Raw genomic sequence first — 144179 nt, 5'->3', positions numbered from 1 at the left:
AGATTAATACGGGTCGATAACCATTTTCACTTCAAAAAGCTATGTTTGATCTAACAATATGGTTTAAAAATCCTAAACACTTAAGAAAACAACATTAGAAAAATTTACAGTCTGCTCGATTCTGTGGCTCGCTGCTGCTACACGCTCCCCCCCCCTTGTGCCATCGCTGCCCCTCACCCCCCCTCTCTCTCTCGCCCTCGCACTGCCCCCAGCCCCCCCCACGCTGCTCCCCCTCGCCCTCGCGCTGCCTCCCCCTGCCCCCTCTCGCGTTCGCGTTGTTTTCCTCACCCAGCCCAGCCCGCCACCACTGCCCCCTGCTGCTCGCCACCCTCACCCCTAGCTGCCCCCCCGCCCCCCCCCCCGCAGCCTTTGTACCCTCGCTCGCCTCTTTATCCTTCCCTCCATCCCCCCCCCCCTGTTTCCTCATTGTCCCCGAAGGTTTTCTGCACCTGGCTCTGCAACATTTTTTCTTCGGACAAGTGTTCGGCGTATTCGGTTGCAGTTTTTCTTCACCGTCTGCTTCTTCGACTCAGCAGTAGACACAGATGGAGGCTCCAGCTCCGCCACAGAGGGACTCGCCTAAAGCCCCCTCGCCCGACCCCGCTGAGCCCACCATTCGACTTGCTCTTTCGCCGACAGAGCAAGCGAGCCTTGCCGCAGAGGTAGAGCGCTTGCAGGCGACTTCTGTCATCTGCAAGGTTCTCGGCACCCGTCCTAGCAGAGGAGAGCTGCGAGACCTTCTCCAAGCCCGCCTTCTCGCAGAGGTGGGCAAGATTTTGGATGTCTACATCCTCGGACAGGGGTACTACCAGATCGAGTTCGAGACTTCCGAGATGGCCTCCAAGGTCATAGCTATGAGTCCACTGGCCATCCGAGCATCACGCACCCACTTTCGACAGTGGCGACATGGTTTCGACCCGACTTCGGATGTGCTAGTAGAGGAGGCAGACATCCCCATCTCAGTCTGCTTTCCAGGTTTACGGAGGGAGTACCTTCCACTTCTCTCCAGGATTGGCTCCGCCATCAGGACTATCCTGGAGACACCTCATACGACAGCTTCAGTAGTTGCCAAGGCGGCTGGCATCCCTTCAGTTCGAGTTTTGGTCAGAGACACCCACACGCTCCCGAAGGTCATCCTTCTGCCTCGGGTGAGTGGGGGTTGGTTTAGACAGAGTGTGGAGTACTCAGGTCTCCCGAACCAATGCTTCATTTGCAGACAGATGGGCCACCTAGTGAAGGCCTGTCCATGGAGGAGGCCTCGACCTGCACCTCAGCCTCAGCCCCAGCCTGCCAAGGCTGGGCTGCAGCCACAGCCAGCGGCACAGCGCAGAGATTCTGAGCCACCCTCCGAGCCTGGGGCTCCAGCAGAGGAGGGGTGGCAGCAGGCATGTGGCCGTTGACACCAGGGGCCACAGCGATAGCTTGGCACTCAGAGTGGCCCTCAGGTGCCTACTCAGCAGCAGTGGGTTCCCACGGGGAACCGCTTTGGTCCTCTTGAGCAAGAGGAGCCCCCTACGCCAGCCTCCACTTCCGCTTCACCCTCGCCAGCCACCCCACCTCCAGATTTCCCCTCTTCCTCCTCATCCCCTCCCCCGTCCTCTGCTCCCGCCCACTCCCCACCTCGCCCCCCTGTCTCTGTCGCCCCACCCCTCTTCTCTTCTCCTCCGCCCCCCCCTGCTCCTTCTCCCCCTCCTCCTGCTTCAGTACCACCGTCGACTCAGGAGACTGGTCCCTCGCCGGCGACTAGGAGATCTCTTGGCAGCGCCTTTGCCACGAGTTGCCTAGCAAGAGAGGGTCAGCCATTCTTGTGGCCCCCTTTGCAGATTCAGACATCTTCCCTTGCAGCTATCCCTCGTGGTCTGACGAGCATTGACCTCCCACGCCGCTGGGATTTCTTCGATTACGGATTCACTCGCTTTCTCGACGATTCCGTAGCAGACCACGAGGCAGCCTGCTTCAGGGTCCACGCTCTGTTCCTCGCCGCTAGGGGGACGGAGGCCTTGGACTCAGCAGTTGGTTTCTCCTTTCCCCTCTATGGTAGGACCGAGACAGAGTGGTACCTCGACTCAGTGGTGGGATGGTTGCATACACAGGTTCTCGAGTTCTCTCACCACATGGGAGAACTTGGAGTTACAGATTTGCTGCAGACTTTGTGGCCACTGGCCAAGTTTGCGGTGACACCCCCAGACTCAACAGGATGTAGGCACATTGTGGTGTACTTTTTTGCTGATACACAGTGTTTGCCTTGGTATGTATACATTCATGAGGACTCCTGTTCAGAGGAGGTTGCTTTACGCACGGCTCGCTCTGCTTGGGCTTGGGCCAAGCACTCACTACAGGCTCGCCTATCTAGAGGATGCTCAGATGCGGATTACTCCCCATCCAAGCCTGCCTCGAAGATAGCCCGTCTTGCTTCTGCGGCAACATCTGTTCTCTCTCGCTCCCCATGAGGATCGTCTCGTGGAACGTGCAGGGATTAGGTGGGCCCCAGTTTCAGCGACAGCGGGGCCGATTGCGTCAGGAGCTTCAGCGTTGCCTTGTGGGAGGAGAGATTGATCTCCTTATGCTTCAGGAGCACCATTTGTCTGAGAGCCGCATTCGGCGATGTGGTCAGATTTTGCGTGGACGTTATGATACCTTTTGGTCAGCTGCTTTTGGAACTGGAGGCATCCAGGGTGGGGTATGTATGACTATTGCGGACTCATTGCAGCAGGCCATTGTGGGCAGAGGGATTATTGTGCCAGGCAGGGCTCAGTGGATTACTTTGCAGGTTCAGGGTGGCCTTGTGGGCTTCCTGAACATCTATGCGCCCAATGTGGCGAGTGCTCGTGCAGAGTTTTGGTCACAGATTGTTGAGTCTTTGCCACAGGTTGACCATTGGTGTGTAGGAGGGGACTTCAACATGTTGGAGGACCCTTCTGACACGATCGGAGGCAGCCATGCTACTGTGCATGGAGTCGAGTTAGCAGCTTGGGAGAGGTTGTGTATGACTCTGAGGGTCTCGGATACATGGCAACATTCTGGCTTTGTGAGGCCTCCAGAGAGTCTTGCCTTCTCTAGATCGGACCGCAGACTGGGAGGAGTGAATCTATCGCGGATAGATGGCTTCTACACTAGTGACCACTTCAGTGACTCTGGGGGATCAGTGGGCATCCTGGCAGGGACATCCTTCTCGGACCATGCACCAGTGATCCTCACAGTGGCAGATAGGCAGAGGAGTGGGAGCACGATGCTTCTCATCCCAGAGCGGGTCTTGTTGGACTCAGCACTCAGAGAGAGGGTAGAGGCTCTTTGGACAGAGGGCATGGACAGCCAGGCTCTACCTGCAGACAGAGTGGCCTTAGGCCTAGCTCAACTTAGCCACTTCTTTCTCCAGGAGTCTCTGGCTCGACGGGCTGCAGCGAGAGAGGAGGAGCAGCGTCTCAGACGAGGCATTGCTTCACTACAGAGGATGCAGGAGCAGCATCCAGATAGTCCCTGGTTGGAGGAGCAGTTACAACAGGCTCGACAGGAGCTTGCTTGCACAGAGGAGAGGCGCCATGAGTTTGCCTTTCACCGACAGGCATCTCAGTGGACTCAAGTGGGTGACAGAGTGACAGGTGCCTTTTTTGAGGCAGTGGGACCTCGACACTCGCATGCCAAGGTCAATCAGCTGAGGAGACCCGATGGGTCAGTTGTTTGTGAGCGTGAGGATATGCGTGCAGTTGCTACTGACTTTTACCGTGAGCTACTGTCGGTTGAGCCCTAGTCAGAGAGACAGGATGCATGCAGGGAGCAGGTTTGGGCGCAGATGCCTTGTCTTGTGACTGAGGAGATGTGCCAGAGGCTAGAGATACCTCTTCAGCTTGAGGAGCTGCACACGGCTCTTAGGGCCCTCCCGCGTGGTAGCTGTCCAGGTGAGGATGGGCTAACTCCCAGCTTTTTCTTGGAGTACTGGGACCTGCTTGGCCCAGATCTGTGTAGTGCCTTTCAGTACATTCTACACACAGGAGTGATGCCGGATAGCATGAGTGAGGGCCTGATTTACCTCATCCCGAAGGAGGGTGGCTCCTTGGATGAGATTCGACAGTGGCACCCCATCACCATCCTCAACTCAGCCTACAAAATTCTTGCCAAGGCTCTAAGTTTGAGGATTCAGGTACTTTAGCCTTATACATGGGACTCAGACAGGTTTTGTCAAGGAACGCAGTATCCTTGAAAACATCTTCACTTTCTGGGAGGCTTCTGCCCTGACACGTCTCCATGGGGAGGACATTGTGATTCTTCTTCTCGATTTTGAGAAGACATACGACAGAGTTGACTGGGACTTTCTAAAGGGCACGCTTTGCAGGATGGGCTTCTCAGATGCTTGGATTAGAGGGGTGTCAGGTTTGTACAGACAGGCTCACAGTCAGGTGCTTTTGGCAGGAGGTAGAGGTGAGCGCTTCATGCTCACACGATCGGTCAGACAGGGTTGTCCTCTTGCCCCCTTTCTCTTTCTGTTCTATGCGAAGGCGATGAGCAGATTTTTGGTGTCACAGCAGGTTGGTTTGAGGGGCTTAGCACTCCCTATACGAGGAGATGAGCCTCTGGACGTTGAGTTTGCCGAGGACTCAGCCTTGTACTTAGAGGGCCAGGAGGCCAATTTACACAGAAGTGGGCAGGCTTTGGAGACCTTTTGCTGTGCATCGGGCACACTGATCAACTGGAGAAAGACAGTGGCTTTCTCGGTTGGCAATGCTCCTTGGATGCCAGGAGAGGGTTTCAGGTGGATTCCTCCAATGACTGCAGTTCGGTACTTCGGTTGTCAGGTTGGTTTGGATTTGTCCCCCGAGCAGCAAACTGATCCTCTTCTCCTATCCATCAGGAGAAAGCTGTTACATTGGAGCTCAGCACGACTTTCGCTGGCTGGTAGAGTAGTAGTTGCCAACCAAGTGTTGTTGGCGACTATGTGGTACATCACTTCTTACTGGATATTCTCGAGTTCTTGTATCAGCCAGGTAGAGAGGCTGATCAGGAACTTCCTTTGGTCAGGTCGCGACACTCAGATTTCCCGAGCCAAGGTGGCTTGGTCGGTCATCACACTTCCTTGTTCTCAGGGAGGGCTTGGGATCATTGATCCAGCACAGCAGAGCAGAGCTCTTTTTGGGAAGTTCGTCGTCAGAGGAATTCTTCCAAGCGAGGAGCCCTGGAAGGAGTTCTTGCTACAGAGGCTTTGTGCCAGGGTGCCTCAGTCAGGAGGCCCTTGGCAACCTTCGACCATATGGATCTTTACAGAGTTGCGCCGAGTTGGTTTGAGCAGGAGACTGGAGGACCGATTCGCTGTGAGTTTGCTTCGTTCTTGGGAGCTCTAACGGCGTGGCCTAGAGCAGAGATAGCTGACGTGCACGAAGGAGCGCCTACGGCAGCCCCTCTTCTGGAACCCCATGGTTAGCACTCAGAGAGGCCACTTGGTTGGGAGTAGGCCTCATGTTTCTTGGGGTCCCATGGCAGCAGTTCCAGCGCGCTCTCTAGGTGACTGGCTAGAGTTCACAGGTTTGTCAGAGGAGGTGCAGGCTATCCAGCGTCAGGGCATGAGAGGGGTTCAGAGCATGTGTCAGGACATCTCAGAGTTAGTTCCAGCTGAGTGGCTCACGCCTCTCGAGCCAGTAGCACCCCGGTGGATGGGAGCCTTCACACGTCTAGAGGTTCTCATTTCAGTCAGGGCTTGCTCAGAGACTGTCCCAGCCCTGTTCTTCGAGCCTCAGGGTGGGGGACGATTACAGTGAGTTGCAGTAGAGGCCCCGCAGGTAGCAGAGTGCTTTTTCCAGAGGATTCGAGTTGTGGGCATCTGTGGGAGGACTTGCGTCATAGACCCTGACCCAGCAGCTCTTGAGATAGGACACTGGAGGCTATGGGCTTGGGAGTGCTGTCCATTGGCACGAGTACAGTGGGATCCTGGTGAGTGGCTATGGAGGGACCCCGTCTCTTCTGCAGACCGCCCAGGAGTCCCTTTCTTTCAGTACTCTGTTCGGCTTGGACGTCATATACTTGCAACACAGAGAGAGGCCGCCCCACTGCAGCACGTCATTGGCAGGAGGAGGGCCTCACAGTCGAGTTCTTGGCAGCTTTTTGGCAGAGGCTGTGGGACTCCAGACAGCCGAGGCGCGTCACTTTGTTCCAGTGGTTGGTTGCACACAGAGCCACAGCAGTAGGGAGCTGGTGTGTGCATAGTGGTCTCTCGGCCGCATGTACAGCCTGTGACTAGTTGGTGGAGAGTCAGCGTCACTGTCTTTGGGAATGTCCCTCGGCCCAGCAGGTGTGGCTACGAGTTCTTCAGCTGATGCCTGCCCTCTCCATGGCTCGACAGTACACTTGGGGGGCAGTGGCTTGGTCCACCCTCACGGGCCCGGCACTTCAGATTGAGCTATCTTCCACCAGCAGGATGATAGTGATACAGGGGGGGCGACCTACACTCCAACCTGCTACAGATCTTACTCCACAAGAGTGGTGCAGTGAGAGAGAGGAGTGTTGGGAGCTGATCAGCAGCCTAGCTCTCTGGTTCATCTGGCGGGCCCGCTGTTTCCGCATCTTTGAGGCTCGCCCTGTGCCACCAGCAGAGACTGTTCGTGACTTTTGGCTAGAGCTGATCCATACTCTCAAAGGACAGCTTGAGGGACTACAGGGCAGCTCCGACTGCATGCGGGAGTGCCATGAGGCTTTCCTTCGACTCTAGCGCCCTGGGCCTTTCTACACCATGGTCCAGGGGGTGCTCAGATGGCACTACTGTCCACCTGTGTGGCTCTTCCCTCCTCCCATCTCTTGATTTAGCCCCATTGTATATATGTTGTCTTTTCATTGGGAGAGTCTCCCCACCATGCTTGTTGTAGCCCTCTCCTGCAGAGGTGGATGTAGCCCTATGGGCATTTTTCATTAACTAATAGAAGGATCTTTTTCTCGGGAAAAAAAAAAAGAAAACAACATTAGATTAGACAATACGAGTTAAAAACCCTAAACACTTGTAAAAATTATGTTAGACCATAAGACACATTTTGCACGTCAATGTTTCAAAAAACAAGGTTATAATACAAGACATGTGTGTTGGAATTAGGGTTGCAAAACAACACACACAGCTTGGATAAGACAAAGGAAGCTCAAGGTACACAAGAAAGAGTGTAGTACATGGTGTGAAATGGAACCCTGGGAGTGACGCGATGAACAAGAGCTGGCACATAGAGAATAGGGAGGGGCCATGCCATGTGAAGACATGATCAATCCACAAAGGGAAGTAAGCCCAAATATTTGCAAAAAGCTTTGAACTTCTCATGAGACAATGCCTTTGTAAAAAGGTTTGCAAGGTTGTCCTGTGTTGTCACATAAGCCAAGATGATCTCTCCTGCTAAGAGCCTCTCCCTGATATAGTGGTAATGCATCTCAATGTGCTTTGTGCGAGCATGAAAAACTGGGTTCCTTGCAACTACCAATGTGCCCTGACTGTCATTGTAGATAGTGTTGGCAGTATCCTTTCAAACACCCAGATCAGCCATAAGACGTCTGAGCCATACACACTCAATCATAGCTGCGAAGACTACCTTGTACTTAGCCTCAAAACTAGAAGTGGCCATAGTAGGTTGCTTCTTACTCAACCATAATATGCATGAACTGCCAAGCATGAAACAAAAACCACTTGTGGACACTTGTGTGTCAAAATAACCAGCCCAATCTGAGCCCAAAAAAGCATGCGAATCTAGTGGCGATGATCCCCCCTTGGGATAAAACAAGCCAAGATGTAAAGTTCCACTCAAGTAGCTAAAATTCCTCTTGACAACCTGCCAATGCCTAGACCTTGGGAGATGCATTAATCTGATGAACTCTGAGACTGCAAACTGAATATTTTACCTTGTGTTGCATACATAACTAAGGCATCCAACTTGGTAAATAGTGACATCGGCAGGATTATCAGCATCATAAAAACTCAATTTCAAACATGTTTCCATGGGAGTGGAAATAGGTTTGCAATCCTCAAGTCCAAACTTACATAGCAATGTCTCTATTTAACTTGTGTGACACAAGGCAATACTGCCATCACAATGTTTAAAGTTGTATACCCAAGTAATGATGCAACAACCCCAAATCTTTCATCTTGAAGGTAGCATTCAAATCAGCCTAAAATTCAGCAATATGTCTCTCATTTGGTCCAGTGATCAATAGATCATCCACATAGAGAACAACAATGAGAAGTACATCACCCTTACGCTTTACATACAATGTGCTTTGTGTTTGACTGTTACAAAAGCCTCGTTTGACCAAATGAGTGTCAACCTTCTCATACCAAGCACGAGGAGATTGCTTCAACCTATACAAACATTTGCACACTTTATCTTCCTGCCCTTTAATGACAAAACCGCGAGGCTCCGTTACATAAACTTCCTCAAATATGTCACCATTCAAGTAAGCAATAACAATGTCTAACTGATGTACATCCCAACCAAAATGAGGTGCCAATAAACATAGAAAATGCACAGTAGTCATACGACAAGTGGGAGCAAAAGTCTCTTCATAATCTATGCCTTTTTGTTGTGCATAACCCTTTGCAACAAGTTGAGCCTTATAGTGATCAATCTCACCATTTGGCTTGCGTTTCAACTTGTAAACCCAATTTGTACCAATGGCCTTTTTACCAAGAGGCAAAGCACATAAAGTCCATGTGTCATTTTATAGAAGTGCATCATATACTGATTGCATGGCAGCCATCCAATTTTTTGAATTTTTTGCTTCATCATAAGATAGAGGTTCCTCAACATCACATAAGTTAGACACAACCAAAGCATAACAATTTGATGCATAAGAAGCATGGCAAGAACGTGAACGAGTACGACTAGACAAAGGTGCATCCAATTTACTGGCACACAAAGTATGCACCATCCATTTTGGCATACCTCTAGCTTGCTCATTCTTAGCCCTCTCCTCATCAAGTACATCATGAACATCTGCATCAGTAATTGGCTGATATGTAACATTTTCAAAAAACCCCATAGGCTATACATTTGCCTCATTGGAATTTACGTTCGAAATTCCACCACTCAAAAGAGGCAAAAAAGTGTCACAAATGTCCTATGAGCTTACATTAGTGTCTTTAGTAGATGACAATAAGGTCTGAATAGAATCTTCCACAAACACAACATCCTGTGAGACCAAGATACGCTTTGTTTACGGGTGATATAGCATGTAACCTTTGCTTTTAGTACTATAATCCACAAAAATACATTTGACAACCTTATCATCCAATTTTCTAGTGTTGCGTTTGTGGCACCAAAGCATATGCCAAATAGACAAAAACACGCATGTGATCAATAGAAGGCTTTCTATCATGCCCACTTCATATGGAGCCATAGACTGCACGGCTTTTGTAGGACACATGTTAAGTACATAAGTGACACACATGATGGCCTCAAGCCAAAATGAATGCAGCAAAGCTTGACTTTTGACCGTACATCGTGCCATTCCGTAAGTGACCTGATTTTCCTCTCAGCAACACAATTTCGGTGAGGTGTATACGGCAGTGTACATTGCTATTCTACCCCACAACTAGCCAGAAATGCATTAAATTCATGAGACATGCACTCCCCCCTCGATCAGAATAGAGGGTTCCCATACTACATTTTGAGACATTTTCAGCCATATCCAAAAAATGTTTGAAGCACATAAATTCTTTGGACTTTGCTTTAAGCGGATATACCCATGTATGCCTGGAGTAATCATCAATGAAAGTCACGAAGTAAAGGTAATTAGCCTCTTTCTTGTTAGCCTCTTTTGTCTTCAATTTTGGACACTACTTGATCAAGTGATCATTAGTTGTTCAATAATGGCAACACATTTTCTTTTTGCCCTTTTCACTAGAATTCCCACACAAATTCTACCAGCTGAGGCATTAGGAGCAAGTGATTTACCACTCGCAAAAGAACCATGAGAAGTGGCTACATTGCTATTACCACCTTTTCTTCGAGAAACAATAAAGGCATGTTCAACACTATCTAGTCCTTTTTTTTTTGGAAATTGACTCTTGCAATAGCAATGTGCATAATGCATCAAACTTGACAACTATAGGATTTCCTTGGGTCATAAGTCTCTAAGTACTAGCAAAAGTTTGGTAAGAATCTAGCAAAGCATCAAGAATAGTCTCCACAAGGGAACTGTCAGAAATGACGTTGCCTACAGAAATAATTTGTTGATTGCTATCCTTGACACCATCAAGGAAAGTGTTCACTCATCTTCCTCATGCATAATCTTCGACTCCTGCTCTTTACGCAGTAATGCAATTTTAGCCTCATTACGGCTTGCATAAAGACCGGCCAAAATATCCCAAGCCTAATTTGCAAATTTTGCTGAACGAATATGAGGAGTGATAGTGCGCTTCGCAGAAAACACAATCAAAGCATGAGGTTGTGCATCTTTTACATCCCAAGGAGCTTGCACAGTCGTAGGCAAAACAGCTTTGGTAGCAACAATCCTACCACCAAAATGTGCAACATGCTCAACATCGCCTACATCCTCAAGATCAAGATGTACGTACATCAGTGCCATGCACAATATTCTAAAGGCCCTTTGACACAAGGACATGTTGCTTCACATAAGCCCACATAGGGTAATTGTCCCCATCCAATCTATCTTCAACATCAAACATCTTGAATACATCTGTGTTGTTGTCAGCCACCATGGCAAATGTCGAACCTGATGTGCAAACTGCCCAAAAAGAGGAGAAACAAAGCGAGAACAAGACATGCTATATAGCACAAACCGTAGAAGACTGTAAGGGACCTGTTATGCAAAAAATGGCACAAACAAATATATTGCACAAAATGACAAAATTACATATGCAACACTGCTTGTAGTGGAAACGGAGGCCGAAATGAGCTATCCCAAAGTATTTGTCGACCTATTGAAGCTCATTAAAGATCAGAGAAACCGAAGAAATTGAGAAGGCATGTGTTGGAGCTGCTGGAAACTAAGCCCGAGAGAACACAACCTGCTCTGATACGAATTGTTGGAATTAGGGTTGCAAAAAAACACACACAGCTTCTAGATACAGGAAGCTCAAGGTACACAAAAGAGAGTGTATTACATGGTGTGCAATGGAAGATGAGATAGCCCTAGAGTGATTGGCGTATATACAATGCCCGGGGAAAAAGACCTCCTAGTGAGGGAAAAAATGCCCCGGCGATCCTAAGTGTGTTCACACACATCACTACCACATGTATACGGTAACAATGTGCATTGTATTTTCACTTATGAGATGGAGAAAACAACTAAATTGATATTTTGAATCCTTAACCAAATTAGTATTATGAAGTAGAAAATTTATAAAAATTTGGTGCAGTTTTAACAAAGAATTCATAAATTTAATATAACTTCTCACATCCAAAAAAGATTTCGCATCGATATCGAGACAACACTTGAGATTTGTAATGTATCTATTGCCAACATCAATCAACAAAGTAATTTTCAAGGTTTTGAACTCACAAACATCTCATAATTTTAGCTCATTTAAAAATCTTTATAGCTAGTGTGTAAGTTCTAGGAAAAAAAACATTGCGATGAAATTTAACCAAAAGTGTGTATATAAATTTTCTAGTTGTGTCCATATAAGCTATTCGTAAACAAATAGGTAAACACTAGAGTATGAATTTTAGTGAAACATCAACTATTGTTTCGTGAAGGTGCCATTCATTGGGGTGGTCACTATTGAGGTTGTACAAAAGTGATATGTACTTATAATTTTTATGAGTACTTTGAATAATATTTTATAAGTTGGCAAAGCATTTCTTGATAAATTTATCATATTTCATGTATCATTTTAATAAAGCAAATTGATTGATAAAGAATTCAATAGATAGTTGTTACATTATTAAAATTTTCTTTTGAATTTATTTTTATAAAATGGCTATGATTAGATATGACATATTTTGACAAGAACACTCAAGAATAACAATTACAGACATTACAAAAATCTGTGTATGAAATATTCTTCACAACTGCGTTAACGACCAAGTATTTTGTATACTTAATACTTAAACATACAGTTTATACACATGCACATACAGATTATATGGCGTTCATAAAGTCGGGTTAACGACTTGACCACCACATTTATGCAAAAAAAATGCCCCTCATAAAAAGCCACACTCAATAGCCGCGTCACTGACCAAGTGACGCTTGAATCTAACGAGTAATAATAGTTTGCATATGAACATCATATGGCTGCGTTATTGATTGAGTCCCATTTGTGTCTTTTGCAAGGGGAAGGGAAGTTGACTCACCATAGAGGAGAGTAATGCAGTGTGCTAGTCTCTACCTAACCATGCTATCTTATACCTCCCCCTAGTGTACACAACTATCCGACCGTCGTGCCGGTGGCATTGCTTCCATGTCCTTACATTACCCCCCCCTTGGAGAATCGTTTTTGTCCTCGAAAACAAACGTAGGAAAATGTTTCTTAAGTGCGGAAACATTCTCCCATGTAGAACCTTCTTCAGGTGTATCTAGCCATTTTACCAACACCTGTCGTCTGACATGATCTCTGGTACGAAGCTCATGAGAATCCAAAATCTTTTCGGGTTCATGAGGGATGCTTGGTGGTTCTATAATGTCAACTAACACACCTATGTCAATGACATTATCATTCTATCCTAGTTGTTTTTGTAAACAGCTAACATGAAAAATAGGATGAACTCGTGAGTGTTCGGGAAGAGCTAACTTATATGCCACTTGACTTATACTTTTGAGAACGATAAATAATCCACAATATCATGGTGAAAGTTTAGAAACTTTTTTCATCTTCATACTTTCTGAATGATGTGGAACTTTGAGGAAAACCTTGTCTCCTTTTTGGAAAGTAGCAAGATGGCGATGCTCATCTTCTTAGAGGATGTGCTCGTGAGGATGAGTATTTGTACATACTGCAAGAAGCACACATGGACATAGCCAGAGGACATTTTTCAAGAGAGCTAACTCTAAGAAGGCGTTGCAATCAACCTATTGGTGGTCCACCTTATTCAAGGATGCATCACTTTTTGCAAAGGGATGCGATGAATCCCAACATTACAAGACCACACAACGAAAGGATCCTATGCCCTTACACTCTATTAAAGTGACCCAACCATTAGACTTTGTAGGCCCAATTATTTTGGCAACTTGTAACACACAATCCCAATATATTATTGTTGCAACTGACTATGTGACAAAGTGGGCAGAAGCTAAGGCGACACGCAAGGCTAATGTAATGTCAACCACTAAGTTTCTCTTTGAGAACATTATTACACGATTTGGTTGTCTCTTTGAAATTGTGAGTGATAATGGCACTCAATTCATAAATAAAGTGATAAAGGAACTCACAACAAACTTCACAATATCCCACCATAAGTCGACACCTTATTATCCACAAGCAAATGGCCAAGCTGAGAGTACTAACAAGACTTTAATTTCTATCTTGACCAAGACGATAGAGGCTCATCGCACAAATTGGGATTTGAAGCTAACATCAGCTCTATGGGCTTATCATACTGCGTACAAAGTGGCTATTAATTGTACACCATTCAAGATGGTATATGGCCAAGAAGTAGTTATGCACTGGGAATTTGTCATTCCTAGTCTTCCAGTAGCTTCACATGAAGGTTGGGATGGTAAACCTTTAGTTGAGCGTTTATATATCCTTAAGTGATTAGATGAAGAGAGGCAATTGGCTGTGCAAAATGCACTTGTGGACAAGCATAGGCGAAAGAAATGGTTTGATCGTCATTGAAAGAACAAGAATAACAAGGTTGGGGATAAAGTTCTTATGTATGGAGTGTGTAACGAGAAGAAAAAGCTGAAAATATGTTGAAAAAGGAGTATGCGAATCACCCCACAAGGTACCATTTGTGGAAACCATTGGATTCCTCAATGGAATAAATTTAAAAGATACTATGATCCTTTAGGCCAAGAGGGGCTACGTGCCATTCATAAAAGAAAGGCAGCCAAGACACAAGCAAAATTGAAAAAGATACAAGCTCAAGCTGAGGCTCAAGAGCGACAACAACGTATTAGGCACCAACAATGAGAGGCCAAACTTGGAGTTACACATGCATTTCAAGTTGAATTAGAGAACGATTTGGAAGATTCTCATCCACCTCTATGATGCCCCATTGAGTTAAATAGCACCTATGGGAAAGTGCTATATAACGCTTTAGTGGATACATGAGCTAAACATAATTTATTATCCTATGGAGTGTGGTGTCAGTTAGGAAAGCCGTCTTTATCCAAGAGTACCATCCAAATCAAGGGTATTAACGAAAAGAAAACTACTTTCTTTGGAATCTTGCACTCCTATTACTTATGACAGTGGGACGGTGACCCAAAGCTTTTTGGTTATGCTTGTTGGTACTATGGAGTGTAGCATAAACCTCGGGTGCACGTGGATGTATGCAACTAAATTTAATATTGATTAGGACCCATTGGGACGTTTCCTTTACCTGTAGCACAAACCTCAAGAACTTCAACTCCTCTATCCTAAAATAGAGAATGTGGTCCCCAGGAAGCAACATGTTTTGACAAAGGAAACGTACCACAATGGGTTCCTAAAGCTTCCTTAATGACCACTAATTTTGATCTTCAATGAGGTTCAAACAGAAGCCTCGCAAAAAAAAAAAATCACTCACCCCAAGAAATGCAAGAATATGTTGCGATGGATTCCTATTGGAAGCCCAAGGCCACTATGATGGAAACTGTTGAGAGCCGGTTATGGTGGGTGATGGCATGGGCAGGCCATGGCGAGCTGCAGGTCCAAAAACGAGAGAGAGAAATGAAATGTTATATCAACGTCTTCAAAAGGCCAAAATGACATATGAGACCAAAAGGTTACAATTGGTGAATCTGATACCATGTCTGAGTACGGAAATTACAAAGTTACAAAGAACTAACACTAACACTAAAACACTAAGGATAAAGGAAATAGGAGGGGGGGGGGGGGGGGGGGGGGGGGGGGGGGGGGGGGGTTTAGATGAAATCTCTCATCGGTCGTTGACGGATCTCATCGACCTCCTCCATAGTCAGTACTCTGGTTGGGCGTCTTGCATGTCGAGCTAGAGTGATCTGTATCTTCTGTTACATCCTTCTTCGGTAGTAGGAGACCCCCCGAGGTCGTGGGCCTCTAGATTTGCCAAGCTCAGTGGCTCGATCAAGCAGCGTACCTCTAGTATGAGTAGGCTCTGAGATCTATTGTAATGACTGCTCCGTTGGCTATCCTCTGGATGGTGTAAAGAAATCTGTGATTCGTCTCTGAGACTGTCTTTCCCCTAATGTCCTCAACAAGCTCTCCCTAAGTCTGCAGAGCTCTAGCACGAGCAATATGAGACATCTCTGATCCTTGTATCTCATGACTCTAGAAAAAGGTCCAAAACATTCTCTAAACAGGAAGTGGAAGTAGCCGCGTATCTCATAATATGTCGAGCAGTGACATGTGTAGTGCAGCTCCGTCTCCAGCTCTAAGTTACATAGGTGACATATCCTGGCCCCTGATGGAACCCCTCGAAATCGGTCACTCTCGATCTATAGCTGATGTAAGGATGTGCGTATCTGTCCAATAGCGCATCTTATCCCATGAGATAAGTGTGTATCCATGTATGCAGGCCTAGTCACAAAGTCGTCCTCCGTGAGTTGCAGAATATGCTCTCTGTAGAAGGCCATCTTCATGCCCAACTCTTGTGTCGGCTGTATCCATGCGCTCCTGGTATCTAACTGAATTAGATCCTGCATATGAGTCTAGTGATCTCTGTCCGTGTGAGAGACAAGGAAGCTGCATCCAGGGAGTATTGAAGTGGAGGTAATCTATCCATGTTAAGACCATGCGACTGAAACCATGCTGCCATCTGTCCATACCAACATGCTGTGTCACCTTGTAGAGCTAGTTGTTGAGATGACTCCAGGGCAAGTCGAGTGTATCTATCCCTGTGGAGATCCCATAGACCGTTTGTAAAGGATACTGATCTAGTCAATGCCTCAACCACAAGGGGGGGCGGCTAGCTCAACTTGGATAATCTCAAGTGGTATTGAGGCCTTAGCCCGAATCATTCGAGCTATCATAGAGACCAGAGGCCTCTCCATACATCTCCATCCATCTGTGTTGCCAGATCTCCCATGATGGTCTACTGAGGGTCCCCATACCTGAACTCCATAGAGCATAGTTGGAGTCACTAGAGTGTTAAAAAGCCAGAGTTTTGTTCGTTGTTCCTGAAACAGAACCTGTGAACACATCCTCTCCAATCCTCCCAAAGCTACATATGCTCTCGTCAGTCACTGAAGACTACCCCAAGACAAGTATATGCATCTGTGTACTCCACAGTCTCCTGGCCATACGTAAATGTGGGTGCTGACCTCCTGACCCACTATGGTGTGGTGTTGAACAACATAACCTTGGTTTTCCCCATATTGACAGACAATCCATTGTCACAAGAAAATGTATGCAGAGGTGCAATCGCAGAATGTCCTCAAAGAGGGAGAGCTTCAATCCTCTATCATTGAATAGCTTAACACAATTAAGGAACAAGTACGGGCCATCAAAGAAGGCGGGGAGCAACAAAAGAATGTCCTCGAAGAGGGAGAGCTTCAATCCTCTATCATTGAAGAGCTTAACACGATTAAGGAACAAGTACGGGCCATCAAAGAAGGCTGGGAGCAACAAAAAAAAAAGAAATGACGATCTTGGGGGTAGATGTCATCACAAAGACCCAACAAAAAGCAGAAAAGGCCGAAAAATGGATCGAGATTCTCAAGAAAGGAAATGGCAAGGAAAACACCAACCATCATCAACTTGACACTAGAAGAGGAGCAAAGGAATGTGTGTGGGCCTTACAGTAAGGATATGTGGCCTGAGAGACCAAGATAGTGTGGATAAAGAGGTAAAAGAACTCATGACTCTGGTGGGGGTCAACGAGCAGACGCATATGAGGGCTTGGAGAGTGGGCACTAAGAAAAGTGGGAGCAATGGAGAAACCTCTAAGGAAAGGGCATTCTCCGATTCCCCTCCATGGAAGCGAAGAAGCACTTCTTGAAGAAGAGACCGACTCTAAAGAAGATTGGCATCTTTCTTGGAGATGACCTCACCCTCTCGCAGATTGCTCATATGCAAGAAGTAATGCCAGAAATTAGAGCAGCAAGGGAAAAGGGGAAGATTGTGTTTTATAGGGATGGAAAGGTGGTGATAATGGAGTGACGCCCCGCATGACGGTGCGAGACCTATGGGACCACACTAAAGATGGAAACCTAGATTGTAATGGGTCACTCCGTCTTGATGTAGGGGTCTTTGAGGATAGCTTCACAGGGAGAGACACCATTTTCTACTCTGAGACGCATCAAGCACCTGGGCAATCCAGGCCACAGGTGAGCGGATATAGATGGGAGATAGCGGGCAGACAGGAGACTAGATCGGAGCATCGAGGACGGGGCTCAGGGGGAGTGGCAGTTCTATTCAAGGAGGAGTTGCAACCACTGATATATATAGCACACAAGGATGAATAGGCTAGGTACATGTGGGTGAGGCTCAGGGCAAAGACGGGCAGATACCTCTACATTGCTATTTGTTACTTTCCTCCTTGTACGTCAGTATATGCATCACCTAAAGGACAATCCCCCTTTGCTATTTTGGATAATGACATATGGAAGTTTTCTGAGGATGGTGACATTACCATACTAGGGGATTTCAATGCTAGGACTGCCCACCACTAGACAATATTTAATGATACTTCCAAAGAGATGCTTAGGAAGTTGGACGTCATAGAGAAGGGTCTATCCAGACTATCACAAGATGGGGAATACACGGAACATGGCAGATACTTGATAGATATGGGAACCGCACATAGATTGGACATTGTAAATGGCCTACAAAGATTTTCAACAGCTGGAGGTTTTACTTGCTTTCCACACCAACATGGTGCCATCACGGTGGATTATGTTATGGCCCAGCCAAGTCTCACTCCATTCTTTTAGGATTTCATGGTGGGTACTAGGCCAGTTGGAGTAGTAGTTGATCATGCTATCTTGTCTTTCACCCTGACCTTTCAGTTCATCACAACTCCATTAGGACAGGTCCCCACACACACTCGGTATATCTTCATGAGGGAGACGGATTCTGTGTATATAGATGAGATATATAGGCAGCTATGCAGCTAGGAGCTAGGATGGCCACTAGATGAACTCACTCAGATACTCATAGAGACGCTCCATGATGCAGTATCAGAGGCATACATTCACAGCCAGCCCACGCGGAGATGATCTGAGAGCATGCCCCAGAACAGTTGGTATGATGAGGAGTGTAGAGAGACGAGGATCATATTATAGACGGAAGTGCTCATGGGTATTAACACACATAGACAGTCACGGATTATCTTTCGCCGCCTAGTGCGACAAAAGAAAAGGGCATATCTATCTCAGCTAGAGCGGGATCTGTATCAGTTATTTATAAGTCGGGACTCAGAGCATTCACCACCACCAGCGGTCACCTCCACTGAGACATGGGGGGAATATGCCACATCTCTCTACACAGCATCAAGGCAACCACCTCTGCCGGACCCACTAGAGACATGGCCGGATACATGTTCTTTCTTTACTGCCGAGAGGGTAAGGAAAGCCATTGACAACATGAAGACAAGGAGAGCACATGATCATGATGGTTTGGTAGCAAAGCACTTCATCCATACCAGAGATATGCTTGCAGAGCTCCTGACTATGATCTTTAATCGAGCCATGTATGAAGGCTTTTCGGAGACTTGGAGTATGTCTACGATTGTGCCTATTTTCAAATCAGGAGATCCCATGATTCCCGCGAATTATCATACCATCATGGTTGGTCACACATTAGCTAGATTGTATGCATCCATTCTTGAGCAGGAGCTGAGTAGATGGGCAAAGCGAGAGGGCATAAGAGCACCAGGGCAAGTAGGTTTCAGGAGAGGTTTCTCCACTCTTGAACAGATTCTGACACTCAGAGCTATTATTGAGAAGGGTAGACATTATGGCAAGAGGATCTATTGTAGCTTTGTGGATTTCCGCATAGCTTTTGACACAGTGCTGAGAGCCACACTTATACGCAGACTACAGGACATGGGTGTGCCTACAGAGTTGATATGGGGTATTCTGGCTCTATAGAGGACAATGATGGGGCGGGTACGGACCACTAAGGGAATGTCTGACATGGTCCACGAGAGAGAGAGAGAGAGAGAGAGAGAGAGAGAGAGAGAGAGAGAGAGAGAGAGAGAGAGAGAGAGAGTTTGTTAAAAAAACTTACAATATATAGCAAAACTTGCCATGCAAACTAAAAAAGGAGCTCGAGTCCATCTGCATGCTATAGACAATGTTCCCACGGGCTTGGAAACCCAACAATCCTCCCCTCAAGCCCGAACTGGACAGACCACTCTCATGATACCTCAAGTTTTTGGTATACTCAGCAACCGTGAGTTTTAGGTTCTCTCACAACCAAGGATTTCTGGTGTATCCAAAACTTGGTGCTATGATAGTAAAACCCCCCCTTGAACAGATTAGGTGTAGATCAAAAAATTAGCTACTAATAAATGGAGTTTTTGGTTCACTTCCAAACCTTGGGTTTACCCAGTATCCTCATGAGAAGTAGAACAAAATAGGACTTGAACCAAAAACTGATAATTTGAGAGGTCTTACCACTCATGTGTGGCAGTGTCTATAGCCCATACAATTTATTTTGACTAAAAAACATGAAAGGAGTAGAACTAAAAAGCTTCATTGTCAACAGAATATATTGGAGATTTGGTGTCTCCCTCAATCATATGAATTTGGTTTTTACCCTTTTGAAAGCATCTATTTGAAGGATGATTTGTTTTACCACAGTGAACACAAGGATTCTTCTTGAAATAGTCTTTTGTCTGATGATTAATGCGCCCACAAATGGCACAAGATTTGGTACCAATGGATGGTCGAGATGAAGTTGAGGTAGAAGCACAATTAGCGACTGCATAGGCACTGGAAGAATAAGAAGAACTGATGGGGGATACTGCATTGGAGACTGCATATGTAATAGGAATAATATGAGAATTGGGACTGGGTACCCTTCGTTCTTCTTCTTGCAATAAATTGATAATACCATCCAAGGAGGGCAACGGATCTTTCTCCTTTAAAACAGTAACAATCTGATGGAAATTATCAGGTAAACTTTTTAACAAAACGACTATGGGATCTTCTTCTGGTATTGGGGCTTTGACATAAAACAAGTTGAGTTTTAATACCCTTCAACTCGTTAACTAAAGATGTAATATTTTCATCAGCACACATAGCAAGAGAGTACAACTCCATCTTTAGACTCATCATTAAATACTTAGCTTTAACACCAAAAACCTTCTCTAGTTGTATCCAGGCAGTGTTGGCAGATTGCATGTCATCCAGATAATGAATAAAACCATCTTCGAGAGATGTCAGAATAATACCGAATGCTTGTTCGTCCTTGCATTGTTGCTCAAAAGATAACGCTCTGGTAATTGCAACGGATGTGCCTGCTTAGTCGGTGGCTGATAGCGGCTTGACGATGCTCCATAAGTTCTTGCGCATCAGATATCCCTTCATTTTGATTTGCCAGGTGTGGAAGTTGGATCTGTTGAATTTATCCACCTTTGATGCCATGTTCGATATGCCAAATGATAGCTTGGTCGTATTTGCTATGCTTGCAAAGGCAAGTAATGACCGTCGACCTTGGTTAATAGAATTTTGAATTGCTTTTTAACACATCAATGGATCCGTAGCATAAAATAACCAAACCTTCAACACCACTTTGAAGAGTCGGAAGCAATTGAATTTCATTTAATAGCCCATTTGTAGTAGCTTAAGCTTGAAAATAAGCCTCCAAAATCACTTGCTAATCTACTATGAGCACCGAGAATCGAGCACGAAGAGTGTGAATAGGCACTTGATTAAAGACAAAAGGGGTGGACACTTGAAATTAAGTGTGAAACTAACCAAAAAGATGGCAAGTTTTGTAGCAGAGCACCGTCAATGGCGAGATTTGCTTGCAGCGGGCTGTAGAGGCCAAATTGGCAAGGCTTACAGGGTCGAGACGTTGTCAGCATGCCAGAGCGACCACTTTGAGGTAGGCTTTGCTCGTTTTGATGCAGGTCGACAATCGACTCCTCTATTGTGCAAGGGGATGCTCCCATGACGCTTATCGAGCACAAGCCTCGAGGCTCTGATACCAGTGTTGAGAGCCGGTTATGGTGGGTGATGGCGTGGGTAGGCCATGGCGAGCTGCAGGTGCAGAAACGAGAGAGAGAGAGAGAGAGAGAGAGAGAGAGAGAGAGAGAGAGAGAGAGAGAGAGAGAGAGAGAGAGAGAGTCGATACTCAGCAAGAGGAGAAATAGGCTATTGTTGATTGTATTCCTTTTTTAAAAAAAAACTTACAATATATAGGAAAACTTGCCATGCAAACTAAAAAAGGAGCTCGAGTTCATATGCATGCTCTAGGCGGTGTTCCCACGGGCTTGGAAACCCAACAGAAACGATCAAATATAGGTACCTAAATGTACCTTGTGTTCTCCCATGTCACCTACTAAAGATCCATGTAGGCCAAATCCTATAACTCCAAAACAATTTGAAGACCATGGAAAGGGAAAGATCACAGAATGCTAGACACCCGTTCCAGTACCAAAGAAAGAACGATTTGTTCCACCTAGCTCAGGAACATGGAAGTCAAATAAAGCTTCCAGCTCTTCATGTAGTTTATCTACGGAAATACAAGCTTCGACAAAACCTCCACCTACCATTGTACAAATCCACACAAACAAAAAAGACTCTATACCTCGAATTATGAGTTCATCACTTGAAGCAACTTCTCAAGTAAGATCATGGGAGAGTACATTACCACCCTTACAGCTTGATGAATAACCTAAGGTGGAAAAATCCCATTTGTCAAAATCTTTGCCCATAATTACAACTTGGAATAGTTTGTTTCAAAAGGTGACGACAACTTTCCAAAAGGTATGATCTACCCAAGGAAGGAGGGAGTACTTACTAACAATCATTATTCGATTGCTTCCCTCTTAACCTTCCTCCCATACCCCTTAACTTCCAAACCTTAGGGAATGTATATATATATAGTCCTATACTAAAGCAAACAAAATTCAAAAAAACAAAAAAGAGGATGAAAACAGTAATTGATCAAGAGCAACTAGCAACAAGAGTGCACGCTATCGAACCCAACACATAGTCCAAATGCGCCATGTCACATCAAGCAGAACAAGAAACAAGCCTCATGTTTTAGAGACCTAACCAAATCTATTTGTGCTCTCAAAGATGGCTAGTTCACCAAAGGCATGCAATTTTATTTTTTATGAAAGGTACCCTTTTTATTTTTCTGAAGTGTTTCATATATGCTACCCTGTACTTTCTTGTGAATGGGATTTGGTAGAGAGACTTGCGTGTGAATTGTTTTTTGAGGAGTTAGAATGGATAATACGTCTATGGACTAATAGTGATCGATACCCACCAGTAACAAATGTTTCTCCAGTGGCACATGCCTATTCTTTTGCACAAGATGACTATCCATGCATAGCGAGATTCTTGATTAACATATGTGCACACAAAGATGATGAAGAATCTGAGGAAGACTATGGCCTCACTGACAATGATTTTGTTTATCTAGAAGATGAGGATAGATTCCTAGCATTAGGGATGCCATCCGATCTATATAATATCCTCTTCTCTTGATTCCATAAGTGATAACAGATAGGTCGATTACGGGTCTAGATTTTGTTTCAGCTTGTTTTCCAGGAGTTTTGGTCTTTTCACACTGACATGCGTCCTAGAGGTATATTGCCTTGTTGCTTGATATTGTTGTGTAGGACTTATATGGATCTCCATATAAGTGGCTTGATATTTTTGTGTAGGACTTATATGGATCTCCATCCACATGGCTGAGGACATCTGCTTTGACAAAATGAGTAACTCCATACCTCCAGGTGTACTTCTTTCCATGATTCATGCCGATGGATATTTATAATTGCTGATTGAGGTTTTCCATGGTTTGATTAAGTGCATTTAGTTATGTTTTGTTATCTACCATTATAGCTACATAAATTTGTCTTTGCTTAGGTTAATGAACTAAAGTTTAGTCTTATGGATGAGGTTAGGAGGCCGTGACTTTAGGTTATCTCATTTACTTGACCACTAGTCCTAGTTGGTAAAATTATCTCGGTGTTTGAGACCTTAGGAGTGTTTTAGGCATAGAGAATCTTGCTCACTTCAACAACGAAAGACGTTAATGAGAATACAAATGACATGGAAGAAAAAAGAAAAAGTACCACAAAGGTAAAATCTTAAGTTGGAAGAGAAATCCCGGCTTGATTTGGTCCCTCACTCACATGTATTGTCTATGGTACTAGAGCCCTTGAGGTTCCTAGTGTGGGCGCTTCTCTTTGAAAAGCAAAAAGCCCCGTACATAATACAAAATAAGCACACATAGCAAATTAATTTTGAATAAAAAAGAAGAAAAAAGACATGAAAAGGACTTCCATTAAGCTTAAAGTGAAAAATTCAAGCTCTTGTTTGGAGTTAATGTAAGAGTTAGTTGGCTAATCAAAGCTGAAAGACTCAATTGGGGAATCTTGCATTTAGATAATCTTCCTAACTTCTCTACTACTAGAGTAGTTGTTTTAACCTTAGCCATACCTACCTAATTGATAGATTTATCCATAAGCCCAAAACTCTTGATTGATAAATTTTATCAAAATGCAGTTTATTCGTCCTTAATGGCAGTGTAGCATTTCATAATTCTTTGCAATTACTCATGTCCTCATTCCCTCATGCTTTGTTTCCATATAGTTCCACTTGTATACTCTCACTGTAAATTTGTTGTGTAGACAATCTATCCCAAATGCTCTACCACCTCGAAGAATGAGCTTCACCTCACTAGCTTCCGAGGATGGAATCTACATCAGGAAGGGGGCTTGTTAACCCATGATGCCGCCATTATTCTTTTGTGCATATGTTTAGTCATGGGCCGGACTTGTCAATCCAAGAGGTTTATAGTAAAAGGTTGGTGATTGTCGACGAAAGACGCACCAAACCCATTTAGCAATGATTGACAAAATATGGGTGCTCGTATGTGAAAAGGATGGCAAGCCCTAGATACGGTTTTAAACTAGGGTTTTCAAGGGATTCTGAACGCACAAACTTTACTCTGGCTTCACCGAGAGAAAGAGAGAGAGAGAGAGAGAGAGAGAGAGAGAGCACGACGACACGGAGAAGAACGTCTGTGACGTGGAAGCTTCTTCTTCTCTGTGCCCACACGGAGTCCCTCGGCAGCGGCACTATAGAAGGTGAATGACACACCGTTGTGTGGACGTAGAGCTTGTTTGCATATGTTAGGTTGTGTGCTTGTAGCCCTTCAACTCACACACAACAAATAGCAAGTCCCTAGAAGTAAACAGCCGTAGACTCCGAGTTTCCACCATTACAAGGTAGCGATGATTAATAGGCATAACACCAATGTGTGGGACACTCAAGTAAAAGATGTACTGCTAGATATTCAAGGGTATCACACGTCCTCGAATATTCAAGTCATGAACATGTATCAGGTAGATGTGGTCCTTAGTCAGGGTGGTTATATAGTTTAGGATCTTCATTGAAACATAGCTATATAGTTTGGTGTTCGAATCCAATGGTGTGCACATGTTGTTGTTGGGAGAGAAGGATGTTCCTTCCTTGCCATACAGATGAAGCTTTTTTCTCAAGATGAAATAGAAGAACTCTTTTTGTGTTAACGTGTCATTTGACAATTACTCAAAGCTGCATGCTTCTCTCTCTTCTCTACTTCTCTCTCTCTCTCTCTCTCTCTCTCTCTCTCTCTAGAACAAGAATATGTTGCTAAGAAGTTTAAAGATTTATTAATGGTATACAAAGATGTATTCCCAGATCATTTGCCAACTTAGTTCCCACTGACACGTGTTGTGCAACATGGCATAGACATGGTTGTAGGTATAGTAAGCCCGTATGTAAACCACCCTACAGAATGAGTCATTCTGAGACTGCTTATGCAAAAAGTCAACTTGTTGACTATCTCAGTAGAGGATTTATACAACCCAGTTCTTCAACATGGGCCTATCCTATCTTGTTGGTGAAGAAAAAAGATGGTAGTTTGCAGATGTGCATAGATTATCGTGGACTGAATGCGGTTACTATTGAGAACAAGTATCCATTGATGAGTTATTTGATAAGCTCACCCATGCTCGTATCTTTAAGAAGATAGACTTGCGGTCAAGATATCATCAACTACATATTAGACTCCTTGATATCCCAAAAAATGCATTCTCAACAAGGTTTGGACACTATGAGTTTTCGTTATGCCCTTTGGGTTGACCATTGTCCCTGCAACTTTCATGACGCTTATGGATAGTGCCTTGAAACCATATATTGGTCAAGTTTGTTATCATTTTTCTCGATGATATTCTAGTGTATAGTGCCTCTGAGAAAGATCACTTACAACATCTAAATCAGATGTTTGAATTGTTATGGGGAAATAAGTTATATGCCAAAGAATCAAACTTTGATTTTATCAAGGAGGAAATTCACTACTTAGGGCATGCTATTTCAATTGGCATGCTACATATGGATAAATTCAAAGTGGATGCCATTAAAAGGTAGCCTTCTCCCCAAAATCTAAAAGAGTTACAAATTTTCTTGAGATTTGTAGGCTTCTATCGAAGGTTTGTTAAAAACTATGCTCATATTTTTGTTTTGATGACGGACCAACTGAAAGCAAAGGGAAAACCTTTTCAGTGGGGAGAAGCTCAATAGAAAAGTTTTTGTACTCTCAAGGACTCATTAGCTACAAGTCCTATTTTAGATATTGTGCATCCTTTGAAACTATTATATTAGAAACGAATGCTAATAGTTAGGCTATTGGTGTAGTCCTTCTATAGGAGGGAAGGCCAATTGCACTTGAAAGCAAGAAGCTTGATTTTGCACAACATAATTATTCTCCTTACAAAAAAGAACTCTATGCAATAGTGTTTGCTTTGAAAATGTGAATATGGAGCTCAGTTTGAGACTGTATTTGACCGTGAAAGTATAAAATGGTTTGCACATCAAACAAATTTGAAGGGTCGAAAGACCAGGTGGACTGAGATTCTTCAAGAGTATGATGCAAAGCTCCAATATCGTAAAGGATGATACAATGTGGCAGCTAATGCTCTTAGTCATATGTCGAAGATCAATTCTCTTCTTTTCACTAAGCTTCAAAATTGAGTTTCTCAAATCTCTCAAGGGAAAATATGAGCATGACGATGCATATGCCAAAGTGTGGCGCCATGTGAACATGAGGGATCCTTCTCACTCAAATGATGGTAGAGTGTCTTTAACCTCCACACCCAGTTCTCCTCTTTTGAGTAATGAGCTGAAGAGATGGAAGAAATTTTCCATAGATGATGGGTACCTATTTCCTTCACAAGGGGAGAGTTTGTGTACCGACGGACGCGAACATTCGGTGCCAAACTCTTTATAAATGTCATGACAGTCCTAGTGTAGGGCACCCAACATAAAGAAAACTTATGCACTTGTACATCGACAGTTTTACTGGCTAGCTTTACACAACTATGTTCAAGATTATGTCTTGCATTGCCAAAAGTGTCAAGTAATTAAAGTGGAGCATCTGAAAGCAGGATGTCTCTTGCATCCATTGGAGTTTTCTAATAGTAAACTGAAAGTATCTCTATGAATTTCATTGTGGTTTTACCAACCACTATACGAGGTCATGATTTGGTATGGGTTGTCATAGATGAGCTGAATGAATTTTGCAAGCTTATTCCAACAAAATTCACAATTTAAACCCTAGATTTATCCAACTTATTTTTTTACAATCTATACAGGTTGTATGGGTTGCCAAGTAATAATGTGAGTGATGTGATCCAAGTAGAACAACCATTTTTGGAGGTTTGTGTTGAAATGATTGGGTACACAACTGGACATCAGTATTGAAAATCATCCTAAATGGAAGATCAAACTGAATGTGTTAACCAAGTGCCAGAGGATATGCTACAAGCATACATTAGCAAAAAACAATCAGACTGGGAAGATCATATCCCTATTATCGAGTTTGCTTACAATAGTGCTAAGCATGTGACAACGGTTTTAGTCCTTTCATGCTTATGTATGGCTTTCAACCTAGGTTACTAGTTATGGTGGGGTTGGCGACTAAGAAGCTTCAATAGGTCAAATATTTTCTCCCAGACCACATGGAAATGTTGAGACTGGCTCATCAAAGTATCCGGCAAGCACAGGATCATTATAAAAAGTATGCTGATGAGAAACACTGGAAAGTTACCTTCATGGAAGGGGATCAGGTATTTTTGCGCGTGCCAGATCTTTCAAAAAGTCTGAAGACTAGGTCAACACCTAAATTATCTTCAAGATATTGTGGTCCTTTTAAGATACACAAGTGAGTTGGTGATATGGACTTTTGTATTGCCTACAAACTTTCATTACCTGTGCACTCTCGTATTCATCTGGTGTTTCATGTAAGTCGTTTACGTAAATGCTTACACAAGGATGACAATATTATTCACCAACATATTTTGGTTAATTTCATCGAACCTCTATAGCCGCATGAACCTGAGTGTATTCTCGATATCATGATCTACGCATGCATCATCATGCCCGTCAACAAGCATTAGTCAAGGAGAAAGACAGACATGAAGAAGGTGCCACTTGGGAAAACATTAGTGTTCTTAAGAAGATATTTCCCACTTTTGTTTTTGAGCTTCTCCAAGGGGGGAGTAATGTCAGGCCAAGGGCCAGATGCCAGAGGCCAGTCTCAATGGCTCAAGGGTGGCTATATAAATGCAGTGGATGGGTGCAGAGTAGAGGTTTAAACTCCTTCAGGTCTCAAAATTTATGGCTCATTCAATACATTATGGACATTTTAGTAGTGAACAACTTTTATGGGCAATAGTCATTTTATGTCCAAGCGGACAATTGTAATCATTATTGAGCATTTTATTGATAATTATAAACAAATATGTGCAAAAAGAATATGCTCACTTTGCATGGAGAGAGATTATACCTAGTGCTCCATGTTGATTCTCTCTCTCTCTCTCTCTCTCCCCCCCCCCCCCCCCCCCCCCCCCCCCCCCCCCCCCCAACACACACACACACACACACACACACACACATTACACGATACCTAAGAACCTGGTTAATATGCTGGTAACTTGCTACTCATGCAGAAATCGGTTGGACATACACTATCAGGCAAAGGAAGCAGTGGAGGAACAATGTGAATGCCCCGGAGAGTCTTCGGAGAACATCTTATGCCATACTTGTAGAAATTGTTCTTCATATAGTTGTATTCAAATATTGTTTGTAATGGAACATTCTATTTGGTGCCAAGGAATAAAAGGACTCGATGTCTTCGCACGTGAATTGGGCCTAATGGGTTCATGGCACAACACAATTTTAAAAGAATCTCACATGCTAAGAATTATGTAAAAGGTATTACTGCTAAACATAGTCTCTGAGCCGAGGCATGAGCATGGCTGTCTTGAAAGCACCGAATTCGGGTAGAGCTACTGAGGGGCATATAAACGCAGCGCGAACCATAGCAGGCACCTCATCTGCACCATTGCCTAATCGAGCACACACACCAAGCCTGCACCATCGCCCATCGAGCACACACACCACACCTGCACCATCACCCTTTGCACATACGCAGACATCAGCGCCCAAAAGCTGGTCCGAACATAAGGGAGTGGAGGAGACTCCGCGCATTGACATTTCCTGCAGAGGCATCTCCTAATGCTGAGGGAGGCAATGACGAGTTCACAGGTAGATCTCCACCTTGATCTATTGAGCTTAACACACCATACTTAACATATGGTGCACTGTCTTAATGCGCAAAGCTGAGGTATTAAACTCAGGGTTAATAAGGATGAATTTATATGAATAAATTCTACATAAAGGTAGCATATTTAAACATCTGGCTCATGCTGACCTGCATAACATCAAAGAGAGCGTGCACTAATCCGCATGGAAAAAAGGCATAAAACGGTTTTCAAAGCATACAACAATGTACTAACCCTTACTCGAGAATTCTGTTCTTTAAAAGCGTAAACTGTACTGATCTTTTCTGGTGCATGAGCGTAAACTGTACCGATCTTTAAAAGCGGAAACTGTACTGATCTTTACTCTGTATATCATTTGCAATATAGCTTTCGTACTAGGCATGAGCTGATGTAGTACTGGATTATTGAATATATTCAAGCAAGATGAACTGCTTAATTGGGAAATAGGGAAACTAAGACTTTGGGAACCTGTAACAGGAGCATTGAAGAGATAATGCATGCGTGATAACTTACATAATGTCTGGGTACTAAGAACGCTTTTTCAGTTTTTTCAGTTTTTTCAGTCTTTTAAAAATAAACACCCACTTAGTCACACAGATGCATATAGATGAATGTTGTCTGGTAGTTGATAACACTCAGTTGTGCGAACCTGAGCATATGAATGTGTACATGATGTAGTTTTGGAAGAGAATTAATATGGAAGTGGTCGCTTGTCGAGAACAAATGGCATAATAACTGTGGTTTTTTTTGAGAGATTGCTGAATCACATGTATGGCTGGACTTAAAGAATCCTTTCATGAATTTACTCTCTGATCCGGAAACATATCGTAGTGAATGAGCAAGCTGGCTTTGCTGGTCTGAGCAAAAATATAGGAGTAACTTGGTGGTTACATAACTCAATCTGAATAAGGAAATGCTTTTTGTGATTGAAACTGGATTATGCTTAACCAATCATTTGCAGGTATTGATAAAGGTAGTTTTTTTTGAAAGACATGCATATTAAGGTGTTTTTGGAAGGCAACTGGTTGCTTGTCAAGATAAGTAACGGGTGCTATTTGAGAGCAGGTTTGAATCACATACAGGAAGATAATTGGAATGTTTGAAACCTTGATACGGTTATGGTTTTTTTTTTGAAAATTGTTTAGAAAAACAAACAGAACTCTGGCAATTTTTTTTTTTTAAAACAATGATTGCCAACGCTCATGAAATGATTGCTTGTCTGATATAGGAACCAAACAAAGTAAGGCTGATTGCACGAATTAGGGTGAATAGTAACCCAGAGAACATGAAGGCAATTAATAAAAAGCTACAAATGGCAAGATTGGAGCTTAAATTACCTACAGTAGAACCCTATAGGACTAGGGAATACTTACCTAGGAAAGCAAAAGAGGTTTTTGAACTGACCAATGTAAAAAATCAAAATTCAAGATAATAGTAGGAGGTTATTCTAGGGGTGTGACAGCAATAACAAGTGGCAGAGGTCACTTGGTACCTGTCTGCAAAGTCTGTGAACTACAATATTGTGGTGTAAACTCGATGTGAACCCGAGGTAAACTTGATGTGAACTAAGATCGCGAAACGCCAGATCTACGCAATATGATGCTACCATTCTACATGCTTATCAAAACGCGTATAACAGCGTAGTGGTAATGCATTGGTCTTGGGACGGGGAGGTTGTGAGGTTGAATCCTACCCAATTTATTTTTTCCTCTCAATGAATCGACGGCCCAGGATCAGCAATGATCTGGGACCGTAGATCCCCTCTAAAAATTGAGGGTGTCGAATAGAGACGTCCCCCCCCCCCCCCCGGACCCTGACGAAATAGAAACTTTCCACCAAATTTTTGGCTTTCTAAAAGAAACCCTTAGTGTTGTGTTGGGTTAGGGAGACTTTCATAGTTTTCAGTGCATGATGGAAACTTACCTTTCATTTCACAGCCTGACATGTCTTTACTTTTCTTGGATTCTATTGTTTTAGAATGCTAAAGTGAAGCTTCACCTTGCATACTTTTACACACACACACTCACAAGTTTTTTTTGCATTCTATTGTTTTAGAATGCTAAAGTGAAGCTTCACCTTGCATAATTCACATGGCTTTACATTTCTTGCATTTTATTGCTTGATTCCAATCAGTGTTAATGTTCGAGAAAGTCTCTTTTATTAAGCGGCTGCTGATCAAGTTTTCTCCTCACAAAGAAGAAAATCGGAAATACTAGCAGAAATTTTGAGATTTACAAAATTTTTGGACGACTTTCTCACCTATCTCATCGGTTTTTCTTCCATTTACCATGGGTTACAACTAGCTAGTCTCGATTTTCAATCAGCTCAAGACTTAGTTGAGGCAATCCTTTCCCAAACACTGATACCTGTTTAATTCAACCTAACAATTTTATCACTTTCTTATTGTTCTCCTACTCCTCTACTCGCTCTACTTTTATTTTATTCATTGCTTCTTGAGATGCTCTCCGAAATTCCTTCTCTCTCCTCTCAAGTGAATGATTCACTACCCTCACAAAAGGGGAATGCGGATTCGAACCCCCACCTAACCAAGATTAACCTTCCAGATGCTCCCGTAACCACTTTAGCGAGCAAGTAAACTTTCTCTTTAGGGCCAATCATATCTTTAGAAAAATACAACTTTGCTTTCGTATCTGCCCGTCGCCCCTGCTTGCTGCGTCGTCGGACACACGCCATACGCCTCTCTCTCTCTCTCTCTCCGCCTCCGTGCGCTCTGTCGCCCAACACCCACCTTACACTCCCCCCTCTCTCTCTCCTCCGCTACGCCAGTCTCGCTATTCTGCACATCTGCCAAGATTCGCCTCGTACTTTTTTTTTCACAAATCGTTGCACCTACTGTTTTTGAAAGCCGTCGCGACCCTTTTACTTGTTGATTTACGAATTGACGTGGGTCGGCAAAAACTTCTTTTGTATAGGCAGTCGCTACTTGGCACACTGTGCGCGTGTAAATACAATTCTCCTCTTCTTCTCTTCTCTGTGCTGCGCTCGTAATGGGTTCACTAGGAGGCTTAGCTGCCGATGCGCCGCCCATACTGTACGTCAATGGCAAGCGCCGCATCTTGCCTCTTGACATCGCCCATCAAACTCTTCTGGAGTACCTGAGGGGTAAATTTTGAAATACCTCGCAATTTTCAAAGCTTGCTGAGTAGCTCGGGTTATTCCTTCACGCCTTGAAGCATGGAACACGCTAATGTTGTGCACTTAAATGCTTCTATATTCAGGTTTGGGACTGACTGGAACAAAGCTAGGATGCGGTGAGGGTGGTTGCGGGGCCTGCACAGTCATGATCTCTCACTTTGATCCTCACCAGAAGAGTTTAATGTAAGTACACTTGTTTAGAATAAAACAGTTTATTAAATAACTATGTGTGTGCATGCGTGCATGCACACACACACACACACACACACATATATACACACATATATACATACATACATGTATGTGTGTGTGTATATATATATGCATATATATAGATATAGAAAGATTGTTGCCTTTGTCCCATGGCTCTCTTTCTATAAGGAAGGGGTGGCGGAGTGGTTTAAAGCGTAGCACTGGAAATGCTATGTAGACTCTTGTTTACCGAGGGTTCGAATCCCTCTCCTTCCTTGCCATGAATATCAAGAACATTCGGAAACAATACTAACAAGTACCGGCGACCCGCAGTGGAATTGGAATCCATCCCCTCCCGATCTATCACTGAATCCATCGAGTCTTTTTTCCTTGGATGTATCGAGTCTATCTCTACCGGTTGGGGATGGAATTGCATGTGTTTATGTCGAGTAAAGATACGTGAATGGAGAACAAAGAAAATGGGGAGGCTTAATGAAATCCCCATCCCCGTGATAGGCGTTCAGTAGGTCCAATTTTTACAACATCGCTTTCTATTAGTTGCTATCAAATCAAAGCGGTTGTTTTTTGCCCTTTATTAAACTAGTAGCACAGGGAACATTTTTGGGGTTGGGCTTTTATCAATTTAACCCCCCCATGATTTTGTTACCTTGATCTAAGTCATAAGAGGAATGACAAACATACCTTGCCTCCAGGAAAGGAATTACTTCCACCAAGGAAGGATCATTAACTTCCATTAAAGCTGCTTACACACCTACGGATGATCTGACTAACCCAGACTCCGCTACGACGTTTGCACATTTAGATGCTACAACTGCGCTTTCCAGAGGCTTAGCAGCAAAAGGTATCTATTCGGTCATCAATCTGTTAGATTCAACCTCAACTGTATTGTAGCCTTGAATTATAAGTAAGAAGCATTATAATATAAGAGGGCATAATAGGTTAAGCAGACTTTGCAACGTTACACTTCGAGATATCATGGCTATTCTCGAACAGGACGAGTTATCAAAAAATGACGGTTTAACAGTAGCTAGAGCTGCCATTTTTGGTTCTGGAGAGAGGAGGCTTATTTGGTACTAGACTATCTGCTTTCAATAACTCAATACCCAGCTCTTGCAACGCGGTACGAATTAACCAGGCGAACCGGCCGAAAGTCGATGAAACAATTTAAAAAGCACCAAATTTGGCTGGCGGATGCCTTAGCACTAACCCAAAGAACAGAGTACTGCAGGGGAGTATCATTTCGCTCCCTCTATGTAATATCTACCCCCATAAGCTAGACATGTTCATTGATTAGATAATATAGCACTATCAAGGCCTGTAGGCTTCAAAAAAGGAGTAGGGCATATCTCTGTTTTAAGGCCAATTAGCCTATTATGAAACTTTTGGCCTTGCTTCGCTTCTCTTTTAGTAATTTTGTGCTGTAACCATTGTGGTTTGGTTGTGTTGCTGCTAACGCGTCAAAGATCCCTTATTCTAGAGATGACGGGATTAGGCCTATTAGGTCCAAAGTTGAATGCCACTAGTGGTGCTGATGGAATAAACTTACTATTTAAGAAAAACAATATCAGCGTGAATTTTTATGCCCATATCAGCATCTTCCGTAGAGTCACATGCCTTCAAGATGCGTGCACATGTGATTGCATCAGGAGAGAGGCCCTCGCTTTGCATCCGTTGGAAATAGCCTAGAGATTTTTGGTCCTGCTCTTGTTGTGCATATCCCGAATCAATGCACTCCAAGAGACGACGTGAAGATATTGGATAGCCAGCTAAGAAATGACAAAAATGCATTGCCTTTCTACTGGCGTGCATGTATCACGCTCTTTCATTATCTTGGCTCTTATTTCACTATTATACTCTCAAGGTATACATTTGTAGCCATGTGGGGTGCAACAGTCTCTTTTGTAGAGCCTTCATAAACTAGAATCCAATGCAAGCATGTCTTCTCAGCTCACATGACAAGGTAAAGCTTGTTAATCCAAAATTAAGTTTAACATGAAAATAAGTACTTACTGCCTTACCTCATTGTTGAGATGCATCAAAAGCTGACATGAAAAGTCCTTGAATGGGCTCATTGCATTTTGGGCATGTAATGCTATTTATGGTACGATGTCGGACCAAGCACTTGAAGTAGTAATCGAAGTGTAGGCAAGGAATGACCAGAACATCCCGAGGCTTTCCATTGTAAGCAAAGCAAAACTTCTGCCTCTTCTTTTCAAGCTTTTGCCTCTCCTATTGATGTTGCCTCTCCACTACTCGTCATGCAATCGAATCTTTCTCCTCCCTCCCTTTGTCACAAACGGGAGCAGGAGCGCACACGAATAATCAACAAGCTGAAAATAAATAAAATTTTGACTAAAAGAGTTGAGGGAGAAGATTGACACACTATTTGGGACCAGAAGATGGGTTGGTCCCCCCCTTAAAGAGAATCTTTATTATGGAGACTCTTTTTTACAAGCACAAGAACCGGAGTGACCCCTCCGTTCTATATCTTCCGACTTGAAGGTCATTTTTTCCCCTCGCGGGAATTCCTGAGAGACAAGCTCTCAATTCGGTTCCTAGAGCGAAAAAGCTCTACAGACTGTTCCCGATTCCGTCCCCGGAATTCTTTGAGCATAGACCGAGGCCTTATTGAGTACCTGCAAAAGCACAAACACGAAACAACAATTCATATGGCGAATGCACAATTGATACTTGTTGCTCCGAGTATGCGAATGCGAACTCCTATGTACTGGCTTCGCTCGTTCGCTTGCAGATTCTCCGCCGGGTAGAGTCTTGCTACTAGCGTTGGTACATCTCTGCAATTGAGAGAGAGCGGGTTGCTTTTATAGGCTCTCGCACCCGGTAGGAATAGGGCAGCCAGGTAGCGCAAGTGATAGGAGAGGCCTTGCGGCTGAATTTGGCCAACGGAACGGGGGGCGGGGGGGGAGAGAGAGAGAGAGAGAGAGAGAGAGAGAGAGAGAGAGAGAGAGATTGATTATATTTCAGCCTGGCAGCCAGCGCTGGGTTTTTGTTAAACCTTGCTTTTTATTTTAAGTGGGCGGCCGGTCACTTTTATTAAAAAAATGTGAACCTCGACAAAACTCCATAAAACGTAGTGAGCTGAAAATTGATGCTATGCAATCACATTCCAGGCATCTTGGGATGCAGTTCTCAGCCACAGATGCAATGCAAACACAGATTCCTCGCGGGAAAACATCTGCTCTTCCCAAAAAATGCTTGAAAATATTCCTCTTTTCAAAAAAAGCTTCTTAAAACCCATCTTTATTCTTGTGCTTGCGTCTCTATGCGTATTCCTTTTTCCAATTCGGGTTTCTTGCCAGACCAATGGAATATTCCCTTTTCGATGCTCTCATTTTTCATCACGTGACGCATCAGGACTATCCGTTTCTTGGTCTCTCCTACCGAACCAACGGTACAACCTCTTTGCGATGCTTGATGTCACCCATCATATGACACATTAGAGTTGTCCGTTCCTGATGGCTTTTAATAATTCCCGTATATCTACACTTCCTAACCTTACGGTTGAAGTGCACACATTTAAACATTCTAATTTCAATATAAAGAATTTACTCGGAAAAATAAGAAAATAATTCATTTAGCAACATCTCTCTGGCTTCTAAATGATTGTCCTCAAGTGTAGTGCTTGTACATATCCTTTCAGAATCTACGGATAAGATGCTAATTCTTGCTTGGTCATCCACTGAGCGTCCAAGGTAGAATAATTCTTAAACTTTACCGAATACTTTCGTTAATCTTTCTGGACTTGAGTGGCTGCTCCCGATGATGAATGTTCTGCTCCGATTGGAGTATTTCTTCCGTTTCCTCAACCTTAGGAGGTTCCTCGGCAATAGGTTGTCTTGGAGGCGGTCCCACATATGGCCGGAGTAAACTAACATGGAAAGCATTGTGTATCTTTCAATTAGAGGGTAAGTCTAATCGGAACGTCACATCGTTCACTTGGCTTTCCCTTCATGAGTCGCTTGTTTCTTTAGTCTTGCCTTCTCAAACTTAAGCAAGATTAATTGACCGGCTGTTAAGTCCAGATTCCTTCTGTGCTTGTCCGTAGCTTTCTTATGTTTTTCCTGAGAGCGTAAGATTGCTCTCTTAACTTACTTGTAGACCGTGTCCAAATCTTAGACAAACTCATCTGTTGCAAAAATCTTACCTTAGTGACAAGGATCGGTGGAAGCAAAGGCTTACCATAAAGAATTCCAAAAGGTGCTTTCCCCGTAGACGAATGTACGGTATTGTTATATGCGTACTCGACAAGGGGCAAATACTTCTCCGAGTCGGATCGTCTTTCTGACACATAAGATTTCAGCATATCCAACATTGTGGAATTAGCGATCTCACTCTGCCCATCCGTTTTAGGATGATATGCAAAAGAAAAATTCAACTTTGTGCCAAGATTATCAAACAAGGCACGCCAAAAGTTTCTTGTCATGCGAGGATCTCGATCACTCACAATAGACTTGGGCATCCCATGATGCTTAAATATCTATGCTAGAAGAATCCTAGCCATATGATCCGCTTTGATTGTTTTCTTGACTGGAATAAGGTGAGCTTGTTTGCTAAATCTATCCACAATGGTCCAGATCGTATCATTTCCAGTATGATTCTTTGGGAGGTCCATAATAAAATCCATGGCAATACTCTCCCAGGGTTGATCAAGCACTGGCAAAGGTTGGAGTAACGCAGGCGTCTTATGTTGATCGTACTTTACCTTTCGGCAAACCAAGCATTTCCTGACATATTGATCAATGTCTGCTTTAAGGCTTGGCCAAAAGAAATACCTTTCCAATGCTTAAGTCGTAGGGAGAATTCTACGATGACCCGCATAAGGCGAAGCATTTGCTTCTTACATGATTTTCTTCCTCAATGGTGCTGCCACACAAATTGCTTGGTGGTGGTAGAGGTAACCATCCCGAATGGAATAGGGATATTCATTCTCTCCGTTTTGTAACTTCCTCCACATGGAGGAGAAGTCGGGGTCGTTCGGATACAAACCTGGAAGTGATTTTAGTTCTTGATCATACACAGAAGTAACTGCATCAACCCTAGGCTGTCTAGACAATGCGTCCGTAGCCACATTCTTACTCCCAGCCGTATGAACATGGACAAAAAGTTAGCCCATCTCGTCTGCTTCTCAGATAATTTCCGTTGCGTAAGGAAATATCACAAACTCTGATGATCGGTTTGATCACAAAATCCGCTCCTAGAAGATATGCTTCTAGGTAGACAAGGCGTGAATCATAGCCATAAGTTCCTTCTTGTAGATCGAGGTATGCAATTCTGCATCCTTAAGCCGTCTACTTTCATAAGCCAGTGCGTGGGCTTCTTGGTTAAGCGCTGCACCGATGCAATCACGTGAAGCATCGCAGTGAACCTAGAATGGTTTCCTTAAGTCTGACACTATCAAAATAGGTCCATGGTTTAATAGATACTTTAGCCTATCAAAGGCACCTTGTTGTCTTGATCCCCATTTGAAAGGGATCTTCTTTGTTAGGTCATGGAGTGGTCTTGCTACTTGAGCAAAGCCTGCGATAAACCTCCGATAATAGGAACACAATCCCAAAAAGCTACGTACATCAATATTGTAGTGGGAGTTGGCCAATCCTATACAACCGGGATCTTTGCGGGATCCATACTCGCTTTGTTGTGTTAGACTATATGGCCGAGATAGTGTATCTCAGTGAGAAAGATGTCATGCGGACATGGCAACTGCTAACCTTAGTTGTTGGTTTCTTTTCGATGATTTTTTAATTTAATTTTTTGGACCCTCTTTTTGAAGTTGCAAATGGCCGGACATTGTATGGCCAGTGTGAAACGGCCAACGGCCAAGACTTTCACCCGTAGATAGGAAGGCCTTGTCGCCACGAGTTGGTCGGGCTGAGTGGCTATTTTCGGACTCAGCTCTAGTCTTTAACAAAGCGGCCCAGTAAGGCTCAAAAATAGGCGTCCTGCACACAAACGCATAAGAACTACTAAAACACATCTCACAAACGCAAGTTAGCCAATTTAGAAAATTTTTTCCCTTTTTTTTTGTAAGTCCACAATTCTCGGCTATTTTCGACTAGCTGTAGCTTCCAAATGGTTCAGAATTTGCCTGGGGCCGTCTCAAATGAATTCGTCCGTCTTGTCGCACTCTTCGATAGTCGTGTGATGCGAAAAATCAATATCCTGCTCAGTTTGGCCGAAAATTTCCCTGCAAGTTGACAATTTCTTTAAAAACAACGTAAAACAGTATTTTCTCACTTTTTCCTTAATTCGGAAATTCGTACAATCGGCCACGTTAGCAAGCAATGCAAAACTCGGAATTCTGTTTTTCTCTGCCACGTCATCAACTGGTTACGCTGCCTTTTGTGTGTGAGGGTTCAACTTTATTTTAATGCCTCTGTCACTTGGGCCCCATTGGACGGGGTCCCATATTTCATAAATCTAATCAACCCAAATGATTTTCTCATATTCAACTGATCATTTAATGTGGGAGAATAGACGGGAACAAGGGTTAGAATATAGACATGTGCTTACTGTCACAAGGCGGGCACCACGTGCCAATAGAAAAGAACAGACTGAACAACTTTAACCACTTCAAATAACAATTGAACTGAAATGGAGAGAGAGACGACACGCGACACGGAGTGGCGGAATTCCACCCCAGAGAGTATTGGTCCCAAACCTTGGCGCCCCTTTCGGTATTTCTTTATATTGCATCAACACAGTACAAGCCGGTACTCCATACTCTGCACCTTCGTACTGAAGCATGCCAGAGAATGAGCCCTAGCCTCATATTTAAAGGCCCTTGGCCTGAAAAGCAGTTTTAGTAAAAAGCCTTTAAAACTCAAAAGCTTCTGGTCCAAAAAGTAGTTTACATGAAAAACTTTCAAACTCAAAAGCTTATGGTCCAAAAAGCAATGCCAAAAGCTGCCAGCGTAATTTACGGAAATCCGTACAGCGTGCCACGTCATCATGTCAGTGCAATTTTCGGAATTTGTCTGCTGCCTTAGGGTTAGGGTTAGGGTTTCTGGCAGAAATTAGGGTTTGCAGGTTTTAGGGTTAGGGTTTTCAGAATTAGGGTTTGCAGCAATTAGGGTTTCTGGTGGAAATTAGGGTTTGCAGGTTTTAGGGTTAGGGTTTCAGCAATTAGGGTTTCTGGCAGAAATTAGGGTTAGGGTTTTTCTGCACTCGGGCAACCACGTCATCACTCTGTGACACTTCCTCTGTTGCTTGTTCTTCTTAGGGTTTAGGCCCCTCGGCCGGTAGCTCCGTTCTTTAGTAGGTCGACACGTCAGCAATTTGTCACACTTACGGGTCTATCTCAAGACGGGGCCAATGGTAAAGGGGTCCGAATGAGAGATGATCTGTCAAAGAGCAAGGCTAGCCAATGGAGCTTAAATCCTATAGGGTTAGCTTCATCAAAGACCTCCAAAGGTTAGTTAAAAGTCCTTTGACCTTAGGTAAGCTAGGGTCGAGCTTGATGTGGGAACCTTGCCCAAGCTTGAGGTGCTTGTCGTGCTTGATGACTAAGGTGCTTGAGGTGCTTGTTGACTAAGGTGCTTGAGGTGCTTGCCCACTAGGGAGCTTGAAGTGCTTGTCAGAACACTACCCAAGCTTGAGGTGCTTTGTCGTGCTTGCTGACTATGTGTTCCAAAAGTCAACATACTCCGTACTCATGAGGGGCGATGAGAGAAAAAAACACACACACACACACACACACACACACACAAGGTAAGCCCAAGCCTCAAGAGGCAGCAAGGACACATATCAAGCCCCTACCCATGTTGCCCTCATGGTGTGCCTAAAGCCTATTGGTTGGCCTCCCAAGGGGTCCAATGATAAATTAGTTAATTTAATTTATTGTTTTTGCATTTATCAAGTTCTCTCTCTCAAAGGGGACAGGGGGACACTTGTCCCAAAGCTACCCTTGTTGCTTGATGTCTCTTGCATGTGATTGGCTAGGCTTGGAGGGGTCCAATGAGCTTTAAGCATGAGACAAGGGGGGGTCGGCCAAAGAAAGAAGGGGGGTTGCTTGGGGGGTATACTCTCCCACACACATTCGCGCACTCATTGTGTGAAGTGCAAAGTGCAAGAGCTCCATCTCCTTGTAGAGAAGCTGAGAGCCTACACCAACACTCTTGGCTATGGAATGCAAATCTAATCAAGAGCCATGCTTCATGGCTTAAGCTTGCCATCTTCTCCATCTTCATTACGATGCTATTATGTATGCTAGCAAGAAGAGTGATGATAAATGGGGAACTATTTCTTTCTCCTATGAATGTTTCTTCTTCCTCTTTCCTATCCTCATTCCCCACTAGCTCTCTCCACCTTCGAAGGTGTTTGAGGCCTTGGCATAGTTAATGCTTTTTGCAAAGTTTATGTTATGCTCGTGATGCAGGAAGCTTTCCATCTTCATTGCATCGCCTATGTCACAAGGAACACAAAGATTGTATTGTACCAAGTCTCTCTTGATGGAAGAATCTATAATACAAATGCCTATTGGAGGGGGGACTGGCTCCACATAAATCCGGTCCTCAACTCTCTTGCAAAAGTATTGTTCATGCCAAGTTAACCAAGTACTATGATTATGTTTCTACCGTCAATTAAGTTCACCCTCTATGCTTTCAAAGTAGTTTCACAAAAATGTTCTCTCTAATTCTCTTAATTCCTCTATTCTCAAAGTTCATAGGTCATTTCCATTACATTGCTATCAGAGCATTTGGTTTCTCTTTTCTTGCTTAAGAAGAGAGGTCCTTAAGTAGCCTATTAATGGTTGATTTTGTTAGTTATATTAGGATAAGTGGAATTGGGACCTATTATCTATTATTGGAATCTATGTGGGATATGGTGCACACCTCGGGAGCTTTGGTTTTAATAATGGGGTCTTTTTAGACTTGCCTACAACTTTACCATTATTGAGTCATAAGAAGTCCGAAAGGAGCTATCCCTCGGCAATTCTGCAATATTAGACCCACTCCACTACTCTCTATAATTAAACAATTCGAGCCGTGGGTGTAGATACTTAAGTGCTGATTTTCAAAGGCTAAGAGAAGTAGCAAATAAGGTTTTGAATTGCCAAAGAATACACTAAGTAAACACACAAATTCTGTTAACATGGCCGACAATAAGCAAGAAAGTAGAATGAACATTGATAACTTTGATTTTGCACATGAAGGTGCTAATGATGTGTCATGTGCACATCTAACCCTTTGTGTACGTAGACAAGCTACTTTATGACATGGGTTCAATTCAGTTCAATTAGCTTAGATTAGGAAGTGATCTGGCACTTTTGTGAGTCTGTTCACAGACCGTGCATGTCCAAACACTTAGAGTAGATATATATACTCTTTTTGCACACAGTATGATCATCAAATTTCAGTCAGAACCTATCGGGAGCATTTTTACAGTGCATAGACCTATTTTTCCTATTTTAGCCAATTCACTTATTATTATTTTTAAGTGACTTTTGTTGGGAACTAGGTAGGGCCAATTTAGAAAGCAAGTATATAAGTAAACCTAGCGCTAGCACTTTTGGGCAGAAGAGGCAGCAGGAACCGCGTGTTCAACAGGCACCTTCTCAGCAGGACCCCCACAGGACACCTAGCGTTTTTGGAACAGATGACCCCTAGCGTTTCTGCATCAACACAACTAGCGTTTTCAGCAGAACAAGCCCAACGTTTTGCATTGCAGCAGCCTAGCGACAGAAGACCACAGATCAGCCCTAGCGTTAGCAGATTTGCATCGGGTACCACGTGCCAATAGAAAAGAACAGACTGGACAGACTTTTAGCACTTTAATAACAACTGAACTGAAAGAGAGAGACGTCACGCGACACGGAGTGGCGGAATTCCACCCCAGAGAGTATTGGCCCCAAACCTTGGCGCCCCTTTCGGTATTTCTTTATATGCATCAACAAAGTACAAGCACTCCAGATTCTGTACCTTCTCCAAGAAGCATGCCAGAGAATGAGCCCTAACCTCATATTTAAAGGCCCTTGGCCTGAAAAGCAGTTACAGTGAAAAGCCTTCAAAACTCAAAAGCTTCTAGTCCAAAACGCAATGCCAAAAGCTGCCAGCATAATTTACGGAAATCCGTACAGCCTGCCACGATACAGCCAACGCGAAACGCGGAAATCCGTACAGCCTGCCACGTCGTCAGCTTTGCGTGTGAGTCCTGCTTCATTTTAATCCCTTTATGTCACTGGGCCCCCCATTGGACGGGGTCTCCATAAGTTGGTAGTCTGTTACTTGTTCTTCTTAGGGTTTAGGCCCCTCGGCTAGCATCTGCAAGTTGGCTCCATTCTTTAGGCTTTGACACGTGAACAGTTTGTGACAGTCAACCCACAGTCCTTCTCCTTGTTACTCCGAAAGGGAAGAGAGGAAACAAAGGAAGAAAAGGGCAAGAAAGAGGTCACCCTCTTCTTCACCTTCCTCCTCTTCGGACGAAAGCTATGGCTACTCTCCTAGAGAATACAAGAGGGGAAGACATCGCAAATCTTACCTTGCATGGCGAAGGTCACAAAAGCTCAAGAAGTTCAAAGCAGGAAAGAGTATCTCTTCGCTTCACGGAGTCCTCCAAGCGACGCCATGTAGCTATGCACTTTCAGAAATTGGCTCGTCAATGGTTGGCTAGCCTTCGTGGCAACGGCGAAGCCCCAAAGACATGGAAAACTGTACAAGTTTCCATCATGAAGCAATTCCTTGCAAGCGATGCAAAGGACAAAGTGCTTACCAAATGACGAAGTTTGAAGCTTCTCTCCCATGAGTCTATCCAGAAATATGTGGACAAGTTTTGGGATTTACATTTCAAGACTACTGTCTTTCAAAAGATAGACTTTGCCGAGCAAAAGCAACAATTCTGTGCTGGATTACCTGAAGAGGTGGCCGAGTACGTCAACTCTCAACGGCCTGGTTCTATCACCGAAGTAATCCACCACACCATGGTTGCTTCACGCACAATTTCCAACAAGGGGCTAGACGAACAAGCCCATAAAAAACAAAGATAAAAGTGTTGCAAAAGGGAAAACCAATGCCCAAAATTTTTTCCAAGGCAATTACAACAACAACAACAACAATCGGTCCAAGGAGAAGGGAGGTTACAAAGGTAAAACAAACACTCTCCTGGAGAGCTTGAAGCTTTATGCAAGGACGATAAATGTTTTAAGTGTGGGGAGCAAGGACATGGCTATCATTCTTGCCCCAAGAGAAATGCCCGCAATGAGACTCCTAGAGCTTCCATCATCGAAGCTCCAAAAGAGGATGCTCATTGCAAAGGATCATCTCTCTCCTATGCTTGGGGAGCATGATGCCTTCATCTTGTTTGACCCGGGCTCTACTCACAACTTCATATCAACGGAGTTGGCCACCAAGTTGGGCATTCAAGCTTTCGAGATGGGAGATACTGTTACTACGGATACATCTTTCAAGGGACAGCAAGCCTCGGTTACTCCCTTGATTGGGAAGTTGAGGCTTCATGTCCAAAGCAACGTCGACAAATAAGACTTTTTTCTCTCCTCTCCAACATGAGGATGCTATCCTAGGGGCACTATGGTTCAACCGCATGGCTGCCAACATGAAGTTTCCTGAAAGGAGAATCTACTTCACCTACAGGGAAAAGAACATGTATATAGATGCTAGTGAGTTTGGTCGTACTATACCACTTGTAAATCCTCCTGCTTTTGATAAATCAATGAAGAGCTCAGTTTCTGTGTACATGATTTTTGTCAAAGAGTCCCTAAAAGGTCCTAATGTTTCATCAAATGTAAATGGTAGGAATCAAGAAGAGTTAGACTTGTCTAATTTTCTAAAAGGATTCCAAGATGTGTTCATCGATGATATCCCTATTGTTAGGTGCAACGGAATGAATGTTTGAACTTTGCTCAAGATGAGTGCTCCGAACTGTGCTCAAGGTTCCTTTTTGTTCTTATGGAAGGGAGAGCCTTCCGTTCTTATTGAGAGAGTGCAATGATCACAAACAAAGTGAATGGACACTGTGTGTGCAAGTGTATGAGACCGAGAGATAGAGAGAGAAGAGAATACGACACCAGAGACATTGTATAACCCTCCTCCGAAGGCCCCACTCTCATTGGCGAGAGTGGTCTACGATTGATTGCACAAACTCGTACAAAGTGGATGCATGTGACTGATGCAAGTCTAGGCTAGATCGATGACGACGACGGGGATGACGAGACCGACCTAAGGGCTGAAATCTGACGCTTATGAACTGCTGTCCAAAAACGCTGCTGGCTGAAATCTGCTACTGCTGAAAACGCTAGGAAAAATGCTGGTATCTGCTGATCTTTGTCGCTGAAAATCTGCTGCTATGAGGGCTGAAAACTGATGGTCCTTAGGGCTGAAAACTGTTGGTCTTTAGCGCTGAAAATCGCCATGCAATGGTAGGGCGATATGGGCTCCAAAAACGCTAGGCTGCAATTCAGGAAAACGCTAGAGGCTGGGATCTCTGGTGATGTTTGCTTGGAGCGAAAAACGCCAAAGCTGAGGTTATGCCGGCAATGGATCCTTGGAGAAAAACGCTAGCATGGGGAGTCTTCTGCTTGGAGGGAAATCGCCACCAAGGGGGTTCTTGCTGAGAAGTTGCTTGTTGAGCTATGGAGCTCCTACTGCCTCTTCTGCCAATTATTGCTAGTCCAGGTTTGCTTATATACAAACTTACTCAATTTGCCCTACCTACTTTCCAACAAAAGTCACTTAAAAATAATAAGTGAAAAATGTCAAAAATAGGGAAAATAGGCTAGATGCATTGAAAAATTCCCTTGAAGGATTCTGATGGATTCTTATGGGAATGCTTATGATCATGTTGTGTTCAACCAGAGGATATGCATCTACACTAAGTGTCTGGGCATGCACGGTCTGCGAACAGACTCACAAAAGTGCCGATCACTTCTAAATCTAGACTGACTGGATTGAGTGAACCCTTGTCGTGCTGTAGCTTGTCCACGGACACATACGGTTGGATGTGTCACGTGACATCCCCTCCTTTTCGAAGTGAGGTACTGGTACCGAACTGTATGGCGTCGAGGGAGATCGCCAATAGCATTCGGAATCTTGGAAGGGACTCTTCGTCGGTCCACTCTGATGTGTGGGTCGTGCGGTACTTGAACTTCATAAAGGTCTGTAACGCTTGCTTCTTTGGGCCGCGCCGAAAGCGATACAAAGTCTTCTGGGACTCCTTCGATGCTTCAACTTCGTCGAGAGTCATGCTTCTTTCTTTTTCAAGAGAATCTCCATGGTTGAAAATTCGTGAAACCATATCCAACACAAAACCATGAACATACCTATTCCATGTAAAGTGACTCGAAAAAATCTTGTCTTCCTCAAAGACTGTGCATGCAAAGTAGATAAACAAAGAGACGGTATAACCGGCCCGTACAATGTAGAGGGCGCTACTATTTCAATTACCTGTTAACTTTACACAGAGCACTGAGAAGGGAAGAGAACACAGTTGCGTCCAGCGACTAGAATGTCACTGCGCACACGAGACCGACACCCTGTAGGCCCCAAAGACTGGCGCCCCTTTCGGTATTTCTTTATTCAAATTAAGGTAGACGATCCGACCACTTAGCACAAGCTTTCACAAAGCTGTCCAAACCTGGCGAGGGCTGAAAATGCAGGTTTTTGACCGGATTTCGACAGCATAACGGCGCAAAAACCCCTGTAGGTCAAAAACACCTGTCTAGGACGGATTCCCTCGATATCTGGAAGCTTTCTGGTGAGCTGTCACAGAAATTCAGTGGGCTGTAATTCTCTGTTTTTCACTGGCGGGAGCCCAAAAGCCTGTACACGCATCCCAAGGTTCTCACGAGGCTCCCCCGATGTTCCCTTGCAGTTTAGGTGCGAAACCCTAAACCTGCAGAAAAACACAGCAGGCTGTAATTCCCTGTTTCGGATCGTTTTTAGCGGAGCGAACACGCCTACGCGTGTCCCAAGGTCTCCCGCACGCAATGGGACAGTTCCCCTGTGAATTGGACGAGTTTTCACGCAAGAAAACTCTCCAAACTCGCAATCTTTCGTGATGGAACTGTGCGTACCTGTGTGGGATTAGCAATTAGCTATTCCGGTTCCTGTTCAGAAGGCTCTTGCCTTTGCCAACGCGCATAAACCCCCAGAACTGTACATAGGTCAAATGAGAAGCCCACTAGTGGGGCATAACATACTGTACGTAGGGGAGAAAGAGAGCAGTATGTAGCGTGCGGGGCATCACTCCCGTCACCATACTGTGCATAGAGGGCAAGGTAAGCATTCCATAGCTTCTGTACTTGCTACAATCCACCTGAGGCTGAAAATGGGGCCCCCTTTGTTGATATGCAGCTCGTTTTTGCCTCCCAGAGTGGCAGAATCGCTCACAGGCTGACACGTCGCCTAGTTTCCGAGTTTGGGCTTTCCCTACTAAAAATATCTCAATTGGTGCGTCAGTTGACTTGGCAGCAGAGCAATAAAATGTTCCCCTTGTCATTCCAGAGCTAATGACGCGAACACATTTTCCGGTCAAAAATAGCAGTTCCCTAAATTTTAGGAGATGCTTCCATGGCATCCCTATCGGTCTTCTGACCATCATTGAAGATTACCATTTGACCAACATCTACAATGTGGGTTAATTTACTGGCCCCTTTCAACTTATAAAGTTGCAGTGACTTGACGAGTGGCCCAAATTCTAGTTTGGCGCACACGAGCTTCCATACTCATCAGAATTCAGTGCTAACTAGCCCGGGCAGTCCTTGTCTGACCGACCTAGATCCCCGATGTGAGAAACCCATTTGGCTGCAGCCGTTTCACACTGGCCATGCAATGTCCACTTGCACCTTTTCAAGGGTTTTGGGACAAACAAGTAAAAATAAAATAAATATATCTAATACTTATTTACGGAAGGCAACAGGAAAAATACACCTCCTGGTGACACACCCCACCCTTGAAATACTGCAAGCGACCTCGCTTGCATGCCAATAATCCATGCAGATATCTCCTGATATCACATATATTCTATGATGGGAATCCAAGATATACATGCTTCCGGAAATGTAGCGTTGGACGATTAAACAATCCCACCAACCTGGCTACGACACATATATCAAGCATAGAAGTCTTCTAGTGTACTCTTGAGCACAAACTTCTCTAGCTAAATTCTGTATGGAAAGAGTAGATACAATTGCTTAACTACTCTCTTGAGCATCAGGAACCATGCTCTTGCCTTGCTCCAAAAAGGTTGCATCAAGTCACTGTGGGTTCCATTTGAAAGGCTTCAAGATACAATTGCAATAGCTGAGGTGAATCAAGCAATTCAGACTCTTCCAACCATTTGGCATCTAATGATGGATAGTTCTTGAACTTCACCAAATAGCGTCTTGCAACCTTTCTTCTAACTTTTCTTTCTTTATGTGCCAATATCTGTTCAGGAACAAGGATTTCATCCAATTCTTCCACTTCGGGTTGTTCCTCATCAAGCATATTCTCTGGCACATCACCAACAAAGGGCCTTAGAAGGCTGACATGAAAAGCATTATGTATTTTCCAGCCTTCTGGTAGCTTTAACCTGTAAGCTACATCGCTCATCTTTTCTGAAATCTGAAAAGGACCATAATATCGCATACTGAGCTTAGGAAACAAGCGTTCCTTGCCTTTCCTTTTCCTTAACCTAGCCTTTTCAAAGCGCAAAAGCACCCAATTACCAAGTGAAAATACAAGTACGACGGTGACGATCAGCAGCTTTCTTTTGCTTAGCCTGAGTCTTCTCAAGAGCAATCTTTATCTTCCTGTATGTTTCATCCATATCTTGCACATACTTGTCTGCCTCAAAAATCTTGTCCTTAGTCTGCAAAATGGGCGGGACTTTCTTCCCTCCTTCCACTATCTCAAATGGTGCCTTTCCTGTTGACGTATGCACAGTGTTATTGTAAGCATATTCAACCAATGGAAGATGGTGTTCCCAAGTTGCGTTGTGCTCTGACACATAACATTTGAGCAGGTCCAGGACAGTAGAATTTGCCTCTTCTGACTGTCCATCAGTTTGCAGATGAAACGAAGAAGAGAACTTTAGCGTAGTGCCCATGTTCTCAAACAATGCCTTCCAGAAAAGACTCGTCATACGTGGATCCCTGTCACTGACAATTGACTGAGGCATCCCATGATATTTAAAGATATTGCTCATGAATATCTTGACCATGTGTTCTGGCTTTATCTTCTTCCTAACAGGAATGAAATGGGCCTGCTTACTGAACCTACAAATGATAGTCCAAATCCCATCATTTCCTGTTTGCGTCCTTGAAAGATCAAAGATAAAGTCCATTGCTATACTTTCCCATGGCCTATATGGGATCGGCAATGGCTGCAACAATCCCGGTTGCTTTTGTCTGTCAAATTTGACTTTTTGGCATACTTAGCATGATCTTACAATTGTGTCAACATCTTGACGCAAAGCTGGCCAATAGAAGAATGCCTCAACCCCTTTCACTGTCGCATCAATTCCACGATGCCTAGCATAAGGTGGAGCATGACTTTCCATCAAAATCTTTGGCCGTAACTGTTTAGTAACGCATAACTTTCCATGCATCATGAGAAAGTCATTCTTAAGCATATAGTGCTCATGATGTTGCCCATCAACAAGCTGGTCATAGATCCTTGCAAAATCTGAATCTTCAGCATATTGTGTCTTCATTTCGTCTAGTTCACAATGGTACGGAATTGACACTGCTGAAATTTGGGGCTTTCGTGACAACACATCAGCCACCACGTTCCTTTTCCCTTGCACATGCACAATCTGAAAATGGAACATTGACAAGATGTTTGCCCATCGCATGTGCTTCTCAGACAACTTCGTCTGTGTGAGAAAATATCGCAAGGTTTGATGATCCGTTTGGACAACAAAATCAGCCCCTAGCAGATATTGTTTCCAACTAGTGAGAGCATGAATTACTGCCAGCAATTCTTTCTCATAGACTTGCAAGTTCCTTTCAGTCTTCAAAAGAATTCTGCTCTCATATGCGACTACTCGGCCATTCTGCATTAAAACTGCACCAAGACTATGGCCACACGCATCACATTGAACCACAAAAGGTTTAGAAAGATCTGGCAAAATAATTATTGGATCTGAAGTCAGCTTCTCTTTCAAGTGTTTGAACGCTAAAATTTCCTTGGCTGTCCACTTGAAAGTAACTCCTTTTCCTTGCAGTGCATGGAGTGGAGAAGCAATCTCAGCAAAATTTCGGATGAACCTCCTGTAGTAGGAACATAAGCCTAGAAAGCTTCGAATGTCATGTACGGACTTCAAGTCTGGCCATGACCTAATTGCTTCCACTTTAGCGGGATCCATGCGTACCCCATCCTTTGAAACAATGTGCCCAAGGAAGTGAATTTCTTGCAAAAAGAACTCACTTTTCTTCGCATTGATGAGTAGCCTATTCTTGCGTAGCTCATTGAAAACTGCGGTCAAGTGATCCCTATGCTCCTCTTCAGACTTTGAGTAGACAATCATGTCATCAAAGAAGGTACCCACGAAGTTTCTATGTGGTCTAAAAATTCTGTCCATCATTCTATTAAATGTGGCAGGAGCATTTGTGAGACCAAATGGCATGACAAGAAACTCATAGAGACCAAATGTTGTCCTGAACGCAGTCTTATGGACATCTTCTGGTCTAATGCGTATCTGATGATACCCGCTCTTTAGGTCTATTCTTGTAAACAATGACGCTCCCTCAGGTCTCTCAGGAGGTAACTCCCCTGGCAAAGAGTCCGAAAAACAATCACTGAAACCACTCAAAAAAGTTGACCTATCTTTATCTAAGGTAGACAAATTAGATACAACTTGAGGTACTTCTTTTGCAAAGATCAAGTACGCAGAAAGATGATTCTTTATTACAGATGAAATAGCAAAAGCAGAAACAACTGGAACAGACTCGCCTTTAAGCTTTACATCAAGGACATGAGTCTTTCCTCTATGTACAAGGGTAATCTTTTTGTTGTAAGTATCCACCATAGCATGCAACCTGTAACACCATGGGATACCCAATAACACATCACAGCCCTCAAGCGGCATAATATGAAATTCTTCCGCATCCACATAGCTCTGAATGTGCAGACGAAGCTTTCCCAGAATGGGAGTAACAGGCTCTCAATGTCCTGGGCATGCCAAACCTGCTTCGCTTGTCATACCCATCTCCTCTGCACGAATGCCCAACTTTGATGCCAATTCTGGTGATATGAAATTTGCACGGGCTCCTGGATCAAAGAAAACCAGCACTGTCTGGTCTCTAACTTTGCCCCAAGCTCTGCACAGCTCCGTGGCATCTGTGTTTGGCTGATCTCCAACCAAATCTGGAACAAGTCCTGCACTCGGCTTTGGCTTCTTCCCTTTATGGTCTGACTTGTCATCCTTATCCTGTGACTTCTTCTGTGGGCACTCATTTGCAAAGTGTCCTTCCTGTTCACAAATTTAGCATTTCTTGGCCTCCCTAAGAGCTTTCCTTTCTTGAAAAGTTTTGCCAGAAAAATGCCTTTTTTGTCCTTGTCCTCGTTCCGAAGGAGATTTAGACTGCTTCTTGGACGTATCAGCTTCTTCAGTGGAGGGCTTCTTTGCAGGAGACTTAGAAGGCTTTGCTGCAACATTGCCCTTGGCTGAAAACTGTTTGCCCTGGGCCCCTTTCTTGTGGCTATTAAATCCATCGGAATCTCCCTTCGATAGATTGTTGGCCACTCTTGCATTCTCTATCAATTGAAACATATTCATGACAGTAGGCTTTTCTGCAGTAGGCCCTGATTTTCTTGGGTAATCCGCAACAGTACTTCTCAATTTGTTCTGACAAAGGCACAAACCTGTAAGAGGTGACTGGCAACAGTGCGGCCCAAAACTGTTTATTGTACTCTTCCAGATCCGCACACTGTTTAGCATTCAACTCGTGCCATTCCGTCATTACATCCACTTCAAAAGTGTTTGTCAACCATGCAGGCGCAAAAAGTTGTTTGAATTGGACCCACGTTGTTGGGGCTTGACCTTGGTTCAACAATGCGGTCCACCATTGAAGCGCATTCCCTTTCAAGAAAGTGGCAGCCTTGCGTATCTTTGAAGATTCCGTGAAGTTGCCTCCAGCATAAGCTGCATCGAACTGCTGTATGAAGGTCAAAGCCTTTAATTGGTCCTCAGTTCCTCTGAAAGTTTCAAACTTCACTTCCTGCCCACCTTCCTTGTAATCCTTAGGCTGACTCAAAGGAGCCACATTATCATAAACAGGTGCCTGTAGCAGTGGTGCTCCATGAGTGTTCATTCCAGCACTCGCATCAACTGTTTTCCCTGTCATATCTGCATTTTGTCGTATGGCTGCGAAAAACCAGCCATACCAAATTGTGTTCCAGGCACTCGAAACTGGCCATAGGCACCCTGAAAACCTGGTTGGACACCCATGTTCGCGTACATAGGGTTACCCATGCCTGTTTGCATTGTCCCGAACACATTCCCTGGCATATAACCTGTGGAAGGTCCAGCCATAGCTTGAAACACTGAACCACCTCCAAAATAACCAGGATAAGTATTAGGTAATGGAAGGTCTGACGCATAGCCTGTTCATTGCTCCCTTGACCATTCACAAACGGTTGCTGTCCAGCTAAAGCAAGTTGCTTTGGATCATTGGACACCGCTAGTTGCTCAACCACATGGGCTTTCCCTCGAGCATCACGAGTCCTCTGCGCATTGGAAATCTCCTTTTCCTGCAACGGCTCAGTCATTCCCTGTGTAGGAGGCTTAAAACCCTGTGTCGGAGCCTGTAAGAATTCCTGCATCCTTGGGTTGTTAGCCAACTGCTGAAACATGTCCATGCAGTAACGCAGTTGAGTTCTAAACAACCTGTCCTCTTCTTGAAGAGTTGAAGGAATTTTCTCTGTGCCATGTGAGGAAGATCCCTCTTCAGGTATTTGGTCTCTCTTCTCTGCCATATCGACAAGCTCTGTGTTGCTTTCACCCACAACAATCCACGCTGCACTTTTTGAAGAAAAAGTGACTATCCCGTCGATGGAACCATATAACCGGCCCGTACAACGTAGAGGGCGCTACTATTTCAATTACCTGTTAACTTTACATAGAGCACTGAGAAGGGAAGAGAACACAGTTGCGTCCAGCGACTAGAATGTCACTGCGCACACGAGACTGACACCCTGTAGGCCCCAAAGACTGGCGCCCCTTTCGGTATTTCTTTATTCAAATTAAGGTAGACGATCCGACCACTTAGCACAAGCTTCACAAAGCTGTCCAAACCTGGCGAGGGCTGAAAACGCAGGTTTTCGACCGGATTTCGACAGCATAAGGGCGCAAAAACCCTTGTAGGTCAAAAACACCTGTCTAGGACGGATTCCCTCGATATCTGGAAGCTTTCTGGTGAGCTGTCACAGAAATTCAGCGGGCTGTAATTCTCTGTTTTTCACTGGCGGGAGCCCAAAAGCCTGTACACGTATCCCAAGGCTCTCACGAGGCTCCCCCGATGTTCCCTTGCAGTTTAGGTGCGAAACCCTAAACCTGCAGAAAAACACAGCGGGCTGTAATTCCCTGTTTCGGATCGTTTTTAGCGGAGCGAACACGCCTACGCGTGTCCCAAGGTCTCCCGCGCGCAATGGGACAGTTCCCCTGTGAATTGGACGGGTTTTCACGCAAGAAAACTCTCCAAACTCGCAATCTTTCGTGATGGAACTGTGCGTACCTGTGGGGGATTAGCAATTAGCTATTCCGGTTCCTGTTCAGAAGGCTCTTGCCTTGGCAAACGCGCATAAACCCCCAGAACTGTACATAGGTCAAATGAGAAGCCCACTAGTGGGGCATAACATACTGTACGTAGGGGAGAAAGAGAGCAGTATGTAGCGTGCGGGGCATCACTCCCGTCACCATACTGTGCATAGAGGGCAAGGTAAGCATTCCATAGCTTCTGTACCTGCTACAATCCACCTGAGGCTGAAAATGGCGCCCCCTTTGTTGATATGCAGCTCGTTTTTGCCTCCCAGAGTGGCAGAATCGCTCACAGGCTAACACGTCGCCCAGTTTCCGAGCTTGGGCTTTCCGTGCTAAAAATATCTCAATTGGTGCGTCAGTTGACTTGGCAGCAGAGCAATAAAATGTTCCCCTTGTCATTCCAGAGTTAATGACGCGAACACATTTTCCGGTCAAAAATAGCAGTTCCCTAAATTTTAGGAGATGCTTCCATGGCGTCCCTATCGGTCTCCTGACCATCATTGAAGACTACCATTTGACCAACATCTACAATGTGGGTTAATTTACTGGCCCCTTTCAACTTATAAAGTTGCAGTGACTTGACGAGTGGCCCAAATTCTAGTTTGGCGCACACGAGCTTCCATACTCATCAGAATTCAGTGCTAACTGGCCCGGGCAGTCCCTGTCTAACCGACCTAGATCCCCGATGTGAGAAACCCATTTGGCTGCAGCCGTTTCACACTGGCCATGCAATGTCCACTTGCACCTTTTCAAGGGTTTTGGGACAAACAAGTAAAAATAAAATAAATATATCTAATACTTATTTACGGAAGGCAACAGGAAAAATACACCTCCCGGTGATAGACGGAGTGCCAAAGCGTTCACCACACACACGCAAACAATGAGATCGAATCTCTCTCTTTTGATCTAGAGCAATCAACTGTGGCAATTCACAACGGAAATGCCCATGCTTGGTGCTCATACTTTCATGTGCTCTTTCTACAGCTGTGTCGTACCAAGGAAGAGACATGGAATGTGACGTCCTTGAATGCATACTTTTCAGCTTTTCATGAGAAATCCGCATACATCCGTGCTCATGCATGAGTGAAACGTGCTCAACGTACATTATGTCATGCCTAGGAAAAGGGATCACATAAAGACGCTGACAAAAATACAGGAAACGATCACGAATGAAACACTCGAACAATACATGCGTATGAATCATGCGAACACATAATACTTCCTGTGAGGGTTCTTTGGACCGAGGCTCGAGAGCCAAGATCGGTTCTTCCTGAGGGGGTTCTTTGGACCTAGGCTCGAGAGCCAAGATCAATCCTTCGTGATTGATCGAATCTGCAACGAGATTAGCTTCACTAAGAAAAGCATCAACTAACTCATCATCCTTGTGAACAATCACGTCATCTTCATGCTTGTGAGAAATCACATCTTGATCATGCAAAGCATCATGCTCATCATTATCATCCAAATCATCATGCTTATCATTGTCATTCAAATCATCATGCAAATCATTGTCATTCAAATTATCATGCAAATTCTGTGTGTCATGCTTGGGAGAAGAAGAGACTGAGAGAGTCTCCGTCTCCTGAATCTCTTGCATCTGTGCCTGCATTTGAGAAAAGAGTCGCAAGAACTCTTGCATGTGTCGGTCGCTCTGTTCTTGTCTTGCTTTGGATGCCTTTCTTTCTGCTTCTCTTTTTGCTTTGCTTTCTGCGTGTCTGCGATCCATTTCTACTTTTCTTTCTGCGTGTCTGTGAGCCATTTCTGCTTTTCTTTCTGCGTGTCTTGCTTCACGTTCTAACTTCCTTTCCATAAACAATTGCTCCAACTCCTCCATAGGAGTTAGTGCAATCCTTGGCGTAGATGGGGAAGGGGGAGAGTCGGAAAAACCTCCTGGTGGGGAAAATTCTTCTTCGCCTCTCTCATGCTCATCACCTCCAAGCAAAGTATCCATTCCACTTCGAGTGATGACCATCCACCGAAGTCTTGGGTTCTTGTGGTCTTGAGTTCTTAAGTTCACTAGGAACTTGGGTTCTTGGGGGTCTTGGTTCTTGGGGTTCTTGAGTTCTTGAGGTTCTTGCGGGTCTTAAGGGTCTTGCGGTTCTTCTTTCTCTTGCAATCTGTGTTAGAGAAGGATCTTCTCTTCACTCGAGTTCTGCTCTTTTCCGTGGGCGCACCCCTTGGCGGCCTTGAGCTCACACCAAGGTTGCTTTTTCCCACCTCACGTCGATTGGCCTGACGCTAAGTGCACGGTCCGCTCTCAATGAGTGAAAAGAGGCACAAGGGGAGGTTGAACAAGCCCTTCTTTCCTGGGATTCCTGTCACTCTTCAAAAACACGATTAGGAATCGACACGCCCAAGCAAACTTGGGTTTGTGCGACCTCAACAAGCAAAAAAAAAAAGTGTGGTTCTTGTGGTTCTTTCCTTGAGTGATACAGAACACTGCCAAAGCTTTGATACCAATGTTAGGTGCGGCGGAATGAATGTTTGAACTCTGCTCAAGATGAGTGCTCTGAACTGTGCTCAAGGTTCCTTTTTGTTCTTGTGGAAGGGAGAGCCTTCCGTTCTTATTGAGAGAGTGCAATGATCACAAACAAAGTGAATGGACACTGTGCGTGCAAGTGTATGAGACTGAGAGATAGAGAGAGAAGAGAATACGGCACGAGAGACGTTGTAAAACCCTCCTCCGAAGGCCCCACTCTCGTTGGCGAGAGTGGTCTACGATTGATTGCACAAACTCGTACAAAGTGGATGCATGTGATTGATGCAAGTCTAGGCTAGATCGACGACGACGACGGGGATGACGAGACCGACCTAAGGGCTGAAATCTGACGCTTATGAACTGCTGTCCGAAAACGCTGCTGGCTGAAATGTGCTACTGTTGAAAACGCTAGGAGAAACGCTGGTATCTGCTGATCTTTGTCGCTGAAAATCTGCCGCTATGAGGGCTGAAAACTGTTGGTCTTTAGGGCTGAAAATCGCCATGCAATGGAAAGGCGATATGGGCTCCAAAAACGCTAGGCTGCAATTCTGGAAAACGCTAGAGGCTGGGATCTTTGGCGATGTTTGCTTGGAGGGAAAAACGCCAAAGCTGAGGTTATGCCGGCGATGGATCCTTGGAGAAAAACGCTAGCATGGGGAGTCATTCTGCTTGGAGGGAAATCGCCACCAAGGGGGTTCTTGCTGAGAAGTTGCCTCTTGAGTATGGAGCTCCTACTGCCTCTTCTGCCAATTAGTGCTAGTCTAGGTTTTCTTATATACAAACTTACTCAATTTTCCCTACCTACTTTCCAACAAAAGTTACTCAAAAATAATAAGTGAACTAGTCTTGCTTGGTGGGCCTTTCTATATAACATCTATAGAATATAACATGACATATGTAAATTGACATTTAGCATCTAGAACTGAACGGAATAAGAGAATGAGTAATTCTCATGGATAGCTTGTCTATAATTATAATGTCTGCCTCTCTTACGTCCAAATATCGCTCATTGGTCTTATGAATAGAGAGGGGATACTGTTGATTCGTGGTTAGTATCTTGGATTGGTAATAGACTATAGATTCAATGTTGCTAAGTCTCGTTGTTGTCGCTAAGATGGAAAAGCGCCCAGCAGTAGTACAAAAGCGAGGGCAACAAGAGTGTCTATTTCATTTTTCTTATGACCTCGAAAATCACTATATATGTGAGGTATGCCGCTCTGCAGGAGGGACATATTTTTAGATTGTGAGCAAAGATATCACATTGCATGCTCCAATCTTTATACAATGCAATAATTTCAAACCATGACCTAGCATATGGACGATAAGCTAGCTTCAAGTTGGTTGCAGTTTTCTCCCTAGCTTATTAACGATTAGATTGTAATCTTCTAGGTCTTGAAAACTTCAAACTTATACCTAGTACGGGAGAAACAAGGACATGTATAATACGGAATCAATTATTTAGAGCTAAAGTAATAATGCACAAGGTGAATTCATTATTGTGATACACCACATGCATTCTACTTGTGTATTCACTATTGTAATACATCACATGCATTGGCTAGCAACCGTATGCCAAGAGTAGCGTGTGTAAGCAACATGTGCAAATGTTGATTGACATCGAGTGTATAGTTTTGAAATGAGATCCAAATAAATTGAAGAAAATGAGGTAATGCAGAAAATTCTAAAACAAGCAAATAGATAAATCATGAACGAAATGCAACAATAGATGAGGTGCTTTACTGACCTGCAATGTTGTACTGATGCTTTTCGATTGTCCAATCAACAGGACGCTATTTGAGTCAAGCTACAAAAAGCAATGTGAATAGTTAAACATATCATCGTGCAATGAAACGTCACAGATTGAAAGTGCAAAGTATACAGTGCACGTCATACATAGGTGTCATACAAAAGTATGGTGGAGAGCTGGCACTGTGGTCTCTCCAAAAAATTATAAGAAACGGAAGCGGTGCCCTGCCCCGTAGCGTTTATGTGTTGCGCCAAGCAAACGCATGCGCATGGAAATTGGATGCAAATAACGGACCTTACAGTGTTGTCGAGTTGGAGTTGCGCTTGTGTAATTGGAACGTACAGTGTTGTGAATATATGTCCTCCCTGCCATACACAAAACACTCAGATGTAACTTTATGTTCTATGTCCTTTGATCAATATTACTATCTGTGTGTGTGTGTGTGTGTGTGTGTGTGTGTGTGTTGTAAGCTGCTTCGGTCATCAATTATGTCTTCTTCCCTCCTTGTTGGCTAACCCGAGTTATGTATCGTGCTTCCTAACTACACATGATAATGGGCATCTTGAGGTTGGCATCCCCATAGCGGAAGGCACTATATTCAATCCGCTCGTCAATAATCAAAATACGCATCTGGTGAACTACTATCACATGATGCTCATGGGCATTAGTATGGGTGGCGTTCCACTCGATATCATTCACCAATGCCTTTTCCCTCGACATTGAGTTGTCTGCCACTAATCCCGTCACACTCTCTGCTAAAAGTGCAAGCAACTAACCATCATAAGCTTCGGTGTGTCGATCGATCTTGCCAAGCTTTTCTGCCCTCATATTCACTTCGATGATTACTCTTTCTATTTCTTCGGCCTCTCTTCCGTCTACATCACCAACAACCTGATAGCATCAAAAGGAAAATGTGTTGAACGGGTCTGCTAAGGCAATGAGTTTTGGTGATTCAACTCTAGATTAGGCCAATTGATCATCGATTGAAATCTGATATCTTTTGTTTCAGTATCACTAGAACAGACCAGTGCCATGGATTGATCGCACAAAATATTAATCTTTGAGAGTGCTCATCATGTCCAGCTTGTACTACCATACTCAGCTCGTTTCTGCAGGCGCAACTCGCTCCAACTATAGCTCATGCAGATTCAACAACCCTGTGCCCTCGGCCATCCTTCAATGTTCATGGAAATAATATTTTGCAGCAAGTCCCCATGCGTAATTCTAAAGATTCACACCAATTCTTTTCCGCGATGTTTGTCCGTGCATCAGCAAGCCGGGCAGAACCGTAAAGGAGTACTGGAGACCTTTCAAACGTGGTTATATTTGCAGACCATCAAGATGGAGGGTACTTCGGATGCTTGCAACGTTTTTTTTTGCAACGCTTGCTCTGAAGGAGGTGGCCATGGCGCTGATGCAATGGATGTAGAACTGCCCTACGTCGGAGCCCGTGAGCAGCATCGAGATGCAAATGCTGGGGCCACCGAAAGTTGGCTCGGCCTCATGAAGCGCCCATGGCTTGCAGGCAAAGAAGGCGGAGGTTTTATCGAGAGATGAAGTCTTCAGGCAGCTTTTCACCGAACCTTGAAACAGCTTAATGACAGTCGATTGAGGTCCAAGCTAATGGCCTAGATCAAGCCAAGCGGCCAACTGTGGGCTGAACTGCCTCATCGTCGTTAGTCCTGAATTGCGACTTCAGAATCAGAACGATGCAGCACAAGTAATAATAATAAAAAAGCAGCGCTTTCTTTGTAGGCTCCTGGCCATGCGATTAGAGTTGTGGGCAACGGCTTCGATCATGCCAAGTGGCCACTCGTGGGCTCAAAGATCCAGAAAAGGACCTTTGGCTCACCAAGTAAAAATGTCAAAAATAGGGAAAATAGGCTAGATGCACTAAAAAATTCCCCTGAAGGATTCTGATGGGAATGCTTATGATCATGTTGTGTGCAACCAGAGGATATGCATCTACACTCAGTGTCTAGGCATGCACGGTCTGCGAACAGACTCACAAAAGTGCCAGATCACTTCTAAATCTAGAGTGACTGGACTGACTGAACCCTTGTCGTGCTGTAGCTTGTCCACGGACACATAGGGTTAGATGTGTCACGTTACACCTATGGACTTACCTCCAAAACGACGGGATGATGACCATTGAATTGAGCTCCTACCAGGAAGCTCACCGCCTAACAAGGCTCCTCATCGAGTTTTCCAAGCTCAACAAGAGGAGATCATGAGGCAAGTATAAGAATTGATTGACAAAGAGATGGTGAGGCCTAGCTCCTCTCCCTTTTGTTCTCCAGTCCTTTTAGTGCAAAAGAAAGATGGTACATACCGTATGTGTATTTCCCGTGCCTCGAGTAGAAGATCTGTTTGATAAGCTACAAGGCTCTACCTACTTCAGTAGGATTGACCTTAAAAGTGGCTATCATGAAATAAGGATTGTTGTTGAAGATATCCTAAAGACCGCGTTTCGTACAGTGTTTTGTCTCTATGAATATCTAGTCATGCCTTTTGGCTTGACTAATGCACCAACCACGTTCAATCGTCTAATGGAAAAAATCTTTAGACCCTATCGCAAATTCACTATAGTGTTCTTTGATGATTTCATCATCTACTCCGAGTCCTTGGAGCCAAGTCCTTGGAGGAACACAAGCAACATCTCCAAGTGATTTTTCAAGCATTAAGGGAGAACAAGCTTTTTCTCAACCTAAAGAAAAGCGAATTTTTCCTTCAAGAGATTCAATACTTAGATCATATTATCTCTCAAGATGGTATCTGAATGGATCCATCAAAGTTGGAGGTAATAAAAGAATGGCCTAATCCAAGGAATCTACATGAGCTAAGAAGCTTTATTGGTATGTGTGCCATCTTGGAAAGATGTTGTAGGGTAACAAGGGATCCTCTACCCGCTAAGAAACATTGACTAATGACTAAGACTTTATCTCTTCTACCTCATAGTCGAGGACGACTATGATTTCAAAAGAGAGGTAACGTCATAAAATCTAACCAACCCAAATGATTTTCTCATATTAAACTGATCATTTAATGTGGGAGAATAGACGGTAACAAGGGTTAGAATATAGACATGTGCTTACGGGTCTATCTCAACACGGGGCCAATGGTAAAAGGATCCAAATGAGAGATGATCTATCAAAGAGCAAGGCTAGCCAATGGAGCTTAAAGACCTTAGGGTTAGTTTCATTGAAGACCTCCAAAGGTTAGTGTTAAAAGTCCTTTGACCTTAGGTAAGCTAGGGCCGAGCTTGAGGTGGGAAAAACTTGCCCAAGCTTGAGGTGCTTGTCGTGCTTGATGACTAAGGTGCTTGAGGTGCTTGTCGTGCTTGATGACTAAGGTGCTTGAGGTGCTTGTGGGAACACTACCCAAGCTTGAGGTGCTTTGTCGTGCTTGCTGACTAAGGTGCTTGTGTTCCAAAAGTAAACATACTTCCTACCCATGAGGGGGCGAGCCCTAAAGCTAGGGGGATGAGAGAACGAACACACACACACACACACACACACACACACACACACACACACACACAAGGTAAGCCCAAGCCTCAAGAGGCAGCAAGGACACATGTCAAGCCCCTACCCATGTTGCCCTCATGGTGTGCCTAAAGCCTATTGGTTGGCCTCCCAAGGGGTCCAATGATAAATCAGTTAATTTAATTAATTGTTTTTGCATTTCTCAAGTCCTTTCTCTCAAAGGGGAAAGGGGGACTCATGTCCCAAGGCTACCCTTGTTACTTGATATGCCTCTTGCATGTGATTGGCTAGGCCTGGAAGGGTCCAATGAGCTTCAAGCATGAGCTACAAGGGGGGGTTGACCAAAGCAAGAAGGAGGGGTTGCTTGGGGATTATACTCTCCCACACATACTCACACCCACTCTCATTGTGTGAAGTGCAAAGTGCAAGAGCTCCATCTCCTTCTCCAAGCTAGTAGAGAAGTTGAGAGCCTACACCAATACTCTTGGCTATGGAATGCAAATCCAACCAGGGTCCAAGAGCCATGCTTCAATGCTTAAGCTTGCCATCTTCTCCATCTTCATTACTATGCTATTATGTATGCTAGCAAGAAGAGTGATGATAAGTGAGGAACTATTTCTTTCTCCTATGAATGTTTCTTCTTTCTCTCCTATCCTCATTCCCCGCTATCTCTCTCCACCATCGAAGGTGTTTGAGGCCTTGGGACTGAGGCTTGGGATAGTTAAGTGCTTTTTGCAAAGTTTATGTTATGCTTGTGATGCATGAAGCTTTCCATCTTCATTGCATCACCTATGTCACAATGAACATAAAGATTGTATTGTACCAAGTCTCTCTTGATGGGAGAATCTATAATACAAATGCCTATTGGAGGGGGGACCGGCTCTACATAAATCTGGTCCTTAACTGTTGTCACGTTCTCTAAAAACTCTCTCTTGCAAAAGTATTATTCATGCTAAGTTAACTAAGTACTATGATTATGTTGCTACCGTCAATTAAGTTCACCCTCTATGCTTTCAAAGTAGTCTCACAAAAATGTTCTCTCTAATTCTCTTAATTTCGCCTTTCTTAAAGCTCATAGGCCATTCCTATTACACCATAAGCTGGTGGGTACTTCTCCCGCTTCTTCTTCTTCTACTGCTTCTGCTTCTTAGGGTTTAGGCCCCTCAGCCGTGATCTGAAAACTTGACACGTCAGCAGTTTGTGACAACTGGAGAGCAGTAAGGCGAAGTACTTGGTCGTACTCGACCTTTTTCCAGAAGCTCGTTGACTTGCTTCAAAATTTCCTCTTGCTGAGCAAGACTAACCTGGTAAGGGGGTTGGTTTGGGGGAGAGCTACTCAGTATGAGATCAATGCGATGATCTTCCGGACGTTCCGGAGGTAGCTTGTCCGGCAGAGTATCGATGAAACAATCTTTATACTTTTCAAGAAATTGAAAACGTTTAATTTTCAAAGTAGAGAGTGAAGCCTCATTAGTTTTGTCTCTTTCTCGTGCGAAAATCAAGTAAGCAAAAACACACTTCTTTAATTTCCTTTGTTTTGGAGATATGGCTTATAATAGGGAATAGCCAATCCCTTGCATCAGCAAAATTTTTGATGTTCTTGCCCTCATGCTCAAAGGCGAGGGCCTTTTCTACATAATCTGGGATTGGTCGCATATGGTAGTGCCATGGCATACCTAAGATGATATCACATCCCTCGATGGGTGCAATCAAAAAGCATTCGCAATCCTTGTACTCGCTGATCCGAAGATTGAGATGTCCTTGTACGGGAGTTGCATTGGTGGTCAACAATGTCGATCCGGAGGTGACTGGAGTTCCAAGCTGAGACGGTGTGAGGCCCAAGCGTTCTGCAGTGTCTAGTGAGTTGTCCGTCAATCCAAGGTCGTAGAGGATCAACACCCGTTGGTTATTCACGGATCCCCAGCCTTTAAGGAGTTGACGCTTTCCTTTTTTGGTTTTTGTATTCCCTTTCATATCAGGAATGGAATTCAAGCTCGGTGGAGTGGGTTCCTTCTTCGACTGTTCTTGTTCCTACCGTTGCTGCCGAACAGGGCAGTCGGGCTTCATGTGTCCTTTCTCACCACAGTAGAAGCACCTTCCTTGTTCTTTGAAGGTCTGTACTTGGTTCGGCGTGAGATACTTGAGTCATCTTTGACTCTAGACAACTTCTTTGCTCTCATTGAACATGGCGATAGTGCGCTCTCACGAAACCTCTGCCTAAATGTCTCTTTTGATTTAGGCGGGGTTTAATAAATATCATCTTCCCCGAGGTCAGCTAATTGGTCCATCCTCAGAACCAGCTCCTGCTGAGAACCTGCTCAGTGCTGCAGCATCTGCTCGCGCTCAGGAAGAACCCAATCCTCTTATCGTGTGTCTTACTGCCCTTGTGTAGGTTCACTGAACAGTTCCTCGCGATGGAAACTCTAGGAACTAAGAAGGGTGTTGCGAGTACTGTGATTCTGCGATACTGAAGTTACTGATGGCTGAAGACGGAAGGTATGGTAGGCTGAAATCTGAAGGTACTGTGGGCTATAATCTGTAGGTACTGCAAGCGGAAATCGCAGGCACTTCTATGCTGAAAACGCAGGTACTTGTATTCTGCTGGCTGTCTCGACGGAGCCCACGCAATGAGAGGCTCAAAAGAAACTCCAAGCAGTAAGTAGCGCAATTCTGCAAAAAGCCCTTCTCCAGTTGAAAATTGTCGATGTGAAAATTGATGTGTGTTTAGGGTTTCGGGCAGCAGGCTGTCGCCCGATTAGGGTTTTTGTGTTATGCACTCTGTTTTACAAGCCCTGCAAGTTGCCTTTCGTGCCAGCATTGGTGACCTATTCCTTCATGTTGCTGCTCGCTGCTGTGTAACAACGCGAGCTGCTCGTGGCTCTGTCCACTAATTTACCTTTGGTAGAAGTGGGCTCTGAAGTCTGGTGTAAAGCATGCTCATCTGGCTGCTGAGTCCTTGCTCTAAAGAAGTCAGTGATCTCCCTCTGTGAATGTCTCCCACTACTTGGTCACCTCAAGAGACTTTCCCTGTGTTAGCGCAACTCTAACAAAAACAACCCGAGTCATCTCTGAACCTGAGATCTCATGACTCTAGCCAACGGTCCAAATCCCTCTCTGAATAGACAATGAAAGCAGCCTCGTATCTCATAGTATACCGGACAATGACAAATGTGATGTAATTCTTTCTTTGGCTCTATATGACACAACTGGCATCTCCTGGCTTCTGCTGGTACTCTCCTAAATCTGCCAGTCTTAAATCTCTAGCTGATGCGATGATGTGCGGTGTGCGCTTCTGACCTATAGCACATCGTATCCCATAGGATAAATGAGTGTCTGTATAAGCCGGTTTGATCACATATCCATCCTCTGTTAGTTGGAGGAGATGCTCTTTATAGAAATCCATCTTTGTGCACAACTCTTGTACTGGCTGTATCCATGTGCTTTTGGTATCTAGTTGAATCAAATCCTGACATAGAAGTTTAGTGGTCTCTGTCCGTGTGAGAGAAAGGGAGGGTGCATCCAAGGAGCACTGGAATGGAGGCAGTCTATCCATGCTGAAGCCTTGTGATTGAAACCATGATGTCATCTACCCATACCAACATGCTGTGTCCCCTTGTAGTGCTAGTTGTCGAGATGACTCAAGGACTAGCCGTCCTTGGGAAGGTGACGCCGACAACCTGTAGGCCCCAAAACCTAGTGCCCCTTTCGGCATTTCTTTATTCCTTTAGAGGGTAAAGTTACAAAACTAGAGTCCTATGGATCTTCACCTGTATCCAACTAGATCACACTTGTGTTGGGAAAATTTCGGCAGCATAACGGCCCCAAAACTCGCCCCGAACAAATCCCCCTTTTGGAACTCGCTTTCATAGACATAAACCCTCTGTTTTCAGCCCAAAAACAGCAATTACAGCTTGCTGTATTTATTGGGTTTTACCCTGTTTTCAACCCTAAACAGTCTCGGAACTGTCCTAACAGTGGGGCGTTGTTCCCAATGCTTCTGGCATCCATACGGCTGCAAAACAATCCAAAAACAACACATAACCAGAGCTGAAAATGCACCTACAAGGTGAGGTTATCACCCTCACTGGTGCTTGCTTTTGGAGTAGCAGTTAGCTACTCTTTTTCTTGCTCAAAGAGGCTCTTGCCTTGGCACAAAAACATAAGACCACACAACTGTATGTAGGTCAAATGAAGAGCCCTCTTGTGGGGCATCACATAACTGCACGGAGACAGAGAGCAGTGTAGAGTGTGCAAGACATCACTTCTTGCACTACACTGTACATGAGAGGGAAAGCTTGCACACGATAGCTTTGGTACTTGCAACAATCCACCATACGGCTGAAAAATGCAGCTTCTCTCTCTCTCAAGGTGGAAAATGCCCAAAAATGTGTCAAGTGGCACTCATGCATGGTTTTCCCGTTTTGGGCTTCACGCTTAAGAATCTCTCAACTGATGCATCAGTTGACTTTGCAGTAAAATAATAAAATGTTCCTCTTGTCATTCTGGAGCTAATGACGCGAATAGATTTCATGGCCCAAAATAGGAGTTCCCTAAATTTTAGGAGATGCTTCCATAGGACTCCCACTGGTCATTTGACCATCTTTCATTGTTGGGACCACGTCCAAAAATGCAATGTAGCCCAGTTCTCAGGTGATTTTCTCTTGGTGACCCCACCTTGGCACTGTGCCTTTATTGAGTTAATTTCCTTGTATCCACCAACTTGTTAAGTGCGGCAAGGGGACCTAAATGACTTTGAATTGAGCCTAGACTCCCTTTTATTACTTGGATTCCAGTGCCGACCAACTTCCCGTCTACGGCGGGTGAAACTATCGTTTCACATTGGCCATACAATGTCCATTCGTTTGCAACTTCAAAAAGAGGGTCTCAAAAATTAAATAAAAATCATCGGAAAGAAACGAACAACTAAGGTTAGTAATTGCCATGTCGTGACAGGAGAGCTAGCTCAGCTCGAATAATCTCATGTGGCATTGAGGCCTTAGCCCGTATCATTCGAGAGATCATAGAGACTAGAGGCCTCTCCATACATCTCCATCTATCAGTGCTACCAGATCTGCCATGGTGGTCCACTGAGGGCCCCCAAATCTGAACCCCATAGATCATAGCTAAAGCCACTAGAGTGTCAAAAAGCCACAACTTTGTTCGAGGTTCTTGAAACTGAACTTGCAAACACATCTTCTCTAAACCTCTCAAGGCTGCATAAGCTCTTGTTAATCTAGTCTTTGCTGCTCTCCTCAATGACAATGCCGGTCCACTGAACACTACCCCAAGATAGGTGTATGCATCTGTATACTCCACCGTCTCCTGGCCATATGTAAAAGTAGGTGCTTACCTCCTAACCCACTGTGGTGTGGTGTTAAACACCATAACCTTGGTTTTCCCCAGGATAACAGACAATCCACTATCGTGGGCAAATGTGTACAAAGCATCTAAATGACGTTGCATCCCCTCCGAGGAGTCGGAAATCAGCACAATATCATCAGCATATAACAATAGTGGCATCCATGTCCTTGCCAACTGTGCTCCTCTATCACCATATTCGTCAGCAATGTAGAGAGAGAGAGAGAGAGAGAGAGAGAGAGAGAGAGAGAGAGAGAGAGAGAGAGAGAGAGAGAGAGAGAGAGAGAGAGAGAGAGAGAGAGAGAGAGATGAAATGAAATGTTATATTTAGACGTCTTCAAAAGGCCAAAATGACCTATGAGACAAAACTGATACAATCCTTGTGGATCTAATCCAATCTGGGTACAAAAATAAAATGAAGTAAAACAAAAGACTAAAATCGTCATACTAAAATCATCATCATCATCATCCATGCCCGAGGATGCCCGATATCGGGTATTGTCCAAGAAAGTATTGCATCTGTCGTTGAAGAGCTTCGTCCATGTCCACCTCTGTAAATAGTCATATTGGGCGTCTCCCATGTCGTGCTAGAATAGTCCTGATTCTTTGATGGAGCTTCTGTCGATGTCGTGGTCGTCCCCGTAGACGTGGGCGTCTAGCTCTCCCGAGCTCAGTGGCTCTATCCACTAATATACCTTTGATATATATATATATATATATATATATATATATATATATATATATATATATATATATATATATATATATAGAGAGAGAGAGAGAGAGAGAGAGAGAGAGAGAGAGAGAGAGATGAAATTATATTAACGTCTTCAGAAGGCCAAAATGACCTATGAAATCAGAGCGTTACAATGTGGTGAATCTGATACAAAGTCAGAGTAACAAAATGAAATGACAAAATGATAAACCGATAAAATAAAAGTACAATGGGATCCTAAACTGGTAAGCGTGAACTAAGCAGCTAGCTGGGGGTAGCTAAATCACAAGTCACAAGAGATCCAGCATCTGTCGTTGGCGGATCTCATCAATCTCCTCCATGGACAGCAGTCTGACCGGGCGTCGTGCATGCCGGGCCAAAGTGGTCCGAATCCTCTGATGTAGCCTCCGTCGATGCTGTGTAGTCCTCTGCAGTCGTGGGCGTCTCGATCTCCCTAGCTTAGTCGCTCGATCGATCAGTGTACCTCTGGTGTGAGGTGACAAGATCTGCTGTGGTAGTAGCTCCTTTGGGTGTCCAGTGTCTGCTCTAAAGAAGTCTGTGATGTGTCTCTGAGACTGGCTAGCCTCTCCTCTCATCAGCCCTCTCTGAACAAGCAGTGGAAGCAGCCTCGTATCTCGTAGTAGACGGGGCAGTGGCATGTGTAGTGCAACTTTGTCTCAGGCTCCATGTCACACAGGGTGCATGTCCTGGCCTTTGCTGGCACTCCGCTGTATCTCCCAGTCTCGATCTGCAACTGCTGTGAAGATGTGCGTATCTTACCAATAGCACACCGTATCCCATGAGACAAGTGGGTGTCCATGTATCTAGGCCTCGTCACAAAACCGCATAAGCTGGAGAAGATGCTCTCTGTAGAAAGCTATCTTCGTGCCCAGCTCCTGTGCTGGCTGTACCCATGTCCTCTTGGTGTCTAGCTGAATCAGGTCTTGGCAGATGAGCTCGGTGGTCTCCGACTGTGTAAGAGTCAGAGAGGGTGCATCCAGTGAGTACTGGAAGGGGGGCAATCTGTCTATACTGAATCCATGTGCCTGGAACCATGACGTCATCTCCCCATACCAACATGTTGTGTCTCCCTGCGTGGCTAACTGTCGAGAGGACTCAAGTGCAAAGTGGGCGTATCTGTCTTTGGGAAGTTCACACAAGCGGTGTAGGAAGGAAAAAGATCTGGTGAGCGCCTCAACTACTAGTGGCGGGGCAGCTAGCTCTGCTCGGATAATGGCACGTGGTATTGAAGCCTTGGCTCTAATGAGCCGTGAGATCATGGAGACCAGAGGCTTCTCCATGTCCCCCCATCCATCAGTACGACCTGTTCTCCCGTGATGATCCAATGAAGGCCCCCATATCTCAGCTCCATAGAGTGATACAGAAGCCACCAAAATGTCAAAGAGCCAGAGCTTCGTCCGAGGCTTCTGAAACTGAACCTATGAACACATCCTCTTTAGTCTCCCCAATGCTGAATGGGCTCTGGTCAATCTAGTCTCTGCTACTCTCCTAAAAAAAAATGCTGGTCCACTAAAAACCACTCCAAGGTAAGTGTAAGCATCTGTATATTGCACTCTCTCCTGGCCATATGTGAATGCGGGCATTGACCTCCTGATCCACTGTGGGGTGATATTAAATACCATGACCTTGGTTTTACCAAGGTTGACAGACAAGCCACTCTCATGGGCAAACCTATGCAAAACATCCAAGTGATGTTGCATCCCCTCTGGAGAGTCGGAGATCAACACAATATCATCAGCATATAACAATAGCGGAATCCATGTCCCTGCCAGCGGTGCACCTCTATCACCATCTCTCTCAATGTAGTCAGAAACCTCATCCACATACATACCAAATAGAGTAGGAGAGAGCGGGCTTCCCTGCTTCACCCCAATAGTGGAGTGAACCGGTGTAGATAGACCCTCTGAGGTGCGTACATGCCCTAGTACTGATCTGTATAGTGCCATGATCCCCCAAATGAGCTCTATGGGTACTCCCATCTCCTGTAATTTGCGCATCAATCTAGCTCTGGGTACTCTGTCAAATGCTTTGCGGAAGTCCACAAAGCTACAATAGATCCGTCTCCCACGGGATCTGCCTTCCTCGATGATGGCCCTGAGTGTCAAAATCTGGTCAAGAGTAGAAAAACCTCTCCTGAATCCTGCCTGCCCAACAACACGCGTTCCCTCCCTCTCTGCCCATCTACTCAGCTGCTGCTCAAGAGTGGATGCGTACAACCATGCCAATGTGTGTCCAATCATGATAGTGCGATAATTTCCAGGCTCCATAGAGTCTCCTGACTTGAGGATAGGTACGATCGTAGATAGGCTCCAAGTATCAGGCAAGCCCTCACACGTGGCACGGTTAAACATAACTGCTAGAAGCTCTGCTAGTAGATCTCTGGCATGCATGAAATGCTCAGCCACTAAGCCATCAATATGCTCTCCCAGTCCTCATCTTGTCAATGGCCTTCTTCACCATCTTAGCGGTGAAAAAAGCACATGTGTGTGGGCATGGATCGGGGGGTCGGGAAGGGGCTACTGTCCAGAAATTGTGTACAAAGATGATGTGTATTGACCCCAGGTCTCTGTAGAGGTAATGGTAGGGGGGGAGATTGCTCATGAAAGAGCCTCCATACCTCACGCGAGTCCTGACTCAAGAATTGTTGGTATAGATCCTACTCTAGTCGAGCCAAAAATGCCCTCTTCTTTTGCCGCACTAGGCGTCGGAAGTCAATCTTTGACTGTCTGTGTGTGATGTTCCCCAAAAGCACTTCCCTTTGAAGTCTAGCTCTAGTCTGATGGCATTCCTCAGCATACCAGTTGTTCTGAGGCATGTTGCCAGAACGACCTCTCTGCTCAGGCTTTGTGTGTGGTTATGCCTCTGCTGCATTATGTAATGTCTGTGTCAGTATGGTAGTAAGCTCCTCCAGAGGTCGTCCTGGCTCCTTAGTGGATAGGCGTCTGTAAATCCTGTCTATGTATATAGAATCCGTCTCCCGCGTGAAGGTGTAGCGAGTAGGGGCTACTACCTGTGGAATGTGTGCTACATTGAACTGGAAAGAGATGGTCAACGACACAATAGCATGATCCACTGCCACCCCCACAAGTCTGGGCCCAACTATGAGATCCTGGATACTAGAGACGAGGCTCGGCTGTGCCATGACATAATCTACTGTGCTGGCTCCATGTCTGTGTGGAAAGCACGTGAAGCCTCCCGCAGCGGGAAATCTATGTAGGCCATTCAAGATGGCCAATCCATGTGCAGTTCCCATGTTTATCAAGTGCCATCCATACTCAGTATGTCACGTGACACATCCCAACCCTATGTGTCCGTGGACAAGCTACACCACAGCAGGGTTCAGTCAGTCCGATCAAGTTAGATTAGCAGTGATCTGGCACTTTTGTGAGTCTATTCGTAGACCGTGCATGCCCAGTCACTTAGCATAGATGCATATCCTCCGGCTGCACACAGCATGATCATCGGAATTCCCATCAGCTAGGGGAATTTTCGAGTGCATTTAGCCTATTTTCCTATTTATTGGGATTTTTACTTATTATTTTTAAGTGACTTTCCTACAAAAGTAGGTAGGGCAATTTTGCTAAGTTAAAATATAAGCAAACCAAAGTTCACACTTTCTGGCAGAAGAGGCAGTAGGAGCTTCCCGCTCAACAGGCAACTTCTCAGCAAAACCCCCCCGCAGTAGACCCTCGCCATCCTCACCCATACCTTGGCGTTAGTCCCCAGCAGATCAGCCCATCCTTGGAGTTTCCCCCTTCAAGCAAGCCTATGAACCAGCGTTTTCCCCTTCTACATCCATCGCCATAAGGCCCTCTCCTTTGGCGTTTTCCCAAGTCAGACATCCCCCTCCATGCTCCCTCATGCCTGGCGTTTTTGCTCTTCACTAGCAGCAGCCCCCAGATTTACTAACGCCAGCATTCAGTTGCATATCTGCAGCGGTTTCAACACCTAAACACTGCAAGGAATTTAGCCCCTCAGATCTGCAACAAACCAGCGATTTCAGCCCTAATCTCATTGCTGTCCAACGTTTTTCCAGCCAAAGAATCCCCCCCCCCCAAAAACGCAGCCTTGAACCCTGTTTTTCCAGCGTTTTTGTTCAGCCCTAAATTCCTCGTCAAAACAGGGAATTTCAGCCATGTGAATCAGCCCTAAGACCACTCACCCCCTCAGCAGTAGACCCTCGCCATCCACTCCTTCCCTTTGGCGTTTCCTCCCAACAAGCCATCGCCTACAAGTCCTCTTGCCTGGCGTTTTCCAACCTCAGCAGATACATCCCAGCCAGCGTTTTTCAGCCTTGACAAAAACGCTAGCATCACTTGCAGATTCAGCGTTTTTCAGCCTTGTCAGAAACGCCAGCTCAGCAGTAGCAACGCAGAATTCAGCAGTTGGATTCTCGCAGTTTTCAGCCTATGACACAGTAGCAGATCAGCCCCTAGACGGTTGCAGATGCTCCCCCATTTTCAGCCATAAAAACGCAGCCAAAACAGTCATTTTCAACCCCGAAAACAGTCCACAAATTCAGCCAAAGAAGATCTCAGATTTCAGCCATCAAGTCGTCGTCGTCATCACCGTCGTCGTCATCGGCACAGTCCCATTGCATCAGTCCATTGCATTCGCATTGTACACCTTTGTGCAATCAAAGTAGACCACTCTCGCCGACGAGAGTGGGGCCTTCGGAGGAGGGTTTTACAACCTCTCGGTGTCGTATCTCTTCTCTCTCCTTCTCTTAGTCTCATGCACTTGCACGCACAATATCCTCTCATTTTGTTCGTGATCATAGCACTCTCCATAAGACAGAAAGCTAGATCTTTCTCTTAGAACTAAAAGGAACCTTGAGCAAATAAAGTTCACTAATCTTGAGAAAATACAACATTCAATCCGCTGCACCTTACATTGGTATCAGAGCTTTGGAAGTGTTCTGCATTACTCAAGGAAAGAACCACAAGAACCATAAGAATTTTTTTGCTTGTTGCGATCGCACGAACCCAAGTTTACTTGGGCGTGGCGATTCCTAATCGTGTTTTGTTGAAGAGTGACAGGAATCCCAAGAAAGAAGGGCTTGTCCAGCGTCCCCTTGTTTCTCTTTTCACTCATTGAGAGCGGACCATGCACTTAGCGGCCAGCCAATCGACGTGAGGTGGGAAAAAGCAACCTTGGTGTGAGCGCAAGGCCGCCAAGCGGTGCGCCCGCAGAAAGGAGTAGAACTCGGATGAAGAGAAGATCCTTCTCCAACGCGATTTGCAAGCGAAAGAAAACCTCAAGAATCCCAAGAACCCAAGACCCTCAAGACTCAAGAACCTCAAGAACCCAAGATTCTCACGAATCAAGGACCTCAAGAACCTCAAGACCCTCAAGAACCCAAGTTCCTCGCGAGCTTAAGACCCCAAGATCCTAGTGCATGGTCGTCACCCGAAGCGGCATGGATACTTCGCATTCAGGTGATGAGCATGAGAGAGGCGACGAAGGATTCTCCACACCAGGAGATTTTTCCAACCCTCCCCCTTCGCCATCTATGCCACGAGTTGTCCTCACTCCTATGGAGATGATGGTCAAGTCGATGTTGCACATGATGGCACAACAACAAGAAACGAATCGAGTTGCCTTGGCACAACTCGCAAGCAAAGCAGATGAACAAGCAGCAAAGGACCGTGCACAAGAAGCCAAGGACCGCGAGCGCGATGAACGAAACGACAAACTTGCTGCACAACAAGAAGAAAATCGACTTGCTCAGGAATGTGAGCGCCTTGCTCAGGAACGTGAGCGCATTGCGGTTGCAGCAAAACAAGAAGAAGAATGACTTGCTCTCGAACGCGAGCGCGCTGAACGAAAAGAACGCAAAGCAGAAAAGGAGGCCGAGCGTGAAGCTCAAAGGGAGCTTCGCAATCAAGAATTTATAGCCCAAATCCTAGCCTCGAAGACCGAACCACCCAAAGATCGTGGGAGTTCGTCAAGTGGCGCAAGCCACGGTGCGGATTTACACAATCCAGTCACAGAGAAGTTGACTTTCAGTAAGTATGACGGTAAGATGGATGCTACTGTTATTCATTCTTGGTTGCATCAATTTAATGCTTATTTTGTGACAACTAAGAAAACAGGCAATAGCAAAGTTTTGACGGCAGCTATGTACCTTGCCGGTGATGCCATAAATTGGTACCAGGCATGGCAAGAGGAACAGCTAGCCGCGCACCTAGAGGCAGCCGACGATTTCATGCCCCTCTCTTTTAGTTGGGTTGATTTCCAAGACAAGCTCAAGGCGTGGTTTATGCCACCTCAGTACCTTGCACGATTGAAGGACGATTGGCTAGCTCTCAAGCAAAACGATATGCCGGTTATGTCTTTCTCTAATCGGGTTTTGCAGCTCGGCACTCAATTACGCAAATCGGATGCGAAGCGCAAGGAGGCATTTCTTTACGGATTGGACGAGTATATTAAGTATGATGTCAAGGTACTCGATCCAATTGATCTCAACAAAGCGGTAGCAATTGCTCTCGCCCACGATATGAAGCACAACAAAGGAAAGCCTAAGGAGAACAAGACTTCCACAAGTACCTCGCAGACTTCTCAAAACCCTCAGAACGGTAAGAACGGTAAGAATGATAACTCTTCTAACCAATCTTCCAACAGTCTCTCATCAAAGAATTCTTACAATGAATCTAAGGGTAAGGCTAACAGAACTGCTAAACCTAAGCTTACTCCAGATGAAAAGGTAGCACAAGGAATTGTAGGAGGATACATCACTTCGGAAGAACAAAGCACGTATTCTGAGGAAGGTCGTTGTTTTCATTGTCACATTAAGGGTCACATAAAACGAACATGTCCTAAGCTTGAATCGAATAAATCTAAAGAACCCACAGGACCCACTACATCTGTCAATGCAATGAATGATAACACGATTGTGCCCATTGTTTCTCAAGACCGTTCCATTGATGATTCTCTCATTAAATGTTATGGTCGTACGTCGGGGCACCGTTTTGTCATATTGTTTGACCCAAGTAGTATGCATGATGTGATCAGCCCCTCTCTTGTTGAGAGAGCCCGCCTCGAAGTTAGTCCGAGATCTCCTATTGAGGTCTCTGGCTTTTGTCCTGGTATGGACGCTCTCATCACGAAGGAGTGCCTTGATGTGTTGTTTGCAATTCAACAGACTGCCTTCACTAGAAGATTTGTTGTTTCTCCTCTCTCAGGATGTGATATGATTTTAGGCATAAAATGGTTTCGTGAAATAAACCCTCTCGTTGATTGGGAGGCTAGCACTTTAACTATCAATGCCAAAAGTGATTCTCCTACAGTCTTTCATGGAGAGGACATTGTTCCTTCTCCATCTCTCATTGCTAATATGCAGGACAAGGTTGAACGTATTCGAGATAAGGAGACTTTCTCAGTCTCTTTTTCTCCAGAGGATGACACACAGGAATTGCATGATTATGAGAAGTATGATGATTTGATGGATAATGATTTGCAGGATGATTTGGATGAAAAAGACAAGCATGATGACTTGCATGAAGATGATGTGATTGGTCACAAGGATGGTGTGTTAGTTGACGCTTTTTCTAGCGCAGCTAACCTCATTGTAGATTCGATCAATCACCAAGAATCGATCTTGGCTTCCGAGTCGAGGTCCACAGATCCCCCACCAGAAGATTCGATAGATCCCAAAGAACCGATCTTGGCTCTTGAACCTTGGTCCAAAGAACCATTACAGGAAGTATTATGTGTTCGCATGATTGATACGCACGCATTGTTCGAGTGTTTCATTCGTGAAGGTTTCCTGTATTTTAGTCAGCATCGTTATGTGATCCCTTTTACTAGGCATAACATATTGTATGTTGAGCACGTTTCTCTCATTGATGAGCACGAATGTATGCGGATTGTTCATGAAAAGTTGAAAAGTTTGTATGTCAGGAAGTCACATTCCATGTCTCTTCCTTGGCATGACACAGTTTCCGAACGAGCTGAGTGTATGAGCACCAAGCATGGGCATTTCCATTGTGATTTGCCATAGTTGATTGTTTTTAATCAAATAGAAAAGATTCGATCGCATTGTTTGCACGTGTTTGATGAACGGGTTGTCACTCCGTCTCTATGTTCATCAACATTGCATACACAGTCTTTAGAGAAGACAAGATTTTTTTCCTTCACTTTACATGGAATGGGTATATTCATGGTTTTGTGTTGGAGATGGGTTCATGAATTTTCAGCCATGGAGATTCTTGAAGAAGAAAGAAGCAGGACTCTAGACGAAGTTGAAGCATCAAAGGAGCCACAGAAGACTTTGAGTCGCTTTCGGTGCGGCCCAAAGAAGCAAGCGTTGCAAACCTTTATGAAGTTCAAGTACCGCTCGACCCACACAGCAGAGTGGGCAGGCGAAGAGTCCCTTCCAGGAATCCGGATGCTATTGGCGATCTCCCTCGACGCCATACAGTTCGGTACCAGTACCTCACTTTGAAAAGGAGGGGATGTCACGTGACACATCCCAACCCTATGTGTCCGTGGACAAGCTACACCACAGCAGGGTTCAGTCAGTCCGATCAAGTTAGATTAGCAGTGATCTGGCACTTTGTGAGTCTATTCGTAGACCGTGCATGCCTAGTTACTTAGCATAGATGTATATCCTCCGGTTGCACACAGCATGATCATCGGAATTCCCATCAAAATCCATTCGCATCAGTTAGGGGAATTTTCCAGTCCTATTTTCCTATTTATTGGGATTTTCACTTATTATTTTTAAGTGACTTTCCTACAAAGGTAGGTAGGGCAATTTTGCTAAGTTAATATATAAGCAAACCAAAGTTCACACTTTCTGGCAGAAGAGGCAGTAGGAGCTTCCCGCTCAACAGGCAACTTCTCAGCAGAGCCCCCCGCAGTAGACCCTCGCCATCCTCACCCATACCTTGGTGTTAGTCCCCAGCAGATCAGCCCATCCTTGGAGTTTTCCCCCTTCAAGCAAGCCTATGAACCAGCGTTTTCCCCTTCTACAGCCATCGCCATAAGGCCCTCTCCTTTGGCGTTTTCCCAAGTCAGACATCCCCCTCCATGCTCCCTCATGCCTGGCGTTTTTGCTCTTCACTAGCAGCAGCCCCCAGATTTACTAACGCCAGCATTCAGTTGCATATCTGCAGCGGTTTCAACACCTAAACACTGCAAGGAATTTAGCCCCTCAGATCTGCAACAAACCAGCGATTTCAGCCCTAATCTCATTGCTGTCCAGTGTTTTTCCAGCCAAAGAATCCCCCCCCCAAAAACGCAGCCTTGAACCCTGTTTTTCCAGCGTTTTTGTTCAGCCCTAAATTCCTCGTCAAAACAGGGAATTTCAGCCATGTGAATCAGCCCTAAGACCACTCACCCCCTCAGCAGTAGACCCTCGCCATCCACTCCTTTCCTTTGGCGTTTCCTCCCAACAAGCCATCGCCTACAAGTCCTCTTGCCTGGCGTTTTCCAACCTCAGCAGATGAAACCGGCCTGTTCAATCCAAAAAGGGCGGTAGACTTTACTTCAAACCTTGATTTAGCTTTCACCCATTATTAGTCGTCTATTTTACCTGTACTTTCAAGACACAACAAAGGGGAGAGGGATACAGGCTGCTAGATTGCACCTGTATGAGTAGACAGACACCAGATTGGCCCCTAACTTAGGCGCCCCTTTCGGTATTTCTTTATTGTTCAAAAGAGGGAATAAACGCTGTGGTTCCTACAAGCTGCCCCGCACAAACTCGGCTGAATTTCCACTGTTCCAGCTTGATTTCGGCAGCATAACTGTACTAGAACCCTTCACGGTCAGTATTCCCACGCATTGACCGACTTTCCCGACGCATACGGGCACTTTGCAAAACCTGGCGAGAATCTGCAGCACGCTGAATTCTCTGTTTTCAGCCCTGAAAATGCTCCAGATCGCCTGTACAGCGGTCCCCTTGCGTCCCCGAACCTCCTGGGGGTATTAGGGTCCGTTTAGGGCCAAAACCCTAAACCTGCAAAAATACACAGCAGGCTGTAATTCACTGTTTCGGGCTCCGTTCTGCGTGCCGGTCGCATCCCTAGCAAGTCCTCGAGCTCCCGCACCTGTAGGGCTACTTGCCCTTTGAATCGGACGAGATTTCTGGCGTGAAACCTCTCCGAATTCACCTGTACCTGCGGGGGGATTAGCCGCTAGCTAATCCAGTACCTGTGCAAGAGGCTCTTGCCTCGGCAATCGCGCATGAACCCACACAACTGTACATTGGTCAAATGAAGAGCCCACTAGAGGGGCATAACATACTGCCAAAGGGGAGAGAGAGGGCAGTGCGTAGCGTGCAGGGCATCACTCCTGGCACCGCACTGTGCATAAGAGGGAAAGCAAGCACTCCATAGCTCTTAACCTGTGACAGACACTTGCAAAATGAGCCTCCCAGCTATAAATCACGTTTTTGCCTTCTCTATAAGTAGTAAACTGGCCTCAGAGTGCCAAGTGTCACTCATTTGTGCATTTTCCCGCTTTAGACCCTCGGGTCTAAAAATATCTCACCTGCAGCCTCTGTTGACTTGGCCACAGAGTAACAAAATGATCCCCATGTCAAACTGCACGTAATGACGCGAAGACATTTTCAGGTCCCAAAATAGCAGTTCCCTAAATTTTAGGAGATGCTGCCATTGTATCTTTCTAGGTCATCCGACCCTCTTTGTACACTGCGGCCACATCCAGAACTGAAATGTAGCCTCTGTAGCAAAGGATTCCACTTTGGCTAGTCAATGACCCCACTTGGCTAACCATAGTCCTTGTCCAACCTTAGTGCTCTCTTGCCCTCAGGCCTGGACTCCCTCTGGACAGTTCCACACTAGCTATGCAATGCAGGGCAGTTAGATTTCCCGAGGGGTGTTTCCAAAAAGTGAAAGTAAATAGATAATAAGAAAGAAATCAACAAAAAGGATAGATAGTAGTCACACGCTGGTGACATACCCCCCTCTTGAAATCTCAAACGTCCTCGTTTGCATCTATGTCGTCCATGCTTACTGTCAACACTGATGTATTCAACACATGTCGACACATATACGACACATACATGCTCATTGTCAACCCTGGTGTATTCAACACCTCGTCGACTCATGTATTGCCTGCGTGTGAACCCTGTCCCAATGACATAGTGGTAGCTTCGCACTCTGCCATTGCTTTGAGTCACTAACTTTCCAATGACAAAATGGTAGCTGCACATTTTGCCACTGTCTTATAGTACACGTTGGATCCCGTAACACTTTCGAGCATACCCAAACCGACAGTTTAAGAATGCAGTTACACATGTACTCTTTAATAGAAGCAATCACTGTATCCTTGACAGACTGACAAGAAATACTCACTTCTATAGCACTAACCAAACTTTTGGACATTCCATAAGAGCAATTGCCAAACTGACAATCTGTACAGCTCTAACATTCATGTAACAGGTATTTCATTTGAGCTCACTTTAAATACCATGTACATCATTTGTTTCAGAAGCCATTGTCACACTGACAATCCATGTAGCTTTGAAACTCAAGGGGTCAAGGTAGGTTGCAAATCGAAGGCTTCCAGGTAAAGTGATAACACAGTTGGTGACTCTGCAAGTTCACCTTCTTCCATCCACTTAGCATCCATTGGTGGATAGTTTCTGAACTTTACCAAGTAACGCCTAGCAACCTTGCCTTTCACTTTCCTTTCTTTGTGTGCCAAAATCTGTTCAGGGACCAAGATCTCGTCAAGTTCCTCGACTTCCGGCTGATCTTCAGCTGGAATAGCTTCTGGCACATCACCCACATAGGGTCTGAGAAGACTCACATGAAACGCATTGTGAATCTTCCAACTGTCAGGCAATTTCAGCCTATATGCAACATCACTGATTATGTCGCACACTTGAAAAGGCCCATAGTAACGCATGCTGAGCTTTGGAAACAGTCTTTCCTTGCCCTTCATCTTCTTTAACCTTGCCTTTTCAAACCGTAGAAGCACCCAATCACCAAGTGAATATACCACTTCACGACGGTGACGATCAGCTGCTTTCTTTTGCTTTGCCTGAGTCCTTTCTAAGGCCACTTTGACCTTCTTGTACATTTCATCCATGTCTTGAACATACTTATCTGCTTCAAATATCTTGTCCTTTGTATGCAGTATGGGAGGAACTTTCTTGCCACCTTCAACTATCTCAAAGGGTGCCTTGCCAGTTGATGAATGCACTGTATTATTGTATGCATACTCCACCAATGGCAAATACTGCTCCCACTTTCCTTTATGCTCTGACACATAGCACTTGAGCAGATCTAGGACAGTAGAATTTGCCTCTTCCGACTGCCCATCTGTTTGAGGATGAAATGACGAAGAGAATTTGAGCGTGGTGCCCATATTCTCAAACAAACCTCTCCAGAACAAACTTGTCATGCGTGGATCACGGTCGCTAACAATCGACTGTGGCATGCCATGATACTTGAAAATATTGCTCATAAACAAGCGTGCCATCTGATCTGGCTTTATCTTCTTCCTGACAGGAATAAAATGAGCCTGTTTGCTGAATCTGCAAATAATGGTCCAAATACCATCATTTCCTGTCTGCGTTCTTGGAAGATCAAAGATAAAATCCATAGCAATACTTTCCCATGGTTTATCTGGAATAGGTAGTGGTTGCAATAACCCTGGTGCCTTTTGCCTGTCAAACTTGACCTTTTGGCATATTAGGCATTCTCGCACAAAGGCATCCACATCCCTTCTCAATGTAGGCCAATAGAAGAATGTCTCAACCGCTTTCACTGTAGCATCGATACCACGATGCCCTGCATACGGTGGGACATGACTCTCTTCCATAACTTTGCGTCGCAATGGCTTTGTGACACACAATCTGCATCTCCTAAAAATTAGGGAACTGCTATTTTGGGCCGTGAAATGTGTTCGCGTCATTACCTTTGATATGACCAAGGGAACATTTTAGTACTCTGCTGCAAAGTCAACTGATGCACCAGTTGAGAGATTTTTAAGCAGGAAACCCAATGCGGGGAAATTGCATGTATGAGTGCCAAGTGGCACTTTGTGGTCAATTTACCAAGTTTGGGAGAACAGAACCCGTAACTGACTTTTGAGAGCAGTTTTGGAGGCTGTTAACTTGGATTTTCAGCCATTTCTCTCCATTTTTGAGCTTCCCATGACTTTGCCTAGGTCCAAGGAGCTCATTTTCAGCATTGGAAGGCATCAGATACGTGTTTATAGGGCTGTTTTGCTGCGTTTTCAGCGATACGCAGGTTTTGGCAGCCATGGAAATCTTCTCCTTTTTGCATCTATTTGTTCACAGATGCATTACAGGTCAAGGGCAGCAGAGGGGGCGCTCGATTTATGCCGGGAGGATGCTTCATTGAGAGCCTGTCACAGGTTAAGAGCTATGGAGTGCTTGCTTTCCCTCTTATGCACAGTGCGGTGCCAGGAGTGATGCCCTGCACGCTACGCACTGCCCTCTCTCTCCCCTTTGGCAGTATGTTATGCCCCTCTAGTGGGCTTTTCATTTGACCAATGTACAGTTGTGTGGGTTCATGCGCGATTGCCGAGGCAAGAGCCTCTTGCACAGGTACTGGATTAGCTAGCGGCTAATCCCCCCGCAGGTACAGGTGAATTCGGAGAGGTTTCACGCCAGAAATCTCGTCCGATTCAAAGGGCAAGTAGCCCTACAGGTGCGGGAGCTCGAGGACTTGCTAGGGATGCGACCGGCACGCAGAACGGAGCCCGAAACAGTGAATTACAGCCTGCTGTGTATTTTTGCAGGTTTAGGGTTTTGGCCCTAAACGGACCCTAATACCCCCAGGAGGTTCGGGGACGCAAGGGGACCGCTGTAAAGGCGATCTGGCGCATTTTCAGGGCTGAAAACAGAGAATTCAGCGTGCTGCAGATTCTCGCCAGGTTTTGCAAAGTGCCCGTAGGCGTCGGGAAAGTCAGTCAATGCGTGGGAATACTGACCGTGAAGGGTTCTAGTACAGTTATGCTGCCGAAATCAGGCTGGAACAGTGGAAATTCAGCCGAGTTTGTGCGGGGCAGCTTGTAGGGAACCACAGCGTTTATTCCCTCTTTTGAACAATAAAGAAATACCGAAAGGGGCGCCTAAGTTAGGGGCCAATCTGGTGTCCGTCTACTCATACAGGTGCAATCTAGCAGCCTGTATCCCTCTCCCCTTTGTTGTGTCTTGAAAGTACAGGTAAAATAGACGACTAATAATGGGTGAAAGCTAAATCAAGGTTTAAAGTAAAGTCTACCGCCCTTTTTGGATTGAACAGGCCGGTTTCATGGCTTTCACCCAGACGACCCGGGTTCACATCCCGGCAATGGAACCATGAAACCGGCCTGTTCAATCCAAAAAGGGCGGTAGACTTTACTTCAAACCTTGATTTAGCTTTCACCCATTATTAGTCGTCTATTTTACCTGTACTTTCAAGACACAACAAAGGGGAGAGGGATACAGGCTGCTAGATTGCACCTGTATGAGTAGACAGACACCAGATTGGCCCCTAACTTAGGCGCCCCTTTCGGTATTTCTTTATTGTTCAAAAGAGGGAATAAACGCTGTGGTTCCTACAAGCTGCCCCGCACAAACTCGGCTGAATTTCCACTGTTCCAGCCTGATTTCGGCAGCATAACTGTACTAGAACCCTTCACGGTCAGTATTCCCACGCATTGACCGACTTTCCCGACGCATACGGGCACTTTGCAAAACCTGGCGAGAATCTGCAGCACGCTGAATTCTCTGTTTTCAGCCCTGAAAATGCTCCAGATCGCCTGTACAGCGGTCCCCTTGCGTCCCCGAACCTCCTGGGGGTATTAGGGTCCGTTTAGGGCCAAAACCCTAAACCTGCAAAAATACACAGCAGGCTGTAATTCACTGTTTCGGGCTCCGTTTCGCGTGCCGGTCGCATCCCTAGCAAGTCCTCGAGCTCCCGCACCTGTAGGGCTACTTGCCCTTTGAATCGGACGAGATTTCTGGCGTGAAACCTCTCCGAATTCACCTGTACCTGCGGGGGGATTAGCCGCTAGCTAATCCAGTACCTGTGCAAGAGGCTCTTGCCTCGGCAATCGCGCATGAACCCACACAACTGTACATTGGTCAAATGAAGAGCCCACTAGAGGGGCATAACATACTGCCAAAGGGGAGAGAGAGGGCAGTGCGTAGCGTGCAGGGCATCACTCCTGGCACCGCACTGTGCATAAGAGGGAAAGCAAGCACTCCATAGCTCTTAACCTGTGACAGACACTTGCAAAATGAGCCTCCCAGCTATAAATCACGTTTTTGCCTTCTCTATAAGTAGTAAACTGGCCTCAGAGTGCCAAGTGTCACTCATTTGTGCATTTTCCCGCTTTAGACCCTCGGGTCTAAAAATATCTCACCTGCAGCCTCTGTTGACTTGGCCACAGAGTAACAAAATGATCCCCATGTCAAACTGCACGTAATGACGCGAAGACATTTTCAGGTCCCAAAATAGCAGTTCCCTAAATTTTAGGAGATGCTGCCATTGTATCTTTCTAGGTCATCCGACCCTCTTTGTACACTGCGGCCACATCCAGAACTGAAATGTAGCCTCTGTAGCAAAGGATTCCACTTTGGCTAGTCAATGACCCCACTTGGCTAACCATAGTCCTTGTCCAACCTTAGTGCTCTCTTGCCCTCAGGCCTGGACTCCCTCTGGACAGTTCCACACTAGCTATGCAATGCAGGGCAGTTAGATTTCCCGAGGGGTGTTTCCAAAAAGTGAAAGTAAATAGATAATAAGAAAGAAATCAACAAAAAGGATAGATAGTAGTCACACGCTGGTGACAGCAGATACATCCCAGCCAGCGTTTTTCAGCCTTGACAAAAACGCTAGCATCACTTGCAGATTCAGCGTTTTTCAGCCTTGTCAGAAACGCCAGCTCAGCAGTAGCAACGTAGAATTCAGCAGTTGGATTCTCGCAGTTTTCAGCCTGACACAGTAGCAGATCAGCCCCTAGACGGTTGCAGATGTTCCCCCATTTTCAGCCATAGAAACGCAGCCAAAACAGTCATTTTCAGCCCCGAAAACAGTCCACAAATTCAGCCAAAGGAGATCTCAGATTTCAGCCATCAAGTCGTCGTCGTCATCGGCATAGTCCCATTGCATCAGTCCATTGCATTCGCATTGTACACCTTTGCGCAATCAAAGTAGACCACTCTCGCCGACGAGAGTGGGGCCTTCGGAGGAGGGTTTTACAACCTCTCGGTGTCGTATCTCTTCTCTCTCCTTCTCTCAATCTCATGCACTTGCACGCACAATATCCTCTCATTTTGTTCGTGATCATAGCACTCTCCATAAGACGGAAAGCTCTCTCTTTCCCTAAGAACTAAAAGGAACCTTGAGCAAATAAAGTTCACTAATTTTGAGAAAATACAACATTCATTCCGCTGCACCTTACACAGTATGTTCTATCCTGTGATATCCTGGATAGGCCCATCTCTGCAACATCCAACTCTCTTAGCATCTCATCTGAAGTATCACAAAATACCGTCTGATGATGGGCAGTCCTAGCATTGAAGTCCCCTAGAATGATAATGTCACCATCTCTAGAGAATTCCCATATGTCATTCTCCAAAATAGAGAAGGGGGACTGTCCTCTGGGTGGTGCATATACTGAGGTACTCGGGGGAAAGTAGCAAATGGCAATGTAAAGATATCTACCAGTCTCTGCTCTCAATCTCACCCACATGTACCTAGCTTGTTCATCCCTACAAGCTATATGTATCAATGGTTGCAACTCCTCCCTGAATAACATTGCCACTCCTCCTGAGCCCCGCCCTTTGTGCTCTGATCATGTCTCCTGTCTACAAATTGTCTCCCATCTGTATCCACTAATGTGAGGCATAGACTGCCTAGGGGCGTGATGGGTCTCAGAGTAGAAGATGTGGATCGCGTAGAGATTGCGGCCGTTTTTTTTTTTCCCGTGTGCTGTTCTGCAGAAAAAGAGAGAGAGAGAAAACATTGGCTGATTTATTGCCTTATTTATCAGATAGCTGCCCACTTATTAAGTGGGCGGCCGGCGTATTTTAAAAATAGTCTGAATCTGCCCAAAAACTCAATAAAACCTTATAAGTTAAAAACAGTGCTTTCACAGCACTTCCCAGGCGTCCCTGGATGTAATCACATGCACTGTTGCAATGCAGACATAGACTTCCTCGCGGGAAAGCATCTGCTTTCCAGAAAAGCAATCCTGCTTTCTCAGAAAGCATTTGTTTTTTCTCAAGGTTTGCTCTGAACATTCAAGTGCTTGCTTTTCCTTGTGCACAATTCTAACACAGTTCGGAATTTCCAATTTGGTTTGGATATTCCCTTTCCGATGCACCCGTCACCCACCTTGTGACGCATCAGGAACACCTAGTCCTTTCCTACCGAACTTATGATACAATCTCCTTCGCGATGCTCTATGTCACCCATCCCATGACGCATCAGAGATGTTCGTTCCCGGATGGTCGGATACTTCTTCCCGATGCTCCGTGTCACCCATCCGATGTGACGCATCAGAAGTACCCATTTCTGGTGGCCTTACAGATATCCCCTTTTACAGTGCTCTCGTCATTACTTTGAATGATGCACTAGGAATATTCTGTACTCGGATGTCTCTAGTGAGAAATTCCAATAATTCATTTATAATTATTTTTCCTGGTGTTCCAAGCGAGAAAACCCTCTCACTTTTAAATCCAATAATTCATTTAGAATTATCTTTCCGTCAGATAAAGCCAATTTAGCAACAGAGAGAGAGAGAAGGAATGAAATGAAATGTAATATTAACGTCTTCAAAAGGCGAAAATGACCTATGAGATCAAAATGTTACATGTGGTGAATCTAATACCAGGTCTGGGTACAAAAAGTACAAAGAACTGAAAAGAAAATAGTGGGTAGGGGGGTTGGGGTGGGGTGAAAACTGATACAAAGGGGACACAAAGGGGGGGTGAGCTGTTACAATGGAGTTCTTTGACAGTAGAGGCATCATATACATATATATTAGTATCCAAAAGGACGGCTCCTATGTCATGTGAGTATGGTATGGATCCTCTGTCGCAATCTGCGTTGATGTCAAGAGGCCCCCCTCATCCTTTGGCGACTAGACCTCCCCAACTCTATCGCCCGATCAAGCAGTATGCCTTTGGTGGCTTTGGTGTTGTTCTGTGGGGGCTGCTCGAACTCCTTTGAAAGAAATCTGTTGCTTTCGTTGGATCTCTCATTATGCCCCTCTTCAAGAGGTCTTCTCCGTGTTTGCGAATCTCCAGTAAGTATAATCCGAGGCATCTCTGATCCTGGTATCTCATGACTCTAGAAAGTGGTCCAAAACCCTCTCTGAATAGATAGTGAAAGCGGCCTCGTATCTCATAGTATACTGGGCAGTGAAATATGTAACGTAGCTCTGTCTCGGGCTCTATCTAGCACACGTGACAAATCCTGGACTCAGCGGGCACTCCTTTAAATCTGCCTGTCGCGATCTCTAGCTGATGTGAGGATGTGCGTATCTGACCAATAGCACATCGTGTCCGGTGGGATAGTTGAGTATCCATGTATCTTGGTCTGATCACAAACCATTCTCTGTAAGCCGGAGAAGATGCTCTCTATAGAAAGCCATCTTTGTACCCAACTAATGTGTAGGCTGTATCCATGTCCTCTTCGTATCTAACTGAATCAAGTCCTGTCTGATTAGCCTAGTAATCTTTGCCCTAGTGAGGGAGATGGAGGGTGCATCCAGAGAGTACTGAAATGGGGGTAGCCGATCCATACTAAAGCCATGTAACTGAAACCAAGATGCCATCTCTGCATACCAACATGATCTATCTCCCCGCAATGCCAACTGTTGCGAAGACTTTTAGTGCTAAATGATAGTGTGGGGTACGGAGGCCTTGGCTCTGATCAATTGAGAGATCATAGATACCAAGGGCCTCTCCATACGTCTCCAACCATCCTGGCCTACAGAAGTCCCCATATCTGCACCCGATACAACATAGCTGAGGCTACTAAAGTATCAAAGAGCCATAACTTTGTCCGAGGTTCTTGGAACTGAACCTGCGAACACATCCTCTCGAAGCCTCCCAAGGCTGCATAAGCTCTAGTCAGTCTAGTCTGTGCTGCTCTCCCCAAAGAAAACCTCGACCCAGTGAAGACAACCCCAAGGTAAGTGTATGCATCTGTATACTCTACAATCTCCTGACCATATGTGAAAGTCGGTGCTGATCTCTTGATCCACTGTGCATAGTCACACAAAACGGTGTTTCGCAGGGGGGAAACGGGAATGGAGTTTCCCCACCGCTTCGGACCGGCCGAAACGGCGTTTCGCAATGTCATTTTTTTAAAAGGTGCAATTTGGGGTAGTGAAGACCAATTTGTGTTAGAGCTAGACAAGGGATTTCAAGAGTATGTGGCTAAGTACATGCAAAGGTGATGTAGCGATGGCAAGAAGAATAGAAGATGATTTGCTGGCCTTTCGGAATCAAAGTAGTCATTTTAGTCGAGCCACTACAAAGCTTCGGGACACACAGCTCCAGCCTGTCTCATGGTGGGAGAAGTATGGGGATTGTGCACCTACTTTGGTAAATACACTTCCTTAATCTCCCACAATACATTCTAGGCTTTGCCATTTAAGCTTTGCAAAACCAAGTGTTAAATGCAGCCTTTCCCTTTATTGTCTATGTTCGAACATTAAGTTTGAAACTTTTGAATTAGGTCTTCTCATTTTTCAATCCTCAATACACCTATGGCCCCTTCTAGGCTACTTGTTTTATGAAATACATTGTTTACAACTTGAAAAAAAAGGTGCCCTTTCTCAACGTCGGGCGAAACTCCGAAACACTGGTTTTTTCGTTTTCGTTTCTCCCGTTTCCGTTTCGGGTGGTGGTTATGCCACTGTGGTGTGGTGTTAAACGCCATAACCTTGGTTTTACCAAGGTTTACAGACAATCCACTATCCTTTGCAAAACTGTGTAATGCATCCAACTGTCGCTGCATACCCTTTAGTGAGTCAGAGATCAACACAATATCATCAGCATATAACAACAATGGGATCCACGTCCCTGCGAGCTGGGCACCTCTATCACCCTCTCTGTCAATGTAATCAGACACCTCATCAACATACAGACCAAATAGAGTAGGAGACTATGGGCAACCCTGTTTCACCCCAATGGTGGAGTGAACTAAATCAGATATCCCTTCCAGGGTGCGTATATGTCCCATCACTGATTTGTATAGAGCCATAATCCCCCAAATCAACACTATGGGCACCCCCATCTCCTGCAGTCTGCGCCTCAATCGAGCTCTCGGTACCATGTCAAATGCTTTGCGGAAATCTACAAAGCTACAATAAATCCGTCTCCCATGTGACTTGCCCTCCTCAATGATGGCTCTGAGTGTCAGAATATGATAAAGAGTGGAGAAACCCCTCCTTAAACCAGCCTGGCCCTTTGCCCGTACAACCTCACCCTCTGCCCAATTACTCAAGTGCTGCTCAAGAATGGATGCATACAACCGTGCCAATGTGTGCCCAACCATAATAGTGCGGTAATTCCCAGGCTCTGTAGGATCACTTGCCTTGAAGATAGGCACAATAGTAGACAGCCTCCAAGTCTTAGGTAACCCCTCACACATGGCACGATTGAACAACATTGCAAGAACCTCTACCAGCATATCTTTAGCATGTATAAAGTTCTCTGCTACTAGACCATCATGATCATATGCCTTGTTGGTCCTCATCCTGTCAATGGCTCTCTTTACCATCTCAGTGGTAAAGAAGGTGCTTGTAGGTGGGCATGGCTCTGTAGGATCTGGAAGGGGGTCCTATCGAGGAACTGTATATAATGATGTCGCATACTGGCCCCACACATCAAGAGAAGTAATTATTGGGGGAGGGGAGTGCTCATGAAAGAATTGCCATGCCTCTCCTGGACGTCTGGATCTACCAAGCTTCGTGGCTCGATCAAGCAATGTACCTCTAGTATGAGATGAGTAGGCTCTGAGATTTGCTGTAATGACTGGTCCATTGGCTCTCCTCTGGCTGGTGTAAAGAAATCTGTGATTCGTCTCTGAGACTGTCTTTCCTCTGATGTTCTCAGCAAGCTCTCCCTGAGTTTGCGCAGCTCTAGCAGGAAGAATCCGAGACACCTATGATCCTTGTATCTCATGACTCTAGAAAAAGGTCCAAACCCTTCTTTGAACAAGCAGTGGAAGCGGCCGCGTATCTCATAGTATGCCGGGTAGTGACGTGTAGTGCAGCTCTGTCTCTCGCTCTAAGTTGCATAGGTGACATATCCTAGCTCCTGCCGGCACCCTCGAAATTGGCGAGTCTCGATTTGGAGCTGATATGAGGATGTGCGTATTTGTCCAATAGCGCATCTTATCCCATGAGATAAGTGTGTGTCCATGTATGTAGGCCTAGTCACAAAGCTGTTCTCCGTGAGTTGGAGAAGATGCTCTCTGTAGAAGGCCATCTTCGTGCCTAACTCCTGTGTCGGCTGTATCCATGTGCTCCTGGTATTTAGCTGAATCAGATCCTGACGTATGAGTCTGGTGATCTCTGTCCGTGTGAGAGACAGGGAGGGTGCATCCAGGGAGTATTGAAGCGGAGGTAATCTATCCATCTTGGGACCATGCGACTGAAACCATGCTGTCATCTGTCCATACCAACATGCTGTATCGCCTTGTAGAGCTAGTTGTCGAGATGACTCCAAGGCAAGCCGAGCGTATCTGTCCCTGGGGAGATCCCATAGACCGTGCATAAAAGCAAGGTGGAAAGGTACGTAAGGTACGGTACGTGTTCGGTACGTACTGTATGTAGTACTGAATGGATTGAGTGGTAAGGTACGTAAAATTCGTAAGGTTTTTTTTGAAAACGTCAAAAACCTACAATACGGTCCGTACTTGATAATAAATTCATAAGTATCACTTCTAGGATATTAGCTCACTGTTCTACTATCCAAGGTTGTCATAAATAGACAATCCAAGGCGAGTCATCCGCACTAGCCAGTAGTGCCGATGCCAGTAAGGTGCCTCAACACACGCGTCACCGTAATTGTCTTCTGTTTTCCACAATATTTGCAGGCCCAAGTACGTGTTCCTGATCCTGCTTGCCCTCGTGTATTTACCACCGCAATGACAGTGGTGTGTGCGCTCCAGACTGGGTTGGGTTTGCTAGGCATGGTGTACCTACAGATTGGTGAACAAAAACATTGATGCTATCGCGAGAAACACACAAGGTATGCGCGAGGGAGACGGGAGAGACTCGCGAGGACGAGCACTTACCTTTACCGCGCATAAGGTTGCTCTGCAGGTGAGTTTGCAGAGCTCTGTTTGCAATAAACAGGCGCCCAAACTCTCTCTGTAGTACTCTGTAGTCAATAGTTTGCAATAAACAAACGCCCAAACTCACTCTGTCTCAATAACCAGGCGGCCAAACCCCCAAAACAGAGGCGAAATTAAATCTGAAAACGCGAAGGGGAAATTCTTTTTTTTTTTGGTTGTTGTACAGTACGGATCCGTACGGTACCATACCGTACTGTACGGACGTACGGTACCATACGGATCCGTACGTACGTACGGATCCTACCTTGCATAAAAGAAACTGATCTCGTCAATGCCTTCACCACGGGGGGGGGGGCGCGGCTAGCTCGGCTCAGATAATCTCATGTGGTATTGAGGCCTTAGCCCGAATCATCCGAGTGATCATAGAGACGAGAGGCCTCTCCATACATCTCCATGCATCTGTGTTGCCAGATCTCCCATGGTGGTCTACTGAGGGTCCCCATACCTGAACTCCATAGAGCATAGCTGGAGTCACAAGAGTGTCAAAAAGCCAAAGCTTTGTTCGTGGTTCATGAAACTGAACCTGCGAATATATCCTCTCCAGTCCTCCCAACGTTGCGTATGCTCTCGTCAGTCTAGTCTTTGATGCTCTCCTTAGTGAAAACACCGGTCCACCGAAGACTACCCCAAGATAATTATATGCATCCGTGTACTCCACAATCTCCTGGCCATACATAAATGTGGGTGCCGACCTCGTGATCCACTGTGGTGTGGTGTTGAACACCATAACCTTGGTTTTTCCGAGATTGACTGACAATCCATTGTCACGAGCAAATGTATGTAGAGCATCCAAGTGACGCTGCATCCCCTTTGGAGAGTCAGAAATCAGCACAATATCATCAACATATAGTAACAGCGGAATCCATGTCCCTGCTAGCTGAGCCCCCTATCCCTGATCGGAGAGAGAGAGAGAGAGAGAGAGAGAGAGAGAGAGAGAGAGAGAGAGAGAGAGAGAGAGAGAGAGAGAGAGAGAGAGAGAGAGAGAGAGAGAGAGAGAGAGAGAAATGAAATGTTATATTAACGTCTTCAAAAGGCCAGAATGACCTATGAGACCAAACTGATACAAAAGTGGTGAATTTGTTACAATGTCTGGGTACCTTAGTACTAAAGTACTAAGTGTGAAAATAAATGTGAAAAACTAAATACAAAGTGTTAAATAAACTTCTTAGGAGCATTCTGGGTGTCTGGCTAGAATGCTTCTAATCCTTTGTTGCAAGGTTGTTTCCGTACGTACGTACGGTCTGGTTCCGTACCGTACGGTACGTCCGTACGCACCGTACGTTACCCCCCCCCCCCCCCGACAGAGGGTACGAGCTTTTACCAAGTACGCAGGTCTAAAGACTTGGATTGCAGATTTGGTTAATAATATACCAGAATGGAACCAATTCAAGAAGTGGACCTGGTGTAAAAGGACAAAGTTTTGGGGGCAGAGGTATATCAACGGCGCTTCTGTCGAAACCGCAAGACAGGAAAGCTGGAAGCTCTGGGAACACTCACATCAATGTGTCTCCCTTGATCCTTATATCGAGAGGAAGTATGAGGACACGCGTGGTTACCTCTACAGGCAGAGCATTGGGAAGAACCCCGGTGGGATGGAGGAGAAAGTCTTGTTACTAGCAAGAGTGGATGGCTTAAGGCTTAAGGATAAGATTGAACGGGCACAGTCGAGGACTTGCCCGTTATGCGGAATGGAAGAAGGCTCAAGGTCACTTACGCACTTGTTGGTACAGTGCCCTGAGCTGGACAATCTCAGAAGCTCAATACGACCCTGTTTGGAACATGCTAGACGGCTGTTAAACAATCCGAGCGGTGAAGATACCGAAGTGTTACTCCTGGGAGGGGAGATTAGCGGAAAGCGATTGCCAGGATGGGTTGTCCCCCGTGGGGCCCATAATGGTCGTCGTGGACCGCAGCTGAGGAGTGCCTATGCGGATAACGTTGCAGCATTCCTCTGCGGGGCCGTACCGCGATACTACAATGCTCTGGCCCGTGAGGGTGTTGAAAGCTCGTAGGGCTTGTAGTTATTGCGTACGGTGCGGTCCCGCCTAACATGGTCCTGGGGCTTTCCGAGCGGGCCTTGGTGACCATGGTTGGCCGGATCGGGATGCCTCCTTTGAGCCGACGCCCACCTTGGGTATGGCAGTCCTACCGGACATCCGCTGGACGGGGGCCTTTTTCTACCAGGCGAAAATCCTGGAGTACCTGGGCAAGATTCAATACGGTCTGTGAGTTACAAGGGTTTGTCCCTCTCTCTCAGCCTTGGTCCTTAAATGCATCATTGAACTCGTTTGGTGATTTCCCGACGTTACCCTCGGGTGGCGTGACTAACAAGGGAACATGGACTGACTAACATGGCATGAAAAGACTTTTTACTCCCCCGAGGGGGAAACTTGCTTCCATTCCCCGTTGACATGCCACGATACGGCATGGAAGCGCTTTTCCCTTTGTCGGTAAGTCCGCAAGGTAATTTGTCTTTGACTCGTTTGCGCGCACGCGAAGCAAAGGCAGCTCCTTGCTGGCTTACCGGCTCTAGCCCAAAAAAGTAAAAAGTAAAAAGTTACCCCCCCCCCCCCCCCCCCCCCCAAAAAAAAAAAAAAAAAAAGAAAAAAAAACCTCTGAAAAAAAATCTTGGAATTTTTTTTTTCACCGACAGTGGCTATTCCCTGTGGTCGGACTGGTTGGGCGAGGCCTTTAATACGTCCACCTATCCTATACTGGTTATTATCACAACAGAGAACCAGAGAGTTGAACAGAGTCTCTGCACAGAGACCAAGGAAGGATTTGCCGCCATCGATAAGGTTCTTTCTCCCTCCCTCCCTCCCTTCCTCCCTTTGTGTTTGGAGTCTGCAAGGAGGCACTCTAGAGTCTTGACCTAGCGAAAGATTGTAAGTTTTGGATTCAACTTTGAAGTGTGCGTTAATTGTGTTATGTAGCGGTTACTTAACTTGTGGGGTGATTTTAAGTGTTTTTTGAAAGTTGTGGCTATGTTTAAGTATTGTGCAGTGTTTTTAAACTAGATAGGTTGTATATAAATTTGAAATTCTTTGTATTTTTAGCTTTTAAAAAAATATATTACGAATTTTACGTACCTTATGGCCCAATCCATACGGTACAATGTACAGTACGTACCGAACACGTACCGAATACTACGTACCTTACAACCTTGCTTTGTTGTAGTCTCCTCCGATGAAGTGTGCTTCTGCACCTCGGTCGTGGTTGTCTCGATTTCCTAAGCTCAATCGCTCTGTCAATTAGGGTGCCTTTGGTATGAATGTGGGTACTCCTTTGTGCTGGCTGCTGGCCTCTTGCTTCTCCTTCCACTCCTGCTTCTCTCGATCCGAAGAAATCTGTGATCTGCCTCTGAGGCTGTAGTGCTCTTTGTCTTCTCATTAGATTATCCCTGTGCCGATGTAGTTTCAGTAGGTACAAGCCTAAGCATCTTTGATCTTGGTATTGCATGATTCTATCTAGAGGTCCAAAGCCTTCTCTAAAGAGGCAATGAAAACGCCCGCGTATCTCATAGTATACTGTGCAGTGGCATATATAGTGTAATTCTGTCTCCGGCTCCATTCCGCATAACTTGCAAATTCTGCTCTCAAGTGGGATTCCCCTAAATCTGCCAAATTCAATTTCCAACTGGTGTGAGGATGTACGAATCTAACCAATAGCACATCTCAAACCATGAGACAGGTGGGTATCCATGTAACTCGGGCGAATCACATCCATCTTCAGATAGTTGTAGGAAGTTTTCTTTGTAGTCGGCCATCTTCGTGCCCACTTCTTGTGTAGGGTCTACCCATGTCCTCTTAGTATCCAACTGTATAAAATCCTGTCGGATGATTTTATTAATCTCCGTTTGTGTAATTGCCAGTGATGGAGCCTCAAGAGAGTATTGGAAGGGGGGTAATCTTTTCATACTGAACCTGTGTCTCTGAAACCACGAGGACAGTTGCGCATACCAGCATGATGTATCCCCTTTCATTGCTAATTGTTGAGAGGATTCGAGGGCCAATCTAGTATATCGGCAATTATTTGTATCCCACAAACCATGTATAAAGGACACTGATCTGGTAAGAGCTTCAATTTCTATCGGAGGGGCCGCTAGTTCCGCTCGGGTAATCGCGTGTGGTACGGAGGCCTTGGCTCTAATCATTCGGGAAATCATAGATACCAAAGGTCTCTCCATTGACTTCCAATTATCCTGATCTACAGATGGTCCCCAAATCTGGACCCCATAAAGCATAGCCGAAGCCACCACAGTATCAAAGAGCCAAAGTTTTGTTCGTGGTTCCTGAAACTGCACTTGTGAACACATCCTCTCCAACCCTCCCAAGGCCGCAGAGGCTCTGGACAATCTAGCATCCGCTGCTTTCTTAAGAGTAAACTTCGGTCCTGTAAATACCACACCAAGGTATGTGTATGCATCTGTGTCCTCTACTGTATCCTGGCCATATGCAAATGTAGGTGCACATCTCCTAACCCACTGCGGTGTGGTGTTAAACACCATAACTTTGGTTTTACCCAAATTTACCGACAGTCCGTTGTCCTCCGCGAATTTATGTAATGCATCTAACTGCCTCTGCATTCCATCTGGTGATTTTGCTATCAATACAATATCATTTGCATACAACAACAAAGGGATCCATGACCCTGCAAGTTGAGCACCTCTGTCACCCTCTCTATCAATGTAATCTGATACCTCATCTATATACATACCAAGTAAAGTAGGGGACAGTGGGCATCCTTGCTTTACTCCATCGGTGGAATGAACAATGTCGGAATCCCCTTCTGGAGTACGTACATAACCAGTTACTGAACCGTATAAGGCCATGATCCCCCAGATAATCTCTTTGGGGACCCCTAACTCTTGCATTTTGCGCATCAATCTAGTCCTTGGTACTGTATCAAAAGCTTTCCGAAAATCCACAAAGCAACAATACATCTTTTTCCCGCTTGCTCTTCCTTCCTCAATAATGGCTCTGAGCGTAAGAATATGATCTAAAGTAGAATAACCTCTCCTAAATCCAGCTTGTCCTGTTGCCCTTATACCCTCATTCTCTGCCCATCTACTCAATTTTTGTTCAAGAATGGATGCGTACAGTCGGGTCAAAGTGTGACCTACCATAATGGTACGGTAGTTCCCGGGTATCATAGGATCCCCTGACTTGAAAATAGGTACGATAGTAGATAATTTCCAAGATTCAGGTAATCCTTCACACATGACCCGATTAAACAGACAAGCAAGGACTTCTGAAAGTAGATCCCTGGCATGGATCAGATGTTTTGCTACGAAACCATCATGATCATATGCTCTTCTTGTCTTCATCTTATCAATGGCTTTTTCCACCATTTCCGTAGTAAAGAAAGTACTAGTAGTAGGGCATGGCTCTAGCGGATCTGGTAATGGAAGCTGTCCAGATACCATATATAATGATGTTACATATTGACCCCAAATCTCAGGAGAAGTAATCGTGGAAGGCGGCGAGTACTCGTGAAATAAGCGCCAGGCCTCATGTGAGTCCTGACTCAAGAAGAACTGATATAAATCTTTCTCCAGTTTGGCTGAAAATGCCCTTTTCTTGCGACGTACTATACGCCGAAGAGCATTCCGAGATTGCTTATATGTGATGATCCCAATTTTCTGGACCTGGGTTCTCGTCTCTCTGCATTCCTCGTCATACCAACTGTTTTGAGGCATGTTCCCAGATCCTCTCTTCTGATCAGGTTGAGTATGTGGGTATGCCTCTTGTGATGCTCCATGTAGTATCTCTGTTAACTGAGAAGTAATCTCCTCTACAGTATATACTGGCTTGGCTGCCCACATCCTATTATAGATCTTTTCCACATAGATTGAAACAGTCTCTGGCGTGGAAGTATATCTTGTGTGTGTCTTCTTCCTTTGTACTTGAGATGCATTGTATTGGAAGGAGATTGATAAGGTCAAGAGAGCATGATCCACTGCAATCCCAACCGTTATGGGTCCCACCTTAAAGTCCTCGATACTAGAAAAGCGAAGTCATGACATAATCCACTGTACTGGCCCCATGCCTGTGCGGGAAGCATGTGAATCCTCCAGATAACGGGAAATTCTCTAGACCATTAAATATGGACAAACCATGTATAGTTGCCATCTCGATCCCATATTCAGTGTGTTCTTTATCATGTGAGTTTCTAGTAAGCCCCCTCTGTGATAAATCCACTTCTATGAGCATTTCCTCAGAAGTATCATAGAATATTGCTTGAGAGTTGGCCGTTCTGGCATTAAAGTCTCCTAAGAGAACGATGTCTCCATCTCTAGAGAACTCCCACATGTCATTATTCAGTATGGAGAAAGGGGACTGTCCTTTAGGTGAGGAGTAGACTGAGGTACTTGGAGGGAAGTAGCATATAGCGATATATAGAAATCTACTTGTCTCGGCTCTCATTCTCACCCACATATACCTTGCTTGCTCATCTTTCCTGATAATCTGTAGTTGTGGTTTGAGCTCCTCTCTATATCAGACTGCTACTCCTCCTGAACCCCGGCTACCCTGTAGAGATCTCTTGTCTGGTCGACCAACTGTATCCCATAAATAACCCTTCACATGTGGCATACGCTGTCCCGGTATCTGGTGTGTCTCTGAGTAGAAAACTATGTCTCTGTCCCTAAAGCTGTCTTCAAAGGCACCTACATCTAGCCTATATGATCCATTACAATTCCACGCCGCTATCCGGAGCGTCGCGCCATAGGTCTCGCACCGTCATGCTGAGCGCTTTTCCAGAACCACTACTTTCCCTCCTCTAGAAAAGGCGATTTTCCCCTTTTCTCTTGCTGCCCTGATCTCTGGCATCAACTCTTGCATGTGTGCCACTTGTGCCAATGTAAGGTCATCTCCCAAGAAAATACTGGTTTTCTTAAGAGTTGGCCTCTTCTTTAGAAATTCTTTCCTTATTTCTATATTCGGGAAGTGGAGAATAAGTGCCCTATCCTTTACGTTTCCCTTCTCATCGATTCCTTTCTTGCCCACTCTCCATGCACTTGTGTGAGTAGGCTCTGTGATGCCCATGCGTTGTAGCAGTTCCTTCACTTCATCTACATTCTCTTTGTCTTTGACTCCTGTGACCCGCACATGCAGAGCCCGATTCTTCCTTTTCTGCTCTTCCTCAATGGTCATATTAATAATGGTAGAAGTAGGTGTGGTCTCGAGCATCTCGGCCTTCCCTTTCTTCGCATCCTCAATCCATTTCTCTGCTTCATCAACCTTTTCTTGTGTCTTAAAAAGACGTTCCGCCCATGAATATGCCGTTTTCGATTTCTGTTCATCTCCTTCCCGTAGAGCTTTCATCTGATCCTTCATGTCCTTGAGCTCCTTCAACATCGAAGGTTGGTCGTCTCCCTTCTCCTTAGTTGCAGATTTGCAAGCCGCAAGTTCTCCTTTTAGCTCCTCGATTATTGCATCTTTTTCTCCCATGTGCTTTTCCATATTTGTTCTCCATGCTTCAAAACTTGCTACTACCTCATCGAGTTTCTTTTGCATAACGCATTCTGTTACATTTACTTCGGCCTTGATTAGGTTTCGTAATTCCGTTTTCAAGATCTAAATCTCCTCATTCTGTATCCCCCGGATCTCTCTCCTTAGTTCTCTCATCATGTCTCCATACATGGAGTTCTTGTAGCTCTCAGTGCTGGTGTGCATTTCCTTCTTGATGTCATCTCTCATATAGTTTAGCTCTGATTTGAGCATCACCTGGACCTTCTCCATCATTAGTTCATCATGTATGCTGGAAGTTTTCCCCACTCGTAAGGATCTCGATGATAGTACAGTATCTCTGTTTCTCCGTTTAAATGTAGTTGTTGTTTTTTTTGGGGTGGTGTAGCTATCTACACCCGGCCCTTCCCCTTCGGTAGGCGGATCCATCGAACCCGAGCCACAACTGTGGGGTAGGGTACTAGGGTACTAGGGTGAGGAACTGAGAATAGGGCAAACTTAAAAAATTTACCTTAAGGCTTAAAAATCTCTCTAAATTTGAACGTAAGAGCTTTGACTTCCTACGCGTAGATGAAGGGGGGGGGTGCCGGGGCGCGTAGGCTGCGACTTGCTACGTGTAGGGCTGCTGGGACTTGCTATGTGTAGGACTCAACAGCAGCGCGTGCAGGTCTCAGGGAAGCGCGAGCAGGAGTCGGCAGAGGCAGCGTGAGCAGGAGCATGAGGGCAACGCGTTTCCGAGCAACAGGGCAACGCGAGCATCAGCAGCGCACGAGCATCACCAGCGCGAGCATCACTAGGGCATGCACCCTTTCACCCACTCACAGAGAGAGAGAGAGAGAGAGAGAGAGAGAGAGAGAGAGAGAGAGAGAGAGAGAGAGAGAGAGAGAGAGAGAGAGAGAGAGAGAGAGAGATATGAAATGATATATTAACGTCTTCAAAAGGCCAAAATGACCTATGAGACCATCAGATACAAAGTGGTGAAATTAATACAATGTCTGAAGTACAAGTACAAAAAGTACTGGATGTAAAAAATGAAAACTGAAAATGAAGTGTGAAGTGTGAAATGTGTGTGTGAGAGAGAGAGAGAGAGAGAGAGAGAGAGAGAGAGAGAGAGAGAGAGAGATGAAATGTTATATTAATGTCTTCAAAAGGCCAAAGTGACCTATGAGACCAGAAAGTTACAATGTGGTGGATCTGATACAAAGTCAGCGTAACAAGATGACAAAATGACAAAATGACAAAATAAAATATTATGGAATCCTAGGCTGCTGGGTTTAGAGAGAGAGAGAGAGAGAGAGAGAGAGAGAGAGAGAGAGAGAGAGAGAGAGATGAAATGAAATGAAATGTTATATTAACGTCTTCAAAAGGCCAGAGTGACCTATGAGACCAAACTGATACAAAAGTGGTGAATTTGTTACAATGTCTGGGTACCTTAGTACTAAAGTACTAAGTGTGAAAAGTGTGAAAATAAATGCGAAAACCTAAATACAAAGTATTAGATAAACTTCTTAGGAGCATTCTTGGTGTCTGGCTAGAATGCTTCTAATCCTTTGTTGTAGTCTCCTCCGGTGAAGTGTGCTTCTGCATTTCGGTCGTGGTCGTCTCGATTTTCTAAGCTAAATCGCCCTGTCAATGAGGGTGCCTTTGGTATGAATGTGGTTTGTGCTCGCTGCTGGCCTCTTGCTTCTCCTTCCATTCTTGCTTCTCTCGATCCGAAGAAATCTGTGATCTGCCTCTGAGGCTGTAGTGCTCTTTGTCTTCTCATTAGATTATCCCTGTGCCGATGTAGTTCTAGTAGGTACAGGCCTAAGCATCTTTGATCCTGGTATTGCATGACTCTATCTAGAGGTCCAAAGCCTTCTTTAAATAGGCAATGGAAACGCCCACGTATCTCATAGTATACGGTGCAATGGCATATGTAGTGTAATTCTGTCTCCGGCTCCATTCCGCATAACTTGCAAATTCTGCTCTCAGGTGGGATTCCCCTAAATCTGCCAAATTCAATTTCCAGTTGGTGTGAGGATGTACAAATCTGACCAATAGCACATCTCAAACCACGAGACAGGTGGGTATCCATGTAGCTCGGGCCAATTACAAAACCATCTTCAGATAGCTGTAGGAAGTTTTCTTTGTAGTCGGCCATCTTCGTGCCCAATTCTTGTGTAGGGTCTACCCATGTCCTCTTAGTGTCCAACTGTATAAGATCCTAGCGGATGATTTTATTAATCTCTGTTCGTGTGATTGCCAGTGATGGAGTCTCAAGAGAGTATTGGAAGGGGGGTAATCTTTCCATATTGAACTCGTGTCTCTGAAACCACGAGGACAGTTGCGCATACCAGCATGATGTATCTCCTTTCATTGCTAATTGTTGAGAGGATTCGAGGGCCAATCTAGTATATCGGCAATTATTTGTATCCCACAAACCATGTATAAAGGACACTGATCGGGTAAGAGCTTCAATTTCTATCGGAGGGGCAGCTAGTTCCGCTTGGGTAATCGCGTGTGGTACGGAGGCCTTGGCTCTAATCATTCGGGAAATCATAGATACCAAAGGTCTCTCCATTGACTTCCAATTATCTTGATCCACAGATGGTCCCCAAATCTGGATCCCATAAAGCATAGCCGAAGCCACCACAGTATCAAAGAGCCAAAGTTTTGTTCGTGGTTCCTGAAACTGCACTTGTCAACACATCCTCTCCAACCCTCCCAAGGCCGTAGAGACTCTGGACAATCTAGCATCCGCTGCTTTCTTAAGAGTAAACTTCGGTCCTGTAAATACCACACCAAGGTATGTGTATGCATCTGTGTCCTCTACTGTATCCTGGCCATATGCAGATGTAGGTGCCGATCTCCTAACCCACTGCGGTGTGGTGTTAAACACCATAACTTTGGTTTTACCCAAATTTACCGACAGTCCGCTGTCCTCCGCGAATTTATGTAATGCATCTAACTGCCTCTGCATTCCATCTGGTGATTTTGCTATCAATACAATATCATTTGCATACAACAACAAAGGGATCCATGACCCTGCAAGTTGAGCAGCTCTGTCACCCTCTCTATCAATGTAATCTGATACCTCATCTATATACATACCAAGTAAAGTAGGGGACAGTGGGCATCCTTGCTTTATTCCATCGGTGGAATGAACAATGTCGGAATCCCCTTCTGGAGTACGTACATAACCAGTTACTGACCCGTATAAGGCCATGATCCCCCAGATAATCTCTTTGGGGACCCCTAACTCTTGCATTTTACGCATCAATCTGGCCCTTGGTACTGTATCAAAAGCTTTCCGAAATTCCACAAAGCAACAATACATCCTTTTCCCGCTTGCTCTTCCTTCCTCAATAATGGCTCTGAGCGTAAGAATATGATCTAAAGTGGAATAACCTCTCCTAAATCCAGCTTGTCCTGTTGCCCTTATGCCCTCATTCTCTGCCCATCTACTCAATTTTTGTTCAAGAATGGATGCGTACAGTCGGGTCAAAGTGTGACCTACCATAATGGTACGGTAGTTCGCGGGTATCATAGGATCCCCTGACTTGAAAATAGGTACGATAGTAGATAATTTCCAAGATTCAGGTAATCCTTCACACATGACCTGATTAAATAGACGAGCAAGGACTTCTGAAAGTAGATCCCTTGCATGGATCAGATGTTCTGCTACTAAACCCTCATGATCATATGCTCGTCTTGTCTTCATCTTGTCAATGGCTCTTTTCACCATTGCTGTAGTAAAGAAAGTACTAGTAGCAGGGCATGGCTCTAGCGTATCTGGTAATGGAGGCTGTTCAGATCATAGTAATAGGGAATGGCCGTTTTCAGGTCTCCGTTCCTCGTTCCCATTCCAAGTTGCTGTTCCGAATCCCCGTTCCGTGTTTCAAACGTGAGTACCCGTAATAGGGAATGGCATTTTGTTCCATGTTCCCGTTCCGCGTTCCCGTTCCGGTTTCCCGTTCCTGGTAACTATGGTCCAGATACCATATATAATGATGTTACATATTGACCCCAAATCTCAGGAGAAGTAATTGTCGGAGGCGATGAGTGCTCGTGAAATAAACGCCAGGCCTCATGTGAGTCCTGACTCAAGAAGAGCTGATATAAATCCTTCTCTAGTTTGGCTAAAATTGCCCTTTTCTTGCGACGTACTATACGTCGAAGAGCAATCCGAGACTGCTTATATGCGATGATCCCAACTGTAAGCTCTTTCTAGATCTGGGTTCTCGTCTCTCTGCATTCCTCGTCGTACCAACTGTTTTGAGGCATGTTCCCAGAGCCTCTCTTCTGATCAGGCTGAGTATGTGGGTATGCCCATTGTGCTGCTCCATGTAGTATCTCTGTTAGCTGAGAAGTAATCTCCTCTACAGTATATACTGGCTCGGCTGCCCACATCCTATTATAGATCTTTTCCACATAGACTGAATCAGTCTCTGGAGTGAAAGTATATCTTGTGTGTGTCTTCTTCCTTTGTACTTGAGAGGCATTGTATTGGAAGGAGATTGATAAGGTCAAGAGAGCATGATCCACTGCAATCCCAACCGGTCTGGGTCCCACCTTAAAGTCCTCGATACTAGAAATAAAGCTTGGTGAAGTCATGACACGATCCCTTGTACTGGCCCCATTCTTGTGCGGGAAGCATGTGAATCCCCCAGATAAAGGGAAATTCTCTAGACCATTAAGTATGGCCAAACCATGTGTAGTTGCCATCTCCATGAGATGTCTCCCATATTCAGTGTGTTCTTTATCGTATGAGTTTCTAGTAAGCCCCTCCTGTGATAAATCCACTTCTCTGAGCATTTCCTCAGAAGTATCATAGAATACTGCTTGAGAGTTGGCCGTTCTGGCATTAAAGTCTCCTAAGAGAACGATGTCTCCATCCCTAGAGAACTCCCATACGTCATTATTCAATATGGAGAAAGGGGACTGTCCTTTAGGTGAGGAGTAGAGATGTACTTGGAGGGAAGTAGCATATAGCGATATATAGAAATCTACCTGTCTCGACTCTCATTCTCACCCACATATACCTTGCTTGTTCATCTTTCTTGATAATCTGTAGTAGTGGTTTCAGCTCCTCTTTAAATAAGACTGCTACTCCTCCTGAACCCCGGCTACCTCGTAGAGATCTCGTCTGGTCGACCAGCTGGTTCCCATAAATACCCCTTCACGCCGCTATCCGGAGCGTTGCCCCATAGGTCTCACACCGTCATGATGAGCGCTTTTCCAGAATCACTACTTTCCCTCCTCTATAAAAGGCGATTTTCCCTTTTCTCTTGTTGCCCTGATCTCTGGCATCAACTCTTGCATGTGTGCCACTTGTGCCAATGTAAGGTCATCTCCCAGGAAAATACTGGTTTTCTTAAGAGTTGGCCTCTTCTTTAGAAATTCTTTCCTTATTTCTATATTCGGGAAGCGGAGAATAAGTGCCCTATCCTTTACGTTTCCCTTCTCATCGATTCCTTTCTTGCCCACTCTCCATGCACTTGTGTGAGTAGGCTCTGTGATGCCCATGCGTTGTAGCAGTTCCTTCACTTCATCTACATTCTCTTTGTCTTTGACTCCTGTGACCCGCACATGCAGAGCCCGATTCTTCCTTTTCTGCTCTTCCTCAATGGTCATATTAATAATGGTAGAAGTAGGTGTGGTCTCGAGCATCTTGGCCTTCCCTTTCTTCGCATCCTCAATCCATTTCTCTGCTTCATCAACCTTTTCTTGTGTCTTAAAAAGACGTTCCGCCCATGAATATGCCGTTTTCGATTTCTGTTCATCTCCTTCCCGTAGAGCTTTCATTTGATCCTTCATGTCCTTGAGCTCCTTCAACATCGAAGGTTGGTCGTCTCCCTTCTCCTTAGTTGCAGATTTGCAAGCCGCAAGTTCTCCTTTTAGCTCCTTGATTATTGCATCTTTTTCCCCATGTGCTTTTCCATATTTGTTCTCCATGCTTCAAAACTTGCTACTGCCTCATCGAGTTTCTTTTGCATAACGCATTCTGTTACATTTACTTTGGCCTTGATTAGGTTTCGTAATTCCGTTTTCACGATCTGAATTTCCTCATTCTCTATCCCCCGGATCTCTCTCCTTAGTTCTCTCATCATGTCTCCATACATGGAGTTCCTGTAGCTCTCAGCGTTCGCGTGCATTTCCTTCCTGATGTCATCCCTCATATAGTTTAGCTCTGATTTGAGCCATAGTTACCCGGAACGCGGAACGGGAACGGCAACGGGATCCCCGCGGAACGGGGGAACGGCTAGGGGTCCGGAACGGGAACGTCGCGGAACGGGAGGTATAAAAAACACCCAAATAGTGCAATTTTTAGCTCCTTGTGTTTAAATACAAGGAGTATTAGAGTGCTTTGACTCTAATACTCACAAAAAACTCGTTTTGAAGACCATTCAACCTTGCTATGACTAGATGATGTGAGAGAGAGAGAGAGAGAGAGAGAGAGAGAGAGAGGGAGAGGGAGAGATTTGAGAGAGTGGGAGGGAGAGGAAGAGAGCTTGAAGGCTTGAAGCCTTGAGCCTTGAGAGAGTGAGTCTTGAGAGGGAGAGATCTTGAGAGTGAGAGGGAGAGCTTGAGCCTTGAGGATTAGCTTGTGAAGAGAAAGGGGAAGGGGGGTGCATTTTATGAGTCCTTGAGGCCTTGCACACTTTCAAAAGAAGCCCAAACATTTACTTCAATTTTTTCAATTTTTGCCAAATTTGTTTGTAGCCGTTGGCCGTTCCAGGGGCATTCCGGAATGGTCTGGGGGTGTTTCGGAACGTTCCGGAACGGCCGTTCCGGTTTGCATTGGCCACCCGGAATGTCAGACATTCCAGGACGTTCTGGAACGTTTGGGAAGAGAACTGCCCCCCGGAACGCCAGAACGGGGGCGTTCCCTGGTAACTATGATTTGAGCATCACGTGGACCTTCTCCATCATTAGCTCATCATGTATCCTGGAGGTTTTCCCAACTCGTAAGGATCCTGGTGATAGTACAGTATCTTTGTTTCTCCGTTTGAAAGTAGCCGTTGTTTTTTTTGTGGTGGTGTAGCTATGTACACCCGGCCCTTCCCCTTCGGTAGGCGGATCCATTGAACCCGGGCCACAAATGTGGGGTAGGGTACTAGGGTGGGGGACTGAGAATAGGGCAAGACTTAAAATTTAACCTAAACTTAAAGAGGCTTTATCTGAGGCGCGAGTAGGACAAGACTTTCTACGCGTAGAAGAGGTTGCAGAGCGGTTCACGCTCCCTACCCAGCCTCGTGCGCTCTGCCCTAGCCTTGTGTGCCTTGGCTTCTGCCCTGCGTTGCCTATGCTGCCCGGGCCTCACCAGCCCTACGAGCCTCACTGCTCACGCTGCTTGCCTTACATGCTTCACTTGCTGCCCCTGCAGAGTTTGGTACCCTGCGGCCTACAGCAGACCTCGTGCGACGCGTAGGAGACCAGCTCGCATAGGAGGACCTGCTCGCGCGACGCGTAGGAGGACCAGCTCGCGTAGGGGGGAGAGAGAGAGAGAGAGAGAGAGAGAGAGAGAGAGAGAGAGAGAGAGAGAGAGAGAGAGAGAGAGAGAGAGAGTTTTGTTTGTGTATGGGTGTGCCCACATGCATGATGCATGCAAATACATATTTGCACGCATCAAAAGGCCACACAAACACGTTATACAATCATACTTATGGCAAGCCTGTGATCATGCCTGTAATTTTTTCAGCACAAAGGTGATTCAACCTTTGCTAATGCTTTATATATTGACAGTCATCGGGCCGTGAATGCGTGCCTTACTCCTGTATACTCAGTTGAAGGGATGCATGTTATAACAATTGAAGGCATTGGAAATAGTCAGCGTGGATTGCACCCGATTCAGGTATTTTTGTTTGTCCTCAAAACTCAATTTGAGACTTTGACAAACCTTATGGTGCGTGGATTACAAGCCTATGGTTTTGTATTGCTAGCTAATTGTGGATATTTGTGGTTATTTCAGGAGTCTCTTGCAACCCAACATGGTTCACAATGTGGGTTTTGCACACCTGGATTTGTAATGAGTATGTATGCACTATTGAGATCTCGAAAAGGACCCCCCACAGAAGAGGAGATTGAAGAAAATTTGTCTGGAAACTTGTGTCGATGCACTGGATACAGGCCTATTCTGGATGCTTTTCGTGTGTTTGCAAAGACAGACGATTCTGTGTACAGCAATGAGGCTTGCAATGGGACTGTAGCAAAGAAAAGCGTTAAAGTTGAAAAGGGGACAAGAATCTGCCCATCAACAGGACGTCCCTGCGATTGTAATGGAAATTCTCAAGGACAGTTTTCTAGCACCGAAAACCCTGAATCTCAAGGGCACCTTTGTGATAGTAATGGAAAAGCCCAAGGGCAGTCTTTGGGTACTGACATAAAAAATGCATCCAAGACCGACTCAGAGCTTATATTTCCACCAGAGCTGTTTTCTAGAACACCACAATATTTGTCTCTTTATGGGAGAGATGGGATTCTGTGGTTCCGGCCAGCAAATTTAAAGGATCTTTTGGGTTTGAAACATGCGCATCCAGATGCAAAGCTTATTGTTGGAAATACAGAGGTTGGCATAGAAACAAGGTTCAAGAAGGTTGTTTATCCTGTTCTTATCTCAACAACACATGTGGCTGAGTTCAATGCTATAAATGTTAGGGATGATGGGGTAGAGATTGGGTCATCTGTGACTCTTTCGAGGTTATTGGATGTAATGCGGGAGTGCATGCGGGAGAGGCCAGCTCATGAAACGTCAGCCTGTGCTGCTTTCATTGAACAGCTTAGATGGTTTGCTGGGGCCCAGATAAGAAATGTAGCATCAGTTGGTGGAAACATATGCACAGCAAGTCCAATTTCAGACTTGAATCCACTTTGGATTGCAAGCAAGTCACTGTTCAAGCTCATTGATAACAAGGGATCGATGAAGGAAGTAAAGGCTGCAGATTTTTTTGTGGCTTATAGGAAGGTTGCAATGGATAGGAACGAATTGTTGTACTCTGTCTTTCTACCATGGACAAGGAAGTTTGAGTATGTCAAGGAGTTCAAGCAGGCTCATAGAAGAGATGACGACATTGCTCTTGTAAATGCAGGCATGAGGGTTTTCTTTACCGAGAGAGATGGGACCCTAGTTGTAAAGGAGAGCACATTTGTCTTTGGTGGTGTGGGACCTGTGCCCTTGTCGGCAAAGAAGACGGAAGCTTTCTTGCAAGATAAGGAATGGAAAGAGGAGACACTGCAAAATGTACGTGCCACTCTGAGGGAAGACATTGTGATAGCAGAGAATGCGCCTGGGGGTATGGCAGAGTTCCGGTCTTCCTTGGTGGCTAGCTTTTTCTTCAAGTTTTTCTTACTATCTAGTTATAAACTTGAGCAGCAAGGAAAGCTAGTGCATAATTTTCCTGCTACCTACAAATCGGCTGTTGCAGATTATCACAAGCCTCCCTCCCGTGGCAGTCAGTCGTATCAACCTTCTGAAACAAGTACTGCTGTGGGGCAACCCACCATGCACCTATCAGCAAGAATGCAGGTCTTCATAAGAATCATTTTCTTTAATCAAGCATGTGCTATCATGGTAATTTGTAAATATGCCGCGTTTGCTTGGTGTAGGTAACAGGGGAGGCAGAGTACACAGATGATATTCTGATGCCACCCTCTGGTCTGCACGCAGCTCTTGTGTTGAGTACAAAACCACATGCTCACATTATGTCCATTGATGCATCAGAGACAGAGATGATCGCAGGCTTTGAAGGCTTCTTTACAGCGAAAGACATACCTGGTGGAAATGATATTGGGGCCATTATAGCTGATGAGGAGCTTTTTGCAACAAATGTGGTTACTTGTGTTGGGCAGGTTATTGCAATCGTTTCAAGCAATGAGAGACATAGTTTGATTTCGTGTTTTCCTGCCTTTTGGATACTAGAATGATGGCGTCTTCCATTTACCAAAGGTTGTTAATATCAAGTGTCCTGTGCAGGCGATTGGTATTGTTGTGGCAGACACACTCGAGAATGCAAAGGCTGCTGCACAAAAAGTGAAAATTGAGTATGAAGAACTACCTGCAGTTTTAAGCATTGAGGATGCTCTTAAAGTGGGTTCCTTTCACCCCGGGACTGAGCGTCTTATTCAGAGAGGTGATGTGGAGGCGTGTTTTGCAAGTGATGATTGCGATCACATTTTTGAAGGAACAGTACGAATGGGTGGACAGGAACATTTCTATTTAGAACCTAACACCTCACTGGTATGGACCTCTGATGGGGGCAATGAAATATTCATGGCTTCTTCTACCCAGGTATGTGTTCCACATATCTGCATCTTTAAGTAGTGCTGAATTGAAAGTGCTAGCTTGCATGTTTGGACACATACATGCCACACACTCAAGGAAAAAGAACTAACAGTACAGTAAGCCTGTGAACTGAAGCTTTGTTAAAAATTGCAGTCTCCTCAAAAGCACCAAAAGTATGTAGCACATGTCCTTGGCATTCCCATGAGTAAAGTCGTCTGTAAGACGAAGAGAATTGGAGGTGGCTTTGGTGGTAAAGAAACAAAATCAGCTTTTGTTGCTGCAGCAGCAGCTGTACCAGCTTATCTTCTAAGAAAGCCTGTCAAATTAACTCTTGATAGAGACATTGACATGCTTATCACTGGCCAAAGGCACCCCTTTCTTGGTAAATACAAGGTTAGTTGTTTTGTGATGTAAAACCTAATTGCTTTATAAAGTTTTGGTCTAATTATGCAATCTTTACTTTTGGAATAGGTTGGATATACAAAAGAAGGGAAGGTCCTAGCTTTGGATCTTGCAATTTACAATAACGGGGGCAACTCACTTGATTTATCCCACTCTGTTTTAGACAGAGCAGTTTTCCACTCAGATAATGTATATGCCATACCAAATTTTCGTGTTTTTGGGAGAGTATGTTTCACAAATTTGGCAAGCAATACTGCTTTTCGAGGGTTTGGTGGCCCCCAAGGGATGATAATTGCAGAGAATTGGATAGAAAGAATCGCACGGTCCTTGAACACACCTCCTGAAAAGATAAGGGTGAGTGCCACATCGTCTTGCTTGAAAATGTGTAATATGCTTGTAGAGGTTGTTCTTAAATTGGTGTTAAGATGCTTATTAGATTTTATAGAAAATGATTTATGCATAGTTGTGAAGGATATATACACTATGCTCATGTTTCATCTCAGAAAGAGAGGTTGTTCAGATACTTAATGAATTCTATGAAATAAATAGAGATTGTTCATATTCTTGGCATCCATCTTTACCTGCAAGCTTACCATGAAATTAGTGTTAGTGTAGAATACACTGTACTAGATGTCGCAGGATGCTGGTATTTGTGCGCCAATATTTATTTTCATATCTTTTTCTACTTTCAGGAGCTAAATTTTCAGGAGGAAGGGTATGAACTGCATTATGGTCAACGTGTCGAGCATAACACATTGCACCGTGTATGGGATGGTGTGAAAGAGTCATGTGAATTTGAAAAGAGGAGAAGTCTAGTTGAAATTTTCAACGAGCAACACAAATGGAGGAAGCGAGGTGTAGCTATGGTTCCAACCAAGTTTGGTATATCTTTCACGGCAAAGTTTATGAATCAGGTGTGGCACCTGCTTTTAGTTTCTGCTAGCTTGGTTGAATTCATCGATTATAGTGGTCATTTCACATGATTGGAGCTTAGTCTCCATGACGAGATGCTGTACGAACTTTTGGTTCTTATAGACCATTTTAGTCTACTGCAGACATTAAAGCGCGTTTTTTCTTTCTGCATTCCATAATTATCTGCATTCTTAGGTTTCCTATACTTGAGCAATTATTGTTAGAGGTCTTTTTATTAAATGTCTATTGATTTTGCTCAATTTTCTTTTTTCAAAAAATGATTGTTTAGTATGAAGCTTTTGTAAGTTTTTTGGTACACATAATCAGAAAAGCAGATGTTATTTCATTCTTAAAACGTTAAAGTAGCCTCTCAAAGGGAAGGTCTGAGCACCAATCTTTTGGTGGAGAACATGGAGTTCCTAGTACCCTATGTGTTAAGTAAGATGGCTTAATTGTGGAGGGGCACATAAAAGGTCATTCAACAGAAAATAGGAAAGTTCCTTATTAAACACATTGGCTTTGGAAGCTTGTGACTAAATAACATTTTGTTTAGCGGTTCCATCCATCGTAGTTTTTGTTTCATTCCAGGTGTCTTTTCTATCTGTATCAATTACTGCAATCTCTCCTTTTGAGGGCCTTTTTTTGTTTGCTTATTTTCTCTTTGAATTTGTGATGAGTACGCAGGCTGGAGCTTTGGTTCAGGTTTACACAGACGGGACTGTCTTAGTGACACATGGAGGAGTTGAGATGGGACAAGGCTTGCACACAAAAGTTGCGCAGATTGCTGCAGCGTCTTTTGGTATTCCGATGAGTTCTGTGTTCATCTCAGAGACAAGCACAGACAAGGTGCTTTAGGACAAAGCTTTTCTTGTCTAGCTTTTATTTTGTTCATTTTTAGTGTAATGTTTGACCAGAAACAGTGCGTTCCTCTGGACCTAACATTTTGTTCCACGTAGGTTCCAAACGCCTCTCCAACTGCAGCTTCAGCAAGCTCAGATATGTATGGTCAAGCCGTCTTAGATGCATGCGAACAGATTAAATCCCGCATGCAGCCTGTGAAAGAGGAGAATTCCTCCTTATCGTTTTCAAAGGTAAACGTGATGATTTACATTTATACACATTAAGTTGTTGAACAGGGTTTCATAATTTATTAGGACCATGGTTTGCTGGCGGGCACACACATTTTTTGGTGCTTGCGTGGTTTTGACACCATGCTCATCTTTTGATGCCTTCGTATTTGGGCCCTGAAGTTTTTACTTCATGAGAATCTGGCATGCGGCATGCCAATTTTCATACCTTTACCTAAATATCGGATGTTTCAAGATGATATGCTTTGCACACAGACCTTTGAGCTTTTAACATTACTGGGACTTTTATAGCAATATATGCCTAAGTGTGTCTAGGTGTGGTGTGTGTGCATTAATACCTAGTTCTACACACATCATTAGGTGAAATTGACAGCAGTGGGTATGTTAGTGGAATTCAATATCATTAGTAGATACCACACACTCTCTCAAGGTGAATTTGAGATTTATCTAGATATATGAAATCTTGCATTGGAAAGGAAAATGTTTACCAAAACATCTTAGGTACCTACTATGCACACTTCTATTACCTGACGTGTGTGATCATGCATGTATGTTCTTTATTGAGTTTGTATGCATATGGGGTTTGCCTGCTTTCTCTTATATGTATGCAGCAAATAGGTCGGGATAAAATCTACATGTGGTTTATAAAGAACCTAATGGTATACAAAACGAGATTTATAATACTTCACGCTATGGCTATACAATTTGCATAATAGAAGCTGGCTTGATTGTGTACTATTGAATTTTGCATGTTTTGTGCCTCAAATTCATTTTGTATTCAATTCTCTCCATAATTTTGCAGCTAGCTAATGCTTGTCACTTGGAGCGAATCGATCTCTCGGCTCATGGTTTCTATGCAACTCCTGATATAAACTTTGATTGGGTCACGGGCAGAGGAAGCCCGTTCAGTTATTTTACATTTGGAGCTGCCTTTGCTGAAGTTGAGATTGACACTTTGACGGGAGATTTTCAAATTCAAAGAGTTGACATTGTCATGGACCTTGGGACATCACTTAACCCTGCTATCGACATTGGCCAGGTCTGTTCTCTCTATTTGTGCCTATTGGAGTGGCATTGGCTTTGTCATTAAAAGAAGAAAACTAGAACAAATTATTTCAAAACAGACCCTTAAGGCCTACAAACATCTCCTTCTTAAAAAACATCTCCCCTCAATCTGTCACGAGGCATCTGCAAGCCTGGGCTCCGATACGATGTGAGAAATGCGGCGGAAATGGGTAGAGATAAATGCATGGATAGTAGAAGGGGAAGAGGGAAGGTGAGAGAGAAAATGCAAGAGTGACAACTCAATGATGTGGCACCTGGTACATATCATGATGTCAGTGGGATTGTCCTGCAAGATTTCCGGGGAACTGTATGGACGGCAGCAGATAATACAGCAGCAGCCCATGTGAGCTTTTTGGCCAGTTGGTTAACAAAAGTAGACAGGATACTTTTGACACAGTCGTTTAATATAGTTGCTTTTTGTATCAGTTTGGAAGTCCGTGATTTTAGAGTAGACGCTCTGAGCAAATTGTACACTTGTCTTGAATATAATAAAATAAAAAGTACTGCCAGAGGCAGCCACTCGGGGGACTAGTAGTCGCCGAGAGGAGCTCTGCCTCTCCTATGTCTCCTGGATAATTCAATGGTGAAGGGTGCCAGACTGCCAGTTCCTTTGCAGTTGTTTGCAAGTCTATATCAATGTTTTTGCAATTGGTACTGACCTGTTACAAAATCTGCCGGGTAATTTCCTGAGGATGCCAAGTTCCAACGCCTCCCATTGGGCGGCCAGATCCTCAGGAAACTGCACAATACATGGCGGCTTAGTACATCAATGGGAGCTACAAATGCGAGATGGCGCTCCCTTGTTGGATCCCTTCTCCTCACAGTTTGGGCGTCTGCTGAGCTGCCAATTGTCTTTTTTCACCTTATTCCAGCCTATGCCAAGTGGCTGGCTGGGGTAACTTGAAGTGGAAACTTCCTTGCGGCTTCTTGCCCGACTGGTCAAAGACGGAAATTGCCTAGGAGCGAGTCAGAAAATCACATGCCCTTTGTGGATACACCTATGTGATTTTATTGAAGTAATGGCAGCCGTCTCTATTAAGACACATGCTCCACTGAAAATATGGTAGGGCACCACATGCCAACAGAGAATACAGCTGGAACAAACTTTAGGATTTAAACACTTGAACTGAAAAGAGGACCTTTGTAATGGGACGACATCACGATCCAACTGAAAGAACATATTGAGACAGACGTTTAGCACTTCAAACAACTCAATAGAAAGAAAGAGAGAATCCACACGAGACACGGAGTGGCAGAGCTCCACTCCCAAACTCCAATGGCCCAAATGATTGCTCCCCTTTCTGTATTTCTTTATATTGCTTCCACACAGTACAACGCTGTGGCTCTGCTCTGCATCTCCCACGGGTAGACTGCCAAAGAGTGAGCCTACATCACATATTTAAAGGCTGTTGGTTTGTACAAAAGCAGTTACATGAAAAGTAGCAAGTCCAAAAGCATTGGGTCAAAAAGCAAGCACCCAGAGGGCTGTCTGTACGGTGCTGTTACATCATCATTTGTCAGCGCAAAACGCGGAAACTTTCGTACAGCGTACCATGTCATCAACTTTGACGCAAGTGAACGTGTCTTGCTTTATTTTAAGGTTTTAGGCCCCTCTGCCGGTTCTTGTAAGTCGTTGGGGGTTAGGATTATTAATCCTAACCCATTAGTAATTTGTGTAAGTTGGTGAGGAATTCTTCTTCTTCTTCTACTAGGGTTTAGGCCCCTCGGCCGAGATCTGCAGGTTGGCGAGGGTTAGGCGTAGGGAGTCCTAACCCTTTGGGTCTTCAGTGGCTTGACACGTCAGCAGTTTGTGACATCCCCTCTTCTTGAATGAAGAGTAATCGTCCGTGATCATATCTGCGAAACAACTCAAGTTAGATTAAAAATATCCGACGGTCAATTCCGAGGGTCATTCGGTTTTCTCATTCCATATCTGAGATCTTGATATTCTGGCGTAGTAAAATTAGCCATTGCACCTAGACCACACTAATCTGTAACGGGGCGTCTTGATGCACTAAAAAAACATACCCAGGCAATCTCACCCAATTAAGAATATTTAGTGGTTGACACATCACGATGCAACATAGATGCTTACATATGCATGTTTATAGGACAAAAAGACAAGCAGTGTTGCTGAGCACTCCTTCAAGACAAACGGTCTTTGGCATGAAGGTATTCAACGACTGCCTTCTCACTCTCCTCGCAAATGACCTAAAAAAGGTCTGGGCCATGAGCTTAGAGAGCTGATACAACCAAACGCTCCCCAGACCAGCCTGCGTCGCTTGGAGGCTCCAAATACAACTAAATGCTCCCTAGAGTACCATCCTGATTCGTTCAGAGGTTTACAGCTTACAACTAAATGCTCCCCAAACCACCCCTCTCAGGAAAGCCCGAGCCTAAGATATTTAGAGGTTCCAAACAGATCATTTTCATTTCAAACAATTTTTTAAACAGTATTATCAAACAAACAAAGCTCAAAGAGTACTTAATGCAAATCAAATGTAAAATCATTCAGGGTTGGTTTCGAGAAAAAGATCCCTCCATTAGTTAATAAAACTGCCCATAGGGCTACAATCACCTCTACTAGAGAGGTCTATATCAACAGCAAGGGGAGACTCTCCAAAGAAAAAACAGAATATGTACAATGGGGGACTAAATCACGAAATAGGAGGAGGAAAGAGCCACGCAGGCGGACGGTAGTGCCATCTGGGTGCACCCAGGACCATGGTGAAGAATGGACGTGGGTGCCAGAGTCGCAAAAAAGCCTCTCTGCGCTCCCGCAAGCGGTCGGAACTGCCGTGAAGTCTCTCGAGCTGGCCCCTGAGAGTTTGGCCCAACTCTAGCCAAACATCATGAACAGTCTCTTGTGGTGGAACATGGGCGAGCCTCGAAGATGCGGAAGCAGCGGGCCTGCCAAATGAACCACAGTGTCAGGCCACAGATGAGCTCCCAACACACCTCTCTCTCACTGCACCACTCCTGGGGGATAAGCTCTGTGGCAAGCTGAAGTGTAGGTCGACCCCCCCTAGATCACTATCATCCTGTTGGTGGAAGCCAACTCAAACTGGAGCGCAGGGCTCGTAAGAGTGGACCAGGCTGCAACACCCCAAGTGTGCTGTCGAGCTGTGGAAAGAGCAGGCATCAACTGAAGAACCCGAATCCAAACCTGCTGTGCCATGGGGCAGTCCCACAGACAATGTCACCGACTCTCCAAAGGATGACCACAAGCTGCACAGGTTATCGAAAAGCCACTGTGTACTAGCCAACTGCCAACTGTTGTAGCTCTGTGTGCAATGAGCCATTGGAACAAAGTGACTCTCCTCGACTGTCTGGAGTCCCCAACCGCTCCCAAGACCTGATAGGAACTCAGTTGTGAGACCCTCCTCCTACCAATAAAGTGCTGCAGTAGGACAAGCCTCTCTCCGTCTTGCCAGTATGAGACGTCCCAATCGAACAGTGTACTGAAAGAAAGGGATCCCAAGGTGGTCGGCTTAAGATGAGGGGTCTCTCCAAAACGTTGGGTCAGGATCTGTGACATAGGTCTTCCCACAGATGCCCACTACTCGTATCCTCTAAAAAAAGCACTCTGCAACTTGTGAAGCCTCTACTGGGACTCTGTGAAGTTGATCCTCTCCCTGGATCTCAAAGAACATGGGGGCTACTGACTCTGAGCAAGCACGAACTGCGATGAGGACCTCTAGTCGTGTGAAGGCCCCCATCCATGCTGTTGTCTTTAGAGGGGTGAGCCACTCAGCTGGCAGAGCCTCTGAATGTCCTAGCACATGCTCTGCACCCCTCTCATGCCCCGTAGCTGGGTGCTCTGTACCTCCTTTGGCAAACGTGAGAACTGAAGCCAGTCACCGAGAGTGCGGGCTGGACCCTTTGCCAAGGGACCCCAAGAAACATGAGGCCTACTACCAACCAAGTGGCCTCTTTGAGTGCTAAACATGGGGTTCCAAACAAGGGACTGTCTCAAGCGCTCCTCCGTGCAAGTGTACCCGCTCCGAAGAGCGAAGAAGGCTCGCCGCAAATCGAGACTCCATTCTCCTGCTCAGGCCAACTCTGCACATCTCTGTAAAGATCCACATGATAGAAGGGCTCCAAGGGCCTCCTGCATGAGGCACTCCAGCTCTAAGCCGCTGAAGCAACAACTCCTTCCAGGGCTCCTCCCTTGGAAGCAGTCCTCTAACAACAAACTTCCTAAGGAGGTCAATGATCCCCAGCCCCCCCTGAGAACCGTCGGCAAACTCAGTTCTAGAAGCTCATCTGCCTTGATAGGGAGCTCAAGACCACGCAAGCCAACCTGATGAGAAGTCAAAAATCTGCTCATCGCCTCAACATCGAACAGAAAGAGGAAGGGGGCAAGAGGGTAGCCCTATCTGACCGAACGTGTGAGCAAGAAACGCTCCCCTCTTCCCCCTGCCAAAAGCACCTGATTGTGCGCACGCCTGTAGAGAGTTGGCACACCTCTGATCCAAGCATTTGTGAAACCCATCCTGCGTAGAGTGTCCTCCCCCTGCCAAAAGAACCCGACTGTGCGCACGCCTCTGATCCTAGCATCTGTGAAGCCCATCTTGCGTAGAGTGCCCTCCAAGAAGTCCCAGTCAACTCTATTGTAGGCCTTCTCAAAATCGAGGAGTATCACCAAATCCTCTCCTCGGAGGAAGTAAAATGATAAAAAACGATCCTTTGGAATCTGCTCGCTGCTCGCTACCTATTTGCCATCGTTGCGCCCCCCCCCCCCCCCCCCCCCCCCCCCCCCCCAAACCCCCAATCCCTGTGCGCTTCCTCAGCTCTGCGCAGTGTTGCCCAGCTTGCTGCTGTAGCCCTCACGAGCTCTCCCTCCATCCCCCCCCCCCGTTTGCTGCCCGCTGCCCCCACACCCACTGCTAGCCCCCCCTTGCTGCCCCTAGCTCATGCACCCCCCTCCCCCCCTGGTTCTGCTTGACGGGTTCGTTCAATTGTGCTCATACGCTTTTGGCGCGCTCGCTCTAGCAGGGCTTGGTCTCGCCTTCATTTTGCTCTTGCAATCCTGTGTAGCAGCAGTCACAGATGGAGGATCCTGCTCCGCTAGAGAGGGACTCGACGGAAGCCCCCTCGCCTGACCCCGCGGAACCCACCATCGAACTTGCTCTTTCGCCGACAGAGCAAGCGAGCTTAGAGGCAGAGGTGGTGCGCCTTCAGGCCACCTATGCTGTCTGCAAGATTCTCGGCACTAGACCCCACAGAGGAGAGGTGCGTGATCTCCTCCAGGCCCGCCTTCTTGCAGAGGTGGGCAAGATCCTCGATGTTGAGCTCCTCGGACGTGGCTACTATCAAATAGAGTTTGAGACCTCCGAGATGGCGTCCAAGGTCATTGTGATGAGTCCCCTGGCCATCCGAGCAGTTCGAGCTCATTTTCGATAGTGGCGCCATGGTTTTGACCCAGCTACCAATGTTTTAGTTGAGGAGGCAGACCTTCCCATCTTAGTCTGCTTCCCCGGCCAGGAGAGAGTACCTCCGGCTCCAATCCAGGATTGGCTTAGAGATTGGGACTGTCATGGAGACACCTCGCACGACATCCTCTGTAGCTGCCAAGGCAGGTGGCATGCCCACAATACGCGTTCTGGTTCGGGACACCCACACCCTCCCGAAGGTCATTCTACTACCTCGGGTGAGTGGTGGTTGGCTCCGCTAGAATGTGGAGTATTTAGGCCTCCTGAATGAGTGCTTCATTTGTTGACAGATCGGTCATCTCACGAAGGCTTGTCCATGTAGGAGGCCCCGACCTTCACGTCAGACTCAGCCCTAGCCTCCTAAGGCTCGCCAGCATCAGCAGATAGAGACAGAGGGTGCTCAGACAGGTTTATCCTTTGAGCTTGGAGCCGAGGTAGAGAAGGGCTGGCAGCAGGTCTGTGGTTGGCGTCGACAAGGGCCACCACGTTAGCCTGGCCATCCGGATAGTCGCCATGCTCTAGTCCAGCAACAGTGGGTTCCCACAGGGAACCGTTTCGATCCTCTTCAGCAGGACGAGGCTCTAGCTCCACCCTCCACCTCAGCCTCACCACTGACAACCCTGCCTTCTGAGTCTCCCCCCCCCCCCCCCCCCCCCCCCCCCCCCCTTCCATCCCCACCCACTTGCCCTGTTGCTTCCCCATCCCCTCCCGCTCCCACCCCATAGCCGGCCCATGGGGAAGAACCTTCCTCGGCTGCTAGGAGATCTCTTGGCAGTGCATTTGCCACTAGTCGCCTGGCGAGAGAGGGACAACCTTTCTTGCGGACCCCCCTTCTGGTGTAGACGTCTCCCTTTGCAGTAGTTTCTCGTGGACTGATGAGCGTCGATATCCGTCGTAGGTGGGAATTATTTGCCTACGACTTCACATGATTTCTCGGCGACCCTTCATCAGACTTTCAGGCGGCTTGTTTCAGAGTTCATGTATTGTCCCTTGCAGCCAGAGGGATAGAGACCTTGGACACAGCGGTTGGCTTCTCTTTTCCCTTATGTGGCAGGGGCCAGTCTAAGTGGACTCTGGACTCAGTGATGGATTGGTTGCAGGCCCAAGCCCTTGAGTTCTCTCACCAAACGGGAGACTTGGGGGTTACAGATCTGGTACAGACATTGTGGCCATTGGCCAAGTTCTCAGTGACACCTCCAGACACGGGAGGATGTAGACACATTGTGGTACACTTCTTTGCTGACACGCAGAGACGCAACCATCTTGTATTAACACTGCCCCAATACTATTGCCACACGCATCACATTGGATCACAAATGACTTCTTGAGATCTTGTAAAACAATTACTGGATCCGAAGTCATCTTTTCCTTTAAGAGATTAAAAGCTGAAATCTCTTTCTATGTCCATTTGAAAGTCACCTCTTTCTTTTGCAAGAAACTTAAGGAGAGGTATTACAACACTTGAGGGTACAATCCTACCAAGTTCTGCAGTCATCTGAGAAGGTACATAAATCACGATCCATCACAAAAAATATGCAGAAAACTGAAACAAAACTGCACGGAAAGGTCCTCCTTAAGCATAGAAACACTCATCCAAGGTCAAAACATCAAAAAACAACCATTTAAGACCTCAAATCAATGCATTTAGCTCACAAACAATACGTCGTGAATTACAATAGAATCAAGAATGATCACACTTAGATTGTAGAGCAAGAGACAAGGAACACAATGTGCTATTTGGAATTGAATTCTGATTACCAGACAAGGAGATAAGCGGATTACAAGTTAGCAACCTCGCCAAAGTTCCGGATGAAATACGAACATAATCCCAAGTTAGCAACCTCGGCAAAGTTCCGGATGAAATACAAACATAATCCCAAGAAGCTACGAACATCGTGCACATTCTTCAAGTATGGCCATGTCTTGATTGCTTTAACCTTGGTAACATCCATTCGCACACCATCCTTCCACACTATATGGCCTAGTAGTGGATCTCTTTCAAGAAGAATTCACTTTTCTTAGGGTTGACGAGCAACCTGTGACTACATAGCTCCTTGAACACAATGGTCAAGTGACACCTATGCTCCTCTTCATCCTTTGAATAGACTATCATGTCATTAAAGAATATGCCAACAAAATTTTGATGTGGGCGGAAAATCTGATCCATCATCCTATTAAACGTAGCAGAAACATTTGTAAGACCAAATGGCGTCACTAGAAACTCATAAAGACAAATGTCGTTCTAAACGTAGTCTTGTGCATATCCTCTGGCTTGATACGAATCTGATGGTATCCACTTTGAAGGTCTATCCAGCTGAAAATTGCAGCACCCTCTAAACGGTCAAGAATATCATCAACCCTTGGAATAGGAATTCTTATTCTTATTCCAAGGGTTGATGGTATTCTTATTCAACCCGTTACGCATGGTAATCAATACACATGCGCCAAGAGCCATCCTTCTTCCGTACTAGAAGCACTGGGGAGCAAAAGGGTGAAGAACTAGGTTGAATCAGCCCTTTTTCTTACAGCTCCTCTACTTGGCTCATAATCTCTTTCTGCTGGGCCGCACTAACCCTGTAGGGAGGCCTATTTGGTGGGCTACAACCTGGCACCAAATCTATCGCATGATCCTCAGGCCTCTCTGGTGGCAATTGAGACGGTAATGAATCAGAAAATCAATCACTAAACACTCGCAAAAATGCTGACCTTTCTTTATCTAACACATATTTGACTAACAATTGTCTGAAACATCACGTGCAAAAATCAAATATGCAGAAAGATGATTCTTAGTTATAGAAGTGATAGTCGAAGCTGGTACAACAGGGTCAGACTCCCCTCTAAGCTTCACACCTAGGATGTGAATTTTGCCCCTATGCTACAGGGTGACCTTTTGATTGAAGCATTCAACACTTCATGTACATGGAACATCCATGGGATTCCCAACAATGCATCGCACCCTTCTAGTGGCATGCTATAAAATTCTTATGTGTCCACATATCAATGGATATGCAGACGTAGCTTTCCAATGATGGGAGTAACACACTCTAAGTGACCAGGACATGCCATACCTGCTTCTGTTGTGTATCTTATCTCTTCAGCTTTGATGCCCAACTTGATAGCCAACTCTGGTGACACCTTAGCACCCGGATCAAAGAAAATGACTGGTGTCTGATCCCTAACTTTACCCCACGCTGTGCATAACTCACTCGCATCCGAGTTCGGTCTATCATCCACCATGTCTGGCGCTAAACCTGCGTGGGTTTGGGCCTCTTCCCTTTCTTGTCCTCTGAGTCAGCTGGCCTCTTTCTTTGGTGGACAATCTGCAACAAATTGTCACAAATAAAGTATTTTTTCTCAGCCATTAAAGCCTTCTTCTCTTCGAACGGTATGCGCACAAATAAAGCATTTAGTCTCAGCCATTAAAGCCTTCTTCTCTTCGAACAACTTGCGCACAAAAGGCTTCCTTTTTTGTTTCTTTGTCTGCCCTCCAGACGTCTCGGCTGAGTCCTTAACTTTCTCTGCCTTTTTTGACCCCTGGGACGCTTCAGGAGACGCTTTCACAAAGGGCTTCTTTCCTGAATTTTTCTTGGGCTAGGCCCCTTTCACGTTGCCCTGGAATCCATTGTCCTCTCCCTTCAACAAGGCATGACCAGTGTTAGCAACTTCCACAAGCTTAGTAAGGGTGGCCACTCTGTTCTTTGTACATTAGTTTCTAAGCCCTTTAGGCAGCCCACAACAATACTTCTCAATCTGCTTTGTCAATGGCACAAACCTGTAGGAAGTTTCTGAGAGCAATGCTTTACCGAACTTCCGATTGTACTCATCTAAGCTTTTGCAAGAAGTCGCATTGAGTTGGTGCCAATCCATCATGATATCGGTGTAGAGTCTTGCTTTAGTTTAGGCCCCATTGGATGGGGGTACCATAAGTTGTTGGGGGTTAGGATTTTAATCCTAACCCTTCTTTAATAATTAGGCCACTTGACGAGAAACTGTAAGTTGGTGAGAACTTCGTCGTCTTCTGCTTCTGCTAGGGTTTAGGCCTCATCGGCTGGGATCTGCAGGTTGTCTAGGGCTAGGCTCGCCGCTCAGGGTGCCCTAACCCGTTAGGTCTTCAGTGGCTTGACACGTCAGCAGTTTGTGACAGCTCTCGAGAGAACACGTCAGCCACCACCAAATTCTTCTTTTCCCTCGCTTGTACAATCTAAAAGTGGAATTGCGACAAAATGTTTGCCCATCTCTTTTCTCTTATCCGAAAGCTCTTTCTTTTGCTTATCTGAAAGCTCTTTCTAGAACAAAAAGTATCTCAAACTCTTGATGATCTATAAACATTGTGAAATCTCCTCCTAGTAGGAAATGTCTGCATTGAGTCAAAGGGTGTATCACTACTAAAAACTCCTTTGCGTGATCTGTGCAACCCTCTTTGGTCTAGAGAACATTCTACTCTCATATGCTATGACATGCCCCTCTTGCATTAAGACCGCTCCCGGATTGCTACCACAAGCATCACAGTAAACCTCAAAAATGTTTCCGCAATCCGGTACAATCAAAACAGGACCAGTCGTCAACTTCTCTTTGATTCTCTTGAACATTGCAATTTTTGAGGGTCCCCAAGCCTCTTTCTGAGTTAGAGTATGCAATGGAGAAGCAATCTCCGCAAACTTTCATATAAACTTCTTGTAGTAAGAGCATAAACCCAAAAAGCATACAACTTCGTGTACATTCTTTAAGTTTGGCCAATTTTGTATGGTTTCTATCTTGGCGAGGTCCATCTAAACACCCTTTGCCGAGACGACGTGCGTCAAAAAGTGTATCGCTAGCAAGAAAAAAACTCGGTTTTTTTTCCCATTGGCGTGTTAGAGTTCAGATCCTTGCCCGGTGGTGGTTATAGTATCTCCCAAGGCCCAGTTTAGGGAGTGAGGGCTGTTTTGTGGTTGTGCCCGTCCATATCCGAGGTAGATGTACCTTTTCTTGGTGATGCACTCCACAGTACTGCCCACCCGGTAGGCCGCATGAGGCGGGACCAGGGTTAAAGTCTCTGGTGTGTTGCAGGTCGCTCTCAATAAGTTTACACATTTATTAGCATTTTGGCCATTTATTAGGATCATGGGGTTTTTATGCCGGGTAGGGCAATTTTGTTATTGCCCTATATATGCAGGCCCCCACCTTGTACTTTTGGCATGTTGTATGAGTGGTAGAGCTTCCAGCGTCTGGGCACACCCTCTCCCTAGCATTTGTGTGTGCGGCCTCTCTCTCTCTCTCTCTCTCTCTCTCTCTCTCTCTCTCTCTCTCTCTCGTGTTTTTTTTGTGCCCCCCCCCCCCCCCCCCCCCCCCCCCCCCCCTGCACGTGCGTTTTTGCCTGCAATCTCATTCCCTCTCTAGTGCTCCACTTCTCCTCCGCTTTGAGCCCCTACGTGCATATATGCACTTGTAGATTGATACCCGTGCCCATTCGGTGGGCTGTAGATGATAGGAGTTCGTTTACAAGATCTGTTGCGACAAATCGGAGATCCAGTAGGGTTGCTCGCGGTTGCAGACGAGATCATCACCCGAATCACCCTTTTCAGCTGCACCTTTGACATGGCCATCAATCTATGTCGCCGTAGTGCCTCAAAAACCTGAAAGAGATGGTTTCTATGATCTGCTTCACTCTTATGATAATGCTGTCAAAAAAGGTGCCCACAAATGACTTGTGCTCTCTAAAAATCCTGTCCATCATCCTATTGAATGTTGCATGAGCATCTGTGAGACCAAAAGGAATCATCGAATACTTGTACAATCAAAAGGTAGTCCTGAATGTGTTTGTGGTGGATGGCTTGGGCGTGATGTGTTCATGGTCTCGCCTATCGAATCGTTTGGAGTAGGATGTGTTTCGAGTACATGGAAATAGGATGTCTTTCATGTTCGGGGATAAAGGAAACAAGATGTTTTCACTGCTCGTGAAAGTGGAGTCTTTTTTTGGGAGGTGTTTATGAGCCTTGGTTTATCAGCCGGTGTAGACATCAATGGCAGATTTGAAGAATGGTCAACAATTGCATTGTCTGAGGTGTATCTGGTAGCTAGCTAGTGCCTAGGTGTCCATGATCGCTTTTGTTTCGACTATTTCATCAACTTTAGTCCATTATGAGCTACAGAGGGTGTTAAAAGTTGTGCGTAACAGCGCATCTCATGTGAACATGTTCAGTTTATAGCCTACTTATTAAGTTTGTCATTTCATGTATTTGACATAATTTATTTGGGTTGGGTTGGGCAACTTTCTACGGGAAGTGTATAAGATCCCTTGGCTATCACTTTGTATCCATCTGGTCAAAGTAAATTGGAGCAATCTCAAGCTTGGCTTCTCTCTCTCTCTCTCTCTCTCTCTCTCTCTCTCTCTCTCTCTCTCTCTCTCTCTCTCTCTCTCTCTCTCTCTCTCTGTGCGCTTGCACCTGCGCGCCTGCCTCTGCCTTGCACCTGCGCACGTGCTTGCAGCCCCCGCGCTGGCTCGCTGCCCTGCACCCCCCTCGCCTGCTCGCGCGCAGTGCCCTGCTCCCGCTCCCGCCCTCTCCCCCCCCCCCCCCCCTTGCGCTGCCCCGCCCCCCCTCGTGCTGCCTCTGCAACCCCCCCCCCCCCCCCCCCCTCCTCTCTCACGCTCCACTTGCAGCCCCGCCCCCTGCTCACGCGCCTCTTCCCGCTCCACGCCCCCCCGACGCACTGCCCTCTTCTACGTGTAGGATGTCCCCCCCTCTCTTTCTACGTGTAGGATGTCCCCCCCCCCCGCCCCCCCCCTCCTTCTTCTACGCGTAAGATGCCTCCCCCCCCCCCCCCCCCCCCCCCCCCCCCCCCTTTCTTCTACGCGTAGGAAGAATTTTTTTATTTTTATTTTTTAAAATTTAAAGATCCACCGCCTTGTAACTTTCCGTTCTCAAAGGTCACTATGGCCTTTTGAAGAAGTTATTATAACATTTCATCTCATTTCATTTCATTTCATTTCTCTCTCTCGTTGTTCCCCCCCTCCCAAACAGCACTGCTCCTGCTGCTGCTCCACTGCAGCACCACTCGCCTGTAGCTGCGGCTTCAGAGGTCGACCCACACACCATTACGCACACACCTAATCGAGCATTCCGAAGAGCCCGACAGGAAATTGAAAACAAACAGAGAGCGTAATATTCGGAATTTTACAGGGAATTACAAGACCTCAAAAACTGCAGACCTCGTTTCTGGCGGCGACCAAGCATGAGGAAGCAGAATGATAAACCCGATCCTGTAGAGGATGCAGTTAAAAAATGCAAAGAAGAAATGAAAGAAACTATTAACAAGATCAACCGCAACCTGCTAGGCACAATAAAAATGCTCGAAGATCGTGTGTTTGCCCAAGAAAGCAAGATCACTGCAATGGGAGATCGTGTGATGGCCCAAGACGAAGAGATTGCGTCACTCAAGAAGGCGGTCGCAGAGGCACAATCACGAAACACACTTGAAGAGGGAGAATTGCAACCCTCAGTAATAGAAGAACCAAACTCAATCAAAGAGCAAGTGCGAGCCATCAAAGAGGGGGAAGAGCAGCACAAAGAGATGACGACTTCCTGGGTGGACGTTATTACAAAGACTCAGCAGAAGGCAGATGAAGCCTAGAAATGGATTGAGGTGGCCAGGAAAGGGAAAAGCAAGGAAACAACGTCAACACCCACCATTATCAACTTGACCCTAGAAGAGGAGCAAAGATGCCGTGTGCGCTCTCTACATGTGAGAATTTGCGGTCTTACAGACAAAGATAATGTAGACGAAGAGGTAAAAGAACTCATGGCTTTGATGGGGGTTCAGGAGCCGATGCACTTAAGAGCTTGGAGAGTGCAACAAGAAAAATGGGAGCAATGGGGAAACCTCGAAAGAAAGGGCACTCATCCTCCATTTTCCCTCCATGGAAGCAAAGAAAGACTTTCTGAAGAAAAGACCAGCTCTTAAAAAACGGGTATCTTTCTCAGAGATGACCTTACCCTCTCACAGATCGCTCATATGCAGGAGGTAATGCAAGAGATTAGAGCAGCAAGGGAAAAAGGCAAGATTGCCTTTTACCGAGATGGAAGAGTGGTGATATTGAAGTGACACTCGACATGACGGTGTGAGGCCTATGGGACTGCACTCAAAGTTGCTACCTGGAATTGTAATGGATCTATGCGTCTTGATGTAGGTGCTTTTGAGGAGAGTTTTTCCGGGAGAGACATCATCTTCTACTCTGAGACGCATCAGGCCCCTGTGCATTCTATGCCTCACATTAGTGGATACAGATGGGAGACAGCTTGTAGACGGGAGACATGATCGGAGCACAGAGGGCGGGGCTTGGGAGGAGTGGCAGTGTTATTCAGGGAGGAGCTGCAGCCATTGATACATATAGCTCACAGGGATGAGCAAGCTAGGTACATGTGGGTGAGATTGAGAGCAGAGACAGGCAGATATCTTTACATTGCTATTTGCTACTTCCCCCGAGTACGTCAGTATATGCACCACCTAAAGGACAATCCCCCTTTTCTATCTTGGATGATGACATATGGGAATTCTCTAGGGATGGTGACATTATCTAGGGGACTTCAATGCTAGGACTGCCCATCATCAGACAGTGTTTTATGATACCTCAGAGGAGATGCTGAGAGAGTTAGATGTGGCGGAGACAAGCCTATTTAGACGATCGCAGGATGGGGAATATACTGAATATGGATGGCACTTGATAGACATAGGGACTGCACATGGATTGGCCATCTTGAATGGCCTACAGAGATTTCCTGCTGCGGGAGGTTTCACATGCTTTCCACACAGACACGGAGCCAACACAATGGATTATGTCATGGCACAGCCGAGCCTCATCTCTAGTATCCAGGATCTCACTGTTGGGCCCAGACCTGTTGGGGTGGCAGTGGATCATGCTCTTGTGTCATTGACCATCTCTTTCCAGTTCAGTGTAGCACACAGGCCACGGTCAGCTGCCCCTACTTGCTACACCTTCACGCAGGAGACAGACTCTGTATACATAGATGGGATATATAGACGCTTATGCACTGAGGAGCCAGGACGATCTCTGGAGGAGCTTACCACTATACTGACACAGACTTTACATGATGCAGCAGCAGAGGCATACCCACACACTCAGCCTGAGCAGAGACGCCGTTCTGGGAGCATGCCCCAGAACAACTGGTATGATGCGGAATGCTGCGAGACTAGAGCTAGACTTCAGAGGGAGGTGCTTTTAGGAGACATCACTCACAGGCAGTCACAGATTGACTTCCGATGCCTAGTGCGGCGGAAGAAAAGGGCATTTTTGGCTCGACTAGAGCAGGATCTTTACCAACTATTCTTGAGTCAGGACTCACGTGAGGCGTGGCGGCTCTTTCATGAGCAGTCCCCCCCACCTGCCATCACCTCTACAGAGACTTGGGGCCAGTACGCATCATCTTTGTACACAGTTTCTGGACAGCCGCCCCTCCCCGACCCCCCCGATCCCACACATGTGCTTTTTTCACCGCTGAGATGGTGAGGAAGGCAGGAGTTATGTTTAATCGTGCCATGTGTGAGGGCTTACCTGATACTTGGAGCCTTTCTACGATTGTACCCATCTTCAAGTCAGGAGACCCTGTGGGAATTATCGCACTATCATGATTGGACACACATTGGCACGATTGTACGCATCCTTTCTTGAGCAGCAGCTGAGTAGATGGGCAGAGAGAGAAGGCATGCGTGCAGCTGGGCAGGCAGGTTTCAGGAGAGGCTTTTCTACTCTTGACCATATCTTGACACTTAGAGCCATCATTGAGGAGGGCAGATCACATGGGAGACGGATCTATTGTAGCTTTGTGGACTTCCACAAAGCATTTGACATAGTACCCAGAGCTAGATTGATGCGCAGATTACAGGAGATGGGAGTACCGACAGAGCTCATTTGGGGGATCATGGCATTGTACAAGTCAGTAGTGGGGCATGTACGCACCCCAGAGGGCTTGTCCGCACCGGTTCACTCCACTATTGGTGTGAAGCAAGGCTGCCCGCTCTCTCCTACTCTATTTGGTATGTATGTGGATGAGGTTGCTGACTACATTGAGAGAGATGGTGATAGAGGTGCACAGCTGGCAGGGACATGGATTCCACTATTGCTCTATGCTGATGATATTGTGTTGATCTCCGACTCTCCAGAGGGGATGCAACGTCACTTGGATGCTCTGCATAGATTTTCCCACGAAAGTGGTTTGTCTGTCAACCTTGGTAAAACCAAGGTCATGGTATTTAATACCACCCCACAGTGGATCAGGAGGTCAGCGCCCGCATTCACATACGGCCAGGAGACGGTGGAGTACAAAGATGCTTACACTTACCTTGGAGTGGTTTTTAGTGGACCAGCATTTTCACTGAGGAGAGAGCAGAGACTAGACTGACCAGAGCCCATGCAGCATTGGGCAGATTGGAGAGGATGTGTTCACAGGTTCAATTTCAGGAGCCTCGGACGAAGCTCTGGCTATTTGACACTTTAGTGACGTCTGCATTGCTCTATGGAGCTGAGATATGGTGGCCTTCATTGGATCATCACAGGAGGACAGGTCGCACTGATGGGTGGAGAAGCCTTTGGTCTCTATGATCTCCTTGGCTCATTAGAGCCAAGGCTTCAGTACCACGTGCCATTATCCGAGCAGAGCTTGCTGCCCCCCCACTAGTAGTAGAGGCGCTTACCAGATCTGTCTCCTTCATACACCGCATGTGGGAGCTTCCCAGAGATAGATATGCCCGCCTTGCACTTGAGTCCTCTCGACAGTTAGCCATGCAGGGAGATACAGCATGCTGGTATGGTGAAATGACATCATGGTTTCAGGCGCATGGGTTCAGCATAGACAGATTGCCCCCCTTCCAATACTCATTAGAGGCACCCTCTCTGACTCTTACACAGTCCGAGATCACCAAGCTCATCCGACAGGACCTGACTCAGCTAGACATCAGGAAGACATGGATACAACCAGCGCAGGAGCTGGGCACGAAGATGGCTTTCTACAGAGAGCATCTTCTCCAGCTTACAGAGGACGGTTTTGTGGCGAGGCCCAGATACATGGACACTCACTTGTCTCATGGGATACGATGTGCTATTGGCCAGATACGCACATCTTCACACCAGCTGCGGATCGAGACTGGGAGATACAATGGAGTACCAACAGAGGCCAGGACATGCCCCCTGTGTGGCATGGAGCCAGAGACAGAGTTGCACTACACATGCCGCTGCCCCGTCTACTACGAGATACGAGGCCGCTTCCACTGCTTGTTCAGAGAGGGCTTTGGACCACTCTCTAGAGTCATGCAGTACGAGGATCAGAGATGCTTGGGTTTGTTTCTACTCGAGCTGCGTCGACACAGAGAGAGCTTGATGAGAGGAGAGGCTAGCCAGTCTCAGAGACACATCACTGTCTTCTTTAGAGCAGACACTGGACACCCGGAGGAGCCACTACCACAGCAGAGCCCGTCGCCTCACACCAGAGGCACACTGATTGACCGGCGACCGAGCTGGTGAGATCCAGACACCCACGACTGCGAAGGACTACACAGTATCGATGAAGGCTGAATCAGAGGCTTCGGACCACTTTGGCCCGACATGCACGACACCCGGTTAGACTACTGACCATGGAGGAGATTGATGAGATCTGCCAGCGACCGATTCTGGATCTCTTGTGATTTACCTACCCCAGCTAGCTACTCTGCCCCGTTCACACCTAGCAGTCCAGGATTCCATAGTATATTTGTTTTGTCATTTTGTCATTTTGTTACTCTGACTTTGTATCAGATCCACCACATTGTAACTTTTTGGTCTCATAGGTCACTTTGGCCTTTTGAAGACGTTAATATAACATTTCATTTCTGCCATGTTTGCTGCCGCGAGTGTCTCTCACATCTACGATTCTGCATTGTGCTATTTTAACACCCATGTCTTTGAGGTACCTCTCGTGACTCTTTGTGACATCTATGGCTCAAGCTTGGTCACACCATGGATGGCCAATACGATTATACGACCAGCTCCAAAACAGCTCTGACATCCTGCAGCGATGCCACGGGGCCCTTCACCAGTCATTGGCGTTGGGTGAGCAGGGCCTTCTTCACAATGGAGAGGGTCTCTGTTTGCTGGCACAGAGTCCATCTTTCTGGCTATTCCTTCCCATTGTATTCCTCCCTTCGAGCAAGGATGTTTCTAGTTTCTAGGCGTGTTTTCAACAACTGAAAGCCATTTCTTGTTTGAGGTAAAAAATGAAAAGATATCAGGGTCTCCCACTGCCAACTGGCTGATTCCTTAAGTGGTTCATTGTCAGGTAATGTGTGTCTTAACGGAAAGGAGGTCCTGCACCACACATTATTATTCAACCCAACTAGACAAGTTTTGAACCTCTTAATTGCTTACAAGTAATCATTTTGTATTGCTTCCCTTGCTAATTGATGTTTAGATTGAAGGAGCGTTTATACAAGGACTTGGATGGGTAGCTCTAGAGGAGGTGAAGTGGGGTGATAAAGAGCATCTGTGGGTCAAGCCTGGGCACCTCTTCACGCAGGGCCCGGGAACTTACAAATTGCCAACAGCAAATGACATACCGGGGGAGTTTCATGTGTCTCTTTTAAAGGTAAATCATTTTCATAATTGAATTAGACAAAAAAAAAAGGAAAAGAATGCTTATTTTTAAATTTGTTTGTGTAATTTCTTAGGATGCTCCAAATATCAGGGCCATCCACTCTTCGAAGGCGGTGGGAGAGCCCCCGCTGTTTCTGGCATCCTCAGTGTTCTTTGCTATAAAAGATGCTATTATGTCCGCAAGAGCAGAGCATGGGCTGCATGGATTTTTTGTGCTGGATAGCCCAGCGACACCCGAAAGAATCAGAATGGCTTGTGCTGATGAGTTCACTAAGGCATTTGCAGCAGCTGATTTCAGACCGAAACTAAGTGTGTGAAATACTGGGGTTGAAGAAATATTGACCCTTTCTGTGCATAAGTATTACTTACACATGCGTCCTCGTGGTGGACGATTTTATGCAAAAGAGAGTAAAGCAGTGCTGTGTACATATTTGTCATACGGCGTGACCTCACACTTGATGTAAGTGGAGGTACTGCCATCTATACAGGAACTTGTAACATTAGTGAAGCTACACACACAAACATTAACTTAATTCTTACGACCTATAATTGGTCTCTAATCTCTGAAATGTACAAATTACGTTAATTAAGCTTTCAAGGATGGTGTTTTTGTTTTGCTGCCACTCCAAAGCTTTCCATGTCATTATGGCATCGCGTCACGAACACGTGCTTCTTACAAAATGCTCAGCTCTTGGGCCACCAGATGGGTTACGACAAGCGCGATTTGCCCTTGAAGTGGCTGCTGAATTTGTTAGTGATGGTCACATTGCGAGTGCAGGCTCGGTGTTCGCTAGTCTCATGGCAAGAGTGGTTTGGCGGTTCCTAATGACACTTCAAAATGGGGAAGATGGAGCATCTGTTTTCTTTCTTGATAGAGGGGTCGCATCTTGTGGTGCATGCGTGGTAGGATCTACTGTTTCTCGAAGAGGGACTGTGGTTTCAGTTGAATGCTATCAAGCAAGCCTAATATTAGCCTTGCATCAAACGTTGTTGGTTGATCCTTGTTGTATAAACCTGTACCAAACACAAGGAGATGGAATGCTTGCCCATTTTTAAAGCCGCAATCAGAGTTGGATTCCCCCCCTGTAAATAGAATTTCACCTTCCGTCCTTTTGGTAATAAGGGTGCGACCTTCTGCATAGCTTTACCCACCTTGCCCCCACTAGCACATGGTGCAACCCAGCTCTTCCACATTGTCATGTTAGATTGGATGTAGTTGCGTGAAATGACTTTGGCTATGAGGTTTTTTTGTTTGCACAAAAAACAAATCCGTCTATTATTTTTTTGAACCTGCCCATTGGACCGCAACTCCCCCTATCAAGAGGGGTGTACAGTACAAGAACAAAAGGGAGGAGACTCCCATGATGAACACGTAAGTATAAAATGGCTAGAACACAAAATGGGAGGAGGGAAAAGCCGCACGGTTGACCGATAATACCTTGGCTGCTTGTTTCCAATAGACTTTCTAGAATAGCTTGGGTTTTTGCAGAACACATTGAAAGTTACTAGAGCACAAAGCAAGTAGATTTTCATGCTCCCCTTGGCATTCAACTCTCCTCTCACTAGATGGCATTCATTAGAACATCATCAGACCCTTTGCTGCTCAGCAAAGGAAGTAAGGTATATTCTCCCTTATCATTGATTGCATGCACTGCAACTTATGCTGTGAAAGCTAGGAATTTGTTGTCTTCAAATTACGATCAACTGCTAGCACCATCTCCCAATTCTCAGACATATATTTGGATGCTTTACATATGATGTCTTTTGCATTTTTATTGAGAACTATTAGTACACCGGTATTCATGTCTGGAGAGACTTCATGTGAGGGCAAGCATGGCTTATGGATTATCCACCAACCTCCCTTATATAGCCATCTAAGTGTGAGGACAAGGGAGCAGGCAAGGGGCTACAAGCCGACGGCTTGGAAAAGGGGTCTTATATAGTTATAGATGAGTTATAAGGGAGGTTGGGTGGATAATCCATAGGCCATAACCCTTGTCCACACACTTCACATTGCATAATGTCCATATACACTTGAGTAAAAACTATTGGAAATATAAAAGCCAAACATGTTTGAACAACAATACAATGCTTGATAAAATTGCCAAAGGCAACCAACCTTGCTTGATATTTTAGTTTGCAATTTAATTCTGCCAATGATAAAATTAGGAAGATTGTCTCTTTAAGAGAGAAAATTTTGATCTAAAACACTTGTATTTAAAGACATTCATTGTGGGCAACAAGGAGCTATCATAAAATGAGATGCATGTATTAAGGGCTTACAAGTATCTCTATTGATTGTGAACTCTTTCCAAAATTCTTGCAACATTTTAATGTCTATATTTATTTTATAAACAATGGAAAGAAGATCACTTGTGCCTATAGATATGTTTGTGCGGTTAGCTAGACCCTCATGTCTCATTATTACCATTTACACAATTACATGACAATTTATTAGATATGAAAACTCTATTGGTACATTTTGTTATAGTTCTAAAGACCCTATTAGGTATTTTGGCAAAAATCCCGCATTATGGGAATCTCCAAATTGACCAAATTAATGTAATTTGGGATTTTTTCACTTAAAGAGGGAAAAAATGAGATAAGCTTGTTGATCTATGGTTGGTGAAAATCTTATAGGATTGTGGTATCGATAAATACTAGAAGTCAAGAGTATGCTCAACACATGAATTTGGAGAAACAATATTGATTAAAAAAGACAAAGAACGATACAACTAAAGACATTGTTTACAAAATTGAGTATTACAGTCACAATAGAAGCTGAACATAATCTATTGCAAATCTGATATCATATCCAAACATTGATCACGAGTGAGGCTTGCCTTGGCTTTTAGAGTATGCCTTTCCGAGATCTTAATTCTACAAACGGTCCTTCTTTGTTGGGTCTCAAGGACCAAACAATTGCATCTATAGTTTCTCACACTTGTGGATCCTAATAGTTGACAACCCAAAAACCTTTCCAACAATTAGTGTAAGCTTGAGCATCTATCATCGCACTCTTTCTCGTGCAAGGTGCCCAATATTGAATCAATTTTTTTTTCTCTAGTTTGTGATGGGAATGGGATCGTGCTAGCTAAGGTGGATGATAGACAAACATTATGCACACAAGTGAGTATGTGTAGGCTAGATTGTTACTCGAGCGAATTAGGCTGCAAGATAGATTAACTTGGACTCATAAACACGATCTTGAGTAGTTGGCTAACTCATCATAAGCCAACTAACTCATCATAAGCTGACAATGGACAAGAGAAATGTAATGTAAAACCTTGGAATGATTGTTTATTCATAAAAGGAGCTTTAAGTAGCTCTACAGCTTCACACCTTTACATGTGGGATAATACCACCTCTTCTCTCATTCACTCACACTCTAGTGACTCTAGGACAAAGGCCATAGCTTACAATCCTCCCGTGGGGGTTTGGACTAGGACAATACATTGAAGATCTATATCCACTAAGGATGACACATGGTATCCACACAGATGCCAATACATATCCACAAACGATGATAGATCCACAAAAGCTGATAGATCCACAAAAGATGACAAAAGAAGTCCTCCCCTTAAAGTAGAGAGGCTACAATCTTCATCTTTGATTCTTGAAACACGTCTATCCTCCCCCCTTTTTCTTCATTTCATTCTTGAAGTCTTCTATCCGCACCATGTTGGTGTACCAATGATGTCGGTGTCGCCAGAGCTTTCTCTTGAGCTTTATTGAAAACAAGTACTATGCTAAAAAGCACTAATGCAAAAACTACTAAAGCACATGCGAATGCAATTGCTTCCAATTTCCTTCTCCTTGAGATGAAATTCCCAAATTTCCCCATGGTGCCTTGGAGAGGTCTTTGCACTTGGAGACTCTCCAAGCCCAGTCTCTTGACTCCGTACAAGTGCACAATGACATTATTCTCCTTAATGATAGATGTAGTGACATACATTGCAAGAAATTGTGCCTCGTTGCAAGATGTTTTATTTTAATGCATACTTTAAAATTTCCCTTCAATGTGAAGTACCTCTTCACTTGTTTGAAGTCACCCTTTTGGTTGCTTTATCTCGATGCCTTCCACTTTGGAGCTCTTGAGAGCTATGCACAAGAAACTACCTTTGAAGCCTTTTGCTTATAGACTTTTGCTTGTGGGAGAGAGCCCTTGTAAAGCTCTTTGAAGCAGTGGAGCCATGGGTTGGAGCTTGTGAGAACTTCCCCTTACAAGGGCTTGATGATTTTTCTCTTCTACTGGCATGGGATTGCATTGTGGGAATGGCTCCTCCAAGTGGGGAGATCTCTACAGGCTGTCGAAGGTTTGGTTGCCTTGCGATTATCTGCAGTGGGACAGTGCTCTTAGCTGGTGCTTAGAAAGAGAAAGGGGAGATTGGTGATGTTGTGGGAAAACTCCTTTAGGGCGTGGTAGTAGGCTAGTCGGAGCTGAAAGGCATGTGAAATGACGAAGTTCGGTCGGGTAGCAGGGCTCGGTTGGACTCGGTTGGTTTTCGACCATTTGGGGCCAGCTCAACAAAAATCGCAAGCAATTGATGGGCTCAAGTCCAGTCGGACCCGACATTCTTTATGAATTGCAATTGAGTGCGCTTTTCACGTCCGTCTAGCTTGCCATGCTTCCAAAATTAGATTGAGCGAATTGAGCCCAAGACCCACAAACATACACACTATTAATAGCACCCTAGACCACTTGGTCCACGAGCTCTCATTCTGTAAGTAGCTCGCTGAAAATAGGCAATATGAGCCCGGTGTTGCAGGGTCACACACAGAGACACACACTTATTTTGGGATGTGGTTAGGGAGTCTAATTGCATGCGCAAATGGTGACCAAATCCAGACCTTGGGGGCTCTATGGAGAGCTGGCGAAGATGATGTTTGCCACACGTAAGCAATGTAATGAGATCAAGCTTGGGGATTGAATAATTAATAGATTGAAAATGCTCAACTAGTGAGCTTATTGGAGAGATTGAATGCACGTATTTCTTGCCTAATCAAGCTCATAATGAGGGTAGTGGCTCAATGGGCTAGTGCCATGACATATCCCACAATTACAAGTTAATTAGGCAATGAGTTGGTGCTAACCAAAAATTGCAAATGCAAGGAAGTATAATAACGATCACAATTAGCAAGAGAGGAAGTGCTAATGTGACCTAGCATATTGAAATGATTAAGAGATGCTAATTACTAACACACAAATGCATAACAAGAAACTTAGATAGCACACCATAGCTCTGATACCACTTGATGGGAATGGGATTGTGCTAGCTAAGGTGGATGATAGACAAACAATATGCACACAAGCGAGTGTGTGTAGGCTAGATTGTTAAGCGAATTAGGTTCCAAGATAGATGAACTTGGACCCGTAAACATGATCTTTGAGTAGTTGGCTAACCCATCACAAGCTCACAATAGACAAGAGACATGTAATGCAAAACCATGGAATGATTTCTTATTCATGAAAGGAGCTTTAAGTAGCTCTACAACTTCACACCTTTACATATGGGATAATACCACCTTTTCTCTCATTCACTCACACTCTAGTGACTCTAGGACAAAGCCCATACTTCACAGTTTGGTGATGTAAGATCATTATCAATGTCACGGGATAAAGACTTTGCAAGCCACACTGGATAGATTTTTGTGTCACTTGGAACTAATATAACAAAGTGAAACTCTTCCCCTGGTCTATCTCGTCGAGGACCACAAAAATGATCATTCAACTCTTCAAGGTCAAGGAATATTTCTACTTCTTGTTGTATTCATTGTAGTGCTTTGTAGGAGACAAGATTCTTAAGTTTTGGGCCAAAAATTTTCATACAAGACTCTCTCTAATATGATTGCTTTTCCCAATCTCATCAATTACCTTACTCTAGTAATCTATCATGGATTTGTAATACTGTGGCACACTTGAACCATTTCCTAAATTTTGCTAGAACCTTATATAATACTTCTGCCTTGGAATCACTTCTTCATGAGCCTTGACATACTCCACCATTGGTACCAAAGGTGGATCTCCATGTGGTAACATTGGTTTGCCTTTTGTGTCTATTTTTCAAAGACTAATACTTCCATTCCAACTTGACACACCTACATGTGCCTTATATTGCTTCATTGGTGTCTCATCTTGCATAAAAAACCTAAATTGAAGTGATTTGAAATGGTTAACAAGTATGTCTTGTCCATCACAAATATAACCATGACAATATTGCAAAAATCGGGGACCTTTGTAAGCAAAAATGGAACTATAGATGACGATGAGCTATTTCGTAATGTATCCATAAAATGTGACAAAGTATACGTTTGGGTAACTCTTAACTTCTTTGAAAACCTATTGAACATGGCGTCTATGTCCTCATGTATGCCCAAACATCAAAAATCCTACTTGGATGGTTTTGACAACCCCCCTTGCAATAAGCATTGACAAATAGGAACAAAAATAGCCATTTTTGTTTTCCCCTACACAATTATCTAGTTGTAGTAGCAAGTTCTATGGCAGCTTGCGAAATGTTGACCCTAATTCCTCTTGTGTAGTTTTTGATGGTTGCACAATGGGATCTTTTCCATCACACAACCTGTGGTAGTCCAAAGCATCCCTTGAGTTCAAAGCATGTAGTAGTGAAACACTGATCCTTGGAAGTCCATTTGTTACTATATCACCAAGAGGATGCTTATCTATCCTCTCTAGGTTATGTAAACAGTTAGCAATTGATCCAATTGTAATATTTGGATCAATTGCCCATAAACCAATCAAGAAAAAGTGTCCATAACAACCTTCTCCATGTCCATGGGTTGTCATACCCATCAATGCTACCTGTAAATTGTATCCTCAGTCGACACCCTTAGGAACAATACGTAATCGAGGAATGGTAGTCTTCTTTTGATCCATCTTATCATGGATTATAAATAGGTAATTTTGTGGTTGAGTTTTGGAATATGTGCGCCATGTATAATATAGGCTACTACAACTCTTTTGTTGTGACATGTAAAATTCTCTCTTTGAAAAGAAGAGCTCTGTTTTCAAGAGAAGGTTTAGCTTCTAACCTTGCTTTGATTGAACTACAAATGTTGCACTTAGAGAACTCACTCATCTTTGTTAAAGTGACATGTGGGTACTCTTTGTTCCAAAAGAAGATTGGGACACCTTCTTTTCATAGCCCATTTGGTTAAGTGTCTTGTTGATTTCATTTAATATATCTATTTGTTTGTACATTGATGGAATTGATAATTGAATCTCTCTTGAGTCATCTAGAAGTGTTCTACTTCTATGTGGAATCTTTTCAGAGTTGTTATCCACACAAACTCATTTAGCAATGCTCTTGCTAAACTAGTATGTTGAAGTCCTCTTCTCAATGTAGATGTGTTCCCATGCACATATTGGTGCACACACCTTTTTAAAATTATCCTTGTAGCGGTAAAATGATGTCTTTGGTATTCTATGTACCTCATACCATGCTCTACAACAAACAATAGGGCCATTTAGCCTGAATTGTTATCACATCTTCTCATCTTTTTGATAGAAACATAATTAGTGTGTGCATTCTGGGAGTGTCGCCAAAATTCTTTGTGTAACCTTGTCACCATATCACGATCTACAAACTGACATCATTTTTGTCCGAAACAATCAATGCATGAAACCCTTTGAATTGACTCGGTTGATAGATAAAAAGTAGAAGTTGTTGCTACTCTGGCCTTTTGAGTGTTGTTGATGACAGTGTATCATCTCTTCCTTGACAAAGAGACAACATTAATCCCATTCAGATTTTTTCCAACATTATCATCATTAGATACATCCTCACGTCTAGCATACATGCCATCAACAGGAAAAAAGCGTTGTAATGAGCTTGTATTCAACATTGTTGTCTGCTGGATGGGCCACTTTAGCAAAGTGATGCTACCCACTTCAACCATATTCTCAGTGATTGCATTTTCCCTTTAAATACCCACACCCATCAAATCATTACCATGTTCTTGAAATTTGACACAATCTTGTGGAAATACATATAAGATGGTCAATTTATTCACAATCCACATAATTGTGCCATCCTTTAAAATGACCCTTTGATTTCGCCAAGATTCTTGAATCAATGTTTCAAGTTCTAGGCTTGTTATAGGTATTACATTTGTAACTAGAGGATCATAATGATGCCCTTGTTTATCACCAATGTAGCTTTTGTTTTGGTCAATTAAATTATCATTTATTATGAAAGTCCGCAAAAGAAGCTTAATCCATTGAACGTCACTTCATAATGAGACATAGAGAGATGTAGCATCTATTGTAGAAAAAGGAGAACCACATCCTTCAAGCATTCCTTTACTTGTATAGATACATTTCCTTGCCCTATCTTTGTACCCTCACAAGTGGAATCTGGATATGTTCTACATACAAAACCAATACCAACAATTTAATTATCAAGTATCATATGCACTTTCTTTCGAGATTCAAAATCCATCATGTAAGTGAAAAAGATGACCTTATCAAGTTCATAGTCATAAATAAATTCCCTTCGAACAAAAAGTTATATTTTCCATTTTACAAAATACATGAGGGTTATGAGTAGTATAACTCCACCAACTCTCAATGTGATGAGCCCAATGAGTGGTTAAGCTTGTTTCTCTGTTCTCTAATTTGTGGGCCTTGCTTCTATCCATGCATCAATGGGACTTAGCTTGGGTGGCAAAACCTCAAGTCGAAATGCCCCATGGTACAACGTGTAAAAGTTCTAGATAGGTTGGAAAAGTGGTGGATCTTGTGATTAAAACACCCTTGGTGCACCAATAGATGAAAAGCTAGCTGATGGAATCAATGTTGATCAAGTTGGACCAACTACTGGATCTTAAAACCAAAATCCCTTGCTATATTAGAGCATAGCTAGATAGGTGATGGACCTAACATAATTTTAATGCCCATTGTCATCAATGTACTGCTATAGTACCTTGATTTTCAATGTCCAAGTAACCCTTGATTCTTTCAATGGCAGCAAGATTGGACGACTAGTGAATCTTGAAACCAAAACCCTCTAGCTATATTAGAGCATAGCTTGGACAAGTGGTGGGCCTAGTTTTAATGCCCAGTGTCAAAGGTGAACTATTGAACTATTGTAGGACCTTGCTTCCCAATGTCCAAGTAGCCCTTTCCTATTTCAATGGAAGCAAGGTTGGACAAGCGGTCTATCTTGAAATCAGAACCCCCCTATTATATTAGAGTGTTCCTTGGACAAGTGGTGGACCTAGTTTGAATGCCCAATGCCCAAGGTGAACTACTATAGGACCTTGATTCCCAATGCCCAAGTATCCCTTTCCTATTTTGATGGAAGAAAGGTTGGACAAGTGGTGGACCACATGGTGCTTCTTGAAACCCGAACCCCTTGCTATTAAAGTGCAGCTTTGACAAGTAGTGAACCTAGTTTTTTGAAAAAATGCCCAAGGTGAGCTGCTTTAGGACCTTGATTATCAATGTCCAAGTAGCCATTTCTTATTTCAATGGAAGCAACATTGGATAAGTGGTGGATCTTGAAAAAAATACCCCCTGATATATTGGAGTGCAGCTTGGACAAGTTGTGGGACCTAGTTTTAATGGCCAATACCCAAGGTAGAGAACTAGAGGACCTGCTTCCCAATGTCCAAGTACCCTTGCTTCTTTAAATTACAGCAAGGTTGGACAAGTGGTGGATCTTGAAACCAAAACCCCTACCATATCAGAGTATAGCTTGAACAAGCATGGATCTTAATGGCCAATGCCCAACATGAAATATTGTAGGACCTTGATTTCCACCAATGTCCAAGTACTTGCTTCTTACAACGGAAGCAAGGTTGGGGAGCAAGTGGTGGATCTTGAAACCAATAGACCCTTGCTATATTAGAGTGTATCTTGGACAAAGTGTTGGACCTAGTTTTAATGGCCAATGACTAAGGCAAACTAATGGAGGACCAAGTTGGTTTAATTCTTTCAACGGAAACAATGCTAGACAAGTGTTTGGACAACTAGTGGATATTGAAAACAAAATCCCCTTGGTATATTAGAATGTAGCATAGATAAGTGGTGGACCTAGTTTTAATGGCTAATGCCCAAGGTGAACTACTAGGGGACAAAGTTGTTTCTCAATGTTGAAGTAGCCCTGGTTTCTTTGAATGAGGGTAGGGTTGGACAAGTGATTGGACAAAGTGGTGGATCTTCAAAATTGAAGCTATATTAGAGCATAGCTTTAAAATGTGGCGGACGTAGAGTTAATGGCCAATGTCCAAGGTGTACCCAATCCTTGATTCTTAAACATGCTAAAACAGTTAAGCATATGTTAGAGAATTGGCGGACCTTGTGGTTAAACCATTCATGTTCAACAATAGACTAGAAGCTAGGAATTGAGTATCAATGGCTAATGCCTTGCTTGGAGAGTCCTCCCCCCCCCTCCCCCCTCTCCAAAAAAACAAAGAGAAAGAAAAATACCACGGAATTGGTGGACTTTGAGAAAAATCCCCATCGAAAGACCGTCCCGTCTTAAGTTTGGACATGTGGTGGAACAAAGTTCTAAATGATTGAATGGATCAATAGTTGATATTAAAAAAATAATTCTTCTTGCTATAAAAATGCATCGATATCATGCATGTTCAAACCATACAACTGCAATGAGTCTATTTTCAATGGCTTCAACCCGAGGAGTTCACTAAAGTAAATGTAACATAGAACGTTCTATCAACCAAAGGGATTTTAGTTTATTGTGGAGTTACAAAAGCATGTGTACATAAGGCCTATAAGGGATACTTATAATCCTCCATCGGGTAGTTTCAAATAGTGAACGTTTTTAAAATATGCATGCAGTATATGTTTAAAAGTGGTTTTTAGGTCATTTATAAACACGTGACAAAAAATTAGTATGTTCATAATTTTTTACATTCTCTCTCTAAACTCTTCCACTGCGTCTTTTGTATGCCAATTTTGAGTTCATCAATGAAATAATTATGGAAAAGTTATGTATGTATGAAATATAGTCTAGCTAATGTATAACAACTTCGTCTCTTTGAGTGTTGAAGGATTTGTTCATTTTGGGATTCGTTTGATGCTCTAAAGTTTAGTGAAAGCAAAAAAATCCTTGTATTTTCTTCTCTCTAGACTTTGAAAATTACGGGCTAATTTTGGAGAAAAGGAAATCAAAACTCAAAAAGTTTCAGCTCTCGATGGTTGTAGGTTTTTTCTAGATGAACCTTTTAAGTTTTCACAAGCCTCTCCAAATTCTTGTTAAAATTTGAGTTACGAGCTCTAGGGCCGTTTGCCTACGCTTTTTATTTTTATGGTGATCATGTTTTTTGTCTACTAAAATATGTTTTGCACTTTTGAAAGTCTTGGCTGAAAAATGGAAATCACAAAAACTATTAATATCAATATTATTATAAAAGGGACATTGTAGCTTATGTGGCATTCTAGTAAGTAAACACTACACAGAAAGAAACGTATGCATACACAAATCACAAAAACACAGAGAAATCACACTGACATCGCACATGCATGTATAGGAATTGACATCGCACATGTCTCTCACAATGCAGGTAGCATGCCATCATCGTGAACAAGATACGAAGTTGCCATCGCAAACAACACTGCGGACATGAGGTCATCATCGTTCTGTGGAAAGGCAAACTACATCTCACACCTTACAGATACATGCTGATGAGTGCAATTTGGAAGAAGAAACACCCTTTTGAAAGGTCCATCTATGTGTGTGTGTGTGTGTGTGTGTGTGTACTTAAAGGTTCTCTGTTACTCTTTCTTATGTACATAAATATAGAGTTTGTGAGTCAAACTTTTGAATGTTGTTTGCATCCCTAACTCACTCACATGTACAAATATACACAAACACACATAATATCCCAAATTGTCTCCCTCTTTGTCTTGCATATACATAAAAATAGTCAAATCTATCATTCTTGTTCTCAATCTTTCTTGAAAATCAGAAAGATACGCAATCATGATCTATCACTCTTTCTCTGCTTATCCTCTTTTGTTTTGACGAATCAATCAAATCTGTCATTCTTGCTCTCTATCCCTCTTGAAAATAAAAAAAACACACAGTCATTATTTATCACTCTAGCTATCTTTGTCCTCTTCCCTCTTGTATAGTTTCATGAAATTGCAGATGTGTGCTATCTCATTGTAATAGTCATGAATAATATTGATACACATTTACATCTGACCCACATAGTAGACATACATATATACATCAATATCAAAGATAACTAGAACATTATACTACTTGTAAACTTGAATAGATGGATGAATTACTTGTGTGATCCCTCAAGATCAATTTTTGTTTGCAAGTGATGGAGCCCTCTAGAGTTTTCTTTCCTCTAATCCATTTTTAAATTTGATTGTATATTTGTTTTTCAACAAAAGTAATGTAGTTTGATGATATGCGTAATGAACATAAACGATTGATCCCATGACAAGTAAAAAAAAGGTACGTGGATCGAAAGATGATACGCTATTGGGATGCAAAGAAATGATTCACTAGGCTAGTGATTTCTTCCCTTTTAATAGCTTAGGCTCGGCATGTGGTACATGCATGATGTTCACATTTCTCTATGGAATATAGGTTGGACAAGTGGTGATCCTTTAGGCCTTAAGGACCTCCAACAACACCTTGTACACTCAACCCTTCTTGGTATATAGGTTTAAACATGTGGTGGACTTGAAATCTATACAAACTAGTATCAATTTACGTTGGTTATTTTGAATATGGATGGGATAATCCATATTCAAGCGACATAATTTAAATTTAGGTGGTATTGTTCGAATTTAGGTGCAAAAATGTGATTCAAGATGAGCCAATTCAGAGAGATGCAAATACACAAAGGGGGAGAGAGAGAGATGCAAATACACAAACAGAGAGCTTGAGAGCTTGAGAGAGAGAGAGAGAGAGAGAGAGAGAGAGAGAGAGAGAGAGAGAGAGAGAGAGAGAGTCGTGTTGCTATGAGTTTTGGACGGGGGTTGGGGCCGTCCATAATTTGAGCCGTCCCCTTTTTGTGGATCAAATAAAAACACAATAGCCGACTGCCACGTTAGCACACATGCTTGAGCACCAAATATGACACACAATGTGTAACTAGCCTCTGCTTAGCCTTGAGCCGGTTGAAGGGAGGAGGAGAAGGAGAAATTCTGCTTGGAAAATTCAAGAAAATAGACTTAAATTGTAAAAAAAACCGATTATTTTGAAACATTTAATTCCTCTTTGAATCTACCCTGAGGGAATTTCTTATGTTTGTGAAATTTATTTTTTGTGAACATTGAGACGAGGCTAAACTGCTTAAGGCATGGACTCTTGTGCAAGTTCCTACCATGAGGTGTCTCCTCAAAGCATGTGCAAGAGAATCTGTTATGTTTTAAAATAACTATGTGTCGTGAAATTTGAGATGTGTATCGTCTCTAAGTTGACATTGATGGAGACCTGATGTTGGAGACCTGATGTGTGTATAAATCATCATTGCATGTCTTCACTCCTCACTCCTGCGGAGGTCACCTAATAAAAATGTAACCCATCACGTGATTTCAACAGAAGGGTATTTAAAGTTCTTGAAACTTACAAAAATATATATACAAAAGGGAATTATTTTTTCAAATTTGACAAAAACTTACAGATTTTAGAAGAAAAGGGTACATTATATTCTTAAAAAAATTCATAGATAAGGGGTTTTACAAACATGTCTTGAACGCACGTGATATGGTAGTTTTACACATAGTGAACCCCCCGAGTCCCCACTTCTCTCATTAACTCCCTCTTCTTCACGATACTGATAGTCTTTTTCTCTTTTCCCTTAGGGGAATCCCATTGCCTTACACAAGGCACTTGCCTTTTCTACATAGATTTATTTGCCTCCAGAAGGCATTCCTATTTCTCCTCCATAGATCTCTAGCCTAGACACCAAGAATTTGCAGGTTTCCTTGGAAGGAATGAGGACGTTGAATTTTGATCAGCTACAGGGAACTTATATGCATGTAGTCCAAAAAGACCAATCTCTAGGATCTAATCCATTCTCCTCAGCAAATCCAAGCAATTGAGAGTCAAGTTACTATACAAATGTGGAGGTTTGGTTTACTATAAAAAAATGCATTAAGGGCTCCTCCTGAAGGTTTCCTGCTTCAAGAATCATTTTGGCATAGCTAGTTACCTTTCAAAGAGTATTTGAAGATTAGCATCCAAAAACAAAATTCAAAGAAAGAAGGGGGCACTTGTATTTCTTTGAGTTTTTAAGGTAAAATTTGAAGCACTTGCCGATATATTTTCCAATTGAAGAAATAAGGACACAAATATATCTTTTTTGGTTTTCAAGTTAAAATTTGAAGCAATTGTTGGGAATTTTGCCGGTTTTCTTCAATGCAAGCTTGGAATCTAGCCATGATTTTTTCTAAGGGTTGTTGATAGACTTATTGAGGGATGACCATGGGGTAGCACTATGAGAATACACCCATGGAGGTCATGGGGCATCAAGCAAGAAGAATGATCCAAGTAGAGTTGAGGTGCAACAAATGTTCAACAATAGCCTTGGCAAAGATGTTGCAAATAGGGGGTTGGTGCTACTTATTTTTCTCAAGTACAAGGGACAAGCCTTTGTATTGGTGAGGTGATGTTGGCCCTACGAGTAGATCCAAGGGATAGAGGCTAGAGAACCCTGGTAAAGATGCTACAATAGGATTTGGACACCACGATGGAGGTGCTGTAGTAGAATTTGGGCTCCATTTGTTGTAGAATTTGCATGCAACTATGCGAGCGAGAGAGAGAGAGAGAGAGAGAGAGAGAGAGAGAGAGAGAGAGAGAGAGAGAGAGAGAGAGAGAGAGAGAGAGAGAGAGAGAGAGAGAGAGAGAGATTAGGACTCAACATTAGAAATGGGAAATTGATGCTCGTTCTTGTTGCTGCAGTGCTAGATGCGTACATCAATACAAAGTGAAAGGCATGCAAGTAGACACTCCCTCTGAGCTGGTGTGTTTCTGCCTCATGCACTTGCACAGAATGCATCATGACAAATCAAGAGGGCGTTGTGTCCAAAACCCTCAATCCTACATTTTTTGTGATGTTAATAAATTGTTATTGTATATTATGGACTTGTTATATATATTCATGTATTCTCGAGTCTTAAATTGTGATCTCTATTCTTTGTACTCTTAGTTTCTTGAGAGGAGGAAGATGAAGAAGCTGCAAAATTATTACCTTGTGTCTTCTTATCTAGGGTTTTGTATGCATCAACTTTTGCAAAAGGCTGATCTTCCCTATGCTCTTCATCCTTTCATATGCTTAGAGGCTTGAGCAACAAGCAAGAGAAATTAAAGGGTTGGGTTGAAGAGACAAGCTTTACCTATGTCGTTCCCCTTATATTCTTTGGAAGCACTACAAATACTTAAATGTATTTCCCCTTTGCTTTAAGAGTACAACACTCCCTCAAGATTTGAACCTTGTCTATGTACAAACATCAAGCTAATGTGGATGTTCGGGAATGTCTTGTCGTTAGGGACATTTCTCAATCCCTTCAAACTTGATGGTTGTACTTAATTTTCTATATTGTGCTTTTTGGTTCTCTTTCTACTTATTTAAAAGGTTAGTATCACTAGAGTTTCCATTTTCTTTTCACACCAAAATATTTTCTTTCCATTAATAATACCCCCCTCAAGTGCACCTATTGTCCTCCATCATAGGCTCAAGGGATTAGAGACGAGACACAAGTGAACAATGGACATCAAACCTTTGATTTTCACACATGCATTGGATGGCTTTGATATGAAGTGATCAGAGTCTTTGATAAGAACCTGTACACAGTCTTTTGGTCCATGGATCTATTATGGTCAAAGAGTGAAAGAGAGAGAAACCTTAAACCCTATGTCCTTGCACCCTATCATC

The 144179-nt window shown here is 44.6% G+C and overlaps 1 protein-coding gene across 1 annotated transcript; it reads left to right on the top strand.

Annotated features, from left to right (window-relative positions):
- Nucleotides 1–31758: 31758 nt before the first annotated feature.
- On the top strand, nucleotides 31759–128914 carry LOC147446234 (xanthine dehydrogenase 2-like). The gene is made up of 14 exons (XM_086525497.1): nucleotides 31759–31961; nucleotides 32078–32177; nucleotides 104235–104343; nucleotides 104461–106014; nucleotides 106095–106337; nucleotides 106462–106776; nucleotides 106924–107163; nucleotides 107242–107526; nucleotides 107865–108086; nucleotides 108769–108930; nucleotides 109041–109175; nucleotides 109975–110211; nucleotides 128110–128283; nucleotides 128366–128914. The coding sequence occupies exons 1-14, from the start codon at nucleotides 31847–31849 to the stop codon at nucleotides 128606–128608; spliced, it is 4134 nt and encodes a 1377-aa protein (XP_086381623.1). The 5' UTR covers nucleotides 31759–31846; the 3' UTR covers nucleotides 128609–128914.
- The last annotated feature ends 15265 nt before the right edge of the window (nucleotides 128915–144179 follow it).

This window comes from Adiantum capillus-veneris, chromosome 12 (assembly GCF_014529385.1).
Source record: "Adiantum capillus-veneris isolate H3 chromosome 12, ASM1452938v2, whole genome shotgun sequence".
Classification (NCBI taxonomy): domain Eukaryota; kingdom Viridiplantae; phylum Streptophyta; class Polypodiopsida; order Polypodiales; family Pteridaceae; genus Adiantum; species Adiantum capillus-veneris.
This window is presented reverse-complemented; position numbering and strand designations above follow the sequence as displayed.

Coding starts and splice junctions, on each gene's coding strand:
- LOC147446234 (XM_086525497.1), top strand. CDS start 31,847: ATGGGTTCACTAGGAGGCTTAGCTGCCGATGCGCCGCCCATACTGTAC. Junction 107,164..107,241: donor CCTTTCTTGGTAAATACAAG/GTTAGTTGTTTT, acceptor CTTTTGGAATAG/GTTGGATATACAAAAGAAGG. Junction 128,284..128,365: donor TTCATGTGTCTCTTTTAAAG/GTAAATCATTTT, acceptor GTAATTTCTTAG/GATGCTCCAAATATCAGGGC.